The sequence below is a fragment of the Chelon labrosus genome, assembly GCF_963514085.1.
Source record: "Chelon labrosus genome assembly, chromosome: 11".
Taxonomy (NCBI): Eukaryota; Metazoa; Chordata; class Actinopteri; order Mugiliformes; family Mugilidae; genus Chelon; species Chelon labrosus.
In genome coordinates this window covers 9038039-9182217 of record NC_140344.1, presented here as the reverse complement: position 1 = coordinate 9182217, position 144179 = coordinate 9038039, and the positions used below count along the sequence as shown (strand labels likewise).

At 40.8% G+C, this 144179-nt stretch overlaps 7 protein-coding genes across 12 annotated transcripts; 4 read left to right on the top strand and 3 right to left on the bottom strand.

Moving 5' to 3' along the window:
• The first annotated feature begins 38796 nt into the window (after nucleotides 1–38796).
• ankrd26 (ankyrin repeat domain containing 26) lies at nucleotides 38797–66806 on the top strand. 6 transcript variants are annotated; one of them, XM_084554383.1, is made up of 42 exons: nucleotides 38797–38860; nucleotides 39925–40216; nucleotides 41254–41368; nucleotides 41507–41680; nucleotides 41981–42087; nucleotides 42192–42329; nucleotides 42575–42732; nucleotides 43174–43207; nucleotides 43290–43359; nucleotides 43444–43495; nucleotides 43585–43781; nucleotides 46230–46401; nucleotides 48887–48948; nucleotides 49035–49092; nucleotides 50662–50729; nucleotides 50809–50878; nucleotides 50960–51004; nucleotides 51691–51951; nucleotides 52055–52159; nucleotides 52247–52317; nucleotides 55067–55239; nucleotides 55549–55764; nucleotides 56793–56823; nucleotides 56934–57075; nucleotides 57220–57433; nucleotides 57593–57776; nucleotides 58010–58156; nucleotides 58251–58713; nucleotides 58943–59448; nucleotides 59583–59735; nucleotides 59902–60077; nucleotides 60291–60384; nucleotides 60541–60567; nucleotides 60920–60997; nucleotides 61228–61362; nucleotides 61472–61584; nucleotides 61880–62027; nucleotides 62155–62445; nucleotides 62564–62799; nucleotides 62957–63200; nucleotides 65558–65603; nucleotides 65719–66806. In XM_084554383.1, exons 2-42 carry the CDS (start codon nucleotides 40014–40016, stop codon nucleotides 65847–65849), a joined length of 6108 nt encoding a protein of 2035 aa, XP_084410509.1. In that variant the 5' UTR covers nucleotides 38797–38860; nucleotides 39925–40013; the 3' UTR covers nucleotides 65850–66806. The 6 variants fall into 6 exon arrangements, 5 of the variants coding, with proteins under 5 accessions (XP_084410509.1, XP_084410510.1, XP_084410511.1 ...); XR_014699303.1 differs by lacking the exon at nucleotides 38797–38860 and adding an exon at nucleotides 63573–63630 and having other exon boundaries at nucleotides 38930–40216; nucleotides 65719–65791; XM_084554384.1 differs by lacking the exon at nucleotides 38797–38860 and adding an exon at nucleotides 38930–39609.
• A 5791-nt stretch (nucleotides 66807–72597) lies between these two features.
• Nucleotides 72598–75773, bottom strand: LOC311495129 (myoD family inhibitor domain-containing protein-like; the record flags this gene model as incomplete). The annotated part of the gene is made up of 4 exons (XM_084554473.1): nucleotides 75618–75773; nucleotides 75166–75251; nucleotides 74608–74850; nucleotides 72598–72869 (listed from the first exon to the last, which is right to left on the bottom strand). Exons 1-4 carry the CDS (start codon nucleotides 75680–75682, stop codon nucleotides 72598–72600), a joined length of 666 nt encoding a protein of 221 aa, XP_084410599.1. The 5' UTR covers nucleotides 75683–75773.
• Nucleotides 75774–79596: 3823 nt separating this feature from the next.
• On the bottom strand, nucleotides 79597–90732 carry LOC311495832 (forkhead box protein P2-like; the record flags this gene model as incomplete). The annotated part of the gene is made up of 13 exons (XM_084555448.1): nucleotides 79597–80885; nucleotides 81732–81853; nucleotides 81962–82063; nucleotides 82782–82852; nucleotides 82936–83109; nucleotides 83849–83987; nucleotides 84351–84438; nucleotides 85616–85720; nucleotides 86129–86306; nucleotides 86690–86807; nucleotides 87542–87622; nucleotides 88364–88468; nucleotides 90577–90732. The coding sequence occupies 13 exons, from the start codon at nucleotides 90730–90732 to the stop codon at nucleotides 80723–80725; spliced, it is 1602 nt and encodes a 533-aa protein (XP_084411574.1). The 3' UTR covers nucleotides 79597–80722.
• Nucleotides 90733–94295: 3563 nt separating this feature from the next.
• On the top strand, nucleotides 94296–101271 carry ppp1r3ab (protein phosphatase 1, regulatory subunit 3Ab). Its single transcript, XM_084555941.1, has 5 exons — nucleotides 94296–95702; nucleotides 96307–96380; nucleotides 96825–97436; nucleotides 98460–98735; nucleotides 99006–101271. The coding sequence occupies exons 1-5, from the start codon at nucleotides 94805–94807 to the stop codon at nucleotides 99909–99911; spliced, it is 2766 nt and encodes a 921-aa protein (XP_084412067.1). The 5' UTR covers nucleotides 94296–94804; the 3' UTR covers nucleotides 99912–101271.
• Nucleotides 101272–104142: 2871 nt separating this feature from the next.
• Nucleotides 104143–111550, top strand: samtor (S-adenosylmethionine sensor upstream of mTORC1). The gene is made up of 5 exons (XM_084554784.1): nucleotides 104143–104334; nucleotides 107147–107288; nucleotides 107422–107550; nucleotides 108265–108379; nucleotides 108679–111550. The coding sequence occupies exons 1-5, from the start codon at nucleotides 104175–104177 to the stop codon at nucleotides 109309–109311; spliced, it is 1179 nt and encodes a 392-aa protein (XP_084410910.1). The 5' UTR covers nucleotides 104143–104174; the 3' UTR covers nucleotides 109312–111550.
• Nucleotides 111551–111966: 416 nt separating this feature from the next.
• On the top strand, nucleotides 111967–116422 carry tmem168b (transmembrane protein 168b). The gene is made up of 4 exons (XM_084554691.1): nucleotides 111967–113452; nucleotides 113567–113709; nucleotides 113922–114196; nucleotides 114899–116422. Exons 1-4 carry the CDS (start codon nucleotides 112322–112324, stop codon nucleotides 115444–115446), a joined length of 2097 nt encoding a protein of 698 aa, XP_084410817.1. The 5' UTR covers nucleotides 111967–112321; the 3' UTR covers nucleotides 115447–116422.
• Nucleotides 116423–117672: 1250 nt separating this feature from the next.
• Nucleotides 117673–138824, bottom strand: ptdss2 (phosphatidylserine synthase 2). The gene is made up of 13 exons (XM_084554692.1): nucleotides 138230–138824; nucleotides 137376–137729; nucleotides 132856–132957; nucleotides 130339–130421; nucleotides 128665–128732; nucleotides 127862–127996; nucleotides 126709–126759; nucleotides 126131–126244; nucleotides 124538–124656; nucleotides 124290–124404; nucleotides 123859–124004; nucleotides 123351–123536; nucleotides 117673–120652 (listed from the first exon to the last, which is right to left on the bottom strand). The coding sequence occupies exons 2-13, from the start codon at nucleotides 137612–137614 to the stop codon at nucleotides 120499–120501; spliced, it is 1512 nt and encodes a 503-aa protein (XP_084410818.1). The 5' UTR covers nucleotides 137615–137729; nucleotides 138230–138824; the 3' UTR covers nucleotides 117673–120498.
• Nucleotides 138825–144179: the final 5355 nt, after the last annotated feature.

The window sequence follows — 144179 nt, the reverse complement described above, 5'->3', positions numbered from 1 at the left end:
TGGGTTTCCTCTCCAGACAGTCTCTGAACATGGACATGTTGGCCTCCAGGAGACACCAGCGGCTCCTCACAAACTCTGGGCTGAGAACCAGCAGGACCTTCTGGCTCTCCTGGATGCACTCAGACATGTTCTCCAACACAGTGCGACCAGGAATGAAGTCGCGCTCATGGTAGTAGACCTGCAGGCCGCAAGACTCCAGCTGGTCGATGAGGAAGTGAGTCCACTGGTAGTCAGTGCTGCTGTAGCTAATGAAGACATGGTAATGCTCACCACCTCTCAGTGTCGGAGGAACACAAGCAGCGGGAGTCAATGGGACAGTGGACTGAGACTGGATGTTCACACTCTCAAGTTTCATGGCTGACTCCATTATCTATTAAAAACATGAACAAGTGAGAAAGACATTTAGAAATAAAGCTGCTTTTTTATGTTACTCATTAAAGCTTGAATCTGACATAGAAATGAAAAATACAGAAACCAGTTATTTTGAATGGTGTCTTTGTTCAAGATACACTAAACTCGAACCAAAATAATGAAGATAGATTGCACTGCGTGGATTTTCAAAAAGGCAAAATTGTACACAGGAAGTAGAAAATGCAAATCAACTGCAGTGCCCTTCATGCTCGTGTAGTGATTGAAATAGCTTCTTACTGTTAATATAGTTAAGGCTTCACGATCTAAGTCACTACAGACAGGTAAGTGTCCAGAATAACCAGGACATGAGCCTGACAACTTATAAAATATAAAAGTTTATTACAAAATAGAAAACGAACTAAAAAAGAAAGACAATATAATAATACCTGTAGTATAGTATCAATTATGCAACAGTAAATATAAAAGTTTATTACAAAATAGAAAACGAACTAAAAAAGAAAGACAATATAATAATACCTGTAGTATAGTATCAATTATGCAACAGTGGAATTTGCTATGCAAGGCAAACAGTTTTATTAAAATAGGAGAACTCTAAGAGAGGGCATATAGAATCAAACAATACATATAGGATCAATACACTCCACAAGAAGGATAAACGCCACTACAAACACACACAGTGTTGTTATGGAAAAAGCTATACTATGAACACCCCCCCCCCCCCAAACCAGTTACCACGCCGCAATTAAAACTGACTGTTGGGAATGGAAAAAACAGTGACAGACACTGCACCCTATAAACCAGCCCTACCAGTCCTATAAAACACAGGCATGGGTGTTAAGCTGTGTTCAGCATTAGAAAACAATATTCTTAATAAAGTACTTAATTCAACATGATGTATGTTCAGGTATTTCAAACTAGCACCCAGACCAGCAGTTTGTTGTGATGTCACATTTTAACTAGCACCCGGGCCATATCACAAATCAGTCCCAACTCAAGGTTCACTCTGCTCGCTACTTGCAGATGGCTGGAGGGTACTACAAAAACAAAAAATACATAAGGCAGAGAGAGAGAGAGAGAGCACTACTTCTGCTCCACCTTTATAGAGCTCCGGTAGCTGACGTCAAACTGCAATCACAACGCCACCAGGAAAGGGCGCTTTTCGTATGACTATTCGGTTGACAACTGCAACTAACTAACTTGTTCTTGTACGTAACACAGGGTGGCATCCTGTAGCCCATAAGGGACAAACTTATGCAGTCAATACACAACATATCCCTCCACCTTTACTTTTGATGCTACCTTAACGAAAGTAAAGATTTCACTTTTAACACATATGCAATAGCTGTAGAACCTTTGCCTGAACTACGGAGAGAGGGAAGACTACCTCAATCCGGACAGAACCCAAAGGGCATTATTCTGCCCCGGTGTAATGGGTTAGTCACTAGACTACAGTCTGTCAGGAGGTCATTTGTTTCTTCTGGGGTAAATACGACCAGTAGGTAAGTCAGGGAGTGATGCCTGGGGTAGGCACCTGAGTAGGTTTAGGTGTGCCTGGAGCACTGTCCATTCCTGCAGGTTGCTTCTGTAGTTCTTCTTGTGATGGGTGCTGATCCTGGTAGGCCTCCAGCTCCGGACCAAAAGATGTCGGCTGAGGTGAGTCATTACAGGAACCAGAAGTGTGGAGTAGTTGAGTGACGTGGCTCCTCCAGATAAGATGTTCACTGGTTTCTACTGTATTTGACACAGGACCTGTCTTTGCAACAACGGTTGCAGGTATCCACTTTACACACCACTATAGTTCCAGGACAAGCACCTTATCTCCAGCTGTGAAACTCCAGAACTCCTTTGCTTTTGCTCGTCTTCCCATTTGAGCTCTCTGTTAATGGTGCACAACCTCTTTTGTCTTTTGGGGTCTCAGGAGGTCAAGTTGAGTGCGGAGCTGTCTCTTGAGCATCGACGAGGCAGGAGTCACTTTTGTTTGCCATGAACTCTTCAGACAGGTGATAGGCCGAAACGGAAGATAGATCTTAACTCCTTGATGGTTCTCTCTCAGGAGGTGCTCTTCGTGATGGAAACTTCAGGCCATTTACTATAAGCGTCGACTACCACTAAGAACATGTGGTTCTCCGCAGGGGCGGGGTTTCAGGAGGGGCTGGGAGGGCGGGCCGGGAGCGGGGACCTGGCGGGATCGGCCCGGGCCGTCTCTCGCCTCCGTGCTGGGGAAGGTGGGCCTCTCCCGCGGCTTGGGCCCGGAGGTGCTTCGCTCATAAGAGCAACGTTTTCATAGTATCACTATCAATTTCGCTGCCTGTATGTGGGCTTATATAGGTTGCCCCAGTCAGGATGAGTCATGGTTGCCAAAAAACTTTACATGACTGACTTTAGTAAATAAAATGTTGTGCTGTATGACTGGCGTTATTTTCACTCTCACATTTCACTTTATGACGTGCAAATTTACAAGTGGATCGCCGATATTGTCTCCAAGTGTATTTTGGGTAAAATCGCTAAGCTAATCACGAGCCGCTCAGAGTTTACAGAGAGGGAGCGGGAGGGGACGAGGCTGGATGACGAGGAGCAGGGGAGACGAGGGGATTGGATGGGAGCCATCCTCATGGCTCCCATTGGTCAATTTCTATGCAGGATTACGGTTGATAGAATGAATGAATTTTTTTTTTTGTTCTTTTTGCTATCCATATTGTGAAGATCGGACAACTACCATATTCCAGATCGTAGAGTATAGCTTTAACATGAGTGGCAGGGCATATAAACATAAAAGTGGAGCGCTAAAGCGCAAAGAAAAGGAAAAAAGAGAGCAAGGAAAAGCCAAATTACAAAAACTGGACACATATTTTGTTCGTCCTCCTGGAGATGAACCCGACATTGTTGTTGGCAGCGATTCAGGCCCGCCAATATTGCCAGCACAGTCAGGGAGCCAGATTTACAGGTAGCAATTCTAACGATCATACACAATGTGTGAGTTAGTTGTAAACTGTTGATGGTTGTTATTGTAGTAGCCCAGCCGCCTAGTTTAAATCCCCTTCTTTCTCTCTCGGCTGTATAGCGGTGCTTTGAATTTGTGTTGTTTTATTATTATGTAGCCTAATGTTTTTGTTGTTCTCTTGGTTTGTTATACTTCATGTCCGTTTGATGGACTTCAAAATGACATAGTTGCTCTCCGTGGTGCTGAAGCATGTAAACCCCGCTGTTGCGGGCATGTGTATGTTGTAAAATGACGTTATGATGAGCTTTATTATTTGGGTTTAAAGGGCCCGGTCATGTGCCCCGCCCCCGGCCCGTCTCTGATTCCTTCCGCTAGTGGTTCTCCGTCAGCATTCTGGTGCAGATCTGACCGCCTATACTTGATGTCATACTGGTGGGCGGACAACAACAGAGCCCATCGCTGCATATGACTGGCTGCCAGCGACGGAATGCCAGTGTGAGGACCAAAGATGGAGGTTAGAGGTCGATGGTCTGTCAGTAGTGTAAATTTTCTGCCGAACAGATACTGATGGAATTTCTTGACTCTAAACACTATAGACAGTGCCTTCTGCTCAATCTGTGCATAACTGCTTTCTGCTTTGCTCAATGTCCTCGATGCAAAGGTGATTGGTCTCTCTTCTCCTGATGGCATGATGTAAGACACGACTGCATCCGTCCCATACGGTGAGGCATCACATGCCAGCTGAAGAAGTGGTAATGTGGGGTCAAAGTGGGCAAGGGCCTCAGATTCGGAGAGGACCATCTTCACATCTTTGAAAGCTGTGTCACATTTGTCTGTCCACTTCCATGTCTTTGTTTGCTCCCCTGGGTCTGAAAACCATCCCCGTCACACACGGTTTGTTAAAGGTACAGGCTTTAACACACTGATGACTCTGATGAGCTTCTAATATTGTCTCTGCCTAACTGGCTCATTCGTGTCTACTCATAGCACATGGTGGTAGACTTGGGCTTTGTTAGATAAAATTCTGAAATGAATGCCGACAATATGGGTTAATGTTTTGAACATGACAAGGCTTCCACTCTGCAATGCTAATCTGCTGAGAGACATAGTGACAGAAACATACTCCTCCTTCCAGGTGTCCCCCAAAGTTGGACTGGGAAAAGGGAAAGTGTTTGTTGGCAAGGCAGCAGGCATAACCTGATGAGATCAGTTTTACTCATACAACATGGAAGGATTATGATCTCTTATAAACAGGAGTACAGAGTTTACAGTGGGTAGCTATGTATACTGAATTGCCAGCTTTTACAGGTACATAGACATGGCAGTGTGACAATGCAATGTGACAAATCATATACATAAAACACACTGTAATTCAACTAGACCACAAACTAAATGGCTTCTAAATCGATGATACAAAAAAAAATATAAAACTTATTCACATACCTGTAGATAAATAAACACTTCATGAGCTGAAAACAACTATTGGAGGGAGCAGGACATTATAAAACAGGTGTTATAAAACAAATTATAAAACACTGTTTGGAGTTCTATTAAAGACTGTTTGTAATGTTGTCGGCTCTAATGCTTTATAGCATGGGTGCTGTTGGTGCAATGACTGTGCCTTCAATGATAGTATCAAACGACTGCTTCAACCTGTCTACCAAGTTGGTGTCATGGTTGTTCAAGCTTAATTCTCCTTTTACTGAAAATACACCTCTACATCATTAAAACCACCTTCCTAGTATTGTGTAGGTCTCCCTTGTGGTCTAGTCTAGGTGGGTGGTACATGTCTAATTAACATCCATATGAATGCCAGATCAAAAAGTTTCCCAGCAGAACATTGAATCATCACAAGATGGTCAGTGTTATTTACTTCTCCTGTCAGTGGTTTTAATGTTGTGTCTCATTGGTGTATACGTGATATATGCAAGTGTTGTCTTTCCAAACTGAAACAGTGCCCAGGTGCTCATTGAGGATGTCCATGGAGGTTTGTCATCTACCACATGTGTTACTGAAGGATTTCACTCTAGGCCATACCAGCCATTAGACTGCATAGACTGTTTTATTCACTTAATGCATTATTTTGTGGAAAATTGCCCTCAGTGGACCAGTGATTGTTAAAATTGCCCAACCAGTCACATCAGCGCTGTCTTTTTTCTGCTGTGCACAAAAATAACATTCTCTCTTATTTTTGCAGGTTTCCAATTCCACCTCTTAAAATTGAACTCATATCCATCTATCTATTCTAACAAGCATATTTTTCACTCTACAACAGATGGGGTCAGAAGTTTGACCTTGTACGTTTCCTTCTTCGTGTTGCTACCTCCCCAAGTCTCACTGCAAAACATATGGGTTAATATGTGTGGCGAGGGCTACTGGTGGTGGAGCTAAGGTTTTCCGCCCCAAGTGAAATGGAGCACCTCCCAGGATATTTTATCCAGTGATTATAAATCATCAGTAAATCCTAATGAGGTGCTCAGGTACGTTACGCATTACAGGCAGAAGATGAGGTTCCATCCATAAAAACAGCTAAAACAGTTGAAATGTCCGACTGTCACACACTCGTTAAAAGTTGGTTCAGAGTAAACGGTGGTGCACAGTGAAGGAGACGCTGCCACCACCACAGAGGACCAGCCACCACCACTTTAGGCTCTCAGCTTCTGAAACACAGTCATTGGGAGCACACCCAAAGAAAACTAAAATCACAAAACACGTTTGAACACAATACATAAAATAAATGAAAATATTTCTCAAAGTAACTTACTTATGCAATCAAAACACAATTCAGCAAAAGTGAAATCAAAATTAGCTTTTAAACTAAATATAAAGAATCTAAACCTAATCTAAAAGGCCTGTGTCAGTGAAGCAGACAACTATGTCCAAAACGACTCTAAATATAAACGCTCATAAAGCGAAGCACACCCAAGGGCAACGTAGGTAAAGGGTGAAGATGTCCAAAGGCCAACAGATCTCAAAAGGCAGCAGGGTGTGGAAATGTGTCAACAGTCATGCAGTGCAGCTCCCAGCATGGCTAGAAGGCCGCAGCAACTCCTGTGGTACATATTAATACATCCTGTGACAGTAGCTGAAGAAGAATGAAATTAGCATCATATTACATAAAGATCATTACATACCGATAGGCAGTATTTGGAGAGGAGAAGCATGCATTTAAACACAATTCATTAGAAGGTCCATCGGGGGTAACAGTAGATAAGTAGGTAACAGATTTTTCTGAGCTTTTGATTAAGTACATTTATGTGATATAGCTATATATATATATATATATATATATGAGCTATAAACTGCTACATCAAAACTGTAATGTCTGGACAGGAATAACCTAAACGTCTTCATGTCTGTTTATTATTGTCTGTCCTAAAACCAGCTGCATTAGACCACGGTGAATTCATTTACTGGAGCTGTGAATCCCCATTTGAAGCAGCATTCATCAAGTGAAGGTAACTATGCGCTGTTTTTTTTTTTCCAGCATGGGACACATTTACCTTCCATCTGATCATGTCAACAGAAGACGAGCGACGTCAGATTTCCACTTGTCAGCGTGGAAATCAAAATATTATTTATCATCGCTTGTTTTGGTGCGCCAACTAGGATGTAACTCTAAGAACACATCCTCCAAATACAGATATGTAGTTTGAATAGACACAAAGTGACGTGAGCGTTCCACTCTGAAGGACTGTAAACAAACTAGACTGTTATCATGTTTTTGAAGCCAGTGCATGATGTTTAAATGCACAAAGGACACTTGTTTCCATAGAAATAAAAGAAAATAACTGGTGACGAGACCTGTCGGCTGTCATGATGTTATGTGGTTTATAAATATCAACTTAGAGCCCGTTGATTTCAGAGATCGTGGGATTAAAAAAAATAAAAAAATTTGTAGGTTAGAAGAGCGTTGGGTTCTTCTGAATACTTTTATTTCATTTCTATATTTGAAGATGTTTGCAAAGCTGCCACAACCTGTTACGTCTCTGGCACAAATCAAAACTTCTGATCTTCGGTGACTTGGAAAATAACATCTTACTTTGGAAGGTGTTTTTTTTTTAACAGCACTTTCCCAACAATGTATTGGCTCAAACTCAAGTCGATGTACTTGCATTTTTTTTGCTGACATAGCTTGTGGACTCAATGCATATGGTGTAGAGGTAACTGGGCTTGTAAAATCATTGTATATTGTATTATATTATATATAGAAATCATGATTCACACTCTCACTTCCAGTCGTGATTGTAAGGCCCTCCATTCTCAAGAAAAGTGACGCAATAAAGATCAGTAAGCAAGCCCTGTCTGTGTGCGTGACCTGAGGCCATTTTAATATCTGTGAGATATTGAAAAACGGAGGTGTATTTCATTCATCAAAGCCTCCTTCCTGTCCCAGCTGACATTAAAAAACAATTTAGAGGATAGGACATCCAACTCTGCAATCTTCCCTCTGACTTCTGTTCAGAAATTAGGTTCTCTAAGTCATTAAATGAACATGAAAAGCAAAAATGTGAAAGTTGTTGACCTCAGGGGTGGAAAAACATGTCTTTCATCCCCACACAGTCCAGCTTAACTGTTTTTATACAGACTAGGGACGGCCTATAATCTTTTGGTGACAGAACTGAACAAATGCCTCGGGGTAAAGAGGGAAGCAGCTCTAACAATGTAAAGCAGCTAATCTAGACCAACATCTGATGCTCGCTTGGTGCACCTGGTGCAGACGCAGAACTGAATGCTTTAACACCCTGCACCAAACCTAACCGCATGAGAGAAATGAAAGTTAAAGGTTAAAGAAGGAAAGTCAATGCAGTTAACTGTGTAATGTAAGCACACAATGTCTTATCTTGGCCGTGTTGTGCATACATTCTGACAGTGACATACATTTAGAGTTTCCTTCAGCAGTGCAGGTGATTTTCCCCAAGGTATGCGTACTGACGAACAGACAACATTGCTTATTATTTAATTTTAATTTTACTTTTTCTTGGTGTGGATCTCATATTTTTTGTTTTTTATTCTGATTTCACTTTTGTTTCTCTTGACGGCGAGAAAAGACTCAGCTTGTGATAACCTGCAAACCCAAACAGCTTCCAACGATGACTTCTGTGTAACGAATCCCCCTGGAACGCCGGGGAGGGCTGACTGTTCAGAATTTATCCACTGTTTCTCCGCGTCAGGTCAGGTTGTTTTTATAAAGTCCAACCTCACAAATCAAAAGGCTCACATTAAATCTAATTTTAAGATGTGTGCGTGATTTCGTGATAACACATCATGTGCAGCCTAAACAAGTGTGAGAGAAAGCAGCTGCCTTGCAAATTAAATTGACCCCAAGCCCAAGGATCGTGTATCTGCCCTGTCTGCTGGTACATGGCAGCTATCCAACTGTCTGTTCCTAGCCCTCTTCCAGTCCCACATCTCCAATGTCTGGCTTGCCTTCCCGCTACTACTTGCCCCCCAGAGAGGAGATACTGTTCCTTCTTGTCTGTCCTGCCTCCAGGCCATCCACCTGTGTGGGCCTATTCCCAGTCCCACTTCAACTGCTGTCTAGTTTAGTTTCTGATTCCACCTAAAGACCCGTCACTCGCCCGATCAATTGACTTTTGTGGTTGCAGAAACTACAGCTCATCCAAACTGATGATGAAGCAGAGGATACCCCAGCTGCACGCTTGCGTATTCATAGATTGCGAACATTTCAGTTGGGAAGAATAAAACCTGCATAAACAAGTCGTACACGAGTCATTATTCAAAACGCAGCCTGGAATTCTTTTGCTTCAAACATTAGTTATAAGCCAATAAAAACAAATCTTTTGGAATGTCATGTCTGCAAAAGCCCCCCAGCAAGACACTGGCGTTGTCTTTTGTCTTGTCCTGCAAATAGCACGACAGCTTTAAAACAGAGAGCCATTAATCACAACTAAAGGATGGATTTGTTCAGACAAGACAGTTGATACATCATCCAGAGGACTGATCAAGTATGAAGGTTGGACATAAATATAAGCTCAGTTTTGAGTTAACTGAACCCACAACCTGCAGTGCTTAAGAAATTTTCCATTTGCATAAGAATATAAATCTATGACCCCACCGTGCACAAACTATTATTCATACTTCTCTTATTTTATATTGGCTGCTTCAAAGGCATTAAAACAATTTATTAGCTGTGACAGTTTGAGGACAAGTGGATGGGTAATGAGAGGATGGAAGAGGCAGTGGAACATTATGTGCATGTCTTGTGTTTGTATCTGCGTCTCCAGGTTAGTTTTTCAGGCAGTACATTTTACACCAGCTGAGATTGGAAGATGTCCCCGCGTCTACCTGATGGATGTAAATTTTCTGTCGCGGCCGCTGCAGTCACTTTCTTCTTTGCATTAGTTTCCAGCTGAGATTGTCTTCACATGAGTTGGCATGACAGCGGTGACCCGGTCTGCCTGTCGTCAGGCTTATTAGATGACAGGCATGTCTGTTTGTTTGGGCATAGATCATGTGTGGCTGTACCCTGTGTGTGCGTGTGAGACAGTTTTGAATGCGTGCGTCATGACTGGCTCTCTGGATGGAAATATGTCAACACGCTCCACTACCAGGGTAAAATATCTAAACAACTTTTAGGTGGATTATTATGAACAAACATTCATGATTTTCTGCAAAATCCTAAATTACTCCAAATAGCCGGGACTCTAAGGTTGTTATGTTGCTAATCTTAACTACGGTTAGATGGATTCATGAGACGTTTTGGAAGGACAGATTCCCTCTGAATTATTTATAATAGCGTCAATCTCAAAGCTTTCTCTGCGCACACAAACTCTGAACATCGGGCATTATCCGTTTTCCACACCAACATTCTTCCATAAACACCACAGAGTAGCAGAAGACACAGTTCACAAGTTTTACAAATGTTTGTTATTCGTCCAGAGGTGCTAGCCATAGACTGCTTATCAAGTTCGGATAACAAAACTATCTAAAATAAAAGACTGCACGCAGATTATTTCCCAAGTCCCAAGTCATTGAATTAAAAAGTATCTAAATGGGAAGCCATATTTAAAAGACACTTAAGAAGAGAGGGGTTAAAATCTCTAATGTTTGCAGAGCACATGATGCTTTACTGCTTTTTTTTTTGCACAGCATGTTCCTTTAATTTTTCTCATGATAGAAGATGAAGTAATACTTCTTTTTTTCATTATGCAGAGATAACAGACTTAAAATGGGACATAAAAAATGCATAATAATATTAAACCCCTAATTAAATGCTATATTAAATCCCACAAACAGTAAGGTAGTCACATCTTATATTGACTTTTCAGAGTATAAGAAATCACCACAAGATCGTGGGGTTTATTCAATAATATGTATTGCTTTAATGGATAAAAGTGAGAACAGGTTTAAGAAGGCCCTGCTGGGTTCAGACGTACCATTTTCTAATAATTTGCGGAAGGTGACCTCAGGTCAGAGTGTATGAAGCTGGCGATATGAGAGCAGGAAAGGGAAAAAAGGAACCTCGTAGATTAGGATCTTCTGAAGAAGCAGTGACGTGCTGGACAGGCGGATATTTATCGTTTTTACAGCACGTGTGGATCTTGCGCGCACACAGAGAAATGTGCTTTTGATTTTTAGCAGCGCTGAAATTTCCAGGAAGGATTAAGGAAAGAGAAACAAAAAAAACATTAAAGTAGACCCAACATGAGCAAATCTCCACAATTTACTGATCGAGAGACTGACTTAGCTGTCAATTGTAAATTTTCATTGCATAGTTTATGTTAGTAATAGCAGTAGTTTTATGGACTTTAGATGTCTGTCGGAAGACGTTAAGGACAAATCATGAGACGACAGACCTAAAGAAAAGGATGCAGATGCTTTAATCGCGTCCACTCGTCAATTTAAATCAATTGTCTCTCCTGGTGAACATCCAGGGAATGGGGTGTTCACCTGAACAAAAAACTGGACCATGCTAGGGCACTTTATAAGAAGGCCAGAGGAGGCTTTATCTGCTAAGGACTTAGGCCCTTTGGAGTGTACGGAGCACTCCTGAGGTCCTTCTACGACTCTGTGGTGGCATCAGCTATATATTATGGTGTGGTCTGCTGGAGAAGAAGTATCTCAACAGCAGACAAGAAGAGCGTGAACAGATTAGTTAAGAAGGCCGGCTCTGTTCTGGGCTGCCCTCTTGAATATTGAATTGTTTTCCTAATATGCGTTGTGGTGACATAATTGAATATTTGGAGGAAACGTTTGTTCCGAGCCACATAGCGATGGATAGCAGCCTCAAGAAGTGCTTCACTTTGATGTCTGAGTGGAGTCTTTTCATCCAGATTCGTGTCCATGATTAGAAGGGAGCCGACAATGAGGTGGCCAACGCGCTGTCCCGAGGCTAATGATGATATAGCTTCGCTCTGCTGCACATGTGGTTACTTCACCGTTTCTTTCCCTGTGAAGTTTAGTGGTTGTGCTCCGTACTCCAAAGTGAAGTTAGGGTCTCATGGGAGGTGGTTTTACGTGTCAAGTGTTTCTACAGTGTGTTTTTGTGTGTGTGTGTGTTTTTGCTCTCCTGTGTGCTGTCAAGCTGCCCTTCTCCCATGCTTAAGCAGGTGATTGAGTTGAACAAGGAACAGAGCACAAAGACAGAGGGCATTAATGAATACAGAGTATGTAAACTTTAGACTTGCATACTTGGTAGTTCTGCCTTGGCAAGTTCAATTCTAGTGTTGGATGCAGGATGGTAGACGTGGAGCAGCAGCATACTTGATGACACTCACAAAATGCATTCTGGGATACCCGCCTTTACCGCGTCCACACAATTTACCTTCCAATACAACCTCTAAAATTGGCAGGGCACAAACTCATCCAGGTATCTGGATTATACTTGGTCAGATCATGGACAGTAGTCTATGGGTCAGATGCATACTTTGAATTGACATGATTTTTCTGGTTTCTCAGAATGAAATCGTGTCAGTGTCTCCTGCTATTAATACTACTGTATTTGGTGTTCTAAATGAGTTGTATAAAAACTTTTACCCCCTAAAAATATGTGACACTCCAGACAGAATGAAAGCCAAGCATCTGTGCGCTCTTTAAATTCATAAAACATGCAGCATCCAACTGAATGGTGTCAAACTGATGAATACGCCACGCTTTGATCAATGAGGTAATACTCATAGCCAGATATTAAACTGTGATACACTTCTGCTTTGTGTGACTTAATTGTTCCCGTTTAGTTCATTTTAGCTTGAGGATACTTTTGGAAGTAGCAAATTAGTGTTACGGCAATCACTGCTGACGCTGTGAATACAGAGGGAGGGGGAGGCAGACCACAAAGAAAGTAACTGAAAAAAAAAAGAAATGCTGTTTAAATGTAAGTATACAGTAGCTGGCTTCTGTACTTATTTGCATCTTGAGGTTTTTTCTCACAAAATGCACTTATCTATCTAGGGCGTTTTGTTATCTGGGTCTGTGGTAATCAGAAACTGATTGGCCTGAGGCCAAATCTAATCTCAGGCAAACGATCAGAGGCCACCGTGTCAAACTACTGACCTTCAGAGGTTTCCACCATTTATGTTATAACCAAGAGTTTTTGGTTTTTCTCTGAGAGGCCAGGGCTGTGTCTAGATGTCATGTGGCTGCGGGCCTTACTTCTGCATCTATGATGGATTGTAAATCAACCGATTTCAGATGTTGTTACCTCACCTGTAGAATAATTATTGAAATGATAAATGTTTGAGCCAAAAATCACCATGAACCAACTATAAACTAAGGTGTGTATTTAAGTAAATGTTGGCACGTTCTTTGCACCTCGTGGCACAATTAAACACCGGACTTTAATTAAATAAAATTATATATATTATATTATTATAGATAATGCATCACTCCAAATTTTAAGGCAGAAACATATACGGTTTTATTATTCTCACTTGGTGCAAGGAAGGGCAAGGAACCATATATACGGAAACTTCACTGACCTTGATTTTCTATCAAGAAAATGAAAAAAAATGAAAAATGTCACAAAAGTAAAAAAAACAAACAAGTAACACTGTATGTTTGATATTTCGAATTTCCAAGTATTTCAATGAGTGCCCCATAAAGGGTTAACACATAAAACATATCGTGTTAAAGCAAATCAAAGGAAGTAATGCTCTACATCGGAGTAACCATGACTGTAACAGTAACAACACATTTGTCTGGACTAGTTTGAAAATATTGTCACTCACCACATCCATCTGGTTCAGTGTTTAAGCCCTCAGGAGAAGTACCTAATTGTAGTGTTTGTGTTACAGTGTTAATCCTTGAGTACCTGTGCTTACACTTTGCTTGTCATGTGGCGAAACCCACCGGCCTCTAAAATGTCAGATATGTAAACTCAGCTGGAGTGAAGTTAGTGTTTCAGGCTGCAGCGTCAGTGCGTTCAAATAGTTTTATGAGCTGAACCGTAACATGACGTGTGAGAAGTGAACTATACAAGTTTGGATGTTGAGCAGATCTCAGGGGACCTTAAAAGCCAGATGCCGGAATGATCCAATCTCAAAGGACTGAATAAGAAAATAATCAGGATTTGTTTAATAAAGCATTTGGTAACAAGAGCATATCAATATGCTCCTAAAAATAGCTCTAAAGGCCCTGGTCTCTGCCAAACTGGTATATCAAAAAAATCTACTGCATTCATCTACTGCCTACTCCAAGCTATTGGATGTGGCCAGTACACAAGATAAAACATCCCACACACAGGCTTCCCTTTGGGATCTTAGCTCTTATGGTTTAAAAATATAAAAGGCACTTTTAAATCAGCTACTTGGAAGCTGTTTCGAACCAAAGCTGGAAGAGACAATAGCCAAACCTGTAATGCAATCCTCTGAAGAGACATATGTTTTCAGAATCCATATGCTGCACATCTGTTCAAGCGTTTGCCCTTAAATTCCTAGAAACTGCCCATCAAGCATCTTCATGGTTCATAGTTTTTTCGCAGTCACTTTATGAAAAAGGTCACAGTGAATGTACTTCCTGCTGCCAAATCACATGGACTAGATTATTGTGAGAATGCAGAATATGTGCAGAATGTACAGTTTAGGTTCTGACCTCATCACTCCACACAAGGCAAGACTAAGGGTTACATACCAGAGAATGGGGAGTGATGATGAAAGTGATGATGAAGACGAAACGATGTACGCTCGCTGCTCATAGGTGGAGGCAAGGGTGGAGGTTTGCTATAAGGACAGCGGCACAGAGCAGAGAAGTACCGGCAAGTGACAGCAGTGCAAAAACGCATAGAGGGCTTAGAGCAGGCTGAAACAGACATGGCAAGAGATTTAAACTGTTGACCAAGACATTTAAGACACCAGTTCCAGTTAAAGTTTGTGGTTGGAAATATGTACTACCTGCTCATACTATACAATTCATGTCACAAAAAAATAAAAAAAATAAAAAAAATGATGCCGCTTATGGAAATACATTCAATAGGTCTCCACTGGCTCCCGGTATGTTTTAGAATAGATTATTAGATTGTACTTAATTAATTTAAATCTCTCCATGGCCGTGCCCCTGGCTGTATCACTGACCTTTTAGCACCATACAGGTCGGCATGTTCCTTGAGACCCTCTGGCACAGGTCTACTGGCTGTTGCAGGGGTCCTGTATTAACTGGATTATTATTTTTTTATTTATTAACTTTATTTTGTGCACCTGTTTTTAAAATTGCAGATTTTTATATTCTTGTTAAGCACTTTGTAATCTTGATTTGAAAAGTGCTATAGAAATAAAAAATATATATATAAATATAATAGCACAACTACTTTTCCTTAATTTTAGTTTTATGCCAAGAATTCATTGATGCAAAGCTGAAGAATTATCCTGCATCACTACAGCCTACATGGATGTATATGCTCATGCAGCTGTGGGAATCTACAACTATACACTTCCATCAAATCCTTCTTTTGTGCGTTTTACACACCAAATGGAGGGTTCATATTCTTACCTTAAAAAGGTGTAGGGAGGTGTTGAGGGGATGTGGACTGTCGTCTTAACTCACAAAAGTTAAGTGAAAAAGTAGCTGCGTGCAACCTTTTTGAGAATTTGTATCTGTTAAATGGCTCACATACACTCGGTGAGTGTTCGTCATTAAGCCCTTACAGCACCCGTGAAATGCCCTGAAACCCCGAGAGGATTGCCAACCTTTTCAGAAATCCAATACCCTTGAATTGGATTTGTGAAGTATTTATGATTATTTTTTTCATTCTCATTTGCCTTTGTTCCTGGATACATCTACAAGCTTAAGGATGCGGGCTATGCACTTTTTGATAGTATCTCATTTGTTCTCATTAAAGCAGGATTATTACAGAGGATGCATTAATTTGTCCCCTGCTACAGTTCTTTCTTTAGTAAAAATGTTGGCCTTGTGATGAAAGCTAGTAACAACAACCCAGAGGAGATGAGACAAGGCCAGTCCCTCGCCTTTCCTTGAGTCATGGCTGGTGCTGTAATTGATCCAATCAGTTTTCATAACCACTACAGTTGAGGGCTAGGGAAGAAAAAGCATTTTTGTTGTGTTTTAAAAGTTGTAGCTGAGTGGTACGTGCCCTGTCCTGGAAAATTTGCCCTCATAGAATAATGTGATGATTTTCACATTGTAGGGAACCTGGTAAAATAAAAGTTTTGTGTCAGGGCCTGTTTTATAAAGATCTTAAAGAAATTCAGAATTGGTGGTTAAATCATGTAAACTGATGAGGTGTGAGCAATGGACAAAGAGCGAATCACTTTATTAGTGGATGGGGTTTGAGAAGACAAACTGTCTCCACTTGTTTTGTTTCTGCAGTTATTTTTATTAATTGATTAAATTATTTTGAGTGGCTCATGGGATTAAAATTCTCTGAAACTATAATGCATGATTAAATCATCGCATGTTACACAAAAGTGGGGGCTAGTTATAAGAGGTACAATCCATTAACAATGAGTCCCTTTTAGATCTTCTGAAAAGAACTATCCTGCATTTCCAGTTCACTTGAGCATTTGCTGAGTCCAGCCTTTCTTTATCTTAATGTAGATAAATGTTCTTGATGTTGTTTATGTGCAGCGATTATTACATAAAAGTCTCCCTCTGAAATACCTTCAGGTCCAAACTAAAGCCCTCAAATCCTTCTTATCAGAAACAGAGAGACTTTAATTTGTGATGCTTATGTGATGCATCCAAGGTAAAATTCTTTAAAAGGGTATTAAGCAATCCGTAACTTTTATTAACCTCTGATGGCCTCAGATGAACGGGTGTCTGGGGCAAGCTGTATTTAATAAAACTGATGTTTCCTTTATATCAAGAAACCAGGATTAGAATGGAAGTTTACGTATACTGGCTTTCTGTCTCAAGAGGCCAAGCCCAAGGATTCTTCTTCTTTCAAAGAAAGTACTCAAGCTTCTGCTGAGTTCAGACAGGTAATTTCCTCAGTATCTGGGAAAACAATCATTGCATCCTCTTTATTGATCGGCGACAACCCCTCTAAATCTTCACTAGTGCATAGTGTATGGTCTACTCTCATGGAACAAACGCATTGACAATTCACTCCGACAAACATTTTGTTTCCACTTTACAGTCAGAGACACTTTGATAGAATTTCATGCACTCTTTTTCAGAAGTCATCAAAAGATGACCCCAGATATTATCTCGAACTTCTGCAAATAATAGTAATAATTCAGGAAAAGCTTGACAGATTTACTGTACGCTCATGGAACATTGAGCAGGCTGGGTCTATCTGGGCTGATAGACGAGGAGCTTCATCAAAACCAGATTTTCATTCATTGCCAAATTTCCATTTCGTTATTAATCTTCAGCAAAGTTCCGTCCGTAATAAGGAGCGAAAGCGAAAATAAAGACAGCAGTAAGTTCACAAGGTTTGTTTTCTGTGACTGTCAAACTCTAAGGCCTAACTTCATATTTTAACATGACATTGTTAAACAAAAGAGTTGGCGATCAGAGAACAGAGTTGTTTTATCCTGGAGCAGTGTGGAAGATTGGATATCAGTGTATTTTTAATTGAACTGAACTGCAAGTTCAGTCATAACAATTACAAATTACAAGGCACCGTCTGAATAATTATATGACTTTATGTCAAGTTTTTCCAAAGGTAATCCAGAGTTGTTTTTTTAAGTAATACCAGGGCCTCTTAGTTTTTGGACTGTGATAAGTAAAACTACTTCCTATAAAAGTCTTTGACTTATGGCCTTCTGGATGTTTATAAGTGACATTAGATCTGGGAAGTGTTTTTGGGATGCTTTTGTAGATCTATTAAATGTCAGCATGCAGGTCTGTCAACACATGTTGTTGCGTAATCACACATCTCTCAGATACTCCGATGCGGTATATGGCTGATCTGCGGCTCTGTTCTTTTACTGTGAGATAAAAGGCCAGTCTAAGTGGAAACATGCTTCTGATGATGAAAGGGACACCAACCTGGCATGTCATCCTCTTCACCCGTAATGTTTCTTAATCCCAGCCATCCACAGGTCAAGCATCCTTCCAGATGAGCCAGTCTGGAGGAGGCAACAGCAGTTTTCAGTGTAACAGGGCTGCAACAAGCAACCACAGACAGTAATTTGTTCTTCTCATCAGGAAAATGCCCCTCACCTTCCTGTGTCTACCGCAAAGTCTCAGTTTACCCTCATTTATATGATAACCGAGCAATGATTGTGCCAAATGCAGCAGAGGAAAGAGTAACATTTCAGTAGAGAGACATTAAATATGGTTAAAGTGAGGTTTGAATGGTTCTTTTTTATGCCTTTCTTCCCCCCCTGAACAGCTGAGCCCCACAGGGAGTGTAAATTTATGATATTGTGAGTTCGATGATTGAATTCTGGACCATGACTTACTCTTGCTCAATTCAGTATGAAACATAAAACACACAGAAAGGCCAAGGTGAAATGTCAAAACAGGGTTGGCATTGATTATAAAATAGTGTAGCATGAAGGAATGACACATGGCGTTACCCGACCTTCCATTTGGATTATAGGTTCTGACTTATACTCACAATGAGTGGGGTCACTGAGAACGAAGAACGTGTGCCATACCAGCTATTTTCAGTCTCCTATTCCTGGGCAGATGTTCATGTTTCTCTTCCTGTTTCGCCCCGCTTGTGGTGAACCGATACCAGAATAAGGGAGTCTTTCTCATTCACAGCTGCATTAAGCAACTTTCTGGCCAGGTTTCGGGTTATCATTCTCTGATCCAGAGCGTTTAGCAATGTTTTGCAAGAACTAGAATGATCATATATTAGTTTTGTCTTCTGGCCAAGTCTGAACCTCTTAATCACACTTGGTCATGATCTGCAGGGAGAGATAATGAAATTATCTCTTTTTAAAATACATTTATATCAATCATCACATATTTCAGAAATTACATAAAATTCTGATCACCCCACATCTTGAGTAAACTAATTAGTTGATTGAAAATTTTAATAGTAAGGAAGTCAGCCATTGCATAATTATTTCACATGCTTTAGATTAAGCTGCTCATAATTGGGACTAACTGAACCCATATCTTCTACAGTCTGATATTTCTGCTTGCACATTGATGAAGCAATAATTTAACACTCAAATACCCTCAAGTACTTCCATGAGCCCTCTATAAGCTCTGTGTATCCACTCAGTATCAGGACGTTATTTGAACATTGTAGGATAATTATTCTTAAATGTAATCCCTCAATTTCAGGCTAATATTCCAAAACCTACGGACAAGACCCTATGAAATCTTCATGGCTTATCCTGGATGGGGTCTTCACCAGCCTAGTCAGTCTCCATGCAGTCAAAGTGATCATGTCTTTAAGAGCTGTGATGCACCAAGCCAAAGGTTGACCGATGAGCCAGTGTTCTGCTGCCAGTGAGTGTCAGTGACCCTAGGTTTTACAGAGTATTCCACACTGTTACAACCAGTGGGACCGCTCAACAGCTTCTTTTTAGCCATATTGGATCAGTTAGTGAGAGTTACCACTTTTATTGGCTGTTCAGCTTGTCAAACCTGTGCATGTGTACAGACCTATGTGACAAAAATAACAACAACTAAATTGATTGGTCACACACAGAAGGTTTCTTTTATCTTCATCTCACCCGAAATGTTATCTGGAATGTATGAATTGTAGACTGACTCATCAGTAATATTCAGGAGACTGTTCGGTACGATGTTTTGTAGCTCCTCCCAGTTACCTAGCTGCCTAGCGAGTCCTAATTCATGTAGTTTCCCCTTTTGAATGACTGCTACCTGATGGTATAGAGGGTTATTTCCTCATATGCAGGCACATATTTCACCTTTTGTGAAAGTTGGCCATCATCTGTAGTCTGTAGGCAAAGTGTTCAGACACAGGCTTATGCAGTTCTTGGAGGTTGGTTTGGTGTATCTAGGCTCTAACTTGCCGAAGACCAGACGTATGAGCTCCACAAGAGTCAAGAAATGAAGGGGTCTGTTTGTATTTGCATGGTCAATCATCAAAAGAAAAATTCTGTGAAGCAGCTTATATAAATTGCACACTTCATACTGCAGAATTTTCAACCATAGCTTGTCAAACATCTTCTATTCCCTTCATGTGTTGGACTAAAATAAAGAAATTTATTTAGGCAAAGGAAATCTGACTTTGGGTTTAACCGTAAACATTTCTAAAATGCACATACATGTACAAGCAATAAACATACTATAGACTGGTGAAGCAGGGATATTGGATGGTAATGTAAGTGTACTTTCATGAGGACAAGATCATATTTGTGACCTGACCAGTGATCGACAACTGGACTATTGGGGCCAGTCATCCAGTAGGGCAGAAAATTGCAAATATGTCCAAATCAATAATATTTAAATCAACGATTAGCTTTTTAATTAAAAAAAAAAAAAAAAAAAAAAAAAGTGCCAATTTTAAGTATGAAGGTCGAGAAAGTGATCTTGTTTGGCCAGTGGCCGAGTGTTTTCTGTAAATAGCTGGCATTCCATACATGGATTACATCAGTAGGGCTTTTACATTTCACCGGCTGTTTGAGCAGCTGAAAGGGGTGTGAGAAATGTGAAGGAAAAAGCCTCAAATGCCAAGCCAATGTGATCTATTGACACCATAGAGCTTTTCGAACTCAGGGGCGAAAGGGTTATTGATCACTGGATTGATTTCATACGTCTAGGGCCACTGAAATCTCAACTTTGTATCTATCTTCTTAAAGTTTTGCTTGTCTGGGTCCTTAAGAAAAGAAAAATCCAATCAGTTTTGATTGTGCCCTCTGGTCTTTTGTTGTCACCACTTCACAGATGAGAGCAGATATGACACGTTTGCTGTTTCCTTAACAGTTTAACAGTGTTGGCTCTGAAAAAAATGAGCATTACACACTTGTTCCATTGTATTCTTTCCAGTTCAGCAAGCGTGCCAGCAATACTTTCCCAAAACAAGAATTTGGGCAGCCCGACTCTCATCTGTCAGTGGTGTTCTGCTGGGAGCTGCCTCTTAGTGAAGGGTGATGTGCATTTATATATTACTTCTCGCCAATCTTGAGCCAGCATGTGTTTTAATTTTCTGAATAATACTTAGTGTATGTGGAGTCCTTGGAATCCTGTGCTAGATCACTTTATTGGCATTAGCTCTTCTACGTAATTATTAGTAATTACAAACAGGCAAAATACGATTTGAATTTAACAAGAGTTGACACAGAATTTCAGGGTTGCACCACGACAGCCACAGCAGCAGAACTGCACATGAACATATGCATTTATCAATACTGTGTGCTGGAGATCTGTATAGCTTATAAATAGTGTTTAATAGTACTTCACAGCGTGTTGTAAGACAGGATAATGTAGCGGGGATAATTGAAAAATGCGGTATATCTCTGAATCCTTCTCCGTGTATAACAGCTAAAGGCCTAATAACTTTAGACAATGAAATTTACCAGCAAATTGTTGATGTGCAGCCTCCTTCCCTCTGTGACCACAGGACATTTGGTGAAGTTATTAACTCACTGCCGTTGAGACGATTTGACCGTACCTCTGCTAGCTTTAGCAGATGTCTTTCCAGTTGAGTGTGTATTGCAGTAGTACATTTGTTGTATTTAAGGACTGACTTACATGTTCTGGATGTCACGGTAGAATGGGCCTCATCTTTAGTGATGTATTTCCACACACTTGAAGAACCGCTGCTAGTCTGCTGCAATGACCCACTGGGCTCCTCACCTGTCTTCTCTGAAGCGTCCGTGTTGTTATTGTCACGTGATCGGTGACTGGTCGACTTCCTGCTTAAAGTGTCACAGCACAGCAGAAAAGTCAACTAGTCCGTACAACCCTTAGTGCCCGCATCTGTCTAAAAGTAAATTCACATACCTTAGCTCTTGTGGGAACTTTTGTGAAATATATATAAATATATTTGAGAAGCTTGAATATTTTTGTTTTGATTTACTTCTTAGTAATTTAAAATTTAAGTAAATTCTAGGCAATAGCATGCCTCTAAATAAACTACAGGGGAGCAGAGATCTGGTGTTTTGGCAATATGGGCTATGATTAAATTCATCCAAATAATTCAACTCACATTTGTTCGAATTAGATTTGTTTGATGAAGTGAAGGGTTGTATGGAAGTCAAGGTTCTGCAGCTGCTCGAGTTTTCTGACAGCTAGACCTTAACTTTTTGTCCTTCTTTTTGTGTGCATGAAGCAGGTATGGATTTTCCTTTTGACTACAAAAAAAGATGGACAGACCCTCCATAACGTAACGATGTCTATTTTTAACTTGTGTACTTGTGTCTCTCTAAGTCTGCATATGAAACAGCAGGGTAACTGATGATGCCCGAGAAATGCGTTCTGGTCATTTGTGAAGCCTTTTTCGGCACTTCCACAAGGGGCCTACAGTTTCTGAAATTTCCTGCTGGTCACAACTTGACTCAGTTGGACTGAACTCGTTCATGTGAAATTTCAGCAAGTAAACTCTGTCTCTATTCCAGTCATTTATAGTGACCCTGCTGCATAACTAAAGCAACAATATAACATTAAACAGACGTTATTTTTTACACTGAGAAAACAAGTGGATGGTGGATTTTATGAATGTTAAGTGGTGCAGCTGCAGCAGTATTATCACCTCGTTGAAATATGCTGCCAACTGGCTGTGTGGAGTTTGCACATTAGCGAGTATAAATGTGAGTGTGAAAGGCTTTCTGCTTATGTCATTTAGTCCCGTGTCTAGAAAGTACCCCTTCTCTTGCCCAGTGTAAGCAGGGATCGTCTCTAGCCCTCTGTGACTCTGCAAAGGATAAGCAAGTAGCCTATATATAATGATATATAGATGGCACGTTGGCCCTTATCACCCAACATTAGTGCTCAGCCTCACTACAGAGTGGCCCCTGTTACACATATTAATGCCCACAGTGTTGGAATAGGATGACGGCATTCACATCAGGGTGCAACGTTCGGTTGGCCCACATTCTTTTGTGACATTTAGTGGAGCTATTTGTGTGCATGGGAAAGAGTGCACATCCTACAATTATCCCCACTCAGGTCTGGTGGGAAAACATTTTTTCAGCACCTTAAGGTACTATGAAATAGCTTTTGTTTTCTGTGGTTTAATCCGAATCACATGTGTATGTTTAAGGCTCTGAAAAGTCTGCTGAAGTGGTGCTGATGCCCATCAGTCTCTTGCTGTGCCTCCCAGCTCTTGGTACACTGTTAACCAAGCTGTCAGAGTTATTAGTGGTAAAAAAAAAAAAAAGAAAGATATATGGACATACCTCAGGAAAAAATCTTTCTAAAACAACCTCTTAAATATATGAACCCTCCGTTTACATTGCTTTATACTGGAATCCAGACAAGTGAGCAAATAGCATGGAATAATATAATTTAAGTCCAAATGTCATGCTATTCCATTTATTAAATACTGATAATGAATATGTATTTTACAAAGGAACTAGTGTCAGGCATAACGCCAAGCTTATTACTCTTGAGTAATACTGTCGGACTTGTGCAATGAATGACGCATATAATTTGGGGGGAAAATGTCTCCAAGCCAAACAAGTTATTACCTCAACAAGCCTGAGAATGTTGTTTCAACAACATAGCTGGACGCCAAACTGTCTTGTTTCCTACACATAAATGAATGGCCGTCCAGGCCTTTGTCACATAAGTTCACACAGAGCTGATTGAGTCGGTCAGCGCTAGATACATAGCTTTAAATCTCTCTTTGACGACATTCCTGCAGCGGTGCATCATTAGCAACATGTTTAAAATTGTTCACGAATGACTGTTTGCCGGAGCTGAAGAGGGGAACATTGAGTCGTTGTGGCAGCAGAGACAAAGTTGCCTACAACAGCCGGACAAACGGGCATTATGATTAGGGCAAACATGGTGGACAAACAGGAGTTATTAAAGTAACTCAGGTTCTGTGAATTTAATGTCTTTAGCAGACAGGAAGAATGAACTTGAAGAAGCATCCACCATAAAAAAAGGAACTTGGTAATAAGAGGACAGATTGTAAAAAGAAAGCAATCGACAGAGAGGATAAAAACGGATGGTCAGTATGGCTTTTCCTTGTTGTCGTACATACCGTACTGTGCCAACAGCGATTACTTAATTATTAACACTGCCAGAAGGAGGAGACAAACGTGCCGTGCTGTAGCTTTTAAAAAGTGTGTTGATTTTTTAATGATAAAAAAAAGTGGAGAGGACATTACAATGTCTAATATGATAAAAACATTTATTCTGACATTTAAACAATAAAATAGGTATTTCTCTTTCTAGTATAAATTAATCCTATTACAGGATACTGCAAAGCCAGAATACTGAAATATTTTTTTTTCGATCCACAGTGTCACTTTAGATTTTCACTCTCCACTGACATAAAACACCTTCCAGCAGACTGGCTTTTGCCAGAACAACTGTCTTATGTATAATCCCTAAGTGTTTATTTTTTCAAAACACATACCTACTTTACATTCTAAAGATTATAGCGGGGATTTGAACAGATTATAATGGCATGGACGTCATGGACCAACATGAGGGTTCTTCTCAAGCAACGCAGAAAAAATAATGGTAATACTATGACTTTTCCATGTCAGAGCACCATTGGAATGCCTCTGAGGAAACCTTTGATGAAAATGCAGTTGGACAGGGAGGCTGAAGATCATTCTCATAGAATATATGTGTGTGCATTATGGATACAGGTAGATTTAATTAATAGTAGCATCTATGCACAGAAACCCGAATATTTCTAGTGTCAAAGTAGTAAATGCTTAATATTAAAATGGGTTTTAGTCCAGGATGGTAATGTTCATAGATTTGATTGTCTATATCAAACGTGCAATCATTCATGTTTGTCTTACTTGCAATGACTGATACCTTTCTGTCTGAGAACAGAGTGATGCTGATGGTGAGAAGCATGGGCATGGCCTCTCAGTGAGCCTGCCTGGCATCCTTGATTTGTTTGGATGAGTCACTTCTCTCACACACAGAGCTGCAAAGTCCCGAGTTAAAGTTAAAAAAAAAAAAGAGGAAAAGAAAAGTTCTGTGGTCCAAGTTTGTGCACCCAGTATTAAATTCTGATGATTTACTCTTGGCACTTGCCGTAACCACAAAATCACCCTCCGTACACGATGCTAGGGGACTTTAAATGGCAAAATTGAATTGTGGTAAGAGATGCATCTGGTGAGGCGAACCACAAGTAATCATACGTGTGCTCAGACTTTCCTAACTGTTAAACAGGTTTTGCTTTGACCTGAAGCATATTGCTATTTCTTTTTATTTTCAAAAAGAGCACATGGGACTTGTAATGGTATTACTTTAATCGTTTTACTTGGCCATAAAAGTTCCATCTAATAATACACATTTTAACAGTGATACCTCAAAGGTCTCATTCATGGGCAGTTAATTTGCAGATAGCAATTTACAGTATGATCACAGGAAACATCCCGTTTCACAGCAGGAAATAGTAATGCACTTTATGACCGCAATTGTTTTCCCAACCTTTAAGTATATTTATTCTTTGATCATCAAGCAATGGAGAGTTTGTAGACTGCTTATTTTGAAGGACATTAGCTGAAGTCTACTTGGGCTGGCTGAAGTTACAAATGGATTCAGTTATATCAAACAAACACAGCACTTTAAAGTATGCAGAGGCACTAACAGCACTAAAAAGAAGGAGTGCATTTAACTACTGGCTGAGACATGCGTGCCATATGGACCATTTAGCACAAACTAATTGCTGTGAAGCATTACAGACCCACTGAGGATTCTCTAAAACGTGGGAGCATGGTCTGTCTTTTGTTGACACACCACAGGCGCCATCGGCAATGCATCACATTCACAAATATCCAGGTCTGTTTGTGTCTCGACAGTCGGCTATATTATACCGAAGTAAAATACGTAAAGTGATGTCAAGTGCATGTTTTGGCTTTAACTTCTTATCTAAGTCAGGTGTGCCAGATGTGTTTACAGTCTGAAGTAGACTGAAAACATAATCGCAAGGCCTCAGGTCTAACAATTAACATTTAGTAGTTCAAGACAATCACACATGTTTTAATTGAATGCAAGGAAGCCTTTTTCTGCGTGTTTACAATTTAAAATATTTCCTGGCGCTCATCTCTAAAGCACACACTGAATCCAAGCGTGAGAATATGTGATATCTTTCATGTGTATATGCTTCGTGAAATTCCATGGGATTTTATTTGGTTCCCATTTGTTACCAGTAAGTTGTTGTCTTCTTCCACATGTTCTGATTTAGCCCAAAATCTTAGCAGGCACGCAAAATGTCCAACTGGCTTCATTGCTGAGCCAGGATTCCCACTGTGAATGAGTCCCCGGACACACAGCGCAACAGGTGGGATTTCATCTCTCTGTCGGGAGGATATTAAGAATGCTTTGGTTGTGAGGAATTTACCATGTGTCTGTGTTTGTTTTGAGGAACAGGTCAGTGAGCAGTGTTGGGGCGTAAAGAAATGTTGTACATGTAGCAACATTTGTTTTACAGAACACAAAGTATTAGAATATGCAAATTAAATAGGCAATAGTCAGAATACAGTGACACCAGAGTTGATACATCATTTGAAGCGATTAATACTGTTATTAATTCTTTATTATTTCTTCTGAAATTTATAGAGCATTACAAGTTTCCAAAGCTCCATAGTGTGTCTGCACCATAATAGGCCATGCACGCGGTAAAGCGTACCTCTCCACACACGACACAAAACGACCGAGTTGACACACAGCCAGTGCAGGAATACATTTCTGTCCTGGAAATTCAAGGATCAAGTCATATACACAAGGATTATGACTATATAAAATATATACATGGATATATCAACAGTGGAATGCACACACCCATGATACCCATAATTGAATTTTATTTTGAAATTGGCATCAAATTCAGAGTCATTAAATATGCTTGGCAGAAAGCACAGCTTTCACGTAAGTGAGGGAGATCTGAAGAGATTACTTAGCGCAAAGGGACACGCTGGTCGTGCTCTGATCTGACGACATTTCTGTACTTACTTGCATTCTTCCAATGTATGCACAATCGCATGCACAATATTTCATGCTTGCGGTCATGTGGTTTCATTATACGCACACACACAAAGAAGAAAGGGGAAAACAAGTGTTTCTAATATTCCGTCTATCCTCCCTGACGCAACTGGAGCTGACACATTATAAGAAATGTTCCAGTAATGACTACAAATAACGGCCTTTAAAATAATGATACAGTTATTCAGCACCTCTTTTAAGAGGCATGAACTCGCAGATTTGAGTACATTATTGTATACATTTCTACCACATGAGATAATAATTCTTCTGCCCAAATGTAAATCTTGGAGAGTGTTAGTCAAAGCGTACTGATGCCTGGTTTGTCCTGTTCAGGAATGGACTCTAGTCACCACTGGGAGACCCTGCTTCTGAAAATGGTTTTCTCATGGTCGCTGTTGACTCATTAAACATTAATGGCTCCATTGAGTAATTGTGTGCCCTTACACTCTCTCCCACCACTTTGATTCTCAGCTGATGTTGTCTTGGGGTATTGCTGTGCTTTCCTGACTGGAAGCCAAGCTTCCCAGCCGAGCAGATGATGAGAAACAGGCAAATCCTTTCCAGATGTTCCAACCAATAGCCCTCATTTATCGATGGAAGGGGCCGAAAAAACAGGGTGGATTTTCTTTCCTCTTACAGCAGCAGGACTTGTCCCTGGTGTCCCGGTGGTGAAAATATACAGCTGTGTTTGTGGCACGCTCACTGACCCTGTGGAGGCCTCATAAATTGAAATAACACTACCTCGTCAATGCGCAGCACTTAAATTTATGTTACCAGTAGTTAATGTTTACATGTTACAGAGAGGCAACCAAAAAAACAAAAAAAAACACATCGACCCATCGGGTCAGACTGAGCCTTTTCACCACATGAAAGGAATATTGTTTTAGATTCTACGAAGAGCCAAGATCGTGTTTTAGAAAAATAAATCATGAATTTTGTAGCTCGTGCCCATGTGGCTTCAGACATCTGCCCCAATAGCTGTGTTTGCTTGTGTTACTATTTCCAGCCTTGCTGGACCCTGTCTTGGCCCCTATGCTTCTGTCAGGCAAGTGTGTGTAACATTTTCTCATCATAAAAAAGATCACGTTACTGCTTTGAATGTGAACTGAATAAAGTTCATCAAAAAAAATTTTTTTAAAAAAATCTAGCTGAAATGCAAAGTAAAGCTGGTCTCAGACTCAATTCCTCGTGTCATCTCTCCGGACGATCAGAGGAGAAATCCGGTCCGGCCCTTGCTCTGTACAGAGGTTTGGCTCTGATGATCTGATAACTTGAAGGTTTACAGATCTGCTCTTGAGCCTCCTGAGCCGCTCGCAGACCCATTAGGGTTGACCCGATTAAGATCAAACAGGTTTGATATTTAGGATTTAAAACTGGGATGATTCTATCAGTATCTTCATAATAACCGTTGGAAGACAGACGTATAGAAAGAATACGGAAGCAACAGTATACGTGCTAGTTTCCGTTTTCCCGTGAGGTCACGTGATGTGGTGCATTCAGAGCTCCCTGATCTGGCACGATAATCTAAACAACATCCTGTAGTGCGCTATTATTTTCAAATCATGTGGTACGTGCAAGTTTGAGACTAGACACAAGAATATCTGTGTTTCTCATTAAGTTTCTTTTTAAGTGTGGGATGCAGCCTGATTTTAAAATCAGCTCAAGGGACACGTGTGGTCTGCTGTCTTCCTATGCCAGATTAACAGGCTTTAAAACACCCACTCACAATTCACACTTTGTCCAATTTCCATAAACATCTGCCAAGTTCAGCTGTTATCCAAGTTACATGCTACTAAAATTGAGTGTGGATTCAGGAAACAGCATTATGAGTCACCTGAGACTACCATGTAGTTAGTTATTACGGTACTTTACATTCTTTGGTTCAACTTTTTTAGGGAGTTGAGGCTTAGTGGTTGGAGAACCAGCTTTGAGACACAGGTTTGTCACAGGTTTGCACTGGACTGGGTATAATAATATTAAAAAATAAAAATAATAATAATAATAAAATAAATCCTGTATCTTTCAGTCTGTCTTTTAATAATATTTTACTATATTGTGTTTATTCAGAATTCACAAGAATTCACTAGCCTGGATTACGAAAGCAGACAGTCGCCCCAGAAGTCCCAGGTTAACTCTTTATTGACTGTTCTGCAGCTTTTGATCAAAACACAATTTCCTCGGCGGTCGAGAATAAACTTCCGTAAAGTCTGTAGAGTACAAAGACAGCAGCTTTTTCTAAGGACTTTTATTTGCGTTGTGCCAAATCATGGCAGCACAGTGCAACAGTGGGAAGGAAAAACTGTTTAACAGAAATAGACAGAACCAGACTCACTGTGGGCTACCGTCAGTCTGGACTGCTCTCCTCTGGGTGATTGGAGAGACAAAAGATGAACTAAGAGAAACGACAAACAACAAACATGGGGCATGTTGTTTCCAGTAACCGTGGATCAAAAAAATGCGGGCACACGAAGAGACGGGACAGAGAGGGAAATCTCTTCTCAGCTCCGGGAGAGCGAATACTCAACGTGAATTAAGTGCAGTCGTGTCGTACTGTATAAATTCATGGAAAGAGAAACAGAAAAAAAGTGCTTGGTGTATCATGGGATGTCTTTCAGCAGTGTAGGCCCAGCAGCATAATTAAACCAGAACTTTACGTTTATGACCTATGTTATTTTCAGATTATATTGTTCTCATGTGGTTTGATCAAAATAAAGTTGTGCATAATCAACTCAACACAAACTAACTGACACACAAATCACTACACCAGGCAGTAATATCCTTGTACGCTGGTTGACCTATAGGTTAAGGGAAATAAGCTGGTATTTATAGCTTTGTGATTTGTATTGTGCTTGATTTCAAACCTGGAGGGAACGCACACAACTAACAGGAAGCCATATATTGGGGTAGCAAGTGTGTGTGTCTGTGTGTGTGTGTGGGGGGGGGGGGGGGGGGGGGGGGGCAGAAGGGGCACCTCAGCTAATTTTGGTTCAACCTCAGAAGTTGGTACCCCTGGCCATTTCTGAAAGACAGCTCAAGCACAATGACACATTCTCATGTGCAACAACAGATTTTTCAATGTTGCAACAATTAAAAATGTGCGCTCACAAAAACAAGCTCTGTGCATAAACAAGGAGCTAAGGTCAGGATGTTCCAGAAAGGAATTGCCTGGAAGATGTACAGAGTGTTTGACCGCATCTCCTAATTCTGCAGGCAATGCCTCATACCCCTGAGCACGACTGTTACTGGTTCCCATCATCACTCTTTGGACAACCTACCGAGATAGCCCGGCAACACACGCTGTAAAAATCATCTGTCATTCCTGCATGACACCATTTTTCTGCTTCGCATGCACGGGTTTATCCGACCCTCAACCTTTCAATGCTTTCTGTTCCCCGTGCTTTCGCTAATTAGTGAGCTATAAGTCACTGGAATTCATCAAATGATATCAAGAAATAGAAACAAAGATTTGACTCCGTAACCCCAGTCCTGCGAGTCCGACAGGAACCGAGACATCTGTGGATATATTAGGAAAAAATATCCATTAGTAAAAGACGTTTGTTTGCGTCACTATTGGCAACAATTAGTTCTTCAAGCAAATCTGCCTTCACAGCAAAGCATGTTAATCATTTTTGAGCTGATCATCAGTTTTTGAGTGTTTTTTATTTACATCACATAGCAACTGTGTCATACCAAAGATATTCTTCCAGAATACATCGAGAATGACGAATAGCTCTTACCTCAACTCTTCTCGTGGTTGGGAAAGGCTGAACTTCAGCTCTTTACTTTTGTGTTAGCACAACACGTTTGACACCAAATCACTTGCCAGTATGATGTGTGGATGAATAAATAAGGACACTTTTCAGCTGAGTCAAATTACTTTTCCAGGTTTGCACTGGTTATTGCTGTGCTCTCCTCTCCCACGCAGCTGCAGGATTTACACCTCAAACATCACTGATCCAAATCTAACTTCTGTTGTGTTTACTGCTTTGGTGGATTTTTCTTCATCTTCTGAGACATTAAAGTAAATGCTTTAAGTAATATGAATGACAGATTCGTTCTTATATTCATCTCTTCTAGTTCGATATTTACTCATGGTAATTCACTCCTTTACATTTGTACGCTCATGTTATCCACATTAATCAATTATTTAGATTAATTTCAATTGTGCATGCACTGCAGTGTCATATTGATTGTTTTAAATCAATAAAAATAAGTTTGTCAGCAGTGATCATTTATTGATTTAGAAAATGCAACCGTGCAGTGATGAGACTTATCTTGTGAATGCAGTTTGAACGTCCCACAGGATATATGCAACATGTATTTTATCTTTTGCACATCTTTCAAATGTGTTACTGTGTCCTGATGCGTCCCATGACGGCAACCCTCTGATATCGTCAGTTGTGTCTGCAAAGATGGAGTAGCGCAGCTTCTTGCACTCTGACACTTCTTCGATGGCGTCTTCCCAGGGGAATGTCGAGGTCTGGTCGCAGGGTAATCGTCGCAATCTCCGGGGGGAAAATGAGCCTCTGAGCCAAGTCGACTCTCAACTGCCAGTCCCTGGCTGCATTCAGTAGGCCCAGATCAGGAGTTGAGGGGTGGTTCCTCATCTTGTCTCCCTCCCTAACAAACGATGTTGGGTGTCTGCGCCCATCCTGGTTGTTGAAGGGTTGGACGTTGATGGATACCCTCTTGCACTCAAGTTTGCCAGCTGGACACCTGAGGACCTGATGGTGTCTCCAAGTGTATCTGCCTTGAGTGAGGCTGGTCCTACAGAGTGTTGCTGGGGTCGTACACAGGGGGCAGGTTGGGTCTTATCCAAGCCAAAGCTGCAGGTGTGTGGGAGAGGGCAGCACGCCGGATGTAGCTCAGACGATGAAGCTCAGCCTGTTGGATTCCACGCCCCAGTGTTTGCTCCATGTCAGTTTCCTCTTCTCAGCAAACTCCCATTTCATGCAGTGACCCTGCGTGGCCTGCGCTACGGCTTTGGAACGTCTGGCTGCTTCCTCCTGTCGGCGCACCTCCTTTACCACCATGGTGTATCAAGATGTACACTGAAGAACTGCTCATAAATTTCACAGAAAAGTTAATAAGATGTTTTGAATATGCACGAATGGCAAATATGAGCGTCTTACATAGTGATTGGGTTACACTTTTCCATCATTTCCCAGATGGAACAAGTTACACTCAGTACACCGAGGTGAGGTTTAATCTCCCCACTCAACATTTTACGATCTGGTATATCTGGAATGCCAGTATGTAACACAAACAGAAAGAAATTTGGTCTTATTCAAGAGACTATTGCATCTACGATGTTGCAAAAAATAAATAAATAAATAGTTGGTTTGGTTTGCTTATGTGCAGATTTATGTGGCTCATAAATAAAGCACTTGCATTTTTTCTGTGTGTGCCTTGTGGATGTTGTTTGTCATTTGTAGGCTGGCCTCTTTCATTGGTCTGTGTGCTCAGGCTCTTTGATACCGACATGTTGTTTAGATTTTTCATGTGTGAATAAATTGTGTCTGTTACTTGTACTTGTTTGCCTTAATTTAGTCTTAGTCTAGGGACAAATAAGGCATTTTGAAATTGATATAAAGAGTCATGGGTAGCCTTAAACCTTGGCCTGATGCAAGGGAAATTCAATAATTTGTATTGAATTAGGTCATTTATGCTAAACTAAATGATGGTGTTGCCTCTAATGGGACAAATAAAGTATTTTGGAAGTGAAAATAAAGAGTCAAGGATAGCCCGAAGCTTTCTTTTTTATTGGGTGCATGAATGCTCACAGCAGGTCGTGTGTGTTCATCGCAGCAGGCTCAGGTGAATAGTTCATACAAAAAAAAATGAAAGAGGGCCTGATGATTGCAGCAAAGCAAATACCACCGGGCCTCTAATGTCACTTGATATTGATGTTTAGGCTAATGTCAGTGCAAGAAAAAAAAAAGGCTGAATGGTAACAACATTTTTTATACTTTTTCATATTCAGATCCCGTACCACCAAACTAACCAACAAATGCCATCCTCATGCTGGTGAAAAACATACAAGCACATCTTCTTTCTTCCTTCTATGTGAAGGATTAATGGCTTTAAATGAATGTGGTGATTCAATTCAAAACACCTTTTCTATGTACAGTTAAAGCATCCACACAGCTGGAGCACTTTTCATGAGCACTTGAGATGGACCTTAAACCTGGGAGCCCACTGCATTGATCCAACAAGTTTCTCCTGGGGCCGAATTAGCACTAACAGCAGCATTGCCCTGAATTGTATTCCCTTGCAGCGCTGTGCTTTAACTTTCACAACCACAGCGTGCCCTGCAGATGAGTCTTTGCCCTGAATTTCACCACGCATTGTATACATGAGTATACATGGGTTCAGAGGGAAAGCAATAACAGACAATTTGTGGAAGAGGATATTTCCAAATCCATTTCCTTTAAAGGTCGCCCCATCCTGCGCTAAAAATGGAGTGGCTTTAACTTTAAAGCCACTTGAGCTTTTTTAATTAACCTGACCACAAAATGCCTTTCCGGCTAGAATGACATCAACTGTTGGATCAAAAATAGATGGCCCAGACAAGGGACATCACTGACTTCCTGCTCTCTGACCGAAAGGCTACTCCATGGGAATATCATGCCCCTGTTCAGTTCCCAACTTCCAGCTTAATCTTGCTTACTCACGCTACTAAACCACCAAGTGCATGCCGTCTAGTTGATGGTCGCCAAACTGCCACAAACGTATCCACGTGATATATCGAAACGGATTAAAAATTTTTTTTTTTTTTTTGGAAATCTGTCTGTGAAGGTTCTCAGTCATCCAGGTCATGGTATATCCAAAAAATGTTTAAAAAGTCAACTGGACTTGTTGAGTTTTGTGAGAAGACGTTTCACCACTCATCCAAGTAGCTTCTTCAGAACTTTTTAAAGGTTTTTAGGAAATGTTCCCTCCCATGAAGGGAAGAATTCAAACAAGATTTTCTATATCTGTTGATAAATACTGAACAAGACTTGTGGTGCAAGCTCAATCCAAGATGTTTTTGGAAGCATTCATAGATGAAGTGTTAAATACAGCAGGAAAAAATAATTTCCTGTATTCCCTCATCACTCACTCAGGGTGTGAATACTGGGAATTACTGAAAAGGTTATTGATTCTGAATTCACATGTAAATGTTGTCTTTCCCCCCCCCTTCAAGTCTCATGTCCACCATTAACAGTAACGCCTTTCACAGCTCTTGTAGAGGGACCAATTTTAGACTGTCAGTCAATTTGATGAGGTGTTGATCAGGTTCCCTGTGAGGGAAACCTATGTCTTGTGAGGCTGTGCTCGGATCCATCCGTGCGGTCGTGTTTTGATAGAAAAGCACATGCTCGTCCCCATGATGTGAGCAGAATCGAAATGCATTCAATTAATATTCATGTTTTTTTCTGTGGAAATGCTGGCAGGTTCATGGAATAGCTCAAGCTGTAGTGTTGTCTAATGGATTTCACTGCATCATGAATATGTAGAAATATCACAACTGAGTGTTCTGTTTGCCTTATTAAAGGCTAAATCGTGAGCTGTGATCATTTTTATTGAATTAATTTAACGAAATGCTGTTTCTTTATAACCTCAATAAATTTCCACATAGGCCTATCCAGTGAAATTTCAGTTTTACACTTTTTGGATGGATTGCCATGAAATTCAGTACATATTCACACGTCCCACAAGATCAACAATAATAACGCTGGCAATCCCCTGACTTCTGATCTAGTGTCATTAAATAGGAATCTGTTAAAATTTGTGTTGGTTCTGTATAATATGTGTACCTTAAAGTGACATGGAGTCAGGAGTATTCAAAAATGATTCAAGATTCAGGAAGTTTGTTGTCTACATACAAAACAGATGTTACACTGAGCAATGAAATTCTTACTTCCCTTCACAGAACTAAAATAACCAACTAAAATAAAGGAAGTAAACATCACTCTAAGCATAAAATAAATAAATAATATAAGTGAGTACTATGTAAAAAGGGGCAGAGTCTAGTCAGGATATGAGGTGCAATTAGTTATGCAGTACTGTCACAGTGGTAGGACATTCGCAACGTGCAAATATTGTTTACACTGTACAAACATGCAAAAGATATGTGCACATGTCACAGTGTCGCCGATATGTGCAGATGCTGCAGTGAGGTAATGTATGTTTAAATGTTCAAAATTGCAGTCAATCAGTGATTCAGTGATTCAGTAGCCAGTAGCTGCTTTCACACTCCTGACGGCAAGGAGTGTGAACAGTGTGTGCTGTGGGTGGGTGCAGTCCTTGATGATGCTGTGTGCCCTCTTTGTGACCCGGGTGTTGTAAATGTCCTGTAGTGGTAGGAAGGCTGCTTCACAATTGAATTGTGCCGATACGCTGGACAGCCTTCCTGCCTTGAATCGTGTGGTTCCCATACCACACTATGATGGAGTTTGTCAGGATGATCTCCACTGTGCATCTGTAAAAGTTACTGAGGAGTCTGGAGGATAAGATTTCCTCTCTGTCATGTCACTGATAGGTCTTTTGGAGAGTGATATTGAAGCACAGCTTGGTAGCTACAGCCATCTCCAACCTGGCAGAGCCTGGCTCCACCTAACTAACAGCAAGTTCAAAAAAAGGGTCAGGAGGTGGAATCTGAGTGGAGTTGAGGCTGGTGAGAGGTGCTTAGGTAGCCTCAAGTGACCGTTAATTGAACAAAAAATTTACTTTTCAGCACAATCCATAATTCAGAAGTTCAGTAAGGGAAGTCTGCATGGGGAGGAGGTTGGGGAGGAGGACTGGTCAACAAAACAATACTCAAATCTTTATTTTGCCAAAAATGACTAAAGTCCTCAAACATAAACATAACCTGCTACTTTTAAATCATCTCCTAATACAAAACCTATCCAAGTTGTTTTTGTGCCTACACCTAATACAATATTTGCTATGGCACAAACTGACAAGTTTAACTAAGTTATGGGATAATATCTAGGTTTAATGAAGTTTGATGAAGTTGTGGGATAACATCTGGGCGGCCATCGACCAGCTGGAGCTCAGTAGAAGCCGGATTACATGGCAAGGAAATTACCTTAAATGTCAAACTTAATTTACTACAGAAATGTCAAACAAAATTTACTACAGAATCTTTCTATTGCGAGCAGTCAGCTCTCAAAACATAGATTTTAATCCAAGCCAGAACAGAAATGTTATCGAATTAACTGTGAAGTCCATTCATACCAGTTGTCTGAAGATGGGTGAGTTGAAGCAAGAAAACATGATCTACATTTCCTTCTGAATGATGTTTAGGTCTGATCTGCAGCAGTCTGAAAGGCTTGTTTGAGTTTGTCGGTGCCAGCAGAGTTTCAACCAACGGCTGTTCAGTTTTTCCACTAGAGCTAGGAGCATTTATTGGTATTGTTTAAACACAAAAAGATGGTAATCGTGTGTTATTGTGAATGAGACAAAAGACCAGATCATGTTGTATAGCAAATTAAAACAGACGATACCAGGAAATTCCAGAGGGTTCACATACTTTAGTTGCCACTGTGCTTTAGTTTATGATCAAGAGGCTGTAAAAAATTTCCAGCTGTACTTATGAGTCTCTGAGTCTCATTAAATTGTGTAGTGCAGAAAGGTGTGTGTATGTTTAAGTTACTAGTTTAAGATTCATGTTGAACTGAATATTATTTGGGAGTCTGTGATTATCACTGTACTGTCAAATTAGTATGTTCTCTATCCATGTCATATGCGAAGACAGGATGGAGTTCTAATAACATTAAGAAACTCTCCTATGTCCTGGTAACTAAGTATTGCAAAAGTTTTGAGTCTTTTCAACATTTTACATTGAAAAGACTCAAATACTCAAGACATTTTAGTCTAATGCCTTCATAAAGGCTTAACATCCCTGTAGGTGAGAGGACTGCTGTTTGGATCACTCAGGAACCAGCGCTTTTCACTTTGAGAGCACAGGCATTGATCTAAAAATGGGGAGCTAGGAGTGCAATTATAGTTGCCACACCTGCAGCTTAAGAAAAACATCCATGTTAAGGAGGAGAGGCAAGAAACTCAGAGATGTGACAAACAAGTGGCTGGAAGCCTGTGTACCATCTCAAATGGTAACAACCACCGCATCACCACAACAGCATAAATGCGAGTCCTGTCACACTGCCAGAGATGTAATTGGTCCAAGCAGAGTATGAGATTAACAACAATAACGACTCTCTAAACTGTCACCCTGTTTTGGAACAAAGATGTGGGCCTGTGGCACTTCATCTCATTATTACATCAAAAACTCTAAATTGCAGAAACGTGGTCATGGTCAGACCAGGCAGAAGCTTGTAATCTATAATTTAGACCTGCAAAACTGATGTGGTGTCAAGCCTTTTCATCTAGTTCAGACAGTAATGATGTGTTATTTAGAACTGACCCTCAGTAGCTCCTTTAAGATAATATTTGAAAAAGATATGCTATCGCTTAGTAAGTGAATTAAGATATCTCACTTAATAAAGATGAAACAGCTAGATGAATGAGCGACCAATGATCTAAGAATGCCAGTGGAGGTGATTTCTCTGTGATTCTCATTCATTGTGTATCAGCAAATATTTGATGGTGCTCTGCAAAGAATTGTGATTTACAGGTGGATTTTGGGGGGATTTACTCTCACATAGAGCCTATGTCTGTGACCTTAAGAGTAGCCTGTTACAACATAACACATTGAAACTAATGCCATAAAAGGTCTCGATGAATTCCTTTATCTGCAGGTTATGTAATTTGGACAACAGCAATGTTAGGCCAAAGCATCTGTTAAACACAACTAAAGGCGTTGTAAGTATGAGACTGGAATCCCATGGGTGACGTTATGGAAGGTTGCCCAGCTTTATATATACAGTATATTGTTTTTCTTGGAAAAGACAAATGAGTTTTTATTCTCACATTATTTCAGTCAATGAGAATTTTCTTTCTTTCTTTCTTTCTTTCTTTCTTTCTTTCTTTCTAACAAAGTGTGAAATTTGTCTAATTTAAAGTTCTCTGAAGTCCATAACAATGCTTTCCTTGTTAAATGAGGTCGTGTTTTTCATTTTCACAATGCCACGAGAGGAAATGATCAATAACATCACAGTTCAGAGGTCTTGTACACAGCTTACCATGTCGTAAGGATGAGCCTTTCATTTGAAGGTACGTCACTGAGGCACAATGTTAAATATGGTTGTATTATTATTATATACTGTATAATATATAGTGCATTATCTCTTTTAAATATATACACAACCAGTCAAAGTTTTGGACACATCTTCTCATTCCGTGTTTTTTCTTAATTTTTATTATTATTTTCTGCTTTGTAGATTAATACTGAACACATGAAAACGATGAAGAAAGACACATGGAAAAGTGTAGCAAACATAAAAACTGTTAAAAAAAAAAACAACAGAATGTTTTATAGTTCAGATTCTTTTCAGTAGCCAAAAAAACTTTGGTGACAGCTTTGCTCACTATTGGCATTCTCACAGTCAACTTCCTGAGTTAGTCACCTGCACCCTGGTCCAACAGTCTTGAAGAAGTTCCTAGAGGTGTTGAGTATATGTTGGCTGTTGGTTGCCTTCACTCTGCAGTTCAACTCATCCCAAACCATCTCAGCTGATCTTAGACTGGATGAATGTGGAGGCCAGGACTTCTGAAGCAGCCTCTTTCTTGATCAAATAGCCCTTACGTACCCTGGAGTTTTGTTTGGTGGTTAATGTCGCATATATGTGTATGTTTCCCACGTTTTAAGTTACTAATTAAACACAAAAGAGTGTATTGGGTTGATCAAAATAAAACGTAAGGAACTTGTGTCGTTGGCAACCGCAGGGTTTCAAAACCAATGTCCCCACCAAGTGGTAAATATTTGCTATCGCACTTCATTCCTTAGTGGCTTTTCAACCAACCTTTAACATAAACTGAAGCCGTCTATTGGCCAGTTAAGGCTGCCGTTACCTCGAACTCATCTCTGATTGGTTCCCTAAGACCCGACAGCCAGCATGCTATTATGAGTTTATGTTCGTTAGCTTTGAGCTAGTCCTGTGATGAAAGTGATTTGACTCTAACAATCAACAGGTTAGTGCTTGAGTTAGTTTACAGCACTTAGAATTAATTACACACAAGCTCGCATGAATTGACGTATTATACCCTGGCATATCTCATTTGTTTTTATGTTTAAGTTTTCATTGTAAGTGACCTAATAACCATCTCAAGCATGATTTTTGCGTTCGCTAATTAGCACGGAGTTAGCAAGGTTAACGTTTCTGCACTTAAGTTAGTCGCCTGCACGCATACTGAAGGAACTGCACCAGTAACTCAACGGAAAAGAGTGCTGCAAATGATCGTTGCTGTTTCCGATCTGTAGCAGTAAGCCCTGCTGAGCTCGGTTCCCCTACACATTCATTTTAAATGTGGCGGTTTGCATCATTGGTGAAGTGACGACGTGGGAGGCGCAGCACTTCTCAAACTAAATTATGTTGCTAGGCAACAAATAATCCTGAATATAACGTTAGCCGTAGTTATTACTATTAAAACTTTTTTCCTTTGAAATGCTGTTAATCGACGAGGTATTGCATTTCACGTAATAGCATTAAAACATGTTATGTTATGAAATCGGATAAGCTCTATCGCATATCATTTGCACAGCCAGTTACCATAGCAACAGTCCACAAGCTGGAACGCTAGCTACAGCCATATAAACCTCAGCTAACGTTGATCAGGACAGGTCCTGTCCAAAATAGTCGCATCAGAATCAGCATACTAATGGGACGCTAACGGGCTCTGCTAAGCGCATGTGCTGTCGTTGAAGCTGTAGAGGACGTAAGGTATGGTTTTGAAAATGAGGGTACACGTAGCTCAGTTAGCATTACCGAGACGCTGCTGTTAGCATGACAGCTATGGTTTGCTGTCACCTAACTCTGCGTTGAAGTAATTAGATAGTAGATAGATAGTGATGCTTATTGCCTTCCGATATGCACAATGTGTTACTACACTGTCGTGCTTGAAAAGACACCTCACCTTATAGCACAGCGTGAGGAACAGCATTTGTCGTACTTAGTTATATCTTACAGCAAGCGACATCGAAGTGCTCTCAGCACGCTTTTATAGACTTCTAATCCGCTTTGTACGTCTTATTTCAGGGATGGGACAGTCGCCTGTGGTGATCCTTCAGCCCCGGATGAGTTGCAGGTAGTGACAGTGCAAAAGCAATGTTGTGCTGCCATATACAATGAAGAAGATATTCAGCTTCACTAAGAAAAAGAAACACCCGTCCAGCAGCACCCCTGACAATGGGAGTGTGCTTTCTGTTGGCTACGAACTGAAAGACAAGGACCTTGGGAAGGTTCACAAGGCTGCCTCAGTGGGTGATCTGGCAAAGCTGAAGCAACTAGCTAAGAAGAATGATATCAATCAACTGGACAAGGAGAACAGGCAAGTGGGATTGAAAAACTTTTCAGTTATTAGTTTGCTCTAATAATTGATATTAACAGAACACCTTAAAAACGCTGTCCATGTGAACAGTTGGATAATATGTCTGTGTTTAAACTGTTATTTTGGAGGCTTTAATTTACAGTTTTATCATTGTACATATTAAGACTACTAGTCTACTCTGTTGTACAGATATTGTTTTAAAGTAATGGGCCAAATGGTTCCTTCTCAGAGGAATGCAGTCACATAGATTGATCTATTTAATTTTTTAGACCAATAAAAGGTATTATTGCTGTTCCATACATATATTATACTATAGCAAGTTTTGTGTACATTGTTGGATTTACTATGCAAGGAATATTTTATGTATTTTCTGGGTTGTGAAAAATGGTGTCCTGTATTTAAACTGCCAAATCTACATGACACCCCATTGTTTCTTTTCTACTTAAGTTTCAAGGTACTATCTAATTACCACGAACAACTCAAGTCCACTGTTAGTGGAGCACTTGAGCCAATTTACAAGATGACTTTTAATAGGGAAAAATAATAGCAATAGTAATAATTTGATAATAGGAGTTGAACTGGTCTATTTGATGTTCTGTGAGGTGTTATTTATCAGTCCATTTGAGAAGTTATATTAATAATTTTTATATAATTACATTTTGTTATTGGAACTGGTTGTACCAATAAATCCATTATCATGCAAGCTGTTCCTAGTTGGAAATCCCAAATTTTGACACAGTTAATGGAATAATTACTTAAAGTAACACCTTTTAATGCGCTAATTATAAGTCTACTACAAATGGTAAAAAACATCTTTTAAGTCATTATAATATAACAAACGTTATGATTAAAGAAGAACCCTTGCTCGGAAACGCTGTGCTTCACAAGGTTATGGCAAGCTCTGAAATTAAATAATCTGACAGTGAAAACAATTGTGTGGTTGGAGGGAGTGGAAAGGTAAGAACTAAGTTTGATTTTTCCGGTGCAGTGTTTTAGAAGTGTTTAAATGAGAACATTTCTCTCCTTTTGTGTTACAGAACTGCACTCCATATTGCCTGTGCTAATGGCCATGTTGAGGTGGTGCAATTCCTCGTTGAGAGCAAAGCCAAACTTAACCTATGCGACAATCAAAACAGATCCGCCTTAATGAAGGTAATCCTGGATGATGACACTCGAAAACAAAGTGATTCTTAATAGAATATAAAACATCAGTGTGTGGCTATTTTCCTTCATATATAGTTAATATACAGAACTCGTCCCTGAATATATGTTAATTTTCCACTGTAACAGGCGGTGCAGTGCCAGCATGAGCACTGTGTGAGCATACTGCTTGAAAACCATGCTGACCCTAACCTGGTGGACATCAATGGCAATACAGCCCTACATTTAGCATCAAACATCCCATCCATCTCCACTGCCGTGCTACTGCTGCAGCATGGGGCTGAAATCAACGCCCAAAACAAGGTGATACTGGAAGTTGTCAATATTTGGTAAAATGTATTATGTGGCATGTTTCACACAGGATTTTGTGAGACTATTGGGCAGTAGGGTCTTGGGTGTGGCATACCCAACACCAGGCATAGCACAAACGGCAATATATAAGTATTATTATTATTATTAGTTATTAGTTATTTTAGTTAGACACTTCTGCTGTTCTTCTATCAAATATTTTAGAAAGATGTATTGTCTATATGTCTTATGTTTGGATATTTCTTATGAACGCTACAGCAAGAATCTTTTATTTTATTATGACCTACATTTTAGGAGGGTTTCACACCTTTAACTGTAGCAGTCCGTGAGGATCATATTGAGATGGCCGAGTTTCTCCTCAAGGAGACTGCTGATCTGAATTTTTTGGACCAAGACCAAAGGTTAGTTTTAAATAAACACACTTGTTAAGAATGTGAAATAATGTCAATGTTGCCTAATCATTATTTACAGTTGGTTATGATGCTTTCATCAATTTCCCCTGTAGGTCCCCGTTAATGATAGCTGCTAGCAATGGACAAATCAATATGGTGCGGCTGCTCTTGCAGTTTGATGCAGATATCACACTAAAGGATTCCAAAGGATGGTCGGCTGATGACTATGCAGTGATGAATGGGCATCATCCGTAAGATGGGGTTTTCTTTACAGTTCTGCTCCTAGAGTGGTATTTCCTCTTTCCTAGATTATGGAGAAGTAGAAAAAACAAAACAATCAAAGCACATAAACAGGATATTTTAATGAGATGAATTTTTATTTAGTTAAATTGATGCCGATTTTCTTGTAGTTCTCTGCACAGTCTCACAGCACAGTTATATCCCCAAAATCAGCTGAAACACATGATGGATTTTGACTGTCTTGTCTCTTTGGCAGTAGTTTTCTCTTGATCATTCAGCACGGTACCCAGAGGAACGATGGGGCCTCTCTCTCACATCAAGGTCCGAGCAACAAGAAGAAGAAAATATTTGGCAGTCCATCCCAGGACATTGAAGCGGGCTTCTCGTTGGGAGGACCAGCCACTGACAAAGATGGTAGGGAGTTTTCATCATGTATAGTGAATGAAAACAATTATTATTGTGTGTATTCATTATTGACAATGGTTATTTTATTCATTCCTCATGCATAACCTCTTGACTGGATCTAGAGCATGGAGGAAATGAAGCAGGGGGAGGTATTACCTTGCTTAGATGCTTTATTAGCAAAAGCATTCAAAGATTATTAGTTTCTTGTAGATAAAGATCATTAACAGTCACAAAGGATGGATATTCTTTTGTTCTTCTTTTCAGGAAATTTAAATTTCCCTGCAGCTTAGATCATAGAGCTTTGTGCACCGTTCCTCTTTTGCTATTTAAGATTCAGAAGCTCTGAAGATGTCACTGTTTGATAGTTGCAAGGGTAAAATATGCTGTGTGCCTTGCTGAAAGGGATTCAGATGAGGTTAAGTTGAAAATACGTTCTGTGTTTTTTTGCAGATGAAGATAATTCTCAGTCGGAGTCACTAAGTCGGTTAGCAAAATCTTGTTCTTACAGTTCACAATTTACATTATAATTGACTTCCTGGCTGTAAACATTCTTATTTATTCCTCAGTGTTTCAAAAAGTGCTGCAGATGAATGGCCTTCATCAGAAGATGATGATGAATCGATTGTAACTGATAAGGTTGGTGCCACTAACTTTTCATTGTGTAATGTGTTTTTTGTAACTTTTATACTGACCTTCACTTTTTCTTGGTCTGATTTTCAGAAACCACTGAAAGTAAACCTAAGCAAAATGATTGCATCTAAAAAGGGAGAAGGTACCAATAATCTTTCAGTCTGTTTTCACTCCTTAGTGCCCTGTCCATAGTTTGTAGTAAGTAATCTTTTATCCCTACCTACCCTGTAGCTCCTGCACTGCGTGACACCTCCTTGAGCGGTACAGAATCTGAGCCAGAGAGTGAAAATAGAGTCCAGAGTATCCCATCCCTCCCCAAGGCTTTCTCATCCCGCAAATCTCTTCAGCACCCAGTAGATCCTTCTCCTGTTTCCTTCATTTCCAAAGCACCCCAGATGGCTTCCACCCCTCTTCCAAACTACAGAAAGGTAAAATATTTCTGTTGAAGCATTGTTTAATTTCTGTGACAACTTTCTCTTTTTTTTTTCTAAATGTTTAAAACAAGTGGAGCGTGTCGCTGAGCAGGGGAAAAGCAAACACTCAGAACAACCTTCAAGTAGTAAAACAAGGTCAGACTCTCAAGAAGGAAACTCAACAGAGGACTCAGAGGAGGAAGACGGAGAAGAGGAAGAAGAAGAGGATGAGGAGGAGGAAGAAGAAGAAGACGATGATGATGATGATGACGATGATGATGACAATGAAGATGATGAGGAAGAGGATGAGGAGGAGGAGGAGGAGGATGATGATGATGAAAATGAGGAAAGTGAAGAAGAGGATGGATCTGTGGAAGAGGATAATGACAACTGTGTGGCTACAGTCAAGGCCAACATTGAGTTTGAAGATGCACAAAAACCTAATGGTGCCCTTAAGATTGTTGACAGCACTGATACTCAAAGCATACATGGAGATGCCTCAGAAAAAGACAAAACAGAGACTCAAAAAACTGATCTCACCTCCCCAGCTGGAACATCAAATTATGCAATGGCAGCAACCTTAAACATAGAGGGGGATTGTGTCGTGTCAGCCATTAGGGTTGAATCAAAATTTTCCGATGAAGATGATAGCCTTGGGAAGGAGAGTTTAAAGTCTTTAGATCGAAACATACTTTCAAACCAAGGTTCAACGGGATGCCTCACGCCTTCCAAGCATTGTCCGGACAGTCATTCACCTAGCAAGATTAAGAAGGAAGAGTTTGAGAAAGAAAGGGATAATGATGATCCCTGGAATGACAGTGATCAAGAGGAGGATAATCAAACAGGGAAATTTATTCCCAGCAGTTTGCTTGCTAATCAAAGCAATGTATTATCTGAGGTTGGTATTGGACATACTGGCAGTCTGTCTGACAATAAAGATGCTGGATGTGACAAAAAAGAAGAGAAACGCAGGTCCTCATGGGGCTCTTCATTAGAGGACAGTGACATTGATATACCCAGAGATAATGAGAAAAACAGTGGGGCTGCTGATCACAAAAGCGATGTTCAAGCACCAGATCTGCTGCCAGAAGCAACATCATTGCATTCAAAAACCACATTACCGACACCAAATGATGACCCCCAAGATACCTCATGGGATTCTTTATCACCAGTGGCACCATCTCCAAGAAGTGTCTCACCTGAGCAAGTTATAGACGAGCATAAATCATTTTTAGAACTATGTTCAACAAGCTCTCCTCTGACCAAAAACAGACCTGGTAGAGAAACTGTAGAAGATTCTGATTGGGATTCTTCTGAAAATAATGTCCAAAATTATGCAAGCCCTATCACTAAATATGAAGTCACAACAGCAAATCAGGCTGGACAGCACCATGAATCCTCTGGCGAAGAAGATGAAGAAAGTATTGAAAGGAACTCAAATGACCCTTCCACTGCAGTGTCACCAGTACCTGAGAATGAAAACGCAACCAGAAACCAAATATTAGACAAAGAAGATGATGATGATGAATCTGTTGGGTCGTTACATGAGAAAGGACAGTCAGACTCAGGGGAAGAAAAAGATAATAGTTGGGATGATGAAGACGAAAGTGATGAGTCAGTAAAGCAGAAAGCTATGGACATGAAGGATGATGAAGCTGAAAACTTTGATGGTAAGAAGGAAGCGGAAGAAGTTCAAATAGATGGCACTGAGAAAGATGAAGACGACGAAGTTGTTCCTCAATCTTTTATGGATGAAAATGATGAGCCTGGAGAGGATATCAAGATGGAGAAAGAAAAGCTTGTTGGTATAAAGAAACACAGTCCTAGCAAAGATGATGAGTCAAGCGTGGACTCCGACAGCAAGGATGAAAAGCTGCAATATGATTTCACCAGCGCCAAAGTAAAAATGACGGATGTGGGAGAGGATTCTGATGACTTGTGTCAAAGTGACAAATCAGATGATGAACACAATGCTAGATTAACTGCGTATGTCCCACTTGAAAATACAAGTTTCAGTGTTACCCAAACAAGACTGCTATCAGATGAAGAACCAATAAGGGAAAAGATGTTTTCAAGCCCATCCACCAAAGATGATGCCACTGCTGGTCAGCCGAATGGTTCAGATGGTTCTGATGAAGTGTTACCTCAGACTGATATTGATGATGTTGACGTAGACTCACCTGATGAGGCAGAGAACCCAGGCATGAGAGGGCCAGAGCTAAGAGACACTGAACAGCTTGTCATTCAGGTAAAACCGGAACCTTGTTAGCTGTAGTGTAAGAGTTTCTGTAATGTAGTGAAGCTACTCATAGCATAGGTCTTTGATAGCCTGGCCAAGACCCTCATCATCATCATCCCTTGCCTAGTGGTTTGTCATTAGAGGTGGCTTGTGGACACACGTACTCAGTAAAATAAGTATTAAAGTACATGATTATGATATTATTTTTGTTTTTTTATATACAGAAAGAAGATTCCACAGAAGATGAGGATGACCATGACAAAGAGGAGGAGCGAGATGAGGAGGACGACGAAGGAGACATATCAGATGAGAGTGATCAACCTGAAGAGATAAGAGGATCCCTTGATGCCGTTTCATCTGTCCCTGAGACAGATGTCTCTAAAGATAAGAAAAGAGGTAAAAGACAGTTCCTTCTCGTGATGTTTATCACAGAAATATACACTCACTTGCCAGTTCATTAAGTACACTAGTGAAAATGAATGCATTTTAACAGTCCTATACTAAATCCCCCTTCATGACTTTTAACAGTTGTGCTAAAATGTCTGACCCCAAATACAAGCATTAATTTTCTTCCATCGCCACTTAACAGTGTGCAACTAGTAGTATCTGAGGTTCACATATCCTCAGCAAACTGACAGTCACTGGCATTTAATTTAAAGTTAATGAAGAAAATATGAACAGATGACAGCCTCACTGTTAAGGTTAATAATTGTGCCCCCTGCTGGAGTGATATTGGCACTGCACACAAGTAGAACACAGCCACCATTATATGATTTGAATCAACTCTGGATATGACGACATTTCCAATAGTATTAATAGATGCTGTGTTATTTTTGGTGTTGACTGAATGTGCATTAAACTGATGGTCTAATGGCACATTGATGTGTCTTAATAGTTTCCTACTCACATTACTCTGTACAACTACTTAGTAAATTGAGCCGTCACATGTTGTAGAAGAAGAAGACAATCAAATAAATTTTTCTTCCCATATGAGAACACTTTCATTAAATGTAGGAAATGTACAGTATCATCCAAATATCATCAGGTTTTTAAGGGTGCAATAATCTAGAAGTCTTTTGAATCATAATGTTGCAACCTTACTTACAGTGCCTTGCAAAAGTATTCACCCCCCTTGGCTTTTTACCTATTTTGTTACATTACAGCCTTTAGTTCAATGTTTTTGTAATCTGAATTGTATGTGATGGATCAGAACACAATAGTCCAAGTCTGTGAAGTGAAATGAGAAAACTATATACATAAAACAATTTTTTAGAAATAAAAAACAGAAAATTGGCATTTGCATATGTATTCACCCCCTTTGTTATGAAGCCCATAAAAAGCTCTAGTGGAACCAATTACCTTCAGAAGTCACATAATTAGTGAAATGATGTCCACCTGTGTGCAGTCTAAGTGTCACATGATCTGTCAGTACACATACACACCTTTTTTGAAAGGCCTCAGAGGCTGCAACACCTAAGCAAGAGGCACCACTAACCAAACCCTGCCATGAAGACCAAGAAACTCTCCAAACAAGTAAGGGACAATGTTGTTGAGAAGTTCAAGTCAGGGTTAGGTTATAAAAAATATCCAAATCTTTGATGATCCCCAGGAGCACCATCAAATCTATCATAACCAGATGGAAAGAACATGGCACAACAGCACACCTGCAAAGAGACGGCCGCCCACCAAAACTCACGGACCGGGCAAGGAGGGCATTAGTCAGAGAGGCAGCACAGAGACCTAAGGTCACCTTGGAGGAGCTGCAGAGTTCCACAGCAGAGACTGGAGCATCTGTACATAGGACGACAATAAGCCGTACGCTCCATAGAGTTGGGCTTTATGGCAGAGTGGCCAGAAGAAAGCCATTAGTTTCAGCAAAAAACGAAATGGCACGTTTTGAGTTTGCGAAAAGGCATGTGGGAGACTCCCAAAATGTATGGAGGAAGGTGCTCTGGTCGGATGAGACTAAAATTGAACTTTTCGGCCATCAAAGAAAACGTCACATCACATCACCCAAAGAACACCATCCCCACAGTGAAACATGGTGGTGGCAGCATCATGCTGTGGGGATGTTTTTCAGCTGCCGGGACTGGGAAACTGGTCAGAGTTGAGGGAAAGATGGATGGTGCTAAATACAGGGATATTCTTAAGCAAAACCTGTACCACTCTGTGCGTGATTTGAGGCTAGGACGGAGGTTCACCTTCCAGCAGGACAATGACCCCAAACACACTGCTAAAGCAACACTTGAGTGGTTTAAGGGGAAACATGTAAATGTGTTGGAATGGCCTCGTCAAAGCCCAGACCTCAATCCAATAGAAAATCTGTGGTCAGACTTAAAGATTGCTGTTCACAAGCGCACACCATCCAACTTGAAGCAGCTGGAGCAGTTTTGCAAAGTGGAATGGGCAAAAATCCCAGTGGTAAGATGTGGCAAGCTCATAGAGACTTATCCAAAGCGACTTGGAGCTGTGATTGCCGCAAAAGGTGGCTCTACAAAGTATTGACTTTAGGGGGGTGAATAGTTATGCACATTGACTTTTTCTGTTATTTTGTCCTATTTGTTGTTAGCTTCACAATAAAAAAAAAAAAAAAACATCTTCAAAGTTGTGGGCATGTTCTGTAAATTAAATGATGCAAATCCTCAAACAATCCATGTTAATTCCAGGTTGTGAGGCAACAAAACACGAAAAATGCCAAGGGGGTTGAATACTTTTGCAAGGCACTGTATAATCTGAATAAATTGAGCTACAACGTTAGCTCCTGGAAGTGACATTTTTCCTGTTACTGTTATCTAAGACATCCGTTATTAAGCTGCAGCCTTCTGCTGTTCAAGTACTGCATATCACGGTAATCGGTGTACATCTTTTTCTGCCTGGGAAGATTTCTTGTCTGAACTGGGCCTGGAGAAGGGTGAGGAAGAGCAGGATTCATTGGACTCCGAGGTACACAAAGACACATTTTGGAATACCATGCAGGTGGGATCAGCTATTTTCCATACAACTCTCAGAGACGTGCTTCTCTTTTTCAGTCCCACTCCGAAAAATCCACGATGTCCACTGCCGAACAAAAAGAAGATATTAAAGAAAGTAAGCCTAATTCAAAAATTCCTATGTTTTTTAAAGCAGCCAAATCATTCCAGGCACCATTTCATGCTGTAAACACAAAGCAAAGTGAGTGATTTAATAACCACGGAAAACTGTACTTTAGTGCATGCATTAATTTTGTTCATGAGTAATGGTTCAAGCTGTCAAAACATGACCCAGAATGTGCAGTTCCACATAATTTCACAGCCTTTCCAACAATTTGTTACATCTCTTTTGTAGACTTGTTTTATACTCCCTCTTTTTTAAGAGGGGAAGGATGCGATAGGATGGCAGTGCTAGAGCCTCGGAGGAGTGTAGGCAGGCCAAGAGGCAGCAGGGGAGAGGGTATGAATGTCTTGACTCATGGGTTTGAGGAACGGCATGTTAACCATACCAGAGGCCTGATCATCACTTCATGGTCACCATAAGAGAGTGCATGCAGCATACATTATTCCATCCTGCCTGCTCAAACCCCATTTGTCCCATTTGGAACTTAAAGGGAGAGTTCACCAGTAAATCAAATATAAATCTATATAACTCTGGTATGTAGTGCTTTTTATCCATCTAGTTTTTCTGGAAATATCAGCAAGATAGTTCTGCCTTCTCTGTTGCTCAAAGCACCAAAATGCATTTTGAAAAAGCAATGTATATTTCCGTAATTATGGTCCCTTTACTCAAGAAAATTCACAAAGCTTATTGAGTAGTTTCATGTACGAATGGTTTTCTTTCTACCTAAGAACATTCATATTACTGTTCAGAAGGAAGCATGTGTCTCCCCTGATGAGAAGCAGTCATTGCCAGCTGCCCTGGGTTAGCCTCAGTGGTAGCACCATCTGTTGCAATCTGTCTACTCAGGTTCAAATAAGTACAGTTGAGAAGGATAGGTAAGTCTGCAAGTCTTCCTTGTACGTCTTTGTAAGTCTTCTAACTGATACTGCTGGCTCACCCAGCACCACAGATGTAGCTAACTTTACAGCTTTACAGCAATCTTGTTTACATCTTGTCACGAACCTTACCCTCTGGGCATGGATAGACGAATGCTTCATTCTGTGCAGTGATTCAGTTGGGTGTGGTTAGGCAGATATAAAGTAGTTGCTACAGGAAACTGCTCTGAAGTCCGGCAGTTCTAACAGGTTTGTTTTGAGTAACCAGGTAATGATCTCTCATTTCTATGACCGATATCTCCAGACTGCAACTCACACCGAAACAATCTCGATGAATTAATAGCACTACAGTCTAGAATAAAAACACGGATATTTGATTTTAGAGTGAACTATCTCTTGAAACAACTACAGGTTCTACTTAGCTTGCTTGTTTTTAAAAGGTTTTGGTTCAGAAAAAATCATCTTGGCTGATGCTGAACATGAGTTCCAGTAAAATGTGTACAGGGAATCTGAATTTATTTCTGATGCCTAAGCATGTACAATATGTTTAAGTAAATTAACCATATGCTCATTTGCATGGGAATGCTTTTCACAGTGTTCTGGCAAACTCATCCAGCGGCGTCAAAATGTAATTTTTTTTCCCCTGCAAAACACCTTTTGCATAACAAGCATGTCTTGTCTCTTTCAGTTGGAATCAACAGTAATGATGATAATGGAGATAACCATGATGATAAAGATGACACTATACAGAAAGAGGTAGGTTCAGCCACTTATGCCATAGAAGATTAAATTAACTGTGATGTGTTGGACTCAAATGGCAATGTGTTTTTACTAGACCGAGAAAGCAAAATGGGAACCACTTAGTGTTTTGAGCAAACTTGAAGGGGATATTGACCAAAAGACAGGTAAACAGAATAAAATTAAATAAGTTTATTTGAAGAAGAACTGTTTGTATTCAACATCGTGCATTTGTTTTGCTTTAACAGACTTAATGGAAGAGCTTGGTCTGGGTGATGTTGACGATCTTGAAGGTAAGATGAAATAATGGATTCTACACTTAGTTTTAATATCTTCTGTCTCTCTATCTATCTATCTATCTATATATCTATCTATCTATCTATATATGTGATCACAGGGCAGTTGTTGGTCATCTGATGCCAGTAATCCTGTCGCTAAACACAATAAATTGTGATTTGAAATGCAAATCAATTAAAATTGCAATACTTTCAACACTGTGTCATAGACTCTGGCACAATTGTGTTACATCATTTGGCGATGGTTTCTCACTTAACATACTTCTCTTTAATGACATGAAGATTGGCAACATAAAAGTTCCTATAAGCTGCTGTATTTTGTCACTTTTGATTAAAGTCATCCTTTCTGCAGGCAATGCTGACTTTTCTATCTCTTGTTTATTTCTGTTATAACTATATGAAGCTCAAAAAGCAGGTCAGTAAGGATACACAGCTGAGCTGATAAGTAGAACTGTATAGACTGATAGCTGCAGTATCTCCTTTAAGACCTCACTTTATAGAGTACAGTAGTGTAGCACCCTATCCAGATATTTTCCATTGCCGTACATTAATGTCTTCTTTTATGGAGTTGTATATATGTGGAGGTGAAGGGGTTATCCTAGTGTAAACTCACCTAATACCCTCAGCAACAACAGTGTCATATTTTGTTCACTCACCTAAAGCTTCTTGTGTTAATGGCCCAGATGCATCAGACTGGGACTCAGCCAGTACTGCCAGTAAGAGAACCCTGCCTGGCCGCAGAATGGCCTCCCCTGGGCATGAGGAGTTCCCAGAATGCTCTAGTTCTCCTGTTAAGGTGCAAGCAGAAGACACAACTCCCTCTGCACCGCTGACACCTGAGAGGAGCTCTGAAGAGAAACAGCCCATCACTCCCTCTCAAACTGTTCCCCAACCTCAGCCACGTGCGAGGAAGATGGTGCTTCAGAAACCAGAGAGTGAGGAAGGTAAAGTGAATCAAAACCTTCCGTAGCCTTTCTTGTTTTTTCAGGGTATGTACATTGGAAGGCCCCTTCTTGACGTTACTTTCTTTGATTTGTTCTTATGCAGAATCAGATTGGGAATCAGACAAGATAAGTTCATCTTCTAGCAAAATAACTAAAACTGACAATCAGCTGCAGAATGCAGCTGAGCCTCTGGCGACGGTTGGTCCAGGTAAAGCGAACTGGTCTTTTTTAGCAGGTCTTTTCTGTGTGCACATGTCATGTGCTCTGGTTTAATGACTCTCTTTCCCCCTCTCAGGTTCCCCTGAGCTTTCGCCATTGACAAGAGACAGTGAAAATTGCACAAAGTTTGAAGAGCATCAGGACAAGGTGAGAAAATATCCTCCCTGTTTACAAAGTCTACGATTTATTTTTGTGTCCAACACAACATAGTCCCTCGTACTTTCTCAATAATAGGCAAATTAAAGTTCACAATTAACTCATGTTATTGTGAAAATGTGCACATGTATTTATGACATTGCAAGTCCCTCGAACCTACACTGTCCCATGTCAAAAGAGTAACATGCAAAAATGCATTATATTGGTACCTCTTTCGCAAAATCATACTTGTCTTTGCATTGGATTGGGCTACATTTGCACTACAGAAAATTTGTACGACATATTTCTGTGGGACGAAGTAAGTGGTACCATATCAAAGACAGCATTCTTGTAAATACTGCACATATGTATATTCTTGATTCTCAAAATTCCAAAAAGAAGTCGTATGGGAATGTGTTAAAATGCCTCCATTTTATTTCAGTATTATGTCAAAACCTGGTTTTTGCATTTTTGTCTTGTTTGTTCTGTTTTTCCTCGTCCACCCACACCATCAAAGGAGAAAGATGATGCAGTAGATAGATGTGAGTCAGATCTATATAACTCTGGCCTTGTGAGCTCTGACAGAAGAAGAAATGATGAGTTTAGAGATCAGTGCAGTCCTGAGGAAACAGTTGACAAGTGTGCTGACGTCCCATGGGAGAAACGTTACGAGAAGCTCTGGGTAGAGGTGGAGAAAAGGGAGGTGAAATCCACCTTCAAGAATGTTGCTGGTGAATTAAAAGAGCGGTTTGGAGAGCTGTTCAATTCAAGATGTGCTGCAGAAAATGTCACTGAAGAACAGGCCACAACTGGAACCACCTCTGCAGACGAAGATTCAAGTGATGAAGAAGAAGGGGAAATCATTATCCGCCCTACAGCCAGGGCAAGGAGTGCTGTTCTTCTCACCATACCTGAGCAGAGAGAGTCCGGACTGGAAGACTCTGCTACAGAGTCAACTGACAACTCCCTTTGTGAGGACAGGACGCAAGACTGTGAGCAGCCTGCTAGAAACAACAGCATTCGTCAGAAGTCGGATGCACTCACTAATGATGATCTGAAGTCTTCTTCACCACCACTCACCAGTATAACTCATACTACCGAAGCTTTGACCGATGGTCATGCCATAGCCACATGTGCTGATGACCATAGTTCATTGTTAAAAGATGAGGCCAAACAACACAGGGAGCTAATCTGGAAGGACACATCAGCTGATTTAAATGCAGCTGAGAAGAACAATTCAAGTTCAGAGGAAGATCTTGTGGAGTCCACCATATCTCGGCTCCCCTCTCTAAGCAGACGTTCAGCATCTGTTCCGGGTGTTTCTGATGAAGAGCTGGAAGAGGACATGGAAAGGTTTAAACTTGAGGTAGGGGTGCTGAAGTTTGTCTTCCTCCATTTGGAGAGAGACGGGGCCCAACTCCAGAAAGAGGTAGATGATGGCCGTCCTTCGTACTCCGTTCTAGATTGCCTCTCTTTCTCTTTTTCTCATTTCATTCATGTACTTATTTTCCTTCTTAGTTGTTTCAAAGCGTCTCAACTTGTCGTACATCATGGTCTCGTTTTTTTTCCCTTCTGTTCATGTTCCATGTTATAACATTTGTTTTATTTTTACATTTCATTATCTTGTATAGCCTGGTAACACAGTGTTGGTATTTCATCATGGGGCATGTTTAAACCATGTTTCTGTCCATCACTGCATAAAGCCTGCCCAAACATTGTGATTGGCCCAGCAGATCTTTGCCAGTGAAAATCAACTTCCAACAGTGCTACTCCAAACCAACAGAAATTTTGAGGCTGGGGGATGTTTGTGCTAGCTTCCAGGCTAGATCTTGATTGTTCCTTCATACGTCTATAAAGAACATAGATTTGAACATCCAAGATGCCTTTAGTACTCACTTGCAGCTACAGTCTTGTGTTTTCTATAGTTGTCAACTATCTTTTATAATGCATGGACTACGCATGTATCTTTACATTGAACAAGTACTGTTGTATAAACTCTGTTTCTAGGTAATGCCGTGTGAAGGTTTTCAAATTGATAGCCTTCTTTGCCCTGAAAAGAAGTGCAGTGATGATGTGTCAGTTGATGTTATTCTGTTGTTTGTTTTTTCTCTTTTCATGCATGCTGTACTACTGTGCTAGTTCATCTCTACACATTCAGGCATTTCTGAAAAGATTGAAAACCACCGGACTAAAACAGTTATTGAATTATTGCCAGCCTTTTGAGTGTATGGGTGGGTGTTTCTGTTGAACAAAAAGATATGTATTATATTTCTGCGTAATTTAACGCTACAAGTCACAAAACACTTGATCACTTAACATCAAATATATTATCAGACAATGCAATTTACTCCAAGCACTATCCAGTATAAACTGAGAGTAAAACTGTATGTGTGAGCTCCTAAGGAAGTAGATAATGGTTTTTCTTTTTGGGAAAAACTCTACTAGGATATTGTCTTATCAAGGTTTTGGACATTCACAAATGATTTAAATCAATGAGCGCTTCATAGTTTAGTTACTTAGAATTCCACAGCAAGCACTGGAATGCATGGAATCGTGCGTCCTTTTGATTGACTGAAAATGTCAAATAGAGTAACAACACTAAGGTGTTAGGTCTCCAAAGGGAGGGGTGACACTAAATTATGTATGACAAAGCGTACAAGTACCTGATCCAAAATGCATCTTAAAAGGCTGGCCCCAACCTGTTTCAGTAAGGATGAATCTCTCAGCTCCATTTATCAAATGTTTGCCCTTGTCTTTTCAGGTTGGCAAGGAGGCGACAAAGATTACAGTGGAGGTCCAAAAATCAAGTGCTTCCTGGGATACTGGTGGATCGGCACTGGAAGAAGGTACTGAGAAACCTGAGACCGAGTTAGGATGCCTATCACGTCAAACTGAAGCAGTTCACCTGGAGCAGCAGCCTGCAGCCACTGAGAGGTATGCATTATCTTGCTTCTGGACATTTATAGGCCCTGACAGTTATCTTTGGCAAAAGTCATCTAGTGCTCTTACAAATTCAAAACAATTTTCTAAACAAAAGCTCTTATTAGATCAGATATCATCAGACGCTATATACAATTGTCCTCTAGAGTACACTTTATTGTACCAGTCACTTCAACAGAAAAAAGTCCAGTCTGAACTTTCTCTGGCTGACTTCAATTAATGAGGTCCTTCTGCAATGCCTCCAAAGGCTCCAATGTGTAGATGTCACAGCTCATTGACTATCAGGTTTATTGCTCTCCATAGCACCAACAGGGCTCCAGTACAGTTGCATCTTCCAGTCCAGCAGATCTGCAATAGCATCAAACAAGAGAAGCAAGCTGTAGAGGCGACCTTACAGCTGGAGCTGGTCAGAGGGGCCCAACACTGCAGAGCCCCTCAGACCAACACACATGTTAATGGAGACCCACTCTCTGTGTTTGACGATAGCAGTTTAAGTGAAGTGTCGGACGATGAAGGAAGGTATATATGCAGTATGCCACTTTTGTATATCAATTCACTTCTGTTACTAACAATAATAATAACATATTTTGGACTGAAAGCAAAGTTAATATACACTCACTTGCCAGATCATTAGGTACACTAATGTTTTCATTTTGGAGTCTGTGGTTTGTAGTACCGTTGAATTGTATGTTGTTGTACTGACATGTTTCCATTATTTCGACAGCCACATTTTAGTCAGTGGCCTAGGCTCCATAACAGAAACGCGATTAATTCAATCTAGTTTAACAGCACCACCATCTACATCTTCCAAAATGCATGGCATAGATGTGTGAATGTGTGTGTACTTGTTTGAACGAGTGTGTAAATGTGACATTGCGACAAGCCATGTACCATTTATGCTGTTTCAACATAAACTGACATTATAGCAGTCATGTAGGCGATTTAGAGCCAGACTGGTATATCCATTTGTTTTCACTACTGTACCAAATGAAGTGGCCGGTGAGTGTATACTGTGTAAATAGTCAGTTGTACACAGTCACAGAAAGACACGCGTATGTGAACAGATTCGCTCTAGGAAATGGAAATCACAGTCTCTATGCTAGTAAAAAAAAAAAAGTCTGGTTTCTCTCAAACCTTTATTACCTCATATAATGAAGAATGAGAAAGTACTTGAGTCATTAGTAATTATAAGATTGTGTTTGTGCCCAAGTGATTTGTAACTAATAAACGCAGAATTCTAAAACGCGGCAGCAGCAAATTATAGACCAGGACTGACAAACACTTTGCATTCAGTCTGAACAAAGCTTAATAATATTGGTGGTGGGTAATCATTCATTATAGTGAAGTTTTTTTCTCTTTAATATGAAACTCCCCCCACCCCTGTAGAACAGCATGGCTAACCACTGGCTTTCAACAAATAATATTAGTATACTGCATTATACCATTATACTTCCAACAACTCTTGTGTTGTGTGTCGCAGCTCAAGAACGTGCACGTCTCTTCTTCAAATAACCTCTGTTTTTCTTCTCTGTGTTTGCTGGGCTCAGGGTGCCAACCAGTGGACAGCAGAAAAGCAAGGTAGAACACAAAGTAATGCTGTCGGTAACTGGATGGACTGAATGTTGGAGACTGAGCACACCACAAAGAATATAAATAATGTTAAGGTCATATTTTCTTTCCATATTTAGAACTCGGAAGAAGTGGAGATGGCAGAAGATTTTGATGAACTCACTCAGTCATCGGACACAGCCACGGATGACATTGACTCACCCACTTCGGGCTACCGTCACGCATCTCTCCTCATTCAGAATCTGGACTCAGCCTCTTTAGGTAGTGATTCAGCTTGTTCAGATATATAATAAATAATTCGCTCTGCTGCGCTGTAATGTAACAGGATTATTGTTGCAAAACATGTACATTATCCACTTTTGAAAACAAGCTCAGGTATGTGTTCTACCATATTTTAATTTATAGACTCAAGAAGCATGGTGAAGTTACAAAATATTTTCCACGAATACGAGCGCTCCATCCAGAAGGCAAGGAGTCGGCATGGTTACCTGACAGACAAAGTGGGCCAGCTGGAAATGGAGAAGGTGGAGTTGAAGAGCTCTCTGGAGGAAGTCAAAGATTTAAAGTCTGTGTTGGAGCGCAACCAGCTGGAATTGCAGACTGAAGTCACAAACATCAAGTGAGAACTTACTCCTTCTTTCAGTAACTAGAATACAAGCCAATTCTTACATTATCTTGGCCACTTGTTATTATTGTGCATCATATCTTACATGATCTGCCTGTTTTGTGGAAATTATTGTTCAATTAAATGAAAGTTTATGCCTGCTACTTGGTATAGATTTCAGCTGAAACAAGAACAGGAGAATCGCCGCAATGCCAACATGATGTACAACACCACCAGAGATAAGCTGAAGAGGACGGAGGAGCAGCATCAGCTAGAGGTTCAGGAGAGACAGAAGGTAGAGCTCACACTCAGGAACCTGGAGCTGGAGATGAGAATACTGGTCAGCAACATCAAACAGGTACCTCCTTTTCAATTTTGTGGGCCCAAGTGTGCAATTTTCATTATACTGATATTATCTGATGTTGTATTGGTTTTCTATTTAGATTATTTAACATGCAGTATTGATTTGTACAGTAAAACGTAACCCAGTGATGTTTTTGAGTATTTTATCAGTAGCTGGTGTATCCAGTTGTTTTTTGGTGTAAACTGTATATGATTGTTACATTAGTGGATCATATGTTACCCACCTAGCTTGAAGAGGACCACAGTGAGACCCAGAGACTGCTGGCTCAGGAGCGAAGTGCACGGACCCTGCAGGAGAATCTGCTCAACAGCCATCTTCGTAAGCAGCAAGAAATAGAGGAGGAGAATAAAAGAAACATGAGCAAAAGCAATGAGGTAATCTCCACTGACTGCTAATTGTCAGAACTTAAGTTAATTTAAGTTTGTCTCATTGAGGTAATCTCTTCATGTTGTTTCCTGATGTCCAAAGGCCTTATCTCAACTCACTGAAGCTAGCGACAGGGAGAGGGAGTTGCTCCAGCAGGTCGCTACCTTACAGGAGCAGCTCACCGTCCTGAGGACCGACCTTGAGCGTTTGCATGCCAACAGCAGTCTCAAAGAGAGCCACCTTCTGGAGGAGAACGAGGCCCTTAAGGAGCAGCTTGAAGATGTCCGACGAGATCTCAAACTCAACAGTGAAGCCCTTACCCAAACTGTCTACAGCAGCAACAACCAGCTATCCACCCTAAAGTCAGACTTGGCAGTGACAACAACCCGCCTAGAAAATGAGCGTCAGATTCGTGAAACACTGGAGGCAGAGGTCGAGTCGACTCGCACCAGGCTGGCTGGAGCTGTGAAGGAGGCTGAGCTCTGCTTGGCAGCTCACACAGACACTGAGAAAGCTCTGCTCCGGGAGAAAGAGGAACACCAGCGTCTCAAAGACAGACTCACTGGTTAGTACTGGTGGGAATTATTATTATGTGTGTTCCATGTCATTTATAGAATGAGTTCTCCAGATTGAGTGGCTGATGACTATTTTTCTGGCCTCTTCCACCTCGTTTTGTCGTTGACATTTGCTGCAGTGGCTTCTACTTAACTGTACAAGCAGACTTTTTTGTTCAGCAACATTTTTGGCTTAATGGGGACCTGGTTTGTAACCCCTAACCTTGTTTATTTCTACAGGTGAATCAGCCAGTCAGCGTGAGGCGGTCAGCAGCCTGTCCCAGAAGCTTGCCAAAGCAGAGTCCCGTGCCAATAGCATGGAGAATGAGGTTCATCGGGTCACTATGCAGCTGACAGAAAAGGGCCTACTGCTGGAGGTCCTACAGCGCGAGAAGGACCAGGCGGCTGCTCGCATTAAGGAGCTGGAGGCATCTCTGCATTCTGAGAGGGATCTGGTCAGCCGTGCCGGAGCACGCCAAGAGGCCACACAAGAACGACTAGCCCAAGCTCAGAGTGAGGGCATGTTACTACGCCAACAGCTAGAAGAAGCCCAGAACAAAGGTGTCGCAAAGGAACGTGCCGTGACAGATGCCCAAGAGCGCTTCAGCGACATTCTGTCCAAGCTGCGCTCTGACTGTGAAGAGAGGGTACAGCTAGTGGAGGAGAGAAATAAAGAGCTGGCCTCTAGGACTGCTGATCTCCGCGATCAGATCTACAAGTTAGAGGAAGAGAAGAATGAGCGAGAGGTAAGATTAAGTCTGCTCAGAGTAAGAAGATTATCTAACCTCCTTCTCCAGACCCACTTATAGCCTTTATTCTACATGCCAGTTAAGGATCTCCTTCTATAACCAACCATCATTGGCTTTCTGTCTCCACACAGACTAGTGTAAGGCAGCTGCAGCAGGAGCTAGCAGACTCACTCAAGAAGCTATCAATGAGTGAAGCATCTCTTGAGGTCAATACACGCTATCGCAATGACCTGGAGGAAGAGAAGGCTCGGCTGCTCAAGGACTTGGACAGGCTCAAAGGAAAGGTAATGGAAAGAAACAGGGCCCCCTTGTGGCAGCATATTGTCTTTAAAATTAACAAAACCATAATGTCTTTATCTTCAGCTCAACTTTAACCTCATATATTCACTGAAATGAAATTTAAATCCACTGTTAACATGACGAAGTGGATGCTCTGTCTCTGTCGTGTAGCTGGAAGAAAGCGAAGATCAGTATGTGCAGGCGGAGAGGCGTATTAACGGTCTAAAAAACAGTTTGGATGAAAGGGAGAAGGAGCTCACCACTACTGCTCAGAAACTCCAGGAGGCGCTGTCTGCCTCAGCAGCTTCTCATACCACCATCAAACAGCTGGAAGAAGCTGTGCAGAGGTATGCAGAGACACTGGCACTCAGTTAAAGATTAATCAGTTTTATTCCATTAGATACCACATAAAAAAGACATTATGAAATGAGTCATGTTGAATAAACAAGCCAGCATAATTATATTCTCTTCATAGAAAATGAGATCAAATCATTTTCAGCTGTTGCTCTATTGATATACAGTATATGAATGAATGTGACGTTAATGTAATGTCGCACAAGGCTGGAGATTGAGAATGCCAGACTAGAAGCTGCAGCGAAGCAACAATCCAACAAAATTGATGCTCTTCAGAAAGGTGCTCAGGAAGCTGCCATGGTGAGTATTTAAAACCTAACACACACATGCAGGACCTCTGTGTTGCCATATCTACTTTTATGCAATTAAAAGTCGCAGTATCTTCTATGGTATCGAACGACTAACTTTTCATTATGCAGTCACTATTATTTTCTAAGGTATGCAATCTTTTTCCAGCTATCTGACAGCTCACCTGGAGGAGGGGTTAGTATTGTGGATGTAGGCTTAGTTTCTCTGTGTGGGCTCTCTTTACAACAGTAATATAAATTGGTACAGTATAAAAATAAATCAGCTGGGGCATCATGGGCTTTTAACAAAGGCTGCAAAAATATGGAGGAGGACATATCTTTGTGTCGGTTTGGGGTTTTTCTTGGTGACTTAAAAATGTGTTGTCTCCCTCAAGCCTGAACTTGGTGTGTGGGGTCTTTCACTCCTTCTTGTCTGAGCTGCCTAATGCATGTTATTTCCTTCTCTCTCAACCTTCTAAAATAGTAAATAGAAAGAAATAAAAAACATCTTTAGCTTTATTTTTACAAAGCTTGTCTTATTTCTGTAGGTCCGGGGTCGTTTGGAGGACTTGGTTACAAACCTCCAAAGCAGTAAGATGACTTTGGAAGACCAACTCAGTAGAGAGGTTGGTGGCATTGTTTGTTTCCTCACTTTGAAAACCTTAAGGGTTTATTTCTATTTCGGACTGTTTCTTATTACTGCATTCTGATTAAAAAAAAAAAAGACACATTTTTACACCATACTTGTGTTCTCTCAGGTAAGTTTATCAGTAGGCTTTTAATCCAAATGCCTAAAATTAGAAAATGAACAAGCAGGATGGTGCTTCTTTCTGATAAACGTCTTTTTCGTTTTTAGGTCCAGAAGCAAAGCATGCTGTCTCACACGGCACAGGACTCTCAGGCCTTGTGGGAGGAAGAGCTGAAGAGCCGCTCTAAGTTAGGACTGCGTCTGGCAGAGCTTGAGAAGGAGAAAGGAGATCTGAACACCCAGGTGATTATGCCGACTAATGATGTTAATTTTAATTGACTACTTAATTGAATTAAACAGTCATACGTCCACGTGATGGTTTTGGTCTGAAGATATATTGCCTGTGTTCCAGATGGAAATAGAAAAGAAGAAAGCCAAGAAAATAGCAGAGCAGAAAAAGGCTGTAGACACTCGTCTGGATCAGGAGATGAAAAGAAACACAGAGCTGCAAAAAGAAATGTACAGGTGACTCCTAACATCCTCCTCCTCGCGCCTTCCTCACCTCTGGCAGTACCTCCTCCTGATATTTAGACACACCTAGGATCCAGTAGAGTGCAGTCTGTCCTGGCTTATGTGACTGTGCTGCACAAATGTGTGTATCTGGTGTAAGGATGTGGTTTTTCATTTCTTTTAAAATGATCTTTTTAATCTATATATTTTTTATCTTGTTTGATTTATTTTACTGCCGTCTGTATATCTTAAATGTTTTACACGTTTACTGTTATTCTGACATGGACATGTGTGTGATTGTGTGTTCCAGGCTCCGCACTTTATTGAAGACTGCGAAAAAGAAACTGCGGGATCAAGATGTTGGCGGAGCAGAGTTTGTCTCTCCTATGAGCAGCCTACGGATGGACCAGGGCAGACACAGCCAGGCGGAGGGAGCATTTGGACGAATAAAAGACAAGGTTTGTCCATCTACTGCAGCACCATGGTTTTGATTTAAACCCCTATCTGATATTCAGCATTTTGTGGCATCTTCTCTGTGGTGGGGCTTTCAGTCCATTTTTATACCAAACGTTTTCTCTGTCTTAGGTGGATGATCTGCAGGTGCAGCTGGAGAAGGAATCATCTCGTCGCAGCCAGCTAGAGAAGGTGAATGGGGAGCTTAAGGATCAGGTGGCCTCCCTGAAGAGCTTGAGCCGCAGTAACGATCAGCTGGAGAAAAGTAAGAGGCAGTTGGAGGAGGAGGTGCTGGACCTGAGACGGCGAATGGAGGCCGTTCAGGTGGAGCAGAGCCAGGTGGAGCAGTTCCGGCGTGACGCAGAGGACAGAGCCCGGCAGGAGATTCAACAGAAGCTGGAGCAGGTCAACCTCTTCCTTCAGGTATAAAGTTACTGTGTATACAATGGAAATAAAAGGATAAAAAACTTAACAGAATAATCTGATTTACAGTATGAACATGGCTGATTTAGGATTATTGTGTGTGTGTTTTTCCTTCCAGTCCCAGGCAGCGTCCCAAGAAGCACTGGACCAGATTAAAGCCGCCAATGAATCTAACCTGCGCTCTCAACTGGAGCAGAAGATCCGGGAGTTGGAGGGAGAGCTGGGCCGGGCCCGTACCACCCAGCAGGACAGCCTTAACCAAAGAGACTCCACTCTCACAGAGCTGGAGAGATACCGCCAACTCTACACAGAGGAGCTACGCCTGCGCAAATCCCTAGCTGCTAAACTAGACAGGTCTGAATAACATTATTGTATATTAACAGTCTTTCCACAAGATACAAATCTAGTGTATTTGCATCGTGTTTTAAGAGTTGTAAAATCCTCTAAAGTCCTTTGAAATGTACCGTCTTGTAGGCAGTGTTGATATGTTTTTGTTGTTTTCCATCCACAGGGCCAACAGCCGCCTTGGAGAAGCCAATTCCAAGTTACTCAACGAGCGCAGCAGGTCACTGATCACCAGCAACATCACAAACGGGAGTCTTGGAGGGCCCTCGCTGGACTTGGGCTCTTTGGCTTCGCCAGCAAACTATGGGGCCACATTGGGGCCCCTCAACAGGAGTCTCGGCCTGGGAATCTCCCTCCTCAGCCCTGTGACCGAGGGACACAACAGCAGGGTGGAGGACTACCTGGCCAAGGTCTGCATATACATTTGACACTCGTCAAGATCAAAAGGGAATTTTCTTTATGTGGTCTAGTTTATTTATTTTGAGCCATTTTCATTTCCATATTGTCATGGTTTTTGTTGTTGTTGTTGTGTAACCAGTGGCGTTTGGTTCAAGCTTTTTCCATACAGGCCAGTGTGTAGTCATAACTTTAGAGATTTATCATCAGTAGATTTGGATGCATTACACTTCAAATATTTTATGTTCCAGGAAAAGGTAGTACCTACCTACAAAACTGAAGTTATTTCTTCTCTCTGATTTGATCTTTTCTTCCTCCTGTCTCTATCTCTAGTCTTTATAGTAATACTTACCTTCTAACCTGTCTTCTGTTTCTCACTCTTTTAGCTTCTAGCTCAAAAATCTGTCTCTCACCTCTCCTCTCTTCAGCCAGACTCATAACCAGGTGTGTAGACGTATGTAGCTCAGTGTCTGACTGGCTGCTGTTCCCTTTACCCTGCTGGTGGGCTGACATTTGTGGCTCTGTGCAGATGCAAACCTTGATGTTCAGCTCAGGGTTTGCACAATGAAAAACAGATGTTAGAAGCAAAGCTACAAAATGTCTGGCTGTGATAAATACATTTCCACTGAGCTTTCTTGATATCGCATTAAGAAAAATGCATTTTATTTTAAAAATTTTAAGTCTGACAACAAGTGTAATATACTCCAAGACTGCCAAGACAGTGATCTGTGAGTGTAAAATGAAAGTTATAGTTTTACTTAAGTAAAAGAACACAGAGCTATTTCATGAATTAGATATTTATGGAATTAACTAAATAGAAAATAATAATAATAATAATTTCTTAAAATAGAAAATTAGCAAAAGACGACATAACAGCTGAGATCATACCTTCAGGGTTTAATGGAGAAAACTACATAAAAATAAATAAACAGAGGTTTCAGAATTAGAATGAAATGTACAGGACCCTCGTGTTTTGCTTTGTGCCGTTCATTAGGTCCACTAGAAACAACAAATGCATTCTAATGTAACAGTTGCTTAGACATGTAGCATCCCCCTTCACAACTGTTGTAATGTTCAGTTTGTGTTGAAACAGCACCAGAAAGGTGGTAGTTCAACAGTATGATCATATTGGAGAACGTAGTTAGTGGTGTTGATAAACTGGACTGAATTAAACACTTAGTGTTTTTGTTATTTCTCTTATCCCACTAAAAAAGGTGCAAAAAAAATACAGTAATAGAAACTTGTGTCGGTATAATACGATATAGTTCAATAGTCCCACAAACCACAGCCTCCAGAATGAAAACATAGTTAAAACAACAGCTCTCAGTTATTTTAACCAAAAGCTGAATACCATAACCTTCATGAAACTTTTAGACCATAAGATTTAGTGCAGGACTGTTACATTAGAAGACCTGCGATAGACTAGCGACCCGTCCAGGGTGTACCCCGCCTCTCGCCCGATGACAGCTGGGATAGGCTCCAGCCCCCCGTTACCCTTCATAGGCCAAGTGGTTACAGTAGATGAATGAATGTTACATTAGCATGCATTTATTTTCACTAGTGTGTCTAATGAACTGGCATGTTAGTGCACGGCACAGTGAGTGATACATGTACCAGCCTCAAACCTCCAAATGTGAAGCTTTATTTAATTTAAAAATGAATCAGTCAAACTTTTTACAGTTAATGACTGAAAGTGAATGAAAGAAACTGTAGTTATAGAGTTAAACAGGAGCTTTAATTTAAACATGTTCATTAACACTAATAATCTATAAATATTTTTAATAGTTAACATTTACATATTGCATGACGTGTGTGTGTGTGTGTGTGTGTGTGTGTGTGTACGCAGCACATCCAGGTGTATTTATACAGTATGTAAATACAAACAAATCTGGAATAATTAGTTCTGTGATAAAAACAGCTTCCCTGTATATGTTGCATGTGCAGCTTTATGGTTTTTTACAAACATTGTCTCGTGTCTCTAATGTGGATTCATTCAGATGATCCTCAAAAAGCTTTGGTTTACATGCATTCTGTTCAAAATATCATTTGTGTAGACGTGACTTCCTGTTGACCATACTGACGCTCGCTGTGATTTAAAAGGCATCAAATATCTTTTCATATCAGACACAACACAGAACACTATAATCAAGCAGAGCTTGCATGTCTGGCATGTCCTGCTGTGTTTCACCAAATAGTCCAGATTCCCTTGCAGTGTTTTTCCACTTTTTAGTATTTTCCATGGTCTTGTGTTTGGCGGTGTTACATCGTTCTCGTGTCTTTGTTTTTTTTAAATGTGTCAGTACTTCCAAGTGCATATTTTTTTCAGTGTGTTAGCTCAAATTTAACTGTTGCTTCCGTTTCTTTTTTCCAGATGCAGAGTGAGTTGGATAGAAACATATCGAAAGAGTTAAGCAACGGTGAGTGCACTGAAGCTGGAAACCTGACACAATTTCTGCTCCTCCTCACGTCTTTACTTAAATATGGAAGTAGCAGCTGCATGTAGATGCTAACTCTGGTCTCTCTGGTCCTCAGCCACAGTGGACCTGGATGTTGCCTCGGCCCGTATGTCACCTGTGGGCTCTGCCTCTAGAGTGGAGCTGGACCCCGTTAGCAGGGCAACGCAGCAGTACCTGGAGGTGCTGAAGAAGAACAATATGATCTGAACACATAACACAGCTCAAACTTTGTATTTTAGCCATTGAAAGCTATTAAATACTGACTGAACCAACTCTAAGGCCAACACCAAGAATCTTTGTACGTATTTATCTTCTTTTATGAAAGAAAGCTTAATAATGCACATTGCACTTAACCACTCAGGAGCAAAGGGCATGAGTCATAGAGATATATATATATATATATACAAATATATTATATCCTGCATTAGTGATGGGTACAGTTAGAGACAACCACGAAAGTATTTGTTCCTTCTCACGAATTCTGTTCCTTCTGTGTCTTTGTCGTGGTTTGGATTTTTATTTGTGAATATTGCTGTTGCTAAGTTTGTATTATTTGTAAGTATTCGTACGCATCATTAATCGTTTTGCCAAGATGTTACATTTGGTACGTGCCATCAAATGGTGCAATATCTTGTCTTGGTCTTACTTTTAGTATTGTGTGTCTTATTATTTTATTTATTCTTCTTTCTTTTTTTTTTTAATGAACATGATATACTTGAATAAGACACGCTGGAATGCTCTCCGGCTATAGGAACAGGGTGACTACATTTATCACTTCAGTTTTGGTTGTCTTTTTATTCATAAATACTGTAACAAGATTAGCTGGTGTTATAAGTTCATATTCAGCCTAACCATAGTGACACAACGTTTTGTAATTGGAGGTGTATTGTGTCATTGTTGTTTAATTTAAAATCTTTCAAGTTCATTATTAAACGTTTTAGTCAAGTGACCATATTGCAAACTGCTTCTGGTGCTCTTCATTCTGAGCTGGTAATAAGTTTGCTGTAACAGGTCCCCTTACCATTTAGTGAGTGTAAATCAAGCAGCAATCTCCATCAAGCAAAATAAAGCCAGTGTGGAGGTGCAGTTCCTCTTATGGCCAGTAGAGGCTGTCTCCAAAAACAAGTCAATCCTCATAGATCTCCATGTTAAAATGCCCCACTTTACCCCAAAGTAAACATGTTAACAGCCTAGTAGAAAAACAGTTTTGGTTTATAGATAATATCCACATTCACGACAACTGTACAAGGATGATTTTTTTTTTTTTTTAAATGAAACATTAAAACCACTGACAGGAGAAGTAAATAACACTGACCATCTTGTGGCAATTCAGTGTTCTGCTGGGAAACTTGTGGACCTGGTATTCATGTGGATGTTACTTAGACATGTAGCACCCACCTAGACCAGACCAGACACCCCCACCCCATAGCAATGACACTCCTTGATGGCAGCAGCCATCTCCAGCAGGATGCAGCCTGAAACAGTTCAGGAACAACTCAAAAAACATGAAGAACAGCACAAGATGTTGACCTGGCCTCCAAACTCACTAGATGCCAAACTGATCAAGTATCTGTGGGATGATGAGGCCCCTCCCCTCAACCCATAGGACCCATAGGACCCAAAGATCCCCGCTAACAATATGCTGTTGCCAGACACCACAGGACATCCTCAGAAGGACCATGTCCATTCTCTGATGAGTCACAACTGCTCAGAGGACTTGTCATAATGTTATGCCTCAATTGGTGTGAACTAAAGTAACAATAAGTGGTTTCCTTACTGGTCCGAAGAAATATTTATTGTCTAAATTGCAGTTTACCCATCAGTTCATACAGACAAATAGTTGTGAGAACATTCTGAGCAGTGTCACAGCACCTGAGGAGCAGTATTTGGCGGGCTACGTACCTTGCTCAAGGGCTGTCATTCAAGTGATCTGAACCAGTGCTCTCAAGCCTGTATCTTGACCAACTAGGCCACAATTTCCCCTGTGGGACTTCAGTTTTGTTGAAATCTGACTGAATAGTTACGCTAAGGTAAAAAATAATAAAAGAAAAACCCCTTCTATATTCTCTTATTAAAGGCATCTAAGCTGATTTACCTACTGACCTCTCTTGTGCCTGAATTGCACCTTCTTCTGCAGTTGCTGTTTACAGATCTTTACAGATCCAAAATAATAATAAAATGAAAATACTGCAGCTTGCCATCAACGCTATTCCCATTTTTAACCCGGCCCTCATTAGCTATATGTTTTGATGTATTCCACAGCTCCCCCTCCCCTCACTCTTCCAAACACATGAAACTTGATGGCATGCGCTGGTTTAGAAACCGTTTCCCTCACTTATTAAAATGAGACAATGTGTTTATGATTGCCCCCCTCTGGGGTGTCTCTCTTCCCTTTGATCCGTCCTCTCTGCGTCAGCCTCAAAAGTTCGATATTCAAATCTGGTTACATTTATTTTTGTTTCCTTTACAGCGGATGGGCACATCTGACAGACTGACTATTAGGTGTTATTATTTCCCCTTTTCTTTTTTCTTTTTTTCAATAGACGCCACTTCATAAACTACACACAAACCGTGTCTTGATTGAGGAGGTTACAACCGTTGTCACAGAGCTTTGGAGGCAGGCGAGAATACAAATAGACAGATTCTGAATAAAGAAGCGTTTAAAGAGTTGTTTTTGAAAAGCAGCTCAGGTTTAAAACAAACCGCTCCTCACTGGGTCAGCTTCCGTCTGTGATGCCCAGTCTTGTTATCTCGGTATCTTAGACTGCCAGTCCAACAAGATAAAAACAAGGTGTCGGTTCTAAACCTCAAGCCTCCGACGCCTGATGAAGTTGTCAACTGAGCGGTCCACCTTATTTATGAATCTTACTACAAGGATGCAAATGTGCAAATGCATCTCTCATACTGTCTACGGAATAAATGCATGATATTATATATAACGATGTGAGCCAATAACAACTGAAGAATAAATGTTCAAGAAGTAATTTGTAACTTAAGGATGTTGGCCCGCTCAGTCTGGGCTGTAAGAGATTAACAAAAGCACTGGCTTTTTGTCTACAAGTCTAACACTACACATCCCAGATGTAGGCTTTGTGAAGAACAGATCCTCTAATGACAACGTAAGAGAATAGTTTGACATAAAATATGCCATTTCCTTAACTGAATTTACTTTTTGGCTTTCTAGAGGGGCTCTGGGCAAATATTTCCGCACTAGACTTGGTCACGGATGACAGAGCTGGACACACTTAACTAATGGTAACCATTAAAGAAAGAAAAAATGAAACAATGTGATGTGAGTGGAAGTTATTTTTCAAATGTCTCTCCCCCGTAGACTAGCAGTACTTAGTATACATCAATCAGCCACAACATTAAAACCACCCTCCTAATATTGTGTAGGTCTCCCTTGTTCCTCCAAAACAGTTGTGACTCATCAAAGAATGGACATGGTCCTTCTGAGGGTGTCCTGTGGTGTCTGGCAACAGAATGTTGTTAGTGGGGGCCTTTGGGTCCTATGGGTGGAGGGGAGGGGACTTGATCAGTTGTGCTGTTCTTCATGTTTTTTGATTTGTTCCTAAACCATTTTTGTGTGTGTGTCTGTGTCAGGCTGCATCCTGCTGGGGATGGCTGCTGCCATCAAGGGGTGTCATTGCTATGGGGTGGGGGTGCCTGGTCTGGTAGGTGGGTGGTACATGTCTAAGTAACAAGAATACCAGGTCTAAAAGTTTCCCAGCACAACATTGAATTGTCACAAGATGGTCAAGGTCTCTTACTGTCATCAACAACTTCATACATTGTCACTGCTGTAGTGGCAACTAAGTTTATTAGCTCACCGGTGCCCCATACTGGCCCGGGGCTCCAAGCAGTCGCCTGCCTTGCCTGTTGACATGCTGTGCCTCTGACTGAACCTAACAGAGTTATTCTCACAACTTATAGTAGCGGTTACACTTTAACGCCAAGCAGTTTGTGTACACAAACTCACATCCTGTAGCTGCAAGCACACAAGTTCCATTTGAAGGCAGAAAGAAACAATATTCGATTCTGCAACTTAGATTTAGTTGTCAGCGGGAGAACAATGCACACATTCCACATCATAATGCCTTATCGAAATGAACAAACTACCATTTTAACATGCTTGCAAATTAATTTGTGAGATTCGGAGGCGTAAAGACCTTCTCGTCTCATACTCTGCAACAAATGGCTGCTTCAACATCGATGCACGTTTGCCTCATTGTGGCCATGTTGACATGCATTATTTATCTCCAAGGTGATACCTTGCAAAATAAAATACAAAAAAAACAAATGCATCAAGGTCATTTGTTCTGTCGGTTTTGTCTCTTTGAAAAGCCATAGTGAATAAAACTGAAGCCAGTATGGAGCTCATTAATAATCCAGTGTTTGTGCATATTATCAAATGGTCAGGGTTTGATTTTTTTTTTGTTCAAACTAATGTGTGTGCAAACATTTCACTTCACACATTCAAGATCTAGGCTTTAATCCTGAGAAATGCTTTATGTTTGTGCATGAAGTTACGTTTAATGACGTTGACCCAACAAGACCCTGAACATGAGAGGTCTACCTCTTTGCTCAGTTTCCTACAGTTTCTGATGTTATAAGATTGCAGGTTTGACTTCTCCCTGCACAGCTCTTTTCAGCTCAGGAACAGGGCGATGCAAAACTTGTCAGCTTTTACTTGAGTATTTGTCATATAAAGCGCTTAAAGAACATAAAAGGATGCTCATTCTCTCCAGATCTCAGAAGATCTAAGCTGGCCCCTTAAAGCTGCAGCGTGAGATGACAGCAGAGAGGCAGCGTAAACAGCCAAAAATAAAACAAAGTGGTGATAAAGACAACGCTGTCAATCTGTCCGGGCGAGCCAAGAGGCTCATTTAAATCACGTTACAGCACGCAAATCGAATTTAAGTGTCTCTTTTGCCCGCAGCCCGTTCAGATTCTGCTGGTGACAAGTAACAGCGGTGACGTCTAATTTAGAGCATGGCGAGTACACACCATCGAATAAACACCCAGGTTTGTTCCACTTGTCCCCCTCAATTTGTTGTACCCTTTATTCACAGCTGATGTCAACCTGCACACGTCACAGCTGACATTGTCACATTTCTCCGTCTGCTGCAGCCACACTGAGATAAACTGTTTTATGGTGGATCCATATATTTGCCTGTGAGTTTGAATCACCATATTTGAATCACCGTCATATTGATAAAATGATGACACTTGAGTGACACTGCTTATGATGGAAAAAACAGAATAGCAAAACCAGGCACACGACATCAATAAATCAAACAGAATTTTAATAATTTGTTCATTAATTAATCATATAAGATGTTTTTAAAGCGGCATGTTCTTGTGCCAGATCCAACAAAGTTACAAAGTTTACTTTTTATTGTGTGTGATTTTTATTTTTAATATTCAGCTTAATGATTCAATAATCATTCAATAATTCTGCTTGTTTTTAAATAAAAGTAATGGTATGATCAAACACGACTTGTAAAGAAGCAATGTACAAAGTAAGGGGAATGAAAGATGAAAATGTGAATTATTTCACAGTATAATTAATGCTGTTGATTCATATAACAATACTCTATTTGAAATAGATGACATGCCTCATTATTTTTGATATTCGGGGACCCGTGGTCATGTCCACATTTCGTTTTATTTGTGGTAACCTATGGAGACTTCATCCACTAGTATTAAAAACTCACAGATGATTTAAGACCTGTTTTATCAGTACCCTTGGCACTCAGTCAGCAAACAAAATATGGAATTTTTCTGCCAGTTCTCAGTGAGCATGTGTTCACTTTTGATATCAACTACAACCACTACAAGGTTAAGCTCAGATTTTGCACCCTTGCAAAAAAATAAAAATAAATAAAAATCCAGTCCTTACTCTGAAATATAATAATACTCTATACAATAAAAGACTGGGAAACATTTAAGTGGGATGAAAAAAGAAGCCAAATGAAATGGCCTGTAGTTTAAGATCCTCAATTTAGACCTGGTTTTCTTTTTAAGTGTAACCAAATACAGCTACAGTGAGGAGGTGGTGGGTTCACCATCTTGCAGTATTCAAAATGTGGAATGGGAGGTAAAGCCTTCAGCTATCAGGCCCATCTCCTGTGGAACCAGCTCCCAGTTTGGGTTCGGGAGGCAGACACACTCGTTACTTTTAAGGTCAGGCTTAAGACTTTCCTTTTTGATCAAGCTTATAGTTAGGACTGGACTGAAACATCCCTTAGTTATGCTGCTATAGGCCTAGGCTGCTGGGGGACGATGCACTGAGCACCTGTCCTCTACCTTTTTTCTCTGGTACTGAGCTCATATCCTCCAATTTCTTCTCTATTACCACTCATGCACTTGTGTGCTACTACTGTATAGCATGTTAATAGCTGCTGTCCCTCTCTCCTTCTCCCTTTTTGAACTCTGACCTTACTACCAACTGGGCCATTCATTTGTGCACTTCTTGTCAATATGATAAACACAACACCCATATGAAGGCAGCAAGACATATATCATATCATATCAGAAATATTGTTATTTATTTCATGCATTTCTCCTATTTTTGAAGGAGACTGCATTACCCACAATGCAAGTTAACATGGCCGCAGTTTTTTGGAACGGGTTATGCTAGTAGCGGCTAACGTTCCTCAAGTGGCACCTCTGGAAACACAAAATACTTTCTGGAACTTTCTTCCAGTTCTTGTCCAGACTAGTGTCTCACTGGTTCCAGTTTATAAGCACAACTAAGCTGATTCACTTTCACAAAACTTCTATGAAAAACTAATATTTCCTCAGTTGTAAGAGATTCAAAAAAAAAAATTTTTAAAGAGTGGCAGTTTGTTCTGTCCACGACTTTGAGGGTCACAACAAGGTCAATAATATGACACTTGCTCGCAATGTCACTCGTTAGTTTATGTCCGTTATTAGTGACCCAGAAAACCTCCTAGCTGCGATGGCAGATCTCGCAGCACTCCAGACAAAACTCGAGACACTCTGTGGGCTCGCAGCACGACTCGAACAAAACCGAGTGGCAGTGAGCGTGGCAGTTGAACTCCTCCACCGGCGCGTCCGGGACGGCCGAACAGCAGCGGGAGCAGGCCTCGCAGCAGGAGGAGCAGAGGGCATTGAGGCAGCAGGAGCAGGCCTCCAGCAGACCCAGGAGCAGCACGGAGCACTGGCACGACAGGCACGCCAGCAGCAGGTGAAAGCACGAGTCTGTTACAACAACACATGAAGCAGAGGAGTGATTTAGCGACAGCTATATCTGAGGTCACCAAGAGAAGCTGTTGCGTGTTGTGAAAGCCTGTCACACGCCATCAGAAACAGGGATTAACAACTCTATTAACCCCAAATTAATCTCTGCTGTGTTTGTTTGCGGTGCCAAGTGGAACTTAAAAGAGAAACTATTCTGCCGCACTGATCAAGTGTGATTGTGTTTACTTAATCACAGAGCTTTGTTCAGTCCTCGAGGGAAAATAAAAAAGGCCACAGAGGCTGCCGGTGATGAACAACAACCAGGAAGAAGCTGTCAAATAATAATTGCTCCTGATACCCAAATTAGGTGCAGATGAAATTGCATACATTAACCCCACCAGCGTGTTGTAGTGCATCTCCTGCTATCCCAACTGGTGTATTGTTCCGTTTTCATCCTCGCATGGACCAAGATGGTGTGTGAGCTCATGCAAATGGAGCTGTTTTATCCTGTTTACTCAAGGAAATAAATGAAAAGGAGGTGGCAGAATTCCCCGGGGAGTGGGGTTCAGCGTCTTCCTGCTTAGCCGCCCAAATTATACACCCACCGCATGTAACTTATGCTAATGTCTGCGTGTAGATGAAAAAGGAGCATTATGTGTGGCTGCTGCTCTGATTTAATGCATAACTTCATAGAGATAACAACATGAACACAATGATAAACAAAGGAGTGGCCCGTTACACGCTTTGATAAGACCGGAGGAAGTATTCGCTGGAAACTTTTGAGAGCTTCGCTGGTTGTGTTACATCTTCAGGTACAAATATCGCATGGTTTTACTCTCCCAGAAGTGTTGAAGATAAACCAAACTGATCAAATATTGCACAGCATTTTTTCGTGCCTTAGATTTCAGGAAATGGTCAGCCTTAGTTGAGTATAGACTCCTTATCCACTGCATGGGACACAGTGCCACAGTCTGTGACCTCAACATAATATACTATTCACACTACTTCTGTAAAAGTATCAATAACAAGTACCGTACCATGAAGTATTATCTACTAAATATCAGCAGTACATGTAATATATACATACAGTAAAAGGTTCCCTGTCAGTGATTTACTATTAAATATGATGTTCCTACTAACCTGTACATGTTGCAGTAGATGTTTTACAGATCAGCATATTTCCATTAGTTCTGGTAGTGTCAGCCGTTCACTGGTGCTGTGGCTTAGTTGGTCAAAGCGCCTGTCTTGTAAACAGGAGATCCTGGGTTCGAATCCCAGCAGTACCATTCAGATAGTTTGTGATGAGATGCCTAAATTGTGATTCATTAACTCTGTGCTTCCACAGAAACATGTGATTTGTTTCTTTAATTTTTATGTTTATATGTCTTGACTTGGAAAATGCTCTCTCTATGTAAACCCATAAATTAACACTTCTCCAGCAGCACGTTACATTTTTAAATGCATTTTATTGTGAAACCATAGAAATCGATTGTCTACCTGCAATAATAAAATGTTTGCCTACCACAGACTGCACTACACACTGCCTGCCCTGAGTCACAAAGCACAGAGACAAGCTGCTCATATTTGAATCACGGCATCAACCAGTGATGTTAAAACAATGTTCAACCAGTCAATCAGATCAAAGCTCAGTCCAAAAGCAGGAAAAACAGTTTCTGTAACAGTGCATTAAAGTACCTACTATTATTATTGAGATAAATGTGACAGTTTATTCAGATATGTCTTACTTAAACAAACCTACCAGCCAGTGTCTCAGCAGCTTCCTGAGATCCGGCCGCCCCGCTCCTGCTGTCGCTGTGCACCAACAACCTGGATCCCTGAGGTCGGCTCAGGCTCGGGGAGCCGGAGGAGAGCTTGTGGGCTGGGACCGCGAGACCACATCGTGGGCACGTGGTCTTCCGGAGTTCAGTCCGAGGCTGCGAGAACACTCCGTCCTCCCGTGAGGCCTCGGCTGGCGGAGCAGCAGCTGTAGGCAGAGGCTGGGCTGAGCAAAATCACAAACGGAAAGAGCATTATGGGTGATGCAGAACAGGACAAAGTACACAGGCTGAAATTTCAGCAGATTGCCACAGATCTGAGGCACAATATCCTCATGTTGGTGTTTTTTATTTGATTAATTGCACATTAGCAAGCTCCTCCAAGGAAGGGCTATACTTTATCTTACATTTCCTCTCGCTAACTCAGCTTCGCATTATTAAATCTGCTTTGTTTTTTTTTAGATAAGCCCTCCATGAAGAGTGACAACATTTAATTAGGCCACTGCATTGTTTGTTGTGAAGGCCTCATGGTTTCCACCTACTGCTGATGAGATCAGTGGGCCTGGCATTTCCTCCACTAACAGGCTCACAAGCTGAACGGATTTCCTGGGCTGACTTTGGAGACGCGCTACCTTGAGACACATCAGGAGAAAGTCATGTTAGCTGAGAAAATGAATGTCAGGACACAAGACTCGGACAAACAAGATTAATGACAAATCAGTGATGTTTACATTTTCACCAGAAAACTGTGACGTTGCAGATGTAGGATGGAGATTCTATTGGTGGGATGTGATCCTGCTTTATAAAGAGTCTAATTCTCTCATAATTAAATCCCATAATTCTATTCTATGTTATTCTAGCATTTGACCAGTGCGTTATGTCACAGAGAAACACATATTTGACCAATAATGAGCAGCAGCGCTAAATATGAGCTCAGCTTTAAAGCCAAGTGTCATGAACATGGAGAGCTCATTTTAGATCGTACTATCAGTACTTGCCTCTATTCTGGTCGCTCTGTTCCTCCGTCCCATCCACAGACACATTCTCTCCTGGTAACATGTCTGACACACATGACTGCTCAGAATCCTTCTCCAACTTTTATCACCCGATCACCTTCTTCATCGTCCTTGTTCTCTCCGCGCCAAGAGGTCAGGAAACCTCCAGCGACACCCACCATGCCGGCGTGAGTCACCGCTCAGGAGGCTGTGAGCTGTGAGCTGTGCTGAGTGTGTGTTTTGTCGTTTTATCAGTGACTAAACAACACTCCCCTTCCCGGCAGATCTCCAAATGAGCTGATCACAGAACAGAGCAGAGGACTGGCTGCGTGACTTTAGGTGGCCGACTCTGTTCTGCTTTTAGTCACCTAACACAGTGGAGACACATGCCCCACGAGTGTGTTAGCTTGTGGAGGATTGTATGTATGCATGCAAACTCTCCTGCTCTTTTTCATACACAACACAAAACTTGTTATAGTTGTGTAGTGTCTAGCATAAAGCATGCCAACACATCGAATAAGAATCAGAATCAGCTTGGCCAAGTATGTGTGCACATACAAGAAGATTGACTCCAGTAACTTTTGCTTTCCTGTACAAAAACACAGAACTTAAATAAGAGTTAAAAATAAATGTGTAAAAAATAAATCTCAATCCATCTGTACACATAAATTGACTGTTCTCTGCAGTCTGTCCCTGTCATGTCTGGTGGCAGATCCAAACAAGACCGTGATGGACGTGGTCAGGACAATGACTAACTATGTCCATTAATTATGGTTAAGGGACTGTCAATCAAACATCTGGCCCATCCCACATGGCACCACTACACATCCACATACACTGTTTATTATTAATACATTATTAATACAGTTGTTAGTCATTTTGCAGTTTGTTGTTGAGAAGCTTCAAAAAAGAAAAGCAGGTTTTGTCTCTGTGTAAATCACAAATATAAGTTTCTCCCACATCGGTAACTTATTCCCCCTTTTTAGAATCAGTGTAACAAAATAAACAACAATTAAGCTGAACAGCATTCACTGACGCAGCAATCAGAGCCTCCCAAATGCGCATGGTTTCTTCCCTCACTGAAAATCTCACCGCTGTAAAAGGTCCACAGTTTCTCACTAAGGTGATTTGCCAGAGGAAGGAGGGCAATCTTTGAGTGCTTGCTGGTTAGCCCAGCAGTGGAGTACTTTAACTGCATGTCCTGCAACATGGCTGTGGCTGTATTGAATGCTTTTGATTTCTGTGAGTCTGCGTGAGTTAAAATCTGTCCACGAAACCTTTTGAAAAATCAGCCTTTTTATGTTTTGTATTTTTTGCCTCATCTTCTGGGTAGATCTAGGTTGTAGTGCTGGAATCCGATGAGACCAATGGGTTTCTAGTAGCTTCACATTAAATTTTGTCGCCAAACTTTTGCAGTTCATTTACATGTTTTCTTCTGTCTGTATGTGTGATCTGAATACCATTTTGCGTAATGATTGTGAATAGATAGCACAACACTGAGTGCATATATACCAGAAAACCAAAAGAAAAACATCACTGATAACATTAAACGTACGTTTATATACTTTCAAATTACATATTTATGGGCTTAGTTGCGGTGGATGGAGGTTGCAAACTCAATATCTGTTCCCTCACTGTCACTGTGAGTTGGACAAGCAAATACGGAGAACTTAATGCACTGACTGAGAGCATCACCATTACATGTTGATGAGAAGATGAGCAGGGACCGGCCCTTTTAGAGGGGCTGTTGACTAACTGCTGTCAAAAGTGCTACACTGAAAAAGATGTCGACTCGCCCGCCTCGCAGTGACTGTGTGGCACATCAAAGCAACACGTAAGCGAAGCCGCTGAAGCTGTCTAGCACCGTGCTAACTCTCAGCACGGAGAGACAATCTGAAGGAAATGTCATCTAATGGGCTGACAGCGAATCAAAGGGAGCCCTGAGAGGCAACAGCAAACCTAAAGCTAACACGTTATCAACAAAGACAATTACTGACATTAATCAAAACAGGGAGCGGAGAAATCTTTTGTTCTGTGTCTGGTGGTGAAGTCTGCAGTCACAGCCTCACTCTGTGGTGTCTATCAGTTGATTTGACAATATGATGCTGCTGGCACTGTTTGTTCCTTAATTTTATTGTTATTTTACAATTTTACACATTGGTATATTAAATAAGACACAAGGGTAAACCACAGTCTTACTGCAGTGATCATCAAGAGCTAAACTACAGTCCTTGTGCTTTTGTACACTAATACAATCTTTGTTATTTTATTTTTTTACTAAAACATATTCAAGTTATAATCATATAATTAAAATGGGCTATGCTTTAATTTGAGGGTTGAGGTTAACCAAATATATCATATAAAACTTTCGAGAATTACAACCATTTATATATGGTATGTATGTCCTCTATTTTCCACTCATTCTTAATGCATACTGTCTGCTCTTTGAAGCATCGTCCGATCAGCTCAGTCAACTTTACCACATTTGGTTGAATCTGATCAGACAGTATATGCTTGTATACTGTATTTTAGAATCCATTCAGCTGTTTCTGCCTTCTGTCACAGCCTAAATAAACACCAGTGGCCCATTAGAAGCCATGCATGCTGATGCATTACACAGCCCACACTGCCTGCAATTCCAAAACTTCTCCATGCGTTTTTTTCTTTTTGACATTCACCTGACCTGTCAAAAGTATGCTGTTCCATACTACTCTGTTTGTTTGTTTGCTTTTTTGTGTTATATTAAAATTTTTGGCACTCTCTAATCCGGTCTTTTTATTCTTGCAGTTTATGCATGGTTTGCACTGTGTGGTGGACCCTCTTTATTTGCTCTTGTGAAGTCTACTATTTATGTACAGGTCTGTTTATGCTGATTAAGGATTCAAGGATTCAAGGATTCTTATTACGACACATGTTGGTACATGGGAAGGAACGAAATTGGTTACTCTGGTCCCGATTCAAGCCATAAGTAAAGAAACAAAAAAACAAAAGTATAAATATAGAATATAGAATAAAAATTAGCTTTCCAAGTATTATACAAAATAGCAGGTATAAAAAAATGTATAAATATAGGCGGTAAAAGTATCAACATAGAATTTAACAGCAATGAATTGAGGTAGTGTGCAAATGGAGTTAAAGTGACAGTGCAAAACAAACTGCAATCTGTGCAGGTGTGTCCGTGGGTGGCTGTTAGCTGTTAGCTTACCAGTGTGGCTTTTCTTTTTCTCTGAATGTACCGTAGCATTCATTTGGTCACTCCTAATGTTGGTGCTTTCTCTGTGATGGATGTGAGGTGAGGTTTTTTTTTTTTTTTCAGCCCAAACGTGGCTCATTTCAGTCGTATTGAGAGCTGCCTTGACTCCATGCTGGTTCCAAATGCAAACCCCAAACCAACAACTCCAGTCTGTTCACCTGAAGAAATAATGAAGGATTATCCTGCACCTCTCCACCAAAACATAATTGTAACTTTAATGTTTTTTTATAAACACCTCAAATAACAAAAATTGTGTCAGTGTCCAAAACTATATGGGCCTAAAAAATATTGAAACAATCTGCTGTTCTGCAGCATTTTGCAACAAAAAAACAGTAATGCGCTGCACTGTATTCTACGTGTAGAACCATGAAATTATGCATAATAATGAATTTATTGTACTTATATGAATTCACATAGTTTTGTGTCATTAACATGTGGCACACATTTGCTGTACAAAATGATAGAGGCAATACTGTAAATGATTTCCATTGATTTTCAATGATCAATTTATAATTTACTCTTATTCATGCATACTATATAAAGTAAGTTATCTAAAATATGAAAATAAAACTATACTAAACAATAGTCCTGACTTACCTGTTAATGTTTAGGTGCTATGTGTCATGTAAAGCCCAAACATCACGCTACAAGATTTACTCAAGAAGTCGTTTATTCTTTTGTATGTAAAAATCATTTAAATAGCCAACATACAGCTTGAGTAACCAGACTGAGTAAGTACACTGGCAGAAAACTGAACTGGAAAACACAGCGTGGTATTAAATGCAACATTAAACAGGTTTACGCATATTTATTACGCTGTAATAACAGACATTAGACACACACCTACAAACGCAAGGACTGTCGTACGAGCATCTGTTCTCAATATTACAATATGAGGAATCTGATTTCAGTGGCCTGGAATAAATACAAACAAACATAAGGCATACTGATTTTTTTTTTATTATAAGTAAAACCACACAAAACAATTCTTCTTCGATCTGAAACTTAATACACACAACACAGAGAAAAACAAAGAGAACAGTGCACAATGTACGTATTCAACAGTTTTAATGACACATATCTTTACTTTATTCTATCACATCTGAAACAACATCAAACATCAACTCAATGGCATAATAAAAAATTCTGGGAATCATTCACGTTAAAACACACAAACATTTGGTCCAGTTTTCTCCAGCTGTACTTTTGACTGTGCATGCTTTTTTTTATCACTTGTACTTTGTGTGCACGTTTGTCTGATGCAATTTTATTTGGCAGCTTTTCCCTTGAACAAGATCATAATATAATGTGTGTGCTAGGAACGTCCTACAGAGGATAAATGTGACTATACCACAACACCTCCAAATACATTTTGACCACACATCTTATATTCAAAACTGTTTAAGCTACTTGAATATTCGGAAGGAAAGCATCACCTTTGTTTTGGTGAGAATGTCAGAAAGGATAGATTGGCCTACAAAGGGGTCTTGTACTGTCACGGGTCATTCAAGGGCAAACAAATGCTCTTCGTCATTTTCAGTCATGTGCTGCAGACTGACTGGCTTTACCATCGGCATCAGGCATTCTTGGTCATTCAGCTCTTCGTCTTTAAGGAAAAATGGCCTGCAAAAGGTTAAAAAAAAAAGACATTTCAATGGATACTCTGAGAACATTTGTCATTTCACTCATTTTCAGAGTTTATAATAAACTCACTGCTGGACTTGTGCAGAAAAGTTTAGGTTTTTGTTGCTGTCTGCCGTCTTGTTCTCCCTTATTTGACTCCTCGGGTTTCTGCTTAAAGTCTCCTTCTTGAAGGATGTCTCTGATAGCGCTGTCTGCAAAGAAGATTGATCAACAATCAGACAGTGGGCACAGCTCAACCAGTTCAAGCTCCTGCGAACGGGAACTATTGATCAAAACGTATACAGAAACATATCCCCTCACCTGTAAGCTCGCATTTGGAACGGTCCCAAAAGAAAGATTGGAGGACACATTTTTCATCAGTGACGGGCTCCTGCAGCGTAATAAAGGTAACAGGATTTGAAAATACACATAATCCATTTCTAATTCATGACAAGAAAATCAATACATACTGTATATTCTGAAAACAACAGCATAGTAAACAGCAAGAGTTTGAGGCAAGGTCAGTTAAAATGGCAAATATTTCATTAACTGAACAAGACAGGAGCTTTGACACTGATGAGAGTTGATCCAGTCATATTTATCTATTTATTGACACCAGGAAACAAATTTGTAACCCTCTTCATACTATAAAGCACATGTTTTGGCCTACAATGGATGGAGGACAGGACTGCCTCAGTAGATTTATTCTACAGTGTGCACAAAGATACTGTCAGTTGCTCATAGTTTCCACTGAATGACTTAATGAGATCATTTTGTATTTGTCCAACTCTTCATTCCACATTGCATGGTGTGCTTAAAATTATTCACATCCTTTACTTAATTAAAAGCACTTCATCATGTATGGAGAAAAAACTCCCATGAGACTGATATCACTTTACCACAGTGTCACCCATTCATAATGTGTCAATTAATTCTTTGTCCAATGGTTTCAGCTGTACTTGTTGGGTAATATAATTTATAACAAAGCATTATTATAAGTTCTTTCTATGGTTTGTGTACAATAAGATTACTTATAAGAGGACTACCAACTAACAGATAAATACAGTGGAGTAATACTACTTTATATATATAGTATGTGCTACCCTCTGAGATGTGCTGGAGTAGAAGTAGAATGCAATATGTTAGAAAAATGTGTAATGTGTAATGTGTAATGTGTAAACTGCCTCAATATATGCAGTCACTTCGGTGCCAGCACTGAGAGGAACAGGAACTGTACCCTGTGATCTTCTGGGATCTCCTCCTCTGGAATTCCACCTCATCGACCGTCCACACCGCGCCTTTCACATTCTCCACGCGCACAAAACACTTGTGCAGGCTCAGGTTGTGGCGAACTGCGTTCTGATCCAGAGGAAATCAGAGTCAGGGAGACATTACTGAATCCATGCTGCACAAATTAGGTATGACACACGGCGGGATCGGAGAGGTAATTATGTGCGGGTGCGATACCTTCCACGTGGCAGCGTTGCGCCTGAAATAAGCAAACGTCCTTGTGAACCAGTTGTATATCTCGTTGAGTGTCAGCTGCATGTCTGATGCTTCCATAATAGCCTGTAGATGGAGTGTAAATAATAAAAAAAAACTAGCACATTACAGGGTCAAGTTAAACCCCTGGATGCTTCACGTCTAATGAGGGGGAAGCTGCTCACAAGTTTGATTTATTTTTATTGATGAATATTTTTAGTACATATTCTGCCTTTTATAGGATTAATGTCAGTAATAATAAATTATTGCTGACATGAGTATACACTGTAGGTATAAGGCCACTTTTATGCATCTTTTCCATTCTTCATTTTAAAATTCTTGCTATTTATTTATTAATAATTTGTTCTGTACACAGCCAATACATCACAACCCTGAGCGCAGATTTACATATTTAAAATTCTTTTTTAACCCAATCAACACTTGATACAACCCGATACAGCTTAGAGAAACAAATATTCATATTCAAGAAAGTACCAAAGGAATTATAATTGATAACATAACAAAAAGTAAAAGTTAATTTTCTGCTGTCGAATGTTAAACGAAATGAGAGGACGCTCTGGTCCATAAAAGCTTTTTTTCCACACACATTAATATGTCCACATAATTTATGGCTAAATTCAACTGACACCCAAGCCCTAAACATATTACAGTTTGTATGATGTTCATTCATTCATTCATCTTCTGTACCCGCTTATTCCTGTTAAGGAGCCTATAGTTTGTACGATGTTTAAATAAAAAAAACAAAAAAAAAACAATAAAAAGAACGTATGTTGTGTGGTCCTACCTGTCGAATCAGCGTTGCATAGGTGAAAGGAGGTCTGATATCAGTGTTCTTATAAAGCTCAAATTCGTTTTCTGAAACAAGATGAAACAAAACTGCCATAAACTACTGTGTTTATTTACTGGGTGAACACATGCGAAAGCGGCCTGAAGTATACCTGAAGACAGAGAGTAAACCAAAGGGTGATGACGGCGTCTTATGGCTCCGATACAAGCTGTGTGAGTGGGAGACTCTTCTTCACTCCTCTGTGATGGAGTCCCGGCAGGGTCTAGAGGTTGGGGCGACACCCGGGCAGAGTCTGACGGGCTCAGCGAGGGCAAGCGGTTGGTGACTGTGAAGGAGCTGAGCTGAGAGCAAACAAAAGCAGATGATCCAAGTCGACGAAGGAACAGTGAAAAGACTGACAGAGAAACAAAACAGAGTGGGAGATTTTTATTTAACAGAGTGTAACAGAGCGATTAGATCCGCCTCTTCAGACGTGATTCCACTAATATCGCAATAAGAAGGAAGCCAATTATTGTTAATTATAGGGTGAAATTGTTTGGTGCGTGTTGTGATTATGGTGCAATATTTGCAAGATTAACAAATGATTATCTTCCACATTTTCAGAGCATGTCTGCTGTCTGAAAACACAATGGCACCAACAGCTGGGCACCGAGAGGAAAGGAAGCTCCATATACATCATGCACAGAGTTGACCTCACACAGTCCACAAAGGAAAAGTCATTTGAGAGTTATGATAAAAAGGTGAACAGGGCTTAAAACGTTTCAAAAATTGCTCATGTGATTCAATCTGATGGATTTTCCTTCTGCCTCAAAGCCATGTTTTTTTTTCTTTTCTTTTCCATGTTTCTGAGAAAATGCAAACACGTAAGCCCACTCAGCTGTAAGAGTTCAACAGGTCAATTACAGTCTAGCAGAACCTTCGTCAGTTCTGGAGAAGATGAAGCTGCAGCCAGACATTATTTATTTTCACAACAAATATGGAGATTTCCTTACAGATCTGTAACGCCATCAACTTCACGGCTCATTTACTCAGCCTCTATTGTCCACACTGCTATTACTGCTCACTATCTACCTGCAGGTCGTGGAGGTCAGCAGGCCCATCAGACTGTAGCGAGTGCGCGGGTTGAGGGAGCGACTGAGCTTCTGAAGACGGCAGGTGCAGGTGAGCCGTCATTGCTCGCAGGCGCTCCCGTTCTTTGCAGAGCTGTTAGAGGAGAGGAAGTGAGGAAGAGGGAATCACAGTAGCTGGTGTCACATCAGAATCACAGACAGCTGAAATGATAGGCTGTGAACCAGACATATTTCGCTGTAAAAGTCCCTCCTGTGTCAAACATTAAGAAGAAACACAAATTACAGGAATATTTACCACAAATGAAAAGTTGTGTGGATGACAAAATATTTTTCATTTTTCCAGTTTTTCAGACTAATTATGATTTTGCTGAAATATTTAGGTGACATGACTGTCACCCATTTAGTTTTTCAGTATGTCATTTTGGCTCTGTACCAAAGAGTACATGTCTACATGGCTACTGGTACAAATTCAGCTGATGTATTTTTTTTTTTTTACCTGAAGCTCGAGCTGCTGAACCACCTGCATCTGGACTCTGCACTGGGCTGTACTTCTGTCATCCAGAGTGTGTTCACTGCTTATGTGCCTGAAACAAACACAGGAGTAATAAAGGAAAAATCTTTCTCCTCTCCGTCAAACACCTCGAGGAGAGAAATATCTGTAGCTTGCTTTTCTACAGGGGACAGCACCGGCAGGGTGGTCAGTCTGGACTCAAAGCAATGACTCAGTGCAGACAAACATGTCAAAATATATCGAAGCTATTTATTGAAACGCGACTTAAACCTGTAATTAATTCAATGATTTATTTATAAATGGATGAAGGTTAGTGTTAAACAGGCTGAAAATCAAATAATATTACAGTAACAAGCAATATTCCCAATTTAAGGAATTAATTAACAATAAAAATAATGGGGGAGCTATGATTTGGGATTGAAAGGGCACTGACTGACGAGCATTTAGCAAGCACCTATAATCAATCCCCAAAGTGCTCCCCAGGTGCGACCCACTGCTCCAAGTGTTTTCAGCATTTATTCTCATTCATTTCTGTGTGGGCTAAATACAGAGAAAGAATTTCACCATGAGTGTATTTGTATTATTTTTGTATATAATAGTATCCTCCAACTCGCCTGTTGCACATTCATATGTGCAGAGAGGGTTTGGAAACCATGATATTTTAATGTGTTTGCCATTGAAATTAATTTGCCCTTGCCACATAAATTATCGTTGTACAGTATCTGAGCTGCAGAGTCCAGATACCTTACCATTTTTGTTAGATTCTTCTCAAATATTTCTGTTCATCTGCAATGCATCTTATAACTTGTTTTGCAATTCTAAAGGAAGATTGTAGCCACAAATTGCGTATGTCTATTTCTTTCATCATTGCTTTCCATCTTTTTATGTTTTTAAACAAAAACACATATTCACCAGTTCAATATGTAGGCTGAAGGGTATGATATTCAGCTTTAGTTGAAATTAATAAAATAACTAAGAAAGCTGTTGGTTCACTTTGTACCTAATGAACTGGCAAGTGAGTTCATATGTTTCCTTACTGTCTGGCTACCTCTACTGTGCAATAAAAAGTTAAAAAGTTAACTGTGTTTTTTGACATGATGACTCTGCAAACGCTGTCAAAACAACCTTCTTGTTTGAAGTATATGGAGAATCTTTGAGAAAACAGATACCTAACTACCATCCTAGGCTGACTAGAGAGACACATGGCAAGGCCACAGAACATAACACATTAAGATGGAATAAAAACCTACTTGATAAAGTGGCTGAAGTTTTCACAGAGTGACTCGCATCCAGGCCAATTACACACACCGTGACCGAAGAGGACGTGTGTGGCAACGTGATCACCTTTAACACTGCTGAAGAAGGAGGAAAAGAAGGAGAGAGAAAGACATAAAGACATAAAAAAAAAAAAAACACACAGCAGGAAGTCAGCAAAACAGCAGTAAAACTGACATAAGAGTGTTTTCTTTTCTTTTCAGGTGCCATGAAATGACAGAGAGAGGTAGCAGGGAGCACTGAAAAATAAACGGAAAACTATTTACTTTTGATATGGGACATGTAGTCATGTAAACTTTTGCTTTGCTGAACCATTTCAGGTGGAGGAACACAAAGCAAACAAACAACACAAAATATAGCATCCCTAGGGGAATTAAAAATGAGGTCTCAAAAGAGACGTCTACAGACGACAAGTGTTTGATGTTTACAAAAAGGCGGTATCATATGAGCACTGAGATCTGTTTACAGCACAAAGAGATGGATCTTACCATTCAGCTCTGTGTGGAGGGAGAGACTGTTGGTCACCGTTCTGTCTCCCTGTAGCTTTTGTTGACATTATTTTGTGAGCAGAAGAGTCCTGGCTGGTCTTTATTGTGGTTTTATCTTCAGTTATTCCAAATATGACCTCTTTCCATATCTGTTGCATCTCTGCCAGGCTGAGACAAGCTAAAAGATTCAAGATAACATACAGAATTATCTTACTTGTTGTTTTATTTGTTGTTTAAGGAAACAACACATTTTACCTTATCTTATCCTAATCAATGGACGAAACATTAGAGGAGGAACCACGACATTTAGTGAGATTGTTATTCAATGAAGGAAGGAGCACACAGGGAGAACATGAAATGTAATCTAAGAATAATAACTCCAGTGACAGTTTTATATATAAAACAATTTTCTATCCATGCCGATAGTTAGAATACTGATATGGTACAGAAAACTAAAACACACTGTACGTTGAAATGCAACAGCTCACATCACGATCATTGCTATGAACAAATGCTGAGAGAAGAAATGTAGAAGATGCGTTGAATGCAAAGATGAGTGACCTGGAGAGAGAGTAGGAGAGGACATTGCCGGTCTCAGTGTCCGTGTGAGCTGCTGCTGCTGTTGTTGCTGCTGCTGGAGTTGGAGGAGTTGCTGGAATATGAGCTGCTGCGCAGGGAGCTGGGAGAAAGAGCAGGGAACTGAGATCAGTAAAACATGGTACATACAGGATATTTCATTATGTAACCATAACAATACTTTATGTCAATATGTCAAACAGGACACGAACATTGTAATAAGCACACACCAATCAGCCACAACATTAAAACCACTGACAGGGGGAGTGAATAACATTGATAATCTTGTTACAATGAAATATCTTGCTGGGAAACCTTTGATCCTGGCATTCATGTGGATTTTATTCACTACACATAGCACAAACCGAAACCCCAGCAGGACAATGCAGCCTGCTACACCACAAAAATTGCTTTTGGACCATGCAAAAAAACATGGAAAAAATAGCCCAAGGTGCTGACTCTGCCTCGAGTCTCCCCAGATCCCAAACTGAAAGAGAAACTGTTTGGGAGGCACAAGGGAGACCTACACAGTATTAGGCAGGGGGTCATAATGTTGTGGCTAATTGTTGTATGTAATGGATTCCAAACTTCATCAGGTTCTAAGATTATTGACTGTCAGTTCTCAAATCTTAAAACGAAAACCTGAATCCACACAATTGCTTAAAAGAAGTGAAAGAGAAAGAGAAAGAAATTAAATATATAATCTTTATAATATTTCATCAATGTAAAATTCTACTTCTTTCCAACATCAGTTGCCTGCTAAATCAAAACATCCTTTTTTTCACAAAAAAAACCCAAAACAAAACAAACAAACTCAAAACAACCACAAGCACTGACCTCTTTGATTTTCTTGCTGGACTGCTGTTGAAGCAGCTGAATCTGCTGTTGTTGCTTCTTGTAAAACTCTTTCAGATGCTGCTGGGAAAAAGATGATTAACTAGTAGAATTCAAATTTACACATCAGTATCAGAAACCATATAGAATTATTAATATAATATTTTGTTGTTTCATTTAAAGGTCGGCTGTCGAAAGGCACAGTGCTTGTTAATATTATTAATTATACCTGTGGTGTTTCTGCTATGCCATGTCCAAGATGTCTGTACGTGTAGATATATTAATTAAAGTTGGACGGTCTGGTATGCCAAGTAAAATTTTACCAAAATAAGTAATATAATATATTAAAAGAAGATACTGTACTTTTGTACATTTGGCCTAAGAAGACCATTTTGTCTAAATAGACTAGCCAACCAGTAGAAAAAAACTTATTTTAACTTACAGTATTTAGTAGTAATTTTAACTTGTGAGCTAGCATTAGCATTAGCCATGAGATCAGTTTGAACTGGAATGGTAGCTGTTGCTAGCAAGGCTAATTATGCTATTGTATTTTCCTGTAAGATAACTAGGTTGCCTTGGCAGACAGATTAAATTAGCTAACTGAACAATTAGCTTACTTCAGCAGACTAGTTATTAAGCTAGCTAATTTACTAGCTTGGCTAACCAGTAGACTGTTGTTGGAAACTGGGTAACTATCTGCAGCAATACTGTAGCTAAGAAAATATTTTTATACAACAAAAACTGAACTTTATCTGCATAGGTACAGTACAGTTACTGTCAGTGTTGTATATTAGCAGTATCGGGATTAGTACTTGTGATAAATACCTGCTGAAGCAGAAGGGCCTGCTGTTTCTGGTGGATCAGAGCCTGCAGCTGGTTAGGGGACAGAAGCTGTTGCATCTGCTGAGGGGCCATCATAGCCAGGAAGACCTCAAAGAAGGAGAAGAAAGATACAATTATAAAGTGCCACAATCTACAGATTGAAGGCAAGAGGATGAGTGAGACAAAAGGTAAATGTCAGGTGATAAACAGTAATAACCATCGAATGGGAATTTTTCCAATTACACAATAGTGTTGTCAACCTTTTGTGAACATCATCATGCTGCATTGTGTCATTGACCCTAAATGAGATGGGGGAAAGGCTGAGCAGTTAATTAGCGACACCATTTCATGCTTGTTGTGGCTCCTAATAGAAGTGTATGGGTATTAATAAAGGCAAACTCCCACAGAATAATAACTGATCTGCACCGATACTCATAGAGTGATTGTCTCCCTTTGTGGCCAAACAGAGGTGGCAGCAATTACCATGACTGCATTAAAAGAAAAAAAGAAAAAGAAAAAGCCTCTTAAATGTTCAACATGTTGCATTATAAACAACACAAATACAAACACAATAAAACATTGTTGGAGAAAATAGAATTCATTAGAACAGTTCATTTTTTCTACATATAAAATGTCAGCTATTGCAGACTGTCAGGTGCAAAGGCAGTCACCTGATGTTCTTCATCGGATTTAGTGAAGCCTGTCATATTGGAGTATTATCTTTGCGGCTTGCAGGATGTAATGAAAGAAGAACACACCGAGGACTTCAAGTTTGTAATTTTTTTTTGTACTCATTCCATTGTAACGTCTAACGTCTCCAGAGTTTCAACCAGACCGATAAAACAACCGGAAAGTTATGAAGATATTGGCAGCAGGTGTAATGTTATGAATTGCTTGGGGGACGATGTAGGACCTGGTCTTATTTACTGCTGGAACAGTTAATCTGTTGAAATTATATCAGCAATTTAAAAAAGTTATACAGTAACTTAAAACACGAGGGTTATCGCTAATTTATAACTTCACGAATTGATCTTCAGGTGTGAGACTAGCTACTTATTCCTTTTCAGGAATTAATCACAGTAGATGTTCCAGTGAATAAAACTCATTTGTGTGTGTAAGAAAGTACAGTGTACATTGACCTACCTAATGTAGAGTACTTGTCCTAATACACACCTCTAAGTTATACTGCAGTGTTTGTCAGGCAAAACAAGCAGACATCACTTTGATAATTTAGGGGGATTAACTAATAACTCCAAAAATACTGATCACAATAACAGAATAATGATCGCTCTGAATTTTTCCAGGATGTTCTTTTACATGTACTGTACGAAAAAACTGATGCTGCCTTCATTATCATGCTTAACAAATCATCTGCGCTGTGTGGACTGATGCTTCTGTTCGAAAAGAAATAGATTACAGCTGGAGATCGTTCTCTTTCATATTTAGAGAACACCAGCGTTCTCTGTAAATAGTATTCAATTGTAGCATTTTTTGAGTTTTCAGGATGCACCACAAGTTATTATTGTATTCTGAAGACTGGACTCACGCTCCGGCAGACAGGCAATGTTGCAACAGTGGCTCCACCACATTGTCACTTATTATGTTGAGCTGAGAATAACAAAAAAGTATAAAATGTATAAAAAAAAAAATGTACATGTATAAAAAAATTCATATCATGCAGATATGGTGCCGGCTGTCTGCTCACAAACTGAAGGCAACTACAAGCAGAGATTTAGAAAGTGAATTAAAGGAAAAGACGAGAGGCTGAAGGAATCAATGTTCATTATTTAAGTTGTTTTATTGATCCCGTAGATTAAGATCACCAGGGATGGCACTGCGAGAGACACCCATAAGACTGTGTTTTTCCATGCTTATTTGCCTTTCACTTGCATGTGTTTGACCCTGGTCTGTGCACAATTATTCCTCCTTAGCAATGGCTCACGAACTAATAATGAAGGACAAACAAGAGTTCTGCATGTCACCTCCCAAGTCAATTCAGATCACATATCAAATCTCTGCCACTGTCAACAGAGCCGTAGACTCCGGGTTAGGTGTCCTGTCAGAGGATAATCCAGTATGGAGCAATGGGGTATTTCTCCTGACATCTGTTTGCCTAAGACTGTTCTGTTTCCCGCTTATAAAGAGGAGGAGGCAGAGCTGAAGGACAGAGAAGAGTTGGATGAGGGGGAAGATAAGGAGTAGCAGCATGAACGTACCTGTTTATGGTGGAGACTCTGCCAGTTTTCACCACTCACTCCACTGCAGGAGTCCCCATTAGCTACTCTCTCCCCTGCGCCGTTGTCTGTGTGACTGAGGAGGCTGCGGGCTGGGGTTTGACGGGCTGCCGTGGGACTGAGAGGAGACTCAGGCATCTCAGCTCAAGTCCTAACAGAGAACATCAACACTAAATGAGTTATAAGACTGCACTAAGACTGCACTAAGACTGCACTAAGTGCAAGGCAGGAAAGGAAAGTTTTGTTGTTGTTTTTTTACTTTAAAAACTTATTTATATTTTAACTTATTTATATTTTATTGTAACTGTTACCTCCCGTACATTACTGTTACGGCACTAGGCCTGTAACAGTAATGTATTGTTATTTTAAAAAAACAGCAAAGAGGAGAAGAATGACAGGAAGGCACAACAACAAAATGAAAGGCTGCAAGTTCGGCTTCCAAGAATGATGATGATAGACACAGTTTACACAGCCACAGATTTGACAGAAGGTTAAATACTATATTTCCATATAAGGTATTTAACTCCATGTGGGTGAAAACAGAAAATAAACACACAGGTATTTCAGCGTTGTAAATTTACACAACAAAAAAACAAAACATTACCTTATCTACAGGTTTTCTTTATAAAAAGAAAGACTGAATATGCATTTACTAAACACATTTTGAGATATGTTATTCACTTAAATGTCCACTCAGTTTTCAATTATCACTAATATTTGGTGCAGACTAAAGGCAGAAGCTTTATGTGGTATATCACAGGCACGAAGATCTGTGATAGTTTGCGTAGAATTTTATAAAGCCAAGTATTTATCACCCATGCTAACTTGCCACTGCACGTGAAAACTAAGTGACACAAAAAGATCCTATGTATAAGAGCTAAAACGTACAGCCTGATACCTCCAAAAAATAGCAGTTTAACTACAGTTATTAACTCTTAAAACCCTACAAGGAGTAAAGTCTTGGCACAGCATTGTACTTTCCATCAGAATTGGATTAAAGCTACATACCGTTATGGAGAATAGTCAAATTCAGAGCAGCCAGGCAGAGTTGGTGTCTCCAAGTCAAGCAGTTTGGACTGAGGATGGGAGAGAACTGATGGAGTTGTATGTCTACCTGAGTGGGAGGAGTCACAGTATCAGTCTGTAAATATGACAGTGAAAACAGCAGCTGATCACCCAGTATGTGAGAAGCAGGGAAAAAAACTGTTATCAAATCAGCCACTGATGTTTTTTAATGTTATGTTCAAAAGAATTCAAAAGTGCTTACCAAGGAGGGTCTCCATATTTGTATCACTGCATTATTAAAAACACTGTCCACAAATTAGCATCAAGTAACACTTTATTTACATTGAAATATATTTTAACATGAGGCCGAACAATAGATTTTGTGCTTCCTAGATGACTGTTTTTCAGAAATAATTATTGTATGCAGACATTACTTGTGCTGGCTGATATTCACAGGCGTACACAACATAATAGCAAAATATATAAATAAAAAAAACTTCAAAACGAGCACAGTTTACCATCTTAAATGGAAAATACAAAGGCTCTTGTTCTTTTAGAGAAGACAAGTACAGTTGTGACTTTATTTAGATATGCAATATGTGAAAGTTTCAAACAACAAAAAGAGCTCTGTAACTACACAACTGTCAAACTGCTATCAAAGAGCTATTTACAGTTGTATCTGCACTTTTATTTGAACAGGATATCAGTATTAAAAATAAATAAAGCTGTTTTTATTTAGGCTCCTGATAAATTCAGTGTACCCTAGAGTTTAGACGTTCAACCACACCTGAAATACCTTCAGATCTCTCTAAGACATAATAAACTCTGTACAAGACATTTTGGCATAATCAGCTCTTGCTTATACAAGTTATTGTTTCTGTGTTTTTATCCTGTTTTTGGTTTCCAGCGTACCCTGTACTATACGCCCTGGTTTCTTTAAAGTACATGATAAATGAAGCTGAAGGCCAGACTGCCACATCATCAGGAATAATTTAAGCCCTGGTGAGACTGAGTGTCCCTTAAGCTAAGAATCAAAGGTTTCATGCTCACACACAGACTGAAATATCTTAGTATAGATCAATGAATATACACAGCAATAATGTGGGCTACATATATGTTAGATATGATACTATTCTGATTAAGTGATTGCGATCATGATTAAGTGCTGTACATGTATATAAGGGAAAGACAAGAGGTCAAATAGATTTTGTCTTTGTTAAACATATGATGATAAAAAATGATAAGATCTGCTGAAGAAGGATAAACCCCAGAGCAGTTAATGACTGAATTGTGGATATTATTATCAAGGTAACTTTCTGCCACCTACTGGATTAATGTTTACCTGCCCTCTGGTTTGTGTAGAATAAAAAAAAAGTTATATGCATTTCTTTTATGTATTCAGAGATATTAAAAATCCTCCACATTGTTCAATTTAAGGCTTCAGGACCGTTCATAAATGAAATTAAAAGCTGACTTTGTAAGGTAATGGATTTATAAACTCTTTGCAGCAGAATGCAGCAGGTGGTGTTAAGAATCTGCTGCAATATGACTCCGTCATGCCTTTCAGTACCAGGTCATTAATCTCCCAGGAGTGCGGTCTGGAAGTCAGAGGTTGACCATCACGTCTTCTCCCAGCTGTAGGCCTTCCATATGTGTCTGGCAACATCTTTGGACAATAGTAAGGCCTCACCCAGCTGGGGGATTGCACCCGATCCACACTGATGCTCCAAGGCTGATAGCATGGTTGGGCCCAGTCCGAAGAACTCATCTGATTCCTCCGTGGTTCCTGCAGAGGGCATTGTGGCACCACCCAGGCCAAAGACTCAGATCCACGCTCACAGAACCGTCCTAGGAAGCAACTGGTCTCCATCAAAGCCAGAAACCCTGCCACACTGTCATACCTCCAACTCTCCCTCCTGCTCCTGGTACTCTTATACTGCCGAAAGTTCCCAAGCTGGAAGTCTCTCAGGTGAGCTTGGTGGATTCCCCAGTAGTGGCCCCGACCATCCTCGCAGCGGCTCACCTTTACAAAGCAGTCATTCACTGACAAGTTGTGCCGGACACTGTTCCTCCAGCCTGGACCTCGGCTCCTCAGGTGGGGAAATTGCTCCTCCATGGCTCTGTATATGGATCCCAGATTGAGTTTCTGGGAGGGGGAGGACAGGATGACTTTGGCAATCAGAGCAATGTAAGAGAGTGATGGCTTTGAAAGCAATGAGGAGGAACTCATCATGTTATCTGGAGCTTTGGTGAGGATGCTGTCATAGGTTCTGACAGCGTCTACCATCGCTAGATCTTTTGAAATTATGCTGCTCTCTTTGGTCTTAGAATCAGTTGTGAAGACACATCTTGCTTTTTCTTCTTTAACAGATGAAGTGTCCATTAGATGTCCTTGTCTTCTTTCCTTTGCATGCATTGTTTAGTTTTACTGCAACTTCCAAGTCTTCCTAGCACAGCGATGAATGTATCCTGTCTGTATCAGATCCTACAGACTCTTACAGTGTGGACAAAACTGTTATTCTGCCTACATGCTTTTATATTTTTCTCATCCAGATGAGGGGAGTGTACCAGTTAAAGTAAAACATTCTTACTCACTGTTAAAGTATGTATTTTATCTACTCACTGGGATTAAGGACTAACCACTTTGGGCTGGAGAGGCCGCTTTATCACAGGTGTGAGATAAATACAGGAAGTAATGCACAATGAATAAATATAAACCATATAATTCTGGTATGCGCTGATAAATTGTGGTATGGGACAAGCAGATAAATGAATAATCTCACATGGAATGGTTGTTTCTCACTATCAGGATTTCACAGTTATTGCATCACTCTGAGAAAGTCACCGATTGGTCAAAGGAAATTGTGTTGAAGGCCTAAACAGTTTATGAAAAGGCCATATGTGCATTGTGGGCCAGAAGCAACAGAACACAAATAGCTTGTGGTAAATCTCATGCTTCTTCTACAAATAGGTTTGTAACTCTCTTAAGAGAAATTAGTACAGTTACACAAGAAAAAGGACGACAAAACATTAGGAAGTTTTGCAATAAGACAATTAGATCATTATTAAGCAGTAGTTTAGATTACATCACATAAGCATTCTGTCTTAAAGAGGCAAGTGGTTGATATATTCTTCTCTTGAAGTTAGACTACTGTACATAGTTTAAGTCCCTTCTAGCCTATTTATAGTATTGGCCCTTGCAACAATGTCATCTGTAACTCGACTCCATCTGTTAAGTCAGAGCATGTTGAATGTCAGTTGCCAGAAGCGGACGCACTGCGGTTCATTTCCCACTGACTCTCTCACAGAGAGCTACATGGAGTTTGTGGGACAACCAAGACTTTCTGGGGCCTGTAACCTCTTGGGTGTCCCAGGCCTCAGCTCCCTGGACGTGGACGATGATGACAGTGAAGTTATCATCGGCATCAGGCCCAAATGTTCTCCCATCCCACGGAGAAGGAGCTCTTTCGTTGACGAGGACTCAGAGCCTGAGCCTCCCCCATGCGGCTCCAGGAGAGTGTCCTTTGCTGATGCCAAAGGCCTCTGTTTGGTACAAGTGAAGGAGTTTGACAAATGGGATGTACCCAAACTACCAGGATATGACTCCCCTGAGGTTGAAGGTAAAGATGCAGAAGAATACTTTCTCTCTCCTCTTACTTTCACTGTTCCTCTGGCAACTGCGGAGCTGTTTGCCAAAGTCCAGGAGCAGAAAATTGAACTGGAAACAATCGAATTACAACCAGGGACCACAATACTAAAAGGAGTGGTCCGCGTCCTCAACATCTCCTTCAATAAGGCGGTATATATCCGAACCACCTTGGACTCCTGGTCCAGCCACTTTGACCTCCTGGCAGAATACATTCCTGGGTCCAGTGATGGTCTGATGGACTGTTTCTCATTTAAGCTCACCTTAGTGCCGCCATTCGGGGAGCAGGGAGCCAGAGTTGACTTTTGTCTGCGGTATGAGACTCCTCTGGGGACATTCTGGGCCAACAATAACAGCAGGAACTATGTGCTCTTCTGTCACCACATAATGAAAGAGGAGAAAGAGAAACAACAGAAGGAAAATGTGAACAAGAAAAGCTGCCTCAAAATGGTCAGGTGAGGAGTGATTGGGATGCTTTTAAACACAATTTTTACGATTATGAGAAGTGTCCATTATGGTGAGAGAGTGGACTGTCCAGTTTTTGCTATTTGATTAAAACAACATTAACTTTTGTAAAACGTAATGAAGTTGTCTGACCAAAATGATAGTGGCTTTGCATGTTGTTACTTTTGTAAACAGGTGTCAAACCACATTATTTCTGCATGAAGAGGAAAGGATCCCCTAGCTACTCAGTTAGGTGGGGATCTGTAGCTTCCTCTATGTTATTGCTGATGTTTAACCATTCAGGCTGTTTGTCAATGGGCCAACTGCCAAAAGGTCATACACTATCACATCTCACACTGAGAAACACCATCAGCAAAATTATAATTATCAAGATGATGAAAAATGTGACTGATTAAAACTGTATCCATTCACAGTCAGAACTTCTCCACTGTGGACAACATTTCAGCAAATGAAGCTTCATCACAAGAAAATAGTTCAGCAGGTGAATATTGATTTTGCTGATTGTGAAATGAAGAAACGATCCTTGTGAAATCTTAGAAAATGTATAAATGCATTAGCACATTACGACATAGCTGTAAAACGTGTCCCTTCTCCAGATGTGTCCATAGTAGATGCTGCGGAAGCCAAGAAAATCTCTGATTGTCAGTCACGAGCATCAGAGAAAATAACGGTAAGTCACCTGATTTGACTCTGCAAAATGTTTCCCTATACTTAAGCATGACTTGACAGCTTGGTGTATTATTAGCTATGAAAGGGAGCTTAGAGACACCATGTTGAGTGTATGAGGTACAAGAGGAATAGAAAACTTAACATGACCCCTTGTGGACCTCCGAAAGAAATGTCACATAACTGGAGCTTGAGTTGCTCCATCCTAGTAACATAATGTCCTGTGCACCTAAAGAACACTAAGTGCTTCCTCAGTGCCTCATATTTGGTCATATCCCATATCCCTATCCCGTTTCTATAATTTATGCTAAAATCCAGACTTTCTGACATTATTTAATCTAAGCATGCAGCTTTAAATGTCACCCCAGTCTCTTTTCTTAAAACAGCATCACCATTGTGTGAGCAAGCTGAAATTAATCCCTGCTATACTATCCCTGTTGATGGACAGATTGAGAGCAGCCAGAACAGGGGCAGAAGAAGTCGCCGCAAGGCTGCACGAATGGCTCGAGTAAAGGAGCACTTTGCTCAAAGAGATGGAGGAGCTAATGACACTGAAAGAGAAGAAGTCCCTCTAGAAATAAAACAGGCAGCTCAAGATGACCCAGGCCCAGAGGTGCAGTTATTTTCTGAGGCAAACAGCATATCAGAAAGTTCTCAGTCTGTTTCTGCGTCTGTAAAAACATGCAGCGAACCCTCCCTCAGAGTTCTACCTGACACGTCACAAGCACATGACTGCACAACTAACAGTAAGCCAGAGAAATCTGAGAAGATTACTTTGGCTGACTCTGCCACGTCAACAGATGGGGAGATTGCCACAGTTATCTCTGCCGCAGACAAGCCATCACACTCAGCTGATGAAACTCTTCCTGCAGAGCAGCAGAATATCAATACGTTTGTGAGCAAAGCTGAGGGAAGCAGTCAAGACACAACTTACGACAGCAACACGACAACAGTGCACAGTGAAAGCTCTGTTAGCCACATCAGCAGCTTCACATTTGGAACTGTGGTGGCTCCGCTGTATCATCAGGTGTTTGGCAGAGCAGGAAGTGAAAGTCAGAGCGTAGGTGACTGGGGACATCCTGTATGGCCTACACTGAATACTAGAGACTTAAATCCTCACAATGAAAGAAGACAGACTAGCTGCACTGTTCCAGCAGTTGCTAGAAATAGCTATGACAAGGTTCAAGGAAATGTAATGAACAATCATGAAGACTTAGATGCTACAGTCAATACTCTTCCCACTGAAGAAGAAGAGACAACCGTCCATGTGACAGTAAATGATGTTCTGGACCGTGGAGACGATATACAAGGTCCAGATAGGACTGAAAATTCTAACCAGAGATTTACAAATACATCGCAAGATCCAAAATCTCTTTTAGGGGACGCATTGGGACATCCAGAGACTGTAAGCATACTAGTAAATACAGATTTGTTGAATCTACAAATAACCACTGAGGGTTTACATCTCCAGGGAGAAACACAGGAAGACAATCTAAACCATGACCTCCGATGGGAAAGCGCAGCAGAAACACCAGAGTGTCGGCTAGCAGAGAATACATGTACACAAGCTAAAACTAATCTGGATGAAACACAGGGACAAAATGAAACACAAGAAGCCAAGCTCAGTCTGCAAACACCATTTTTATCACTTCAGTCTTCTCAGAGTCAGTCAGAGCACGTTATAGAAGAGAAAGACCCACAGACCAGCAGCAGAAAAGAACAGAACTGTGATAGTGAAACTGTGACAATATCTTTAAAGGAGGATCAACTTACAGAAGCATTACATGATGTGACTTCTAACCCCGTCAATAACTCCTTTCCAAAGGAAACCGATGTTTCTTGTTGTAAACTTGAGGACGAAACACATTTAACAACACCTCAGACATCTCTGGAAACTTTTAACACAGAGGAAGGAAATAAAGCAACATGCAGCTCATATAAAGATGAGCCGAAACCCTTGGGGGAAATCAAGGCAATTGGTGATGTAGCTGAACCCATGACAAACGAAGTGATGAGTAACTATCATGAAGACACTGTTGAAAACACGGAGCACAGTGAAATGGAAGGTGCTGTCTCAAAACAGGACGAGGGTTTCTGTTCAGCAGACATTTCTGAAGGGAAAAACTGGGAAATGATGGTCGAAGACGAGGAAAATTGCATATTAACAAATGAAGAAGAGAGTGAGCCAGTAGATTTAAAGGAGGGGAACAATGAAGCAACGGAGAACAATACTGCAGAAACGAAAATAGAAGAATTTGTGGAGGAGATCTCAGACACAGGAGGGGAAGAGGACAGGGCTGACGAGGCTGTGGGGTTAGAGGACAAGGAGTGGAGAAGAGAGAGGGAAATTGGGGGGACTGTGACTGCAGAAAACATGACAAATGTTGAGACAGAATTAGAATATGCCCAGGTCACAACGACGGAAAAGACAGCTGCAGAGGAAGAACTAGCTGAAGCAGAGAAAACAGAGGGAGAAGAGGAGACGCAGTTACAGGAACACTTTGCTGAGACACAAGAGGTCAGTATTGAAAGGACAAATGTCCAAGAAGAGAAGGAGCTAGAGGGAGAGGAAAAAATGGAAAAAGACTCTAGTGATGAAGGTGAAACCACTGTGGAATGGGAGGATCAGGTAAAACTAAAGGAGGGAAATGGAGAGGAGCAGAATCCAGATTACAGAGAGGGTATCCTGGTTGATGAAGCAAGAGAGGCAGAGATTGTAGATGTAGACTCATGCATAACAATAGCGAACAGAGAAGATGAAGTGCAGTGTTTAGAGGAGAGGTTAGACATTATACAAAACAAGGTTGAAGATGGTTTATCTGCTCTGGTGAACACTGGGCAGGAGGGTGCATATGAGACAGTAATTGACAAAGAAAATACAGGAGAAGGGCAAAATCCACACGTCCAGAATGAAATCTGTCCTTACAAGGAGGAGGATCTTCAAAGCAAAAAGATTGTTACACATGACCGATCAAAGGCTGAGAAAGAATCCTCCGCTGCAGAGGGAGGCGGGTGCGTTTTGACGGATGAACCTGAAAATGACCAAACAAGCCACGGCAGCGCTTCAGAGTCCGACTCAGATGACGAGGTGGAGCTGTACATGCACTGTCTGAGGGCTGTAGGCACAGCACAGGGCCACAAAGACAAAGACACAGGATTTACTTTGAGCAAAAGGCCTTCTGTAAGCAGAAGCAAACCTCTGTCCACGCCCATGCCATCCATCAGCGAGTCTGTGGATGAAGAGCAGCACCTCAGCCGCCCTCAGGACAGTCACGAAGACATGGAGACACCTGCCGCCGCAACTCTGTCACAGTCAAGTGGACAGCAAAGCATTAACCAGAATGTTTCGCGGTGGAAAGATACTTTCTCCTGCAGCAATGTCTCAAAAACACTGCTATACACCACCTTGTCAGTGGTATTTTTAGTTGTGGCGTACCATTATGATTTTCTTGCCTGTTTGGGGCTCTACTTGATAACTGTGGTTTGGCTCTGCTGTCAAGGAGAGAAGCAGGCGGTTAAAAACAACAACAACTGAGTTGTAAAAGCCAACCTCAGTTGTGATAATGTTTCAAATGACCTTCAGAAGTTTACGAGTGTAGAAGGTGGTGACATATCCATGTATATCTCTCTCTCTCTCTCTCTCTCCACACACACATATATATATGATCATACCTAATTAGTAATGGTTGAAGAATTAGCAAGATCATACCATAGTAAATAATGATGGGCATTCATTTTTATGCATATGACACATTTCAGAATAAATGCTGTATATTCCCTATGGGAGGATGTTAACTCTCTGTTGTCAAGAGTATGAACCAATTATCTCCACGCTTTCCTGCACGTGAAACTTAGTGTCTCCTCAGCTGTGGAGCATTACTCTCTGATCAGTTCCGTAGATGAAAAAGAATCAGTGTGCTGTGCTTATGACTGCTGCCAAAAACCGTTGCATTTGTGTATGATGAGTTTTCTTAACAATAAAATGAATAGGTTGTAGAAGTGAAAAATAATTCTGTGGCTCTTATTTTCCTGCTGTTAACAGCAGTACTAGAAAAGCAACTGTATGTGAAAGATAACATTTCATAACTTCACAATTAGAAATCAAATGATGGTGGTTTCAACTGACTCTGTGAGGCTGCACTTATAGCCTAACATATGTAACATAGTGGCCTGCGGCCTGAAACTGCTTGGAATATCATTAGTTTTGATCAAATAGTTTACAACTTTTCCTTTTTGACAAGTGCAGTGTCATAGTATGTTCTTGGACTAAACTGGACTACACTGAGCATGAATTACTTACAAATAAACAGTGTTACACGTACTTCTGAATATATTTTTTTAACCCAGACTCTGCAGGTCGGCGGCAATAAACGATGCTTTATAAATAAAGATTAATGCCGCCACTGGTATGTCAGTAATCTGCAGTCATACCCTGGAACTCTGCACAAACACAGAAACCAGATGATGACCTGAGTGTTTGGGATCTTATTTGCGTTTCTGGTGTGTTGAAATGTGTTTTAAACTCCAACTGCATACTGATCCAATCAAATATGTTGTTATCACCAGGTATCAGTTATAAAATATGTTTGGCATCGAGGTAACCAACACAAGAGTTGAACTGTATTCTTTTACTGTTTAAATGTAATGTTTTCACAGACTTAGCCTTGAAATCAGTATTTACTCATGAGCAAACAGCTTCTGGAAAAGAATGAAAGGAAATAGTTTGAAGGATTAGTCCTCCTCTTGCTCTCTCCTTGGTTTCTTATCTTTCTCTGCTAAAGAATGTCAAGCTCGTTTCTAACATGTAAAATGGAGGGCAAACCTTGACGGGAGTCCGTGTTCATTTCAGACGTGGTTTACCGTTCACAACAGTAAATCTGGTAAAGCAGAATCTTTACCAGCTTCCAATGCCAATGCAAAACAGCTTAATATATTAGATATTTAACAAACACAGAGTTAAATCTTTTCACTTGTAGCTGTAGCATGTAGTTCCCGTTTTCAACTTTGGATTTTAGCTGTGCGAGCTGAACACAGCAGAACACAGTCACTAAGGCATTTGAAGGCAGTCCACTGTTAAGATTACAGGTTGTTCAGCAAAACAACATTTTCATCAAACAAAGTCAAACAAACATCAGAGTATATCTGCCTGTGCAATGAAAGTTATTGCTATTTCCGTTCTCTTCTTATTGTTCACATTCCAGGGACAGTGTATGCCTGAAGTTCGAATATCCTCAGATATCTTTTTATAAACAGGAAATCTGTGAATTGTGTTCTATAATTCAAACCACACCAACTTTGGCATTTGACATAGTAAAAACAGTCCATGTCAAAGCCACACCAACTAAGACCTGGATGTTTTATGAGGAGGTTACACAGTGATAGTTTTAAAAACAAAAACACACTGCTGAGTGACCTGAAGTGATAAGGGTGGATCTCTCAACTCAACCAGCGTGCGCAGTAATAATTAATTTTTATTAGCTTTGCAGGCCACGTATCATCAGAGCACGTTGGCTGAACCCTTCACCTGTCAGACTATTCTGACGACTGCAGTGTTTAATAGCTGCCATAATCTCCGCGCCACTCGACTGCCTTCATTTCATCACTTCATATCTGACCTCTTTCTGGATGCTTTATTACTTGAGTGTGGACATAAATGCATTGAGAGCAAATGGATAAACATTTAAGTGTTATATTAAGAAACAGTAATGTGGTCTTTAAAATGATGAGACAAAAAATTGTCTCTCTTAAATTCAAAACAATACAATACAGTCACAGAAACCAGCAAAGGACCCATTAAACTAGGTTAGGCTGTTTGGTTTTCTTAAAGCTCTTATATAAGAATTCATACGTGACACTGTAAAATCCACTAAAATTAGAATAGTTTTATAAATAAAGCCCTCTGGGAGGGGAATTTGCAGCTAAATAAACAGCACAGCAACCATCATGTGCTATGTGTTGTTCTGGGAGAGAGAAAACTACTGTCGAGGGATTTAAAAGAATGTATAAATACAGAATAACAAAGCTTTAACTAGTTGGCCTTACTTTACACTGACTTTAAATCAGGACAAAAGCACGTAAGTTTTTTCACTGTTGCAAGAAGAAACTATTTAAAAACCAGTCAAACTCATTTCTCTTGATGAATTGTGACAGTATTCAGAGATCAGAGTACAGACATTAACAGTAAGCCAACAGATCAGAATAAAGAAAAGGACGCGTGGAGAGCTGGGTTTGAAAATTACACAAGGTAATAACCCTGAAACCAAAGGGTGGCACTATACACACCACAAGTGAAATTTGATGTACAAAATTATTCTTGTGAAGAAGTTGTCTCCTACTGAATGTGAGTTTATTTTGATCTTGGACCTACCTTTGCAGCATTCACATGTTCCTTACATCACTGTTTCTGCCAGTCAATCGTGGCTTAGACTAGAATTGAAAAATCTTATTGTTTCACCACAGTGAAGATCACAGATAGAAAAGAAACACAGCTTGTATTAAATATCACGACAACATCACAGCACTGATGCAGGAGTTCATGCAGCTTTTGAAATTAAAATCTCCCAGTGTGGTTGTTTCTTGAAAAGTAGAAAGAGTCTCTTTTGCATCATCCAGAGGCCATTGCCTCAAATACAGAACTTATTAGGCATATAGTTAATAATAGGAGGAGGTTTCCTGTAAACAGTGGTGTTGAAAAGAGTCTTTAATAATTTTCTTGGCAGTCCACTATTTCCTCAGCGCAGCAACAACAGCAGATTGTTTTTACTATAGTCAGGTTACCCTAGCAGACTGAAATACTCTCCTTCAGGCTTTTCCAGAGCATTTTCCAAAAAAATAATCTCATGGTTGTCAAATTCTTAGCCTGTTTGAAAATAAATGTATTTTATTCACTTCAGAGGTCCAAGAAATCCAGTGCCCTTGAAAAATCTGCACTGAACTCACACTCAACAAAACCTAATTTATCTGTGCTTTCTATACTTTCTGGGCGTAATCAGATTACCTCTCCTGCCGAGGCAGCTACCCAGAGCTCTTTGTTGTGTTTCTGTGTCCGTGCCAAATCACTGCAGGTTTTACTGAACACTTGTCGCCTATGTGCATATTTTTGGCCAGGACTGTACAGCAAGTATATCAAAAAACAAAGCTAAAACAAAGGCAAGTGGACTTGTTTGGGTTTTTGTGAAGATGTTCCACCACTTTGATGATTTTGCCTTTGTTTACCTTTAGCTTTTAGGTACCATGACCTGGATAACTGAGAATCTTCAAAGACAGGTTCTGCAAGTAGCTGAACTAACTGATACCTTGTGCTGTTTATAGTGTATCTGAGTTCACTTGGCAACATTTAGGTTTTATGTAGATTTTTAAATTAGTTATTAAAAGAATGGTTGATTTTTATTTGAAATTATCAGTAAAATTTTATATATGTATTTTATATGTGTGTAAAGAAATAAGAGAATAGAAAAATATAAAGTTATTCAATTAAAAGCAAAAGTAGTATTCAATTAAAAGAATGACTATTTTATTTTAGCACTACAGTTATGTATTTTATATGTATGTAAGTTGAAGTCATTTAACAATATAACTGTGAATTTTACAAACGCACCTGAACGCTTCATGGCACGCATGCTAGCTCGAGATCGTTTCCAGGCTTGTGATTGGACGGCAGGCTGTCAGTTCTGAAGCATGTCTGCAAAAGTCAACCAATCGGATTGCGCTTTGTTGGCCGGTGCGCTGGTTCGCCGGTCGGGTTGCAGCTTGGAAAAGGGGAAGCAACTGGCGGAGGCAGCATCGGCGGTGCGGTGCTATGGACCCCAGGGACAATGTCGAGACTGGGGAGACGGAAACCTACATGGACTTCTTCTACATGCCGATACCAGACGAAGCACCGTGCAAGAAAGAGCAGGAGAAGCTGTCAGGGGTCGTCAAAAACGTCCACAGAAAACTGCGCAGGAAATACAAAGAGGGTAAGCAGTCTCACTGGGCCCCTCTGTCTCTCTGCAGCCGAGTGGCTAACACTGCATGTTAGCCCACCAATACCATATTAACGTTAAATCCTAAAGTTTCCGTCAACAGCGAAAACGGTTAACAATAAAGTATTGTGCTCGCGTTGCTCCTTCTAGCTAACGCTCTGGTTTTGAGGCTGGTTAGCTGTTAATGGTGGCAGACTTAAAGCGACACTCAGCATGCAAGGCCTTTTAAAGCTCCCTAACATTGCACACACTGCAAATATTATTTCCGTTTTGACAGTTTTCAGAAGCGTCTCCGGCATATCTGTGCATATTATCTCTCTTTTAAACCCCGACAAAACAGACCAAATAATGCGAGGCACTAAAAGAACCTGTCTGTTGGCAATGAGTGACTTTCTATTGCCTCTCTGTTGCCAAGAGAAGATAACTCTGTGGACTAAACAAACACTGGTTGCAACTTTTACGACCAAATTAGTTTTTTGTTTTCTTGGTATTGCTGTCATTCAGGGCCGCACCACCAAAGTCAGCTGGCATGTCTTACGTGTGACTGATAAGCCCAGAGATCCACCCATGCAGAAAACAATCTGACTCTTTAGAAAAAGTAACTTTTGTGAATGGATCTAAACTTGGAGATGGTTATATGTTACACTGCAGGGAAGAGTATTCTAGTCGTAGGTTTGATCTTGTGGGAGCCATGGTAGAGATCAAAACAATATGTACAGATAAGGTACAGATAAAGTACAAAGACAGCACAACATGTGAACGATCAGCCTCTGGGGGTGAACAATATAGCATCTTTAATAACAGAATAGCTGATTGTAATAAAATTGGGAATTTCTCCAGTGAGACCAGATAAATGATGCAAAAATCCTGTGAATCCAACATTGCTTCCATAACGCAGACTTGTTAGTGAAGGGTTTGTGCACGTTTATAGCAAGCAAATCATTTGCTCGTTTTTGAGAAAGGCACACTAACCACTTCCTAAAAGAGGCAGATGTACGCTTTTATTACTCATAAATTAAATTAAGGTACAAACTAGTAGTTGCACACCACCTTAGGGTGAATTTTGCTCTGCCTTTACAATTTGGGGAAGTACAAAAACTTTAGTTATTATCTATCTATCTATCTATCTATCTGTCTATGAGGCTGTGAATAGGCTGCAGTGACAAAATGTTTTAAGTTCACCTGGGATGTTGCCGTCTGGCACCTTGTCTGTCTTCTCTTAGAACCTGCCTGCAATGATTTGCAAATAAAACTAGCAAGACCATAATTGATCCCTCTAGATGCAAAAACAAAACAAAGCAACGACACTGAATGCTTTCTGGTGTCCGAGTGGCTGAAACAGAAAGGATTCATGGATAATTTACAGCTGCAAAGATTGTATCAAGACCTTTCCACAGTGTACATTCATATGCAGCTGTCTCTCCTTATTGCAAAAACATCTGTCTTGTTCATGTAAAATGGGAAGTTTGGAAAAACCCTTTCATGACACATCGGCGCCAACATTTGATATCTGTGCGCTCGACATCTTCATTGTTGAGCAGAGGAACGGCTGGCTTTGAGTGCCCTTGATTTAAAACCTTTCTACGGCGTCTACCTACACTTGGCAGTTGTTGTTGCACCCTCTCATTTTACCTTCCTGAGGAAAGCATAGTCCTCCGTGTGTGGGAGGGGAACACAAAAAGGCAAATTCAGAATGACAAGCGGAAAATTTTAATCATGAATTTTATCATTAAAATAACACTTAAACTCGGTTCATAGTCATCTTATATTAGTAACAACAGCACCCCTGTTAACATGATTGACTTTAATTGTGTGAAAGCTTCAGAATATATAATGAATGTGGTTCCACTGCCTTCAAAACTAAAAGCAAACAGCAGAAAGAAAACCCTTCACCTTAACACCCAAGACATTTTAAAGCACTTCATCTTAATGTGGCCACATTTGATATCTCCTTTTTTTTTTTTTTTTATTGCAAGCTATGTTTTTATTTGTGTATGCTCTGCCCTACATTTCCACCTTGATACACTTCATAACCACAGAAGAGTGTTCTAAAATAAGCTTCCGTGTTATGAATAAAGCATGTCCAATCAGAAAATATTTAGCATAAGCGAGGCTGGCTGGTTGTTTTGGAGACTAGAATAACACAAAGCAGCCGTCCTGCTAGCAGACCTCATGATTGGTTAATAAGTAAAGCATGATCTGGTAGGCTTGGCACTGAATCACAGTGGTCATGCTTTCAGAGCGCTGCTGTTTACCACCACTCCTCTTGTTGTCCTTTCATTTCTGCAAATCAGATATAGAGTTTTTTTTTTTTTTTTTCCTTCAGGTCATGGGATTTCTCCCTGATCAACATATTTTCTTCATGCTACAGGCTGTCGACTTTTGAGCATCCGGGAAAATGTACTGATGGGAATTTCTGTGGACATCAACAACTTATTACAGCAACATATTATTGTGTAATGGCTATTTGAGGTAGATTTTTTTTTAGAGAAGCAGTTCTGCTTCTGTGCTGCTGGAGAGAGTAAACATGTAGGCAATTTTAAAGCAACAGTGGTTAGAGCTTTTCCTGAAGGGTTTTCTAAGCAGTGCAGTCATGTTTTGCTGCTGAAGGGGATGACCAAAGCTGGCAAGTAGGTTTTGAATGTCATGTTGACTAAAAAGAAAAAGGCAAAAAGACATGACTTCAGCTTGATGACATGAGTAGCTCAAGCTTTCACTGAAAGTCTGAATTGCTTCCTCTTAGGTTGTGATTTGTTTCTTGCGCTGCTTTTGTTAGTTCTGTCCTGATTTAGTGTTTTTCCCTCAGTGGGCGACTTTGACAAGATCTGGCGTGAGCACTGTGAAGATGAGCAGACGCTGAGTGAGTACGCCCTCGCCATGAAGAATCTTGCTGACAACCACTGGACCAAAAGCTGCGAGGGAGAGGGTCGTATTGAATGGTGTCGCAGGTACGACTGACTTCAAACGTGTGCTTTTTCTGCATTCATTTGAGAGCCTTTGGCGGTCGAATCTGCCTAATCTGAGCCTGTAAGATGTGCTTGCCAGTGAGGTTTAAGCAGCATTTTGATTCCACTTCCACAGTGTCTGTCAAGAGTATTTTTTGGATGGCGGAATGAAAAGAATGTTGGAAAAGGATGAGAAGAGTGCCACACTCGCCATGAGTCTGACTGCAACATCTGTAAGTGCCCAACCGTACAGCACCATCCCCAGGTAAGGACTGCTTCTGTTGTAAATGCGTTGTATGTCCAAAAATCTATGAACAAGTTCATACTATGAACTGCCTTAATAAAGTCTGCATGATACATGAATCTTACAGTATACTCCTCCTGCAGATACCACACAATATTTGTTTTGTTAAAACTTAACAGGTTGCACTGACATCAAGAAAACTGTTTTACTAACGTTCCCAGTTTCCTTACAGTGGGGTTTGTAGTTTACATGTACATCTGTTATGTTATTTGAACATACTACTTCTTCCATCAAACCTCCACACAAAATTGTAATTCCTCGGTTCCTGAATTGGTTTAAGCTGCTACAGATTTACTTAAATATACCTGACACTAAATCTGGATAAAAACAGACTTGTCCACAGACTGTCCCCCTACAGTCTGCGGTGTACTGTATATTACTAACGCTGCAAAAATGCATGTGAAATGTAATTATGAAACCCTTGCTTAGGATACGTTTTACTTAAAGATCATCTCTTTCTCAATAGTAAGAGGAAACGTGTTATTAAAGGTCTTTGTGCAGTCAGACAGACTTGTTTTAAATACCACTTGAACGCTGCATGTCATTACATTTTGGGAATGGTTCGTGCAAATCATGTCATCTGCCTGCACTCACTAGTGCGTGATGCACTGCTGGTACTAATCAGGGATTACATGTTGGTTTGACACTTACACTTCTTCCATATTTATGCTTCAGTTCAATCCCTCACCTGGGGAAAATGCGCCTTCTGGATGTGGGGAGCTGCTTCAACCCTTTCTTGAAGTTTGATGAATTCCTTACAGTTGGAATTGACATAGTGCCTGCAGTGGAGGTATGAGTGCTTATTTGTTCTGTTCACATTTTGTTTATGACATTCTTGTAGAAGTAAGTAAAATGCGTGAGGTTTTCCTGTCCGGGTGTTAAGTGCTTGCATTACAAAGCAAAAACAGCAGAAATGACTCATGCGGGGTATCAGTGTGGCGGTTAGACAGTCGTCTGTGTGAACAGATTCAGCAAAACGGTGAACAAAATGATGCTTTGCATTCTGCAGCTGCATGTAATGCAGCTATATAAATGGAATGACAATGGTTGTGGAGTACATCACATTTGAACTGTGAATTTTCTTTCCAGAGTGTGTACAAGTGTGACTTCCTCAACCTTCAGCTCCAGCAGCCTCTCCAGTTGGCGGGTGACGCGGTAGAGGCCTTTCTTCGCCAGCTCCACAACCCCATTGATGCTCTGCCCGCTCAGCTTTTCCACGTGGTGGTCTTCTCCCTGCTCCTCTCCTACTTCCCCTCACCGTACCAGCGATGGATCTGCTGCAAGAAAGCCCATGAGCTGCTGGAGCTGCATGGCCTGCTGCTCATCATCACGCCCGACTCCTCCCACCAAAACCGGCACGCCCTAATGATGCGCAGCTGGCGTGTCGCAGTGGAGTCGCTGGGCTTCAAGCGCTACAAATACGTCAAGTATTCCCACATGCATCTCATCGCCTTCCGCAAGGTGTCTCTGGCCACCACCAGCGACCTGGTGTCACGCAACTACCCCGAGATGCTCTACATCCCTCAGGACTTTAACTCCAACGAGGAGGAGGACTGTGCCGACATACCGGTGCAGGTTCGCTCTGAGTATGAGGATGACCAGATGGCTTGGGGCTTCACAGAGCTACCGGACACACCCTATGATTCAGATTCTGGGGAGAGCCAGAGTAGCTCTGTGCCTGGTTTTCATGAGCTAGAGGATCCCATCCTGCTTCAGAGCTAGGCTAGACCAGCAACTCCTCCCCCCGAGCCCTCCTTCTCCTCCTACCTTTTGTCTACCTAACTGTCATCTCCCCTTCGACTGCTGCGCTGCCAAATTTAACCTGCTGCATTCTTCTCCCACTTCTCCTCCCTCTCCGCGAAACAATGCAGTTTGCACAGTGTGAAAGAGAGAAGTTTACAGATTATTTTCTCATATCCTCACTCCTCTGAGAGTGCATATACACACACACACATACACACACACAAACAAACACACACACACACACACACTAAGATGGATATATTTTGATAAATAGCTAGGTTTTTTAAGAGTTGGAAACTGAATGACCTTAAGGTATCTAATCTCCCTGCTCCTTTATTTCCACCCCATCTTTCGATCAGCTCTCAATAACATAAGTCAGCTTGTCTACATTCTGTACTCAGTACTCTATTTGAATAAGCTAGTGTCGCAGGCTGCTTAGTACAAAAGCCAAAAACAGCAACCCAAGCAGTCTGACAGGAGGTTGATTGCACTGGAGAGACTGAGATGGGCTGAGTGGACTGGTACGCTTGCTTCTGTCATAGTCATGCAGCTAGAATTTCAGAAAATTCTTGATGTGCATTTAGTTTTCCAAGACAAAAAAAAAAAAAATGGTTCATTGTTTTCAACTATATATTCTTAGTCAGATTTCGGTGTTGTCCAGTGTAAAGTGTGGCAATGCCATTTTAACTCTGCATCCCCTGAATGACTTGTATATCTTTTACGAGAAAGTGGTATTTGTAGCATTTTAAAGACTTTCTGAACCATATAGTAGGAGTATTACTAGGTTTACTAATGTGAAAATGTAACTGTTTACTATTTGTGTAACAAGGTACAAGTGCAAAACAGGTATTACTATTTGACCCCTCCTCCCATTGTTCTCACAGACGTCAATTCAAAATCCTCTCCTGTTAGGTACCAATATGTTTTTTTGCTCTCGAGCAGAGAAACAGTACAACACTGCAAGCCAGTGACACAATAAATGGACTTTCCAGCACCAGTATCGTTTGACACAATTTTATAACCTTGATGTGAGAATACATTCAGTACTCCAAAAATATCCGGATCTGAGCTCCTCCTAGTCAGAAATTTCACCTTGAGAGAAGAGATTTGCACTAATGTATGGTTTTGTGATACGGAACCTCTGGAACAGGTGAAATCAGGGCCAGATCTGATGATACTCTATGCTAATGGGGGAGGTTTTAGCTAAAGACACTACCAGGTAAAATGTTAGTGTGTGTTCCTGCCGGTCCCTGAACAGGCTAAACGTGCGTATGTGGTTGTCAGTGTGAATGAAGGAGTGAATTTTATGTGATGTGTTTTTTTTGTCAGTGGCACTTTATCGTTGATCCCAAAGGGCGTCACAAAACTATTTTCCCATGATGATAGTTTTACAACCAATGTGACAGGGCCCACATTATAATAGTAGATAGTATAAGGTGCCTTCTTCGTACATATTTATGTTGCAAATTGAATCTCAAGCCCCTGGAGACAATTTATTTCATAACATTTTAAAAGCCCAGTGTGTAAGATTTAGTCCTCAGTTGTACTCCGTTGCACCCTTGAGTCCATTTGCATGTGATGGCTACACAGGCTGTCCTACACGCTTAGAAAATAAGGGGTATTCAGTTGTTCTGATTGGCAGACCTCACCACTAGATCCCACTGAATCCTACACACCGGCGCTTTTAATTAAAAGTTATCAAGCTTCTTTGGCCAAGCAGTACGCACAAACTGTCCACTTCTCCTTTGTCATAGTAATGGAACAAGAAACATGTCCACAGTTGATGTAATGCAGTGTGTTGTTCCCATTTCCATATCATTTTCAATACACATCTTGTTGCTGTTATTTCCTGTTTCAACAAAAGAAAAAAAAAATCACAGTACCACACATAATCCAACTTTGAAGAAGCGTGCTTTGTGATTTGTCTTCCAGTGTTTCTTTGCATGAGGTGGTTCATCTTCATTTTCAACAATGCAGAACAATGTGTGCTTATAGTATGGTTGTATTTCTCTTTTATAAATGAATGTACATGGAAGATAGTTGTGTGTGTGTGTGATTATTATTTTTTGTCTGTATTGTGTCTTTGCTTTAGAATTTTCAAATTACTGCTCTATGAAGTTTTTAATGAGTTGTTACTCAGGAGCTCAACATTGATTGATTGGTGTTTTGATACACAGACAAAATTAGCTACTATCAGTGGCAGTTGGATTACTTTAATTATAGTTATCAATACTCTACTATATGTGTGCGTATGTGTGTAATATACTGGTAAATATTTTATTGCTACTTCTAGTATTTTCAGTGAATCCAAAATATCTGGCATACTGCCTTTTGGAAAACAAATAAGAACCTAAAAAAAATACAGAAGTACAAAATTGTAAGGAAAGGGATTACACTGGGAAACCCTCTTGCTTACATTTTGAGAACATTGCTGATAAAAGTGCTGCAGCAGAAGTCAGCACCCCCCAGAACCCACCCAAATACAGAGATGTAATCATGAGGGTGAAATGCAAACGACTTGTATTCTTATCATTACCATTATTTGTTGAAAACGTACATATAAAAAATACGGGTTAGTCCTTTAACGATGTGAAAACCCTTTTGGCCTTAAGCGCTTGCCGTAGTCCAGGCAGAAACATGGCGTCTGTCACCTGACTCAAAAGTTTTGACGTGACAAACTTTTTGAACTAATATGCCTTTCACACTCCTGACAGCTAATTTCAGGGCAGTAGTTCTGCTACCTTTTAAACTCGTACCGGACTCCAGATAAAAGAATACAAAGAACGACCGTCAAGATGTAAATATGCTGACCGGCGCAAAGATGCTTCGCTGCTAGCTAACAGTTGCTAAGCTAGCCACTTTCAACAAGTTCCTGGCTAAACTTGGTGAAGTTGTCGCGGGATTTGAAATACTATAACGGACAGATAAACCGAGTATACCTGCCAAGGGTCTGTTTTTCGGGTTAGGACAGTTAGTTTTTCGTTTCAAAATGTGTCGTTTCCTACGTTACTTTGTCAGCCATTGCCTTCACGCAGCAATGACCCGGCTGGATGAGGTCAACGGAGAGGTGAGCGTGTGGTCGTCTGTCCGGTGGCTGGGCTACCTGTCCGGTCTTAACCTGATCGTAGCCCTGTGTTTGGGCCTCTATGTCCAATGGGAGAGTACCGCGGAGTCCACCCTTCTTGCCATTTTTGTTTTGGCTCTGTTTGTCTTCGGCATAGCGAGTGTACTGTACTACTACAACGTGGCGAGTATCAGCCTCAGCCTCAGCCTCCTCCACCTGTGGCTCGGCTTTCTGCTGGGTCTGCTCTGCTTCCTCAACAATCCCGCCCTGGAGAGCGACGCCAAGACGCAGGCGGCCAACTACCTGCTGCTGACCAGTGTGACCCTGAGGACGTTCTGGGCGCTGCTGGAGAGGATGTTTGGGTGCACGAAGTACCGTCCCGCCTTCCTCACCTCGGCTGAGCGGCAGGAGCTGGTGGGCTTCGCTGCAGCCAGCACGGTGCTGCTCATTCAGAAGTCCCTGAGCGTGATGGTGCTGGTGGTGGCGCTGGCCACGGTCATGGTGGCACTCCGGATGAAGGCCGTCCTGGCTCTTCCCAACTTGGTCTGTTTTGCTGTCATCACCGGCGTATTGTTCTTCAAGTCTCTGGGCATCAGCACTAACCCGTTCGCCCTCGCCTGCTTCTTCAGTCAGCTCATCTGCGATCCTCTGCTGGACGTGTACTTCAGCGGCCTCTCCGTGACTGAGCGCTGGCAGCCTTTTCTGGTGTGGGGGGGCCTGTGGCGCCGCCTGTCCCTCCTGCCTCTGCTGGTGGTAGAGGTGGCCTTCATCATCCTGGCTGCCCACAAGCTGACAGACCTGGAACAGTGGTACCTGACGATCCCAGGTTTTGTGGTGTGTGCGCTCTTCTGGACCTTTTGCCACATGCTGTTGTTCATTACTGTGTGGGGCTTTCACACCAAGCTCAGCGACTGCCAGAGGTCGTACTTGGCAGAGGTCAGGAGCCTGGACAAAGTTATGGCCTCAAAGGGCATGAGGCATTTCAGCCTCATCTCCGAGCAGCTCATGCACTTCACACTGCTGTCAACTGTTGCCGTCGCTGCTCTTTGTTGGCAGGTAGGGGCAACTGGACAGTGGCTTGAAACAGTGTGACCATGTGACATTTCACACATTATCTCACACCAGTTTCCTTTGTATGTCTTTCAATGACTCGTGGATTTCCTGTTGCAGGCCTCCAGCAGTACCTTTGTGAGCATGTTACTGCTCGTTCTGCCCCTTGAGTCTCTGTTCCACGGCCTCTTCTACGAGCTTGGGAGCAGCCTCGGAGGAACCAGTGTGGGTTATGCAGTGGTCATCCCCACCAACTACTGCAGGTAGTGCACAAGTCAAACCAAACGCACTCCAGTCAGTTTAGACCGGATAACTCTATGTATAATTCCAGCTATACTTGCTGGACATTCATTTTATTCTTCCTTTGACTCACTAAATATCCTGTGACGTACTGTGAATTGGTGTAGTCCTACTGTCTTCATAGACACATGATTCAGTTAACTTTCCTCCTGTTTTGTTTGTGTTCGTCCTGCAGTCCTGATGGTCAGCCTATGCTGCTGCCTCCGGACCAGGTGCATGAGCTGAACAAGCGTTCTACAGGTATGATGACCAATGTTCAGCGTTTCTTCGCCCACCACCTGATTGAGGACTTTGGCTGCGACTACTCCACCAGCGGGGTGACCCTGGAGGCTCTGCAGGCCAAGATCAAATCCTTTTTCGAGCTCCGCACAGCAGATGGTCCTCGCCATGACACCTACGTGATCTTCTACAGCGGTCACACACACCGCACAGGAGAGTGGGCGCTGGCAGGTGAGAGAGGCGTTAAGTTGAAGGAGTTGAGATTAGTTGATCTTTGTAGTAGCTGTAATATAGCTGACCCTTTGTTGGCCTTCTGATTGGTCTGCTGACCACCAACCAGAGGGCTCCTACCTTTTTGTCAAGTCCTGACTTCCTGTGTTACTGTTGCTAGGTTAGACAAACCTCTGCACACTAAACTGTTGAGTAAGTAAATGTGATAATGCCCAACATGTGTCTATTATCACCAGAGGTTAGCACTGCGTCGTCCATTAATACCTGATACCTCAAAGGGCATTTTACTGCTTATACCATTGCCAGAGAGTTTTTCATTATGAACCCATAATGTTCTACTGCAGAGGAAAAATATGTTCACTGCACCAGTAAATAGTGTAAATCATAGGTACGACTTGGCAGCGGGAGATTTTTCTACTCCACTCAACTCGTTCAACATTTTGACTCAGCTGTGAGCTAGACGGCTAATGTTATGCTAGCAGGATCCAAGGCCAATAATTGTGCCACAAAGTACATTTTGACAATATCTAGTTATCCAGACATGTCACTGTCCCCAAATAACTTTACAAACAGATAATAGGCTATGCATGAACACCCTCTAGTCAATCAGAATGTTTTAAGTGACCAGAGAATCTTACTCTCCCCACAAACGGTTTGTTTCTGTGCGATGTGTAATCAGCTGGTCCCTGTGTTCATCATCAGGAGGAGACACTCTTCGTCTGGACCAGCTCGTGGAGTGGTGGAGGGAGAAGAACGGCAGCTTGTGTTCGCGCCTCATCGTGGTGCTGGACTGTGACAACTCATTGCCATGGGTGAACGAGATTGGGAAGGTGGAGGGTGTGTATATAGCCATGCAGGGAGCAACACTGGCCAGGGTGACGGACGTTGAGCTGCAGGACCCCCCTCAGCTCGGAGACTTCACCTCTCAGTGGGTGGAGTACAACTGCAACTCAAACAGCAGCATCCAGTGGTCAGAGAAGGGCAGGGCGGTCACCGCCGCCTACGGCATCTCCAAACACTGGAGCGACTACAAACTGCATCTGCCAACAGGAAGTGACGTCACCAATCACTGGAGCATGTACTTCCCCCGGGTGACCTACCCGGTGGTCCAGTTGGCGCTGTGGAGGGTTGGCCAGAGCCGGCTGTCGATCTGCGACATCTGTCTGCGATGTCTCAAGAGAATCAAGCTCAACTGGTTTCCACCGGCCATACTGGACACAGGGCAAGGCTTCAAACTGGTCAGATCATAGATGCAATACCAAGGGCTGTTTCTATGTGTAGAATATATTTCACACAGAATATTTCCTAAAAATGAGTTTCTCTGAAAATGGGCAGCTATTGGATTGTAAACTCATCTCTAACCAGCACTCTAAGTCACTTAAAAATGAACCCGTTACTGCAGGGGGGGCATTGTAATGTGTAGCCTTTTAATTACACATTTTTTATATTTAAAGAGTTCAGTAAGTGTGTGTGTTTTTAGATTTGACTGGAGATCTCATTCTGTAACTTCCTTGACAGACATACGTGACCATTTTTGAGATGAGACTTAGCACATTCACACTATTTTGCAATGGTTATATTATTTACTGTTAAATCTGATTCCATCTTGAATATATGTACATTCACGTTGTGCCTTTTATCCTAAAATCACCAAACTCCCTCGGCCTACCTCTTTTATTTGAAACCAAAGTGGCCACGGTACATATTCAGACGAAGGTCTCAGGCATATTCAAAGTTGTCAGTTCCTAGAGCTCCAAATCTGGTGGTATTCTGTTTTGATGAGATGATTCCTTCACTACTTCTCTCTGTGTTATACACTCGTCGCTTATTATAGGCTTGAACGCTCTGCTTTGTGTCTGTTCTAACATTTTTTAACGCTTGTGGGGGTGATCTTTAAATCCACTCCAGCTGCTTCAGGGAGACCAGAAAGAGTTTTAACTGTTTTGATGAATGCACTAAATGCAGATATGTATGGGAACTGCAATATCTATCTCACAGTGAATCACAACAATTAAATGCATTGCACCATGGGATGCATTTTGTTTTTCCTGTGATTTATTTCAGTTTACTGTCAGTTTACCCTCACTAGGCTATCCAACCTTACTCTACTCACTCAGATGTGTTTGCGAAGGGATTAGTAGCAAGAAAAACATGTGAAAGATGAATGAAACTATGCAATAAAAAAAGATGTGAAACGTCAATGCTCAGATTCTGAATTGACTGGGTTCTTAGTTTTCTGTGTTGGATATATTCTGCCATAAACAAACCAGGAACAAAGCAGTCTGGGTCAATATGCTGACAACTAGAATTTCATTTAAATAACTGTTCTTTTTAAACTCAGGTTAACTTATTCTTCAGTAATCTTTGAAAATGTTTATTCTTATTCACTGATCAGCCATAACATCATGACCACTGACAAGTGAAGTGCATGGCATGTCAGTGGGTGGCAGATATTAGGCAGCAAGTGGAGCAGGAAAGTTAATTTTGTATTTTTTTAAGCGAATGACCACATTGTGGAGGCTGGGTCAGAGCATCTCCAGAACTGCAGCTCTGGTGGGCTGTTACCTATCAAGAGTAGTCTAAGGAAAGTGGTGATGCACATTGGGTGCAAAGTCTGGCCAGGGAGATCCGATCCAACTGTTGTTCAAATTGCTGGAAAAGCACTGAGATGCTTTGGCCAATGTTCTGCTGGGAGACCTCAGGTCCTGCCATTTATGTGGATGTTACTTCGACATAACACCTACCTAAGCATTGCTGTGGACCATACAGAGTTCACCCTTGCATGGAAACAGTGTTCCCTGAAGGCAGCGGCCTCTTTCAGCAGGATGCGACCTGCACAACAACGAGTTTATGGTGTTGACTTGGACTCCAAATTGCTGAGACATCAATTCAATCAACCATCTGTGGGATGTGCTGGATAAACGAGTCCGATCTAGGGAGGCACCACCTCGCAACTACTAATGTCTTGGTGCCAGATACAGCAGCACACCTTCAGGGGTCTAGTGGAGTCCATGTCTTGACGGGTCAGGGCTGTTCTGGCAGGAAAAGGGGGACCTATGTAATATTAGACAGGTGGTCATTACATTATGGTTGTTCAGTAAATCTTAACTTGCGTTACAGATAACTTCACAGAGTAAAGAAAATAATGATTACATCATTCAGCCGTACACACTGACACTTTAAGTAGCTGTAACTCAGGTGGAGCTGGGTATTAAATCACCAACCCTACCATCAGCAGGAATGGTAGGTTTAACCACACCGTGGGCAAAGGAAGTAGTTAATGTTCAGGTTTGTGACTGTCTGCTTTGTTTACTGTTTCACTTGCCCAGCCTGTTGGTCTTATCAGTGGATTACCTGTCTCCATGTTGAGACAAGCATATAGCAAACCTTAGTCCCAACAGGTGAATAGTTAGTAACAGCTGTTCATTCAAAACTCAAACTTTCCCTTTTGTCACCTGGTTTGTTAAAATAAATCAATCACTGGGCAAAGTTTAGGGTTTTCAGTTGCTTTTATTGAAAACATTATAAAAGTATGTGATGCAGCAGCATATTTCAGTTTTTAATGATCTTAACGTGTTCACATTTATAAATGGCCTTTATTTGTCAATGACCGCAGGGCAGAGATAAGAGAACGTCTGCCGCCCCCATGTGGCTGCAAGTGAAACTACACAGAACCCTCAAACACTAAAGGAAAAGATCTTCTTGTTGTTTTGTTGTTTGTTTTCGGCCAATTCCTATTTGGTCTTTACAGTTAGCTTAGGATTGAGAATTTAACATTTTGTGGTTTCAGAGCTGATGTGCAAAATCATGACTTGGGTTGGTTTAAGTTTTTAGTGTAAGTCTAGATCTAGACGTCTAGCCCGCGTCTGAAAAGCTTTCACTCAAGGAAGGAGGGGAAGAAAATCTAACTGCATTAGCACATCACAGGATAACAAGTACAGAAACATCAGCTAAACATGTTTAGGGTTTTAAGTTTGCACAGCAATCACCGTATTCAAAAAAAGAGGGCGACATGTGCCAACGAGCCCCGGAGGAGGGACGAACCTCAGCTTAGTGTTGGTGGCGAAAACAAAATGACATATGATCAAACCCTCTCGTTTGAACAACGGCTTCTGCTGGATTACATTCACAAGAAAATCACTATAGTGTCATCGAAAACATCAGCCTAGTTTACAGCAGAGGAAATTGGAGCTAGATTCACAGATGTCAGACGTCACTGGAACACATCGAGTAACACAGAAACGTACGACTGATCTGACAACCACAGAACAAAGACTAGAGGTGTTTTGGTAACAGTAAGGCCCGAACATACTGTTATTTTCAAGCTAATTTTTGGTCTCCTTTAGAAAAGTTTTGAACATGTAACCAGAGCTGCACTTAACATTGTTACTAAATTAAGCTGTTGAATAATATCAAACTGAGAAAACAGTGCTGATTAGAAATATAATCATAATGCGCCGTCCAAAAATTCCTTGCCTTGTCCACTCAAACCCCAAAAAAATGTAGTTTGCTCAAGCGTCAAGTCAAAAATGAATCATAACCACGACAGTTAATAAATTACTTGTTGACTAATTACAAGCAGCTCTACATTTAACAGCTCTGTTACTGATACAGATACATAAGTTTCATATATTCAGACAGAAAATGAGAAAGGTGGATTTTTGACATCGTCGCAGTTCCAGTGAATTTGGTTTCAGACCCGTCCAGGTAACATTTTCCAACACAGACACTGTTTGCACACACGACTTGCCCTCAAACGTAAAACAAAGAGGAATCAAAATGAGGTTTTACAGCGGTTTGAGAGGCTCAGGCGGGTCCGGGTGGCATCTATGGCTTTAGCAGGAATGAGATTTAAGCTTTGGCTGATTGCATGTGCAGTATGGCAACCCCCATAGTTAAACGACGGTTCCCTTTCCCAAACCAAAACACAACCTGAACCTTCACGTTCCTCCTCTCAACCTGGTTTTCATTTTGTTTGAGGAAACTTAACCAACACACAACATGACATTTCTATAATAATAACATATTAAGGAATCAAACGTCAAGTTCCCGTTCTGATGCGGCTGAATGGGCTGCCAGCAGAGCCCAGCCTTCTTTATAATACAGTGGAAGGACGGCCAGATCGGTGCTGCGTGTTACTGCGAGCCGACATCAGAGGAGAAGTTGTGATTGTCATGGATGTGTTCATTAGAGTGCTGCAGGTTTCTCATTTCACAAAACTTGAGTACAATCTAGTGTTTATAATCAGCTGACCCTAAAGAAATATCAATAGTGATAGTAAAACAATAAAAAACATCTACAAAAGAACCCAAACTATATCCCATTTAGCATCTATAATATAACCAGTTAAATAACTAGGAAATGGTACATCTCGATTTTTATTTTATTATTTTAATTCCTGTTTAATTTTTCTAAACAAACTTGACGTTCTCTTCAAGAGAGGAGAGAAAGGCTTTGAGCGGTTTTCCTCTCTGAATCACACTGAGGGAGGCTCAGTGATTCCAGGAATGAACCCTGAACTGTACATGATCATTGTCTCCTACATGTAAACAAAGTATCGTGTACCTGGGACCTGTTCCACTTTAAATCACCGAGCTAATCAAGTGTCATTTGATCTTAACCGATACGTCAACATCTCTAACCGAGCTGAGTTTTAACTGCTCCAAGGTGACAAAGCGGCCAAAGTCCCAGGTTGATACTGAGGATTGCATAGCAGTGGACAATAATTGGAATCCAGATCAGTCCTTACATCTGCAGATACTTGTTACTGCTCCAAACGCTCTCCCTTTTCTCACCGGCACTTCTGCGACAGCACAACACAGAACGAAGCATATTTACAGAGGCGGATATGTTCCTGACGCTCATCTCTTGTTTTCTAAGACAAAGTGCAGCCGAGAAAATGGAAACTACTGTCGATTATTGGTCAGTTTATCTACGTCCCCTCTACTCCTTCCACCACTCCACAGTTTCGGCTTTTTTTTCCCCCGTCATCACCCAAAATTCAACATTATGTACAAATAACACAAACATGTATCTTGTCCTGTGTACAGTTCCCCAAAATGTTCATAAAAGTAGAATGAGGTAAATCCCTGTAGTATGACAACTACACAATGCAGCAAATCAAAATCACCCCTTCCCCCCGTTGCCTCTGTTCAGTTTCTACCTGGTTCATGTAGGCACAAGAACGATCTACGTGTCCGTCTGGTTGCCTCCGCGTGTCTCTTCTTCTCTTTTGTTTTTTTCCCATCAAACCGTGTCCTTTTTCCCCTTCAGTCGCTGCAGACAATATGACCGACTTCCTCTCAGGACTTCCTCTGCCGCAGCGTCTCAGAGCTGCCGTTCAGCTTGCTTCGCCCCGACGGCGTTGCTGTGCTGCCGTTGCCCAGAGGGCGGTCCCAGTCACCGGGGACTTCCTGTCTGCGCCGGCGGGTCTCTTTGTAGCGCAGTGTGATGTCGCTGTGAGAAGATTAAAGGACAGCAGGCAAGCTATTAATAGAAAATCACTCTTCTTCCCAGCTGATTTCTGTTACGCTAACTTTTAATCCTCAATGAATTTTCCATTAGAAGGCGTACTTAAAAGATTTTCCGCTATCTGTTTTGATACAAAGCTGTTTCGGACATACAGTATATATACACGAGTCCCAAGACTTCAGCTGATAAATGAGTGGTTTTTCTCTCTCAAATATGACAGACGGGTTTGAAAAACAGAAAACCCTTCTCTCCCCTGATGCGTTCCGCCATGGGAGGGCTGATTGTTCACAACCAAGAATTGTGGACAATCTCAGGAAGTACTATTCTGTAGCTCGTGAATTTTGTCATGAATGGGTCCTTCTCAAGTACCGGTACCAGAAGAAGCACCTGACAAAAGTTATACACCATTTACAGGTCTCAGATCAGGATGGGGTACTGTCTGACAACAGTGAGTCACACTGAAAATAAACGGATTATCGTGACTGGTGCGGATGAGAATCTCAAGGACACTTTACAGCCAAATAATTGGTGCATTGGATAGGGCAATGTGACACAACACACTGTACAGCTGGGATAAATAGTATTTGTCAATAATGTTTTGCTTTCTCTGGTCAAAGATATGTTGACTGCTGGGGAAAAGCTGACCTGTTACCAAAGAAGGTTAAAATAAAGGTTCGTTAGGATTTAGTAGCATTTATCAGTGAGGTCCCTCATCCTTCCCTGTCCAGTCATATAGAAGAAACTATGGTGGCTGCCAATTTGACATGAAAATCCCCCTCTAGAGACAGGTTTTAGTTTGTCTGTTGTGGGATGCTGTGGAGACATGGCTGACTCCAAGAAAGAAGAGAAGCCCCCTATATAGATATAAAGGCTCATTGAAAACACAACAATTCACAATTACATATTCCATTTCTGCTAATAAATCCTTGTAAATCCTACACACTGGACCTTTATAACCAATAACAAATACAACATACCCAGATCTGAATGACATGGCATGCTTTAGTGTTTGGTGTCCCTGATGTACTGTACTATATAACAGGAGGGATGTGCACCAGAGCAATTGGTGGAGGTGACTTTATTGGCTCTCATTAAGTGATGAGCAGCCCTGTGGAAGGAGCTAACATGCTGACGCAGTGTGTGTGTGTGTGTGTGTGTGTGTGTGTGTGTGTGTGTGTGTGTGTGTGTGTGTGTGTGTGTGTGTGTGTGTGGAGGGTGTCAACAGTTCCTCTGGGCTTCATTCACAATACAAGCTGCATGTCCTCTGCATCACTAAGCTGACTGAAAGTGATCTGAAGGCAAATGAAGATAAAAATTCACCACAGCAAGAACCTCAGAGTGCCATGCGAAAGATGGAGCCATGAGGAGTAATATCTGTGCTCTCTGGAGGACCCCAAAAAATCCTCTAAATTGGAACGATGGATCCAAACAGTGATGTGCAAGAAACAAAAACACTGCTGATAGGAGGGAGTGGACAGGGCAAGGCATCTCTCTCCTATACCTACCTCATTTGACAAGGACATTGCTGCGCTACTGCTGAACAGGAGCAGGAAGGAGGGACGGAGAAGAGGAGAAGGGGACGGGAGAGGAGAGGAGGGGGGAGAAAGCAGATAAAAGGCTTAACATGCTGGGGCAGGGCTGCACTAAACAGGACCACCACTCAAGAGGACGTGAATCCAACCAAATCACTGCATGTGGTTATGAGGGAAAGCTAAATCAAACATAAACGCAAACTCACATCTGATAGGATCTCTCCCATGTGAAGCTACGTTTCTGAAATCCAGCTGGCTAATGTAATTGAACTGTACTTTAGGGCTGCAAAAAACGGACGCGTTTGCTTTCATCCCAGTTATGCGAGTTCCTGTGCCAGGCATGCTGGAAAATATCCAAAGAAATTCAGAACCAGGTCAGTGTGGGAATTCTTTAAACAGAGACCCAATAAAATGCTCGCTGGGTTTTCCATAAGCAGAACTTTCACAGATCAGTTATAAAGTGCACTTCCAATTACAATCAGCACAAGCCATCAAAGTTAAACCATATTGCTACTAGTACTACTACTAGTACTGGTACTACTACTACGACTACTAACGTCAGAATAGAACACCTGTCGTAATTAGGTCTACACTGCATAAATCTTGACTTCGGTAAATGTTTGAAATAGTTTCTTAATTCATAGATTTTATGTTAAAAATGTTTGAATAAATGTGTATAAATAAATAAAAGTGGAGACAAGCGTTTTTTTTTCCTGTATGCGATTTTACAGTTTGAGGAAGGATTTCTTCGGCAAGAAACTTAGAAACACCAGAAGATGTGCAACAGGATGTCCAATGAACCCAAATAGAGCGAGCGAACACCAACTCTGACAGCTGCATGACGTGCAGCCACTTTCAAACACAACACCATTATCCACACTTATAGCATATTAACATAAAAACCCAAGACCCTGACCAAAACACAGCTGAAGTACATATAACTTGGACCTGGCCCATCTCCCAGGTTTGATCTCTTGGTTACTCTGACCTCTGTACTACACAGCAGCTGCAAAGAGTAAATATGGCTTACATTTACCTAACATGCATGAGAAATATGTGTTTTACATAAATACGAGTTTAATAATATTATATGCATCTACAGCCTACACGGTTTGTAACCCTCACCCACTTTCCCTTTTCCCACTTCTTACCGCATGAAAAACCTCCACATGGTCCAGATGAGTATGAGGAGGATTCCTAACAACCAGCACTGCGTGATGAAGAAGGGGATGGGCAGCATGATGGTGTTGGGGTCGTACTTGACTACTATGAGGAACTCAGTCACTGTGATTGCTGCTACCAACCAAGCCTGCTGGCCAAGCTTCCTGTGGAACTTCCTGTTAGGAAAAAACACACAATGAGTCATTATGGACTATGGAGGACAGTTTTATTGTTTATAGGCACGCGTGATGAGGATAATACTAACATGAACGTTAGCAGAGCCATCACTACTCATGTAGAAAATAAATAAAACCTAAGGTTTATGTGGGAGACAATAAATGACCCCAACATAAACAGAAACAACACAAAGAGTTGTATGTATGCTTGTATGTATAATTGTTTCTTTTCTTTTTTTTAACTGCAGTTATCTTTTGACCAGTCCAGGTTAAAGGTAATAACCCTAAACCACCTGAAAACCATCTCCACACTGTTACTCACGGGTGATCCATGAAGTCGTAGATCTCCCTCATGGCCACACCTCCCACGTTGACGAAAAAGACGAGGCGGAGCAGCACGAGGTAGTGCTCGGGAGGCATCCACAACACGAACTTCAGGTAGAAGGTGTTCAGCTCCGCCAAGAGGAACTGATGAGGGAGGAGATAAAGTAATGCGCATCCAAATTCAGAAACACTGAGAATGCAGTAAGCGAGGAAATTACAACAATAAGAAATAGAGAGGTACAGATGTAAACATTTAATTAAAAAAATATATAACATATGAGGATTTGAAAAAAAAAAAAAAAAAAAAAAAAAAAAAACGATTTCAACAACATACAAAAGAAAAATATGTTTTTTTCCTAACTTTTGTTTATGCCTATTGTTCCGACCACCACAACAAATTCCTCGTATGTATAACATGATATTTCTTACCATGAAGATGATGCCTAACACAGCCAGCCAGCGACGGAGGTTTGATGCAGGCTTCCACTCAAACTTCACCCAGCTGTACGGTGTGAACTGGAATGCTATACGCTTTATCTTCCCCCTGTGAGGCACACAGCAGATGTAATATTAGATTTAAAAAAAAATGCACAAATACACATCTAACACATCTAACGGGAGACAGTGAACGTGGACTGAGTGGATGTGTGAGTGATGCAGAATTAATGAAGCTGTACTTGTATGTAGGAATGTTCCAGAGGCCTTGCCACTGGTAGGGCTTCATCGACAACCAGGCCAGGGTCTTCATGCCACAGTAGATCCCCAAACCGTTGCACACCAGCACATCCATGATCCACTAGGGAGGGAGAACCATTATATTAAAGGGTGAATGGAGTACAGCAACGCTCCTACACAACCATGATCCACCTACACACCACACATTTATTAGATTAGATCCTTCCTTTGGATTGCGTGGGTGTGAGCAGATTATGCTTGACTAACATCTCCCTGACTGCCTGGTTAGTTTTTGTTGTAGTCTATGGAGCAGACAGACTAGTGTTTCTATTTGAAATGAATCACAGAATACATTCAACATGTATGAACTTGTACTGTAAACCATATCTACTATAAGTAATCCAGTGCTTTTGTGGCATCGTAGGCAACTGCAGCATTGATTAAGTTTCTTTAGTATGTTTTCACAGTGAACTGCTTGTTGGATAAACCAGCTCTATTTGACTGCCTTTATAAGATTTTTATTATACAAAGGAGTACTTAATTGCCATCTTAAATCTAGACAGCAGAAATCAAACGGCTTTAACCTTTCCACTGTGTCACATTCTGCCTCTTCACCTGCAGAGCAACAGCTCAGAATTACAGTAGTTTTCTCCAACTTGAGTAAATTCAATACATGCCGTATCTGTTCTGCAAAACAGCTCGTGAAAAAAGGCGCATGACTTTTTAGTTTACTTCAGTCTGTTCCCATGGTGATTCACAAGAGAGGGACGGTTAATCTAATGTGGACAAATGTGAGTCACATTTAGTTTAGTGACGTCTGCAGCGTATTCACATCCAACATCAGACTGAGAAAGTGCAGAGTGCGTTTTAGTTCAGAGCACATAGCTAACACTGACTACTTTTACATGGACAAGATTTCTTCAGGTCAACTGAAATCATTTTGATCAGACATCCCAGCTTCACGGTTTTTACATGGACACTACATAAAGTGATCAGATAAGAAATATGTCATGCATTCCCCAAAACAACATCACAATAGAACTTTACTGACATGTGCAAACTGTTTTTGCCTGCTGTGGTGCATTGAATATGATATAACTAGAGCAGGAGTTTATTTTTATCTGTGACTAATCTTATATTGACAACACTGAATTCATTCAGTAGAAAAAGATAACCAAGTCTAAGATTGATCCATGACTGATTTTGACTTTGTTCATCTTTGCAAAACGCTTCCACTATGCTTCTGTCCCTCTGCAAAACTCACATCACCTGATGTTTACCTCATGAAAGACAATCAAGCTAACAAATGAAGTGACCACATGAGGCATTTTTATTCTGACTGAGCCATTATTCTGATTATTAGCGGAGAATCTGTGTCTTTGAAATCAGCTAGGTCTGAAGAGCAGATGTCTTAATGTTCAGTACAGTTTCCTGTCTTTAAAGCTGCCTCTCTCTACATGTTCTCACAAAAATATAGTATGTTGTCATGCAATTATTTTATCGGTGCCATTGATTCTTACACTCAGAGTCCTATTGACAATGCGTCGCACAGTAATGTGCACGCAATAACAAAGAGCAGAAATATTTGTACGTACATGGTCCCACCAGCACTCTGAGAAGTTGGGCAACTGGTGCTCCAGGCTGTATTCCAGGAACTCAAACATGACACTGATTATCATACACATCCACCAATCCCGAATCATCAGAGTCTGAAAGGGGAAAAAAAACGAGAAGAGGAGCCATGAACAGATGAAGAATGGTGCGGAGTGACCAGTCAGCAAGACACCAGAGAACGAAACTTAATATCATTCAGTGTCAAAAATCCACACAATGAAAAAACACGCTTCAAGTCTTTGTAAATAAACTACAAGTTTTATCGTAATATGGTAACGGTATCTGAGTTGATACTTAATGATTGAGGTGCTTGTCAACTCAGCAAGTCAAATTTATGAAATGATCTTCCTCTTCAGTAAATCTAAATGTGTGTTATCTGTAATCGCTGACTCAGACATCGTGGTCATCCCACAAACATCCCTCCTAAGTCACATGCTCAACTGCTTCCATGAAGCGGGAACTGAAAATGATTTGGGTTCAATTTGAAAAGCTGAACTGCTGATTCTAAGTCATCACAACAGTACAGTTGAAACCAGTCAGCTAGTGCACCCAAACCTACCTTGATGTACCATCCCAGAAAGTGAGCTGGAACAAATCCATCCATCTTGTCCTGTAGACACAAATCAATGTATTCATTTAATACCATATTATCCTCGCAAACCCTCTGATACATCCGACTATCTTGTCCTCTTCTGCTTAAAACAGTATAAAAAGCTTATCCTTCAGGTTATTATATGCTGTCACCTGAAGGCCGCAGGACATAAATGTTGATAAATATGCAAATGAGAATTGCCACACCAGAGCACAGTGTCATTTTGCATGACTGTCCTGTTTTTAACCACCTGCAATCGAGACCAAGCTGCTGCAAAGAAACATTGTTTAATTGTGTTACAGTAGCTCATCAATCATGTGTGTCACTGCCTTCTTTCCAACTTTCCTTTTTAGCAAATTTTTCCAAGTGCGACTGACTTTCCAGTTCACTGGGCCCTTTTGCACATTGGACTGGTTCACCTACGTGAACCAAAATAGCAGGTGCCCTTGGAGACGGCAACACAGTCTGTGCAACTAATACCTACCACTTTTAGCTTGTAGCTTTGGCTGTACAGTTGGAGTACAGGCCCTCATGTTGTAATGAATCACCACATCTAGTTCACATCGTTACAAAGGGGAAATGAGCACAGTGAGTACTGGGTCACTGAACAGGACAAAACTTAGTGGGGCGTCGTGACACAAAAAAATAAAAATACATCTATAAGCAGTTATTTACTGTATTTTTCTGTATCTATCTATCGTAATTGTTTTTTATGCAACTGAAAATGGGTTTTATAATAAATATGTGGCCATAATTTGAACGTTTGAAGAGCCTAATGTTAGAGAGTGGATAAGGTAAACAGGATTTGGTGAGTTTCACAGTACTGCAGGAGGCCTTTTACAGACTTGTTTAGAGAACTGGGTCATTTCCGTATTAATCCTACTTGAGGACCAAGTATACAACCCAATAACTGCAGGACTGGGTCAAAAATGTGACTTCTCGAAAGGTGGCCTGTTACAAGTTTTCAATTCAATACAATTTTTTCAGCAACATATTACGATATACAAATAATGACTAGAAATAATGATGCATTTAAAAAATATATACTGCTTAGCATAGATTCATATCAATAGCAAAGATGTGGGAATGTAAAATAACACAATAAATTCAAAGTTCTCACCCAGATGTTGTGGAAGGGGTCTGTAGTGTTGCCTGGGTCGTACATGAGGCAGTTTCCTCCATAGTCACGCTCAGGGAGGGGCACCCCCAGTTTGGGATCAATGTACTTCATGAACTGTCGTCCATCGTGCACCGTCTGGATACCGGGGTTAAGAATAAAAAAAAAAAAAAAAAGAGAGATCAGCACTTAGAAAAGAAGGCCTCTCCACAATGTGTTCTTAAGACGTGCCTTCAAATGTCCACATCCATTTCTGTATCATAAATAATAATTTTTCATCAAGCTACAGCTTTAATTTTAACCTCCAGTGAGTCCGGGAGGGCTTAAATATCTATCTGGTTTGTAGTGGCTTGGTTAGGACACAGTGCAGGTTGTTTAAAGGCTTTGGCTCAGTGATAGACTCTTTGATTAAAGTGGAAGCAAGAAAAAAGGCTTCAAGGGATCACAGCAGAAAAAACACCAGAGATTGGAGAAGAAATCTGACATAAAATCCTTTATTTTGGCATGGTTTTGAGATGGCTTCATGGACTCTATCTGGACTTAGATGGATTTATACCAAAGGTCAGTGTGAGCGTGTGACCCGCCGCTGCCACGTTGTGAGGAAGGAAGAGGCATTGCATCACCAAAATGATCGAGAAAAACACTGAAGAAAGAGGAGCTCGCTGTGTAATTGACATACTTCATGTCACTGCTGTATGGTGTTCACATCAGCAGTGTACTTGTCTGTGCATATGTTCAAGTGTGCATGCCCCTTTGAATGTTCAGATGCAAATCTTTGTAGACATCAATCTGATAAACACACCAACCTGAAATAGGATGAAGATGAGGAACAGCTCGTAGACGACGGTGACACAAAGCCAGAACCTCCAATAAGCTACAGGGAGAAAGAAAGCGATGAATTACACCAGATATGAGCCACGTCACTTCATATATATATAATAAGACAAATAAATATGAAACGTGAGCATGACATTAAAAACGAACACATGACCACACACAAATATCCAAGCTGGCTGGGCAGATGTGTTTGTTTTCTACTACCATGGAACAATTCAATGATAACTGAGTACTACTATAAATGAAGGACTGCCATAGATAATGGAATGTCTGAAAATTAAATTAAATGAGTAATATTAAAGTGTTAATCTTCTCTAGTACACCCAGTAAGTTTTCTTTATTCACCAGTTATTTCTTCATATGTATTATCTCAGTTAAAATGACACTCCCAGCCAGCGACCCAGCAGGAGTTACAAGTTAGAAATCTGAAGATCCCTCTGTTTTTTTTTCCCAGGGTACCAACTGAAATGCAACAAGGTGAACAATACCAGGACCTACTCGGCTGGCTCAACAGGTCAGATAGTGTAATGCAGTGACTCTTTATACACACGCACACAGTAAAAATTACCATGTCTTTCAAAACACAAAAGGTACAAGGCACTGTGGCAAACTAAATTCTTGCCTGACCACTATATGCCGACAACAGCCAACAACATTCAATGTGTCTGCCCTCCACACCCTGTCATCTTCCTTCCTTCCCTTCCCTCCCCTCTGGAGTTTGTTGTTGTGTGAGAATGCCTCTAGACGGACAAGTTCTTTTAAACACAGCTCTATTAAAACAGTCATATCTTGTTGTGTACATAAGTTTCTTTTAATGCGTAGGAGGACGTTCGCAGACTCAGTGTATTTTTTTCCACAAGTCATTATGATGCCATTAGCTAACTAAGCTCCTTCTGAACAATGTGCTGGTGCTAATTTGAAAATAAACCATAGTTAAGTAGATATTAGGCCACAAAGGGAGGCGTGTTTGGGGCATGCCTGACTTGATTGACATGTCTGAACTCGAGCGACAGAAAATCCGTTTGGAAGAAGCAGGCCGGGAGTGTCATTTACTGGTGAACTAGTCACATGCACGCTGCTTTTATACAGTTGTGATTGGACTCCTGGTTAGTTGTATCTACTTTCCGCTTCCTGCTTCACTTTCAACAATGGTGACTGAACTCAAGTCATATAAATGTCTGTATCTCCAAACTTCCTCAGTTAACCATACCAACTCTTTATTGATCCAAAACAACTGGAAATTGCGACGATGGAGAAGCAGCTGGAAATACCAAGTACTAAAGTGGAAACACGGCGCTACCAATCACAGCTCATGCACTCTGCGCCGCGTGGTTATATTTCTGGGGAAGTGCACGCCAGTTACGGCGCTAGGCTCTGCGAAGGCTCAGCGTAGGTGTCTGCGTTGTCGCCGTAGCCTCTGCGTCAACTTAACGCAGAAGCATAAACCGCCTATTAGCTAGGTATCAAGTTTCAAGCGTCACCATGCTGCCCATGTAAAACAGCCCTACAAGAACTGGAGTCACTTCAGTTTACTGACATACAATTCAACCTGCATGTCCATACACTTGTTTTACCGTAGGACACGGCTGATAGTATACAATCCTATGATTGCTTTATATGGGTGATAAACATGCTTGTCATACCTGGATGTGGTCTGGTGAAAGGTCCATCTTTGGCCTGTGTCACTCCAAAACAGAGGAACACCAGGATGCTGGCCACGATCCCCCTACAGGAGAACAATTAGAAACAAAGAAAAATACGGTTTAAATTGGTGCTATGCAACACATACAAGTAACAGCCATTTTCTAAAACAAACACTCCAAAGCCTTAAAAACATATATTCATCGTTTTCCATAGACTTCCTCAAAGACCTTTGATGTCAGGGGTTTAAATATCCCGTTATTATACCATATATTATTGGAAACTGACACGTTTTGTCATATTGTTCAACACTGAATGAAGGAAGGGGAAAGTTATGGAGCACAATTTGACATAATTTAAGGTTGGTATCAGCAGCTGGACATAGAATTATTCTTCATTACAATCATCAGGCCAATCAGGCCAAAACATCAGGCCAATCTACTGAACACTGAGCTGTTTTGCCTTTAATGACAGTTGTGTTAAGATCTGAAAACCAGGAGACCAGGAAGGACGTTACTCTGAATTTACAAGCAGACAGGGCAGGCTTAAGAGGCTTAGCATACAATGAGATTACAGCTTGTGCCTTCTAATAAGTGTAAAGGTATGACTGTGTGTAGCTGATTGCCTGAGGAAATTAACTGCATTAATTGTCATTCAAAGAGGACTAATGTGTCAAAGTGAACTTTGTGTGTGAACTAGTGATCCCAAATCACAATGTTAATTGTGTTATGCGAGAAAGATTCAGAGAGTGTGTGTGGGTGTGTGTGTGAGAGAGTATTCTCCGCTGCCAGGAAGAAGCTCTGGGATCTTTATCCCGACGAGCCGGACTGCGCTGACGGCAGCAAATCCTGTTAAGAACCGTCCCACAATCCCACAAACACTCATGTCATTGACACAGCCTGCTTGTGCTTTCTTGACTGTTCCAGTCTGTCTTCAAAACACACAGTTGCGCTGAAGCAAATTAAAAATGACAGCAACTATGGTGAACCGTGACACAGAAATCTGAGTCTTAAAGCAGCAGCAAACCAACTAGAGAGATGGCGGGACAGGGAGAATCTCAGAGTTCAAAGGCTGTGTTGCAGCATGTCATTTTATAAAACCCTGCTCTGCAAAATTAGAAGCAACAGTATTACTTGGTTTCCACAGCTCCTGGTTTCCACAGCTAACAACCCAAAAGTAGTTCAGATTATTAAGGCCTATTGATGTACAGTATATAACTACCATATATGAAAAGGTTGTAGGCAGTTTAGATGTTCAAATTCTTATCCATACATCCAAACAATACAATCAGGGTGATATTTGCTCTGTTCCAAATTCTAGCTGCACAAATATACAGCCAGAATCACAAAGAACTATCTTCAGTCACAAGGAGAACCTGCAACAGATTATATGCTCCCCACAGCTGCAGTATCAGCATCTTAGAGTCAGTCTTGGATTACGTGAAGAGACACAAGACAACTTAACAGAAGAACAGTGCAAGTGTTTGCACAGTCCAGACATTCAGATCAATCAAAGGCAACGAACACTTTTGTTCACTCCAGTTTGCATGAGGTTAACAGAAAGTAAAATCTATTGGTGGTTTTATTTTTGGAAACATTGTCAGTTTAGTCCCTAAAAATGTGCTGTATATAAATTAAATCAACCCAAAAGATAAACATGTTTTCTGGAAGCCTCCAAGTTTCCAGTATCAACCTCAGTGTGCACTCTGCTATTGGCTCTTACAAAGAAAACTGAATCACATGTCAGTCATCTAAGTCTGGTCTGGCAGTGTCACTCAGGTTTTGTAAATGGAATATACTGCGATTCATATTTTAACTGTTAAAAGAATGAGCCATAAAACCTACGTAATAAAATACTAATAAAATGGTCTCTTGGGAGTCATGCCCTTTTTTTTTTCTACAGCCAGCACGGTTTTATTTCTCCGTTGATAGCAACACACGTGTGACACATGGCCTTGAGAGAGGGCCAGCTGGGCTTAAGGTGAATGCTACTGAAAAAGGAAGTGACTGTGTTCGACTTCTGTACCTCACTCAGGTTGTTCTGTGGCTTCATTCCAATTGATGTTAAATATAAGATAACAATGTTAGTAGGCTACCGACTGCGTTATGTGATATCAGGTTTTAAATAGTAACGTGACATGACCCAAAGGAGACAGATAAACACACACACACTTCTACTATTTCCCGGTATTTTTTACGCACACGCATGTCAAGAGACTAACATGACATACCTTTAGAACACAGTCACCTTACCCTTTCAGGGAAAGGGCCCGGTGAGGTTGATTAGTAAGAAAACATTCTAATGTACTGGTTGAAAACGACCTCATAAAACTATTTTCTACAAACTTGAAAACAGCTTCTTATAAAATATGCCCAATTTGCATCTAGCTCTAAAGGGATACATACGCATATTTTGCATCATGTGTTACTTTAGCTAGTGGAATTTTTTGGTCTGCCCCGGGGGCCCTGCAGGGTTTTGGCTTTGTGGACACAGAGGAAGTGAAAATACAGCCCGCTGACCTTTTGGTGTTGTAGGCCGTGTCCTGAGGAGTCTCCTCCAACAGAGTGACGTAGACTAGAGCACAGGTCAGAATGAACAGCACTGTCACAGTATGAGCTCGCCTGTGGAGAAAGAGGGAGAGAACGGACAGAGAGGGAGATATTAATACTATTTTTAGAGAAGAACATTTAAAAAAAAAAAAAGCCTCTGACATAGCCACAGAGAAAGTTTTACAATCTGTGCTAAGAACGCACAAAGTGTCTTAAAGCTTAACATCCTGTTAAGACAAAAGAAAAGTGTTGTCTCAATTAATCCAAAGAGAATACGAGGGGAAATGAAGGCAGCGGAGAAGGGACAAAACAGAATAGCTGGAACAGATTTCTCCAGGGAAACTGGGTTACTGTAGCTGAAAATAGTTGCAAAAATGGTATACAAGAAACTTTGGTTTAAACTAACAGGAAAGAGTCAAAAAACTGCTTTTGCATCAGTGTTCTGGTGACTGTGTTCTGTGAAAAATCTCTACTTGATAAAATACAAGCTGAAGTTATGCGTTTTGTTGAGTTTGAAGGCCTTCACGTTGGATGGAGGCGGTTCTCTCCCAGATCACCCCATGGCAGTAAACAAACATTGCCCTTTGTCAGACGATGGTACGATATACCGAAGATCCACGCTTATCTCATGTTTATCTCAGCTGTGGGGGCAAAGTTTTATTAATCACTTACAATTTCTGGGTCAAGAGTTTAAATTAAGTAATGAGCAACACATTAAATCCTCAATTAGAGAGAAGCACTTTGCAAAGTTGAATAGGACATTATTCCGAGAACACTTATAAAAGGAGAAACAAGGTGAATTATTATGAATTTTATGCTCATTCCTGGAATGCTCAGACTGATCAAGCAGCAGGTAGAATATTACAATTAGAGATGTTACGCCTTTACACAGGATTAGGATTAGAGCCAATCCAGACGCTTTTAAAATCTTAACCCACTGCAAATCCTTTACGTGTTTCTTCAAAATATACCAGCCATCAAAAACACCACATTGCGCTTGGTTAAAACACACACACACACACACCTGAGAGTGAATTGTGAAACTCAGAGTGAAGTCAACAGACGACAGCATTTGTTAAGTTAATGTTATGACATATGTACCCATGTATGATGCATGAACTTGAATTTCATTTTGGCATTTCTTTTCATCATTTTTTTACCTTATTGGACACTCATTAGTGGAGAGAAACAAGAAGTAAAACATGCAACAAAGGCTGGAATTGATCCTCATGGGGTGACTGCTCAACCAGGCAGGTCAGTGGCTATGAACATATCTGCTGAACACGACCAAGCATGTCGCAATTTAAGATTAGACCTGTGTTGTGTTTTCTTCTTGTCAGCTCAGCTCTTTACCACCACCACTCTGTGGCAGCCAATCCATGTGTGAAAATGATGTCTCATCATGCTCCCTGAACCACTCTTTCACAGTTTGAGCCCGATGAATCCTGACATTGTCATCCTGGAAGATTCCCGGTTAGCCTCACTGATTAGTGGTTATCTGAAGGCTACACAGCTGTTCAGTCCCAATCCCTTGAGTTCCCTTCACATTGTACGTGTGGAAACTTTACTATTAAACATAGATCTGAGTTCTACTGTTGTTTTTCTTTGATATGATTTCACCAAACGGTTAAGTGGTCGCCGATCACGATCAATCAGGATTTTTTTCCGACCACATTTCTTCCTTGAAGATGATGTTTCCCCACTATCCTTCCAGTTTTTATTAATGCGTTGGACAGTTCTTAACCCAATTTTAGTAGTTTCTACAATCTCTTTTCTCTGCTTGATGCATGCCAATGATTTGACCCTTCTCAAACAGACTAACATCTTTTCCACGACCGCGGGATGTGTTTTTCGACATAGTTGTTTAAGAAATGAGAAGCTACTCATTGCATCAGTTGGGGTTAAATAACTTGTTGCCAGCTGAAAGAGAATCGCCCATGCATTCGTTAATACACAGGATAAGATGTTACAATCCCTTGTGCCAAGATCCCAGGCAAAACACATTTAGAGGGCCCATCCAACTGCAGTAATTATCCTTGTACCTATTTGCTTAGTTAGATCCAGGTGACTTTTTTTTTTAGCCAGGCAGTGTGTGTGTTTATGTCACACACACCGTGACTGTCAGGCTCTGTTATGTTTTAGTATTTTTGACACAGCAAAGGAGCTAAATGGATATAAGCTTCACAAGCCTAGTTACAGAAACGGTGTGATAGCGAATATATCGTAAATACTAAGACTAGTCTCTTTATTTAAAAAGGGATTGCAATATAACAATGCTCTGAAGAAGTTGTATTGTATTGAGGTCATTCTGTCATCCATCAAACTTACAAAATATCACCCCCTCTGCCAGCCCTTTGGTACAGTCTGAGTCACAAAGACGTCATGTCAGATGCCATTAGCATTTTCTCCCTGTTCCACCTCCTTATCCAACCTGTTTGGCAGGAGACACAAGGGAGGGCCTGGCTTCTCTTGCTTGACAACCATACAACACCACAGGGAGTGAAAAGACGCTGCCGAAACATCAGTCTGCACCAAACGAGAGGCAGCCTGAGCTTTGAACAAAATCTATCTCAAAGCCTCGGGGGGGCAGATAAAACAAGCTTCTTATTCAACAAATGCAGAAATAAAATAATATTGTCCTGAGGTTGAATGCAAGTGTTTAATTGGGATGACAAAAATGCTGAGATAAACAATGATTGAGTCAATTCCATGTAACTAACCAGACATGTTCCTTTACCTGTAGTCAGACTGCACAAAACATGTTATTTAAGGAAAAAACAAAAGTGGTGTGCCAGCACAACATTTTGTGTAATCAGTTTCACTCCTATCCAATACAGTCCTCACAGAATACAATGCTTCTTCAACTGCAACCTGCACCAACTGGAATAAGCTGCATGCCATGTTGTTATCCTCCTTAAGAACCAGAGGAAGCTTCCGACATTCACACAATTCCTAGATATGACTGTGTAACACTCCCACACATAGCCACTGCATTCCTGTATTGACTCTGTGGTCAGACATACGCTAAGATAACATCAAACATGTTTACCGTTACAAAAATTATCAATAATGCTTTAATTTGACATGGTGACTACTGGATGTACATTTAAAATGAAAATTTGCTATTTTTTTCTCCAGTTTTCAGTGTGCTTGTGCTTGAAGTGTTAGCCCATAAATATCATATGATTCACAACAGCCAAATGTTTCTGAAGCTGACCACAAGTCATACAGCTACAAAGCCATTCATCGTTATCAGTTCTCCATTAGAACCAAACTGGGAGTGTCAAACGCTTGGACGCTAAATTCCTTAACATGCAATCACACAAATCACAGGCAGTACCAAGGAGAGCCAGTCATTTTAAGACCAACATGAGCTAGAATTTAGTCTAAATAATTAGAAAATGTTCAGATTGCATCTTGATCATTGCCTACCCACTCAGCTGCCAGTTTATTAGGTAAACCTGGTTAAAGCTGTTGCTATCTATACTACAGTGACCCATTCAATTCTATCTTGAGGTTAGTATTTGTTGAAATTTCTTAGACTCACAAAGGATGTCTACCTTGCTGACAAGTAAGGATGCATTATGTAGTGCTGCCAAATTACAATGCATTTTAAAAAACTAGTTTAGAGTATTCACTCTACCATATAGTAAATGGCCATATATTTGAAACTACTGTATACACTGCAGGTGTGTTTGCATTCTGTTAATGGCACCACTCCTGAAACATAGATATCGTTCTCATTAAGGTTCACTCTGAGAGGACCACTCTCCTCTGCCGCCAAACATACTGGATAGCTTAGCAGATTCTTATTGACTCCAACCTTACACACAAAACAGAGATGAAACACACATACCCAGGGCTTCAATATTCCTGGAGCGACAGGTTGAAAGCCTGAGATGGCTATAAATTAAAGACACCAGCAGAAAGGAATGTTGCTTTTCTGGACCAGCAGCATACCCCCGCGCAACGAGAGCTACATCGGACACTTATCAGCACGCTCATTCGTTGTGTGTGTGTGTGCAGTCCTGTCAGTGGTGCATCTGTATTCATTCCTCCAGTTTGCCACATGGGCATAATATCGGTCTTGACTTCAAGCCAGATGTGGATCTCTTTCTGCTGAAGTCGCAGGGTGGGATATTAGCTTGTGTCTCGTCAACAACTAGCTCCGAGGTTAGACTTGCAGTGTAAACATCTGCGACAGCAGACATTAGTCCTTTAAAAGTGATACCATATGTGTAGTAGGCTTCGGTGAATTCTTGCAATCTCTTTGTGACAAAGCAGTTTCACAAAAGCACATTTTCAGCTTTGCTTATATTATATAAATAATGGTGCATTATGGAACAAGGTCACAGTGTTTGTACTGATTAAAGGAGGTCACCTTGATCACCTTCAAACATAAAAGCACACCATATTCCTGCAGGAATTGTTTCCAGGAACTATTTTCCTTGTATCTACTGATATTGTTGACACTGGCAGAAAGCACTCACCAGAAAAAGGTGTTGGTCCCGTCGTCATAGACCTCGCACTCCGTGTTTCTCCGGTGCAGACTCTCCCTGGAGATCTGCTTAATCACCTTGGCTTTGATCGGGGCGCTCTGATCCGGACACCCAGGATCCACCGATCCGTTGTTCACCTGCTCCGCGGCGGCGGCTGCAGCAGCAGCAGCGCCCTTGCCGGTGGCGTTGATCGCCGCCCCGCCGCTTCTCTTCGACTCGGGCTTGGTCATGGCTTCACCCGACGACCAACAGCCCACGGTGCTTCAAAACGTTCCTGTGCGGGTTGGTTTATCCCGGAGCTCTGCCGTCATCCGCGTCAGCCCCACCCAAGTGACAGTCAGCATCCTGGGGTGGTCAGAGGAAATGAGCGTTACCAGGACGATATTAGGGAGGAGAATAAACCTGACAATCTCGTCCTGCGGCTGTTTTAACCGCTGACCTGCACAGCATGCGGATGAGAAATGTGGCGTGGGCAGCTTAAATCAAAGCAGGCGACAAGCGGGACAGAGTGTCATTTGTCAGCAATGGCGACCACGTTTGGAAATGACATACCCAATGTGGGGATATTTATCAGACAAATATCATTTAAAGTCATCCCAGTGTCTACACTGCGATGGGCGCGTATCCTTGATGTTAGACAGCTTGAATAACCGCGTTAGCTATTCGTAGCACATTACTGTTTGACCTTGCTACAAGGCTAAGTTAACTGACAATGTTGTTAAATAGTTATCAATTAACTAACCGACACGAAACCTTCATTATTCAAGAACTCGTTTACTGTTCATGTTGAGAAACTGTGTGTACACTAGCTAGCTATCGGTTAAAATTAAACTAGCATTACTTACCAGCTGAATTTATGGGATTACAGTCCGGAGGAGTTCACCAACTGCTAGCGCTACATTGGTACATACGTTGAAATGCACCCGTTTAGCAAATATAATAAAAAGTGTTTTTGGTGGAGACTGTATCACGCTAAGCTCGGAGACTGCCACTCATACAGCAGCAGGCGGACAGGACTCACCGCATCGACTGCAGTCTGAGTCTAAAAACATCACATGGACGTTTGCTAATTGTTAGAGCAAAAACGCCGCTTCCGGTATGTGTTCGTTAAAATAAAAGCCACTTCCGTTACCACATAATAGAAGAGTTTTACTTTGAAAACACAATCTGGTGCTCCGGCAGCCTTATTTCAGATGCTTTGTGTAGTTTTTGTAACTTGACAGTCTGGCGTCTCTGGCGGGTTTAGTTGAGGATCGTCCATTTAAAGTGGTCGATGATGAGCAGAGGTTGAAGTTGCATAATCCCACAGTAACAGTGGGTTTAAAACATGTCTCTCCACAATAACACATAGTTTAACCGGACAAACTATAAAAACGTCTGTTGAAATCGGGTTCTCGGTTCTTACAAAATGTTTTGGGCATGCACGTATTGGGTCATTTGCGTGACGTCACTTCCGCTGAGTCTGCGCCCTCGCAGCCTGTGGTTAAAGAAATACATGTATATTTAACACAGACTGAATTATAAAAGATATTTATGTACAGTCTATAAAATAGTATTAAAGTAGAAAATTTAAACAATAAAATAATTTTCACCGTAGGTTTTTTCTAAGCATAGCAGAAAAGGATTAACGTGTCAGCTTGATTGTTCATAGCCTACTTTCAGAATTATATATATGTAAGAAAGGGACAGTACAGGATTGAAATAAAGAATAAGAATGACCTCAGTAATATAAGCAACATTTCTAAAAGCTTTATGACTTCATTTGTAATATAATTTGTGGTTTTACTTATTTATTATTATTAATAAGAATGATAGTAATTCGGTAATTCTTCATTGAGCATTACAGCAGTTCTGGGTTAATAAGGTTGCAAAAGAAATGCAATTCTTTTTCAACCTATAAACCTTCTTATTACAACCTTATTACTGATCTTATTACTGACCTATAAGGTATGAAATTATGTATTTGCCTTTAATAAAGTTATTACATTTGTGCATTCCTTTTCGCAGGCGGCCTCGGCCGTCTTCGTCCCCCAAAGTGCAGACCTTTGTCTGTTCTTTCTTGAAACGTCAAACAGCATTGTATGTTTTTATTTCCATAAAAAAATCCCAACACTTTTAAAGGGAGTTAAGATACTCAGAAACTAGATTTGGCCACTGATGGAGCAATGTAAAAGGCAGATGAAAGTATGCAGAAACTTTTCTGTTCTCCAATAACTGTTACAGAAGCTTTTAAGAGCTTCCTACAGTTGGGTTAGTACAAACTTTACAAAGACTTCCCCGCCAAGTTAATCTAGTAAAAGAACCATTCAGAAGACTCTTCTCATGACTTCATTTCCCTACTTGGATTGTCCCTCAGCTGACAGCACATGGTAAAACCACATTTACTTTATTTCACTCTTGCGCAACCATCCTGACCGAACTCCAGGCTTGAAGAAATAAGTATTTTTGATTTACTTTAACTTAATACTAACCAAAAGCAACTGTATCTCAGAAAAAAAACTAAAACTTTTTAACTCCAGTAGGAAAAACAGTAGCCTTTACAAAACAAGGCTTTGCATTCAAAGTTTGTAAGCTATGACTGATCGATAACATTCAGTTATCCACAATTTAACACTCTAAAAATAAAACTAGCGTAATCATTCTTAGTTATTAATGTGTATGTATTTCTAATACATACAGTATGTACATTGACATAGAGTTTTAACCATCACCATTTTTATAAGTGTTTTTTCAGTCATTATGTATAGTGTAGGGATATATCCTATGCAGTATTTTTATTTTTATTTTGGACAATATCTCTTTCGTGGTTTCATTTGCAAGTGTTATTTTCACCTGTGTCTGATCTGTATTGTTGCACCCACAGCCAAAGGCAGCGTGCTCTGCAGGCCAGAGGAGGCACACTGAGGCCTAACAATCCTAACGACCACCGTCGATCATAAACCGCCAGGACAGAAGTTTTGTATTCGTAAAGGTAAATGAATGGCAGGAGTGGCCCAAGGCTTTCAGCGTTTGTCTAAAGTCGCTTTATAATGTTTGACTCCGTGGCATATAAAACAATTAGGATTCAGAAATAAAGCCCCCCTGCGAGATGCTGCCCCTTTGAAGAGTTTTTTCGTTTCTACAAAGAACACCCGTCAATGTACTGTCTGTCCATGATTCAGAGCATAGCATGTTGCTAGATGAGGCACACGACACAAATCTGGGCTTTAACAGACCTGTGAAATGTATCCCTCTGCAAACATAATGGAGAGGCAAAGTTCAAAAGAAGTTCATGGGTCACTTAGACAAAAGAACACAGCCACTAAGTCTTACCTTGAAAGAAAATTGCACAAGTTAGGTGTTAGCGGAACATATCGCAGTTTAGATATTTCTTCCAGCAAAGACAATACAGATTTCCAACAGCTATTTTAACTACTATTAAAACAGTTTTTAAAGAACTGGACACAGATTTGTAGCAGAAATTGTAATCCATCCATTTGGATGCTAGCTGATGGATTCATTAAGCAGATAAGGTATGTGCTTCTAACACTTATTTGTAACTTTATTTAATGATAATTTCAAATTGAAGGTTTTTTTTTTTTTACTGGTATATAACACAATATGCTGAGTCATGAAGTATTTGCAGAATGCTGAGAACATATGCATTTCCTGTTTTTGTGGAGCGTATCATTAGGTAGGAAATAGTCACTAACTCGCCCGGGAAGTCGCTCCAGCCGGGTGTGTCACATGATTGCCAACTTCAAGCTTAAAGGCTGCATGGGGAGAAAGCAGTTTTATAGGTGTTGCATGGGATTGTGGGATCAAACGGCCATTTATCTCGCTTCTAAAGGCCCAGTGTTGATGCCTGCAACCCCTCAGCGACATCAAAAGGATCAGTTTGTTCAGGTGAGTGGTCTGTGTGGGGGTGGGATGGATAGCACCACCCTGGAAATGGCCTTTTAGTTAATGCCTTTACGGGTCAAAAACAACTACAGCAGCAACCACAAAAAACACAGAGCCCAAAACAACTACATTCATAAGTGACTTAATAAGGTAAATGGTTTTTATACACTTAAAGCAGATCTGTTTTTTTTTTTTGTGTGCGTATTTTTTATTTTAGTTCAGCTTAAATCAGTGTTTTTACATTAGTATCATACTCTTTATAGGTATTTGTTTTGGGGTTTACTGTTTTAATGTGATCAGTGGAAATCAAATGTTAAATTAAATCCAGTCTAAAAGCTACTTCTGGGATAGACCTTCAGTTGACTAAAATACTGTTCAAACAGTTTTCTGGTCTTCTCCGAATCAGTCAACATTCTGTCCGGAGTCAGATGAGCCTGCAAGGTATTTTTTAAAGTTGTCTGAGCCCTTGAGATATTTCCTTCTGAAGTGTGTGTTTTTAAGACACAAAACTTTTGCATTTCTGAGACAAACCGGTCAGGGGACATCACAGTAGAGTAGTGAATACAGACTTTCTCTTTCTCTTGCATTTTAAGGCCTACAAAACATCACCTGATAATATCTGTTTGAAAAATACGCCTGAGGAGCAGAAGCTTTCCCCCCCACGTCACAAAGTAAATATGTAACCAGCTTGAAGCCGAGTAAAAAGATTAGGATAATTTTGTATTTGAGCAGGGTTTTATGAAAATCATTGCAAACAAAGGGGTTCAAGATCAAACTGCTTAGCTTAATTTCTGCTCATCGTCATTATCTGTAATCCACTCAGTCATATAGTGTCATTGATTCATAATAATATTAGATATTTAATTATTTACAACTGTTTTATGAAGTGAGTTACACTGCTTTGAATTAGGCTGACAAAGAGGCCACGTTTCAGTAAGTACCACTCACCACTAGATGGCGCCAACTAACAACACATAGAGTCTGCCTTAATCACGGCGAATGCTTTTGTGTGAAGTCTCTGATCGGGGTCTGAATAGATGTGGCATTAATCATAGCGTAGTTGCACAGACTCAGATTTCATCATGTCAGTTTCATTGTTATAATAATCAAGAACAAATAAGAAAACACTCCTTAAGGGTCAATGTCTCCTGGGTGGACTGAGTTTTAGTGATTTGTAGAAATAACCAAATGATCTTAAAATATCCTGTCAGTCATTTGATGTGGAGAATGTGAATTTACTGTCTGAGATTAGGAACCTTTACAGCAGCTCTATGGACGAAATGTTTCAGCCAGAAGCTCAGATCACCTGGTGAAGGGGCATTACTCAAAGAGAGCACATGACCTTTGCTGGAAAATGTGAGTCATTTGGGAAAGCTGCTGCATACAGTGACATCCCTCCCTCCATTCTTTCCTTCATGTGACTCTGACAAGACACACATAAACTGCGACCTCGCAGCCTGTGTGGGTGACCCCTCATGTGACATCACAGTGTTACAGCAGGTCAAGAATTCTCACTCTGAGGGACTCACAGGAGACTTTCTGAAGATAGCACTGTCACGGTGTGATGTCACCTGCTTCCTCTGGCTCCTAACCAACACATTAAGCTTACAGCTACATGCAACACCAATTAATTGGCCCTTTGAGCATTAAACTGCAAGGTAAAATAGGTCTACAATAAACTGTGTTGCTCCTAAAATCAGCAGCACAATGTGGCTAGAACACAGGAGTTTCATTTACCAACAAAAACTACTGTGGAAAATGTGCACGAGCTGGCTGATTGCATGCTTCTCGGGGAACTTCTCATCCAAACAGAAAGCAAACACTGAAAAGACACACACCTTTTTTTCTCTTTCTCTTTTTTTTTTTTTTTTTTTGGGGGGGGGGGGGGGGGGGGGGGTGGTCCGATTGAATCTGATTTTGCTGCGTTAGCACTTTTTAACAGGCTGCAGTCTCAGTTTTGGACCGTTGTGGGTCGCTGTGCGCCTTCATCCGCTGTAAAGGCGTTGTCCTTCTCCCCCTGCGCACCCTCTGCAGGCTCCCAGCAGTCAAACGGATTCACGATATTGTTCTGATCTTATAGAAAATTGCGGCATATTACACCATAATGTGGGGTTGAATGTACATGTAAAATAATGATAATGGCGCATGCTAAAGGCTACATATTCTGACTAATATCAGGCCTTTTCACAGAGTCAGAAGGGGACGGGTGATTGTGTGTCACGACTGCAGTGATTTATACCTTTGTCTGAGACGCTGCTGTTTCATCAGTAAGCTGGATATGAAATGTCAGAGAGCATTAGTCCTCTACTTTGCTTTAACTTTTAATAAAAATGTATAGTCTGAGAGAAAAATAAATAGAATTTACTGGTGAAAAGTTCAGCTTTTAAGTTGGCTTATTTTCATTTCTGGCATAGGCGCCCCTTACTCCTGTTACTTTACTTCTACAGCCGAGGAAGCGCTCTCACTGCAAAGTCCCTGCATCCTGCTGAGTGAATATGTGACCCGAGGAGCTCGTTGGCGGCGTTATTGTGCTGAGACACGGAAAGAAAAGGGGCAACGTCTGTGGAATCAGGGGTGTAAGTGTGTTGGGTAACATCGAGGGTCAAACACCGGCAGTGGCGGAGCTAGACTTTTATCCTTGGGGTGGCCAGGGGGTGGCCAAGGCTATTTCAGGGGGTCCACAGACTATAACAATGAATTTGTTTCTTGACTTATCAATTGCAATCGGAGTGTCAAATGTTGAAATGTACATACTAAGCACACAGGAGATCAGATTTGTGTATATATAATTTGCAGTTTATTAACAATGCAGAAAATGTAAAACACAACTTGGCAACAATTTTTCAATAATTAATTAATAATAACTAATTTTTACAAAAATGGTGAAAATGCACCAACACATTCATAGTTACT

Bases quoted from the DNA above. Each gene is read 5' to 3' on its own strand.
- ppp1r3ab (XM_084555941.1), top strand. From the start codon at position 94,805: ATGTCATCTGTAACTCGACTCCATCTGTTAAGTCAGAGCATGTTGAAT. The intron at 95,703-96,306 runs GAGGAGTGATTG...TCCCTTCTCCAG, and splicing joins CTGCCTCAAAATGGTCAGGT to ATGTGTCCATAGTAGATGCT. The intron at 96,381-96,824 runs GTAAGTCACCTG...GTTGATGGACAG, and splicing joins GAGCATCAGAGAAAATAACG to ATTGAGAGCAGCCAGAACAG.
- samtor (XM_084554784.1), top strand. From the start codon at position 104,175: ATGGACCCCAGGGACAATGTCGAGACTGGGGAGACGGAAACCTACATG. The intron at 104,335-107,146 runs GTAAGCAGTCTC...TTTTTCCCTCAG, and splicing joins GCGCAGGAAATACAAAGAGG to TGGGCGACTTTGACAAGATC. The intron at 108,380-108,678 runs GTATGAGTGCTT...TTTTCTTTCCAG, and splicing joins ACATAGTGCCTGCAGTGGAG to AGTGTGTACAAGTGTGACTT.
- ankrd26 (XM_084554383.1), top strand. From the start codon at position 40,014: ATGAAGAAGATATTCAGCTTCACTAAGAAAAAGAAACACCCGTCCAGC. The intron at 56,824-56,933 runs GTAGAACACAAA...TTCCATATTTAG, and splicing joins GTGGACAGCAGAAAAGCAAG to AACTCGGAAGAAGTGGAGAT. The intron at 61,363-61,471 runs GTGATTATGCCG...CCTGTGTTCCAG, and splicing joins AAGGAGATCTGAACACCCAG to ATGGAAATAGAAAAGAAGAA.
- ptdss2 (XM_084554692.1), bottom strand. From the start codon at position 137,614: ATGACCAAGCCCGAGTCGAAGAGAAGCGGCGGGGCGGCGATCAACGCC. The intron at 128,733-130,338 runs GTATGACAAGCA...TTCTCCCTGTAG, and splicing joins TTTCACCAGACCACATCCAG to CTTATTGGAGGTTCTGGCTT. The intron at 124,005-124,289 runs GTAAGAAATATC...CTCCCTCATCAG, and splicing joins TGTTAGGCATCATCTTCATG to TTCCTCTTGGCGGAGCTGAA.
- tmem168b (XM_084554691.1), top strand. From the start codon at position 112,322: ATGTGTCGTTTCCTACGTTACTTTGTCAGCCATTGCCTTCACGCAGCA. The intron at 113,710-113,921 runs GTAGTGCACAAG...TTCGTCCTGCAG, and splicing joins ATCCCCACCAACTACTGCAG to TCCTGATGGTCAGCCTATGC. The intron at 114,197-114,898 runs GTGAGAGAGGCG...GTTCATCATCAG, and splicing joins AGGAGAGTGGGCGCTGGCAG to GAGGAGACACTCTTCGTCTG.